The sequence below is a fragment of the Paramacrobiotus metropolitanus genome, unplaced genomic scaffold (assembly GCF_019649055.1).
Source record: "Paramacrobiotus metropolitanus isolate TYO unplaced genomic scaffold, Prichtersi_v1.0 Parri_scaffold0000032, whole genome shotgun sequence".
NCBI classification, from domain to species: domain Eukaryota; kingdom Metazoa; phylum Tardigrada; class Eutardigrada; order Parachela; family Macrobiotidae; genus Paramacrobiotus; species Paramacrobiotus metropolitanus.
Window position 1 is genome coordinate 574,983 of NW_026570252.1, and position 139,496 is coordinate 714,478.

Below are 139,496 nucleotides of genomic sequence, written 5' to 3' on the forward strand. Positions count from 1 at the left end.
AAATAGGTAATATCCTAAAGAAACCAGCTAATAATCGCAAAAAGAAATAATTCTCTTGAAAAGCATTTAAAAAATCCAAAAACATATATATAAACTAAAATATTAAAAATTACATATATTTATATTCAAAATGTGCGTAAATCAAAGTGATTATATATTATAAAAATTAAATAAAATATAGTACCCTCTAAAGTATATATAAATGCATACTTTGTTATTGAAGAATGCCAAATAAATAATTTGTAAGATTTTGCCGGTGGACTTTCTAAAGAATGCATCGGAGAAAATCGAAAGAAAATAACCGCTTCGAAGACAGGAATGAATTGGTTATTAATTCCTGCTAACGCGTGTTTGTACTTGATGCATAAGTTATTAAGGATCAAGTGGCGGCATTCTCCGGTATAAGTACACACTTGTCGCTGTGCAAACTCACACGCAACGGTCGACACACACTGCCGGCCGCGCGTTCAGCACACACTATCCAAACAGAATACTCTCCACGTCGGCTAAAGATTTATTTATAATCGCTTATGCTCCACAAACTCTATGCGGAATGCCGCCTACCTGTCGGCATATATCTGCATATATAAAAAACGCCGGATGATGTAATGAAAATGACTCAGCGGAAAACACACCGTCAGCAAAATAAATCCAACACACAAACGCGCGCTCAAGAATTTCATTCAGTCGCATGTTTTTCTTGAGCGCGTACATTTCTGGAATTTTTCCACCACCATGCCGTTGCGTGCGCACATGAATGCCGCGGCGTTTCCGCTGCAACACGAGAGCACCATCACTTTTTCCGATCACGACGAGGAGCCGACGGCCGCTCGCGAAGATGTTTTCTCCGGACCGGCATGGAACCACCAGAAATCTTTCTATACCGACCGCCCCCGGGTGCCGGTGACCCCGTCACACGCGCCCCGCCCCTTCACCTACACCCCGCCCAATTTCCGGCCCAGCCTCCCCAAACCGGCGTCCGCCCCGCTGGAAGTCCCACCGGAAGTCCCGAAACCACCGGAAGTGCGTCCGCTTCCGTCGGTAACGCGTGGGCGGTCGGCGCAGCGCCCGGAGATGTCGCTGGGCGAGACGATCGAGGTGTATGTGGACGATAAATTCTACACGACCCACAATATCCACTACGGCCCGGCGGTCATCCGTATCGGGGAGGAGGGGACGGCCGCGTCCCGGGAGGATGGCTTTTACCGGCCGGCGTCATCCGCCAGTGTCGGCAGTTCCGCGGTGGAGATTGACGGGGGATGGGAGCGCAGTTCCAGTGCGTGGGAGGGTTCCCGGGAGTCCGGGAGGGGGTCGACGGGACGCGGGAGCTATCCCGAGAGCCGGGCGTCGGGAGCGTCAATTATCACCATTTAAACGCGGCGCATCCGGTTCCATCTCGTTTCCGGTTCAATCTCCACGCCGGGAATTTTTTTCGGGATAGTGGTTACTACTTCCGGTAATTTGTTGATCCTTTTTGGATAATGTTCATGGGAAATATTTTCGCTTTAATTACATCTTGAATGTTTTTCGTACATTACGGTAAAAATATTGTATAATTATTAAAGCGCGCAACACTGCTACTAGTACCGTTATGTTTAGCAATCAGTAGTAAAGTTGTAGTGCAGCGGCTCCGTGCCGAATTGGCTTCAAATTGTTAATATTAACAGCAGCGTTTATGGATTAAATATTCGATCTGCGCCAAACTTGTACAAGGAGAGCAGATCAGAATTTTTAATAAAAAATTTGCTACATAATCATTTGTTTTGAAAATTAAACGGGAAAAAATTGAACGTACGCGTACCTGAATTGTTTTCAAATTTGATTTTAGGATCAATTTATTGTATTCTCCATGCGAGAATTTTTATTTAGCATACTCCCCACTAAACATATTTTCTCCGATTTTCCGGTAAATTCATCCACATAAGACCGCTAAAAATAGATTTTCTCCGCGCTCCGGGAAATTTATTTCACATACTCCAACTAAAAACTAACATTTTCCCCCAAAATTCCCGGTGAATTACACGCAACAAGTAAAATCCAGCATCTACAAAAAGGCATTCGAAAATCGGCACCAGCATCAAATCACCGCGAATTAAATCCGGCATTTTCTTCCGTCCACCGTCACACACCCACACCCCAAACTGGCCCAAACACACACCGTTAAATTTCGCACAAAAATACTTTTACCACCCGGACATTACAGAAAAAATCCCAAAAAATGCTGCCACAAGGGTCGAACGTGCCGCGGACGTCCGACAGGAAGGGGAGCAATAATTTGACAAATTTCTTTGTAAATTGGGATCATCGGTACGCGTGGATGGTCTCGGCTTCGTAGCGGAGGGATTTCATGACGCGCTGAATATCCTCGGTGATCTCGTGCCGTTGATCCCGCTATTTCAACGACAAAAAATAAACGGAATAAAAAAATTATTAATTAAATAAATAAACAAATAAATACTGAAATAAATACCGGACATTCAATTTCTTGGGTAAAAGTACACATGCTGAGAGTGATGATGCAGTTTTGCAAGCAGCCACTACACTACGATTATCGCAATAAAAGAATAATTTCATTTCACAACCAAGTATTAAGATACATCAGTCCGATTGATAAATTCTTCGATTTCACGATAAATATGCTTTTACGACATCTATTTTTCAATCTAATCGATGGATCTGTATTTCTCGCCGTACCTTTACGCAAGAAAAAAGTCACCAGGCTTGTACATAACGAAAATAAATAACGGTAAATAATTAACTTAACCAAATAAGTGACTAAATAAATGGCAGAACTAAATAAGCCACTGAACACGTAAATATAAATAAATAAAAGAAAACCATCATTTCAATTTTTAAACGTCAAGAAACATCCTGGAAAAAACGTTATCCCTAAATAACCGCTGAAATTAGCTTTAAATCAATATTAAACAAATAAAAGTATAAAACCGTAAATAATTAAAAACAATCGGCAATTATTTTGTTTAAAAACATATCGTGCGTATTGTTTGCAAATAACTAAGGAAAATTAACTGAAAAATACCAATAAATACACAAAATAATAAATAAACAAAAACGCAATCACAGAAGATCTTTGGTCAATTACGAGTAAAATAATTGGCACTTACCGGCGAGAGATCATCAGCGCGCATCTGGGCCACCTTCTCGGCGTAATCTATCACATTTCCAATGAGCACCGTCACTTTCTGCAAAATAAATTTAATACAGAAAATATTGTATTCGGTCCGAAGACACATCCACGGCTGTGCAGAACGCATATTACACTAATTACAGTACTGGATTTTTGCATAGGAGAAAAAATGCTCAGTAACTTCGTACCAAAATACCATAAATTAATTGCCACAAAAATTCAAAGTGGATTCACGCACAATAATTTCAACTAATAACAATTATTAAATTCTTTGCTAATTAATAAAACAATTTTCTAAATTTTAAAAAACGATTTTTTTTGAAATATTAATTAATTCTACTTAATAATAAATTTTTCCTTATAAATATCAATTAAATGTTCCTTGTTTTGCTGATTAATACATACTAATTAAATTGTCCTTATAATTATGGTTTTATATTTTCGTATTTATTTATTATCATTCAGGCCCTATCTTTATGATTTATTAGTTGTCATCTTATTATTTTACAGATATTATTTTTCTTTAATTAAATGTCAAAAAGGAATCAACGCAAACAAATCTATTGTAAACAAACAAAAGGGATTAATATCTCAACTAACAATAATAATTAATTTATTTTTTGATTAGTATCAATTTGTTTTTCAATAATTACGCTTTAATTTCTTGCTTATTTTATTCCATTTTTTTATTTACATTTATAATTGATTAATTGCCATGCAGTTATTTTGCAGACATTGATTTCTCTCATTAAATGCAATTTACCTTGCCGAAGCGCGGTGCATAGGGAGGCCGGTTGGGCTGGACGGTGTCGAGGCCCTGGTGGAAGAAGGGCAGCACGATGGGCGTCGGATCGCATTCGGCAATCAACCGTCCCACACCTGCACACAACACTCAGCAATGCCACCGATTTTCGCCCCAATTTTTCTCTTAACATTAATGGTTGATACAATTAAATCCTCCGATTTATTCATTTCATTTTTCTCTTCTTTTATTATTTATTTCTGTTTTTGTTGATCGTGACAATCGACCAGGAAAAATTGAAATACTGCGTATTATCATAAGTCATAACAGTCTTACGAAAATTTTTGCCACTTAAACTTTGCACAATTTTATTTCAACGTCAGATCCAATCCTCTAATGCCACTGTACTACGAACGCACTCAATGAGCCTAATTTCTGAGTAATGATAAATTAGTTTCTGTTTAAAAAACCCCGAAAAACAATTCTAATTCCTTTCAATCAACACGAGGACTAAGTAAATAAAAACATATGAAAATCATTACTGCTCCATAAAAAAAATATTAAAATAAAACTCGGAATTTCAGAGTCAGAGAAAAATCCTAATAATGAAATGGGATTAACATTTTAAAACAGCTTTATTTTTCAGCTGTATTAATACCACTTGCTGCGTTAATTATTTACAAATTTTGTTAAAGTATTTTCAAAATCTAATTTAGTCGCATATTTTCCAAACCAAAATAATGAAATTAACCGGGAAATGCTCTTCTTTTAAGGCTTTTTTCCAAACAAATACAACAATGTTTAATCAATTCAAATGTAATTAAAATATAAAAACAAAACTGATACAAAACAACCATCGGATATTTTTAAAATTACACAACAAATAATAAAAAGAAGAAGATACTCCTAAGAAAACAAATAATTCAAAAAATGATAAATCAGCCAATAAACAAATATCACTAAGAAAATAAGCAAATAAATGATATATCAGCGAAAAAATAAATACAAAAATACTGCAAAGAAAATAAATAAGCAAATAAACAATAAATCAACAATAAATAAATAAAAAAAATATTACCGAGAAAATCAACAGATGAATGATAAATCAGCTAATAAATAAAATTAAAAATACTAGGAAAATAAATAAATGAACGATGAATCCGCCAATAAATAAATAAAAAATATTACAAAGAAAATAATTAATTAATGAATTAACTGATCAGCCAATAAACACAAAATAAGAAATATTACTAAGAAAATAAATACATGAATGATAAATCAGCCAATAAATAAACAAAAAATTATCACTAAGAATATAACGAAATAAATGATAAATCCGCCAATGAATTTCCGTACCCCATTTCATCCTGAGCCACTGGTGCTCCTGGTTGACGCGGGCCTCCGGGAAGACGTGCACCCACTCGCCCAAATTGAGTCGCTCCAGCATGAAGTCCATGCCGCGCTGGTAGACGCCGGCGCCGCGCACCGTCGGAACGACTTTGCCCAGTCCGAAGAAGGTGGCCGTGGCGTCCGTGGCGAAGCAGATCTCCGCGGCGCCCATCGACCAGCGCGTCCTCCTCGGTCGCAAATGCCGCCACGGGAGAATGCCTACAAGAGCCAAACATGCAGGTCCTATTCTGGAATTTTTATTTTATTTTTACATCATTTATTTCAGAATTTTATTAGGCTTTTTTCAGAGATATCGAATTTATTTTGGAAAATTTAAAACAATTTTCATTAATTTTCTTCCTGAATTTTTCATTTATTGCACAAACTTCTTATTTCCAAAGCCAAGAAATTTTCGTATTTAAAATTTATTGTACGACACTACACAAATAAAGGCTATTTTAAATGACAAACCTACAGGAGAAAAAATATATTCCTTATTTCAAAACTTTTATTTCTTATTTATACTTAATTCGGAAATTTATCAGGTTTTCTTGGGACTTTCTTGAGAAAAAATTTTAATTTTTCCGTTACACTTTTTTTACTTTTGGAAAGCCTCTCTTTTATTTCAGAAATATTTTACTTTCAAAGAGGAAATGAAAAAACTTTCGGAATTAAAGATTTACTGGTTTTGAAGTCACAAATTATTTTTGACTCTATTTATTTGTTTATTATTTTTTTGTTTAAATGAAAAATACTGCCCAAATTGAGAACTCCGAAATTAATAATGCACAATTTAATTCAAATTCCAAGAAAACTGCGCATTATGCTAACATTCTGTTCCAGCACATCGCACACGGCGTCTTTGAACAGGGAAGTCGCCCTATCACGCCCGCCTCAAACACGCATTTTGCGAAATCAAGAAAAAATGGCAGAACTTTCCATCTTCTCTCACTAACGCACGAAAACTGCACCAATTTAGTACTAAAAAATAATCAGAAATTTAAAACTCGCCTTACCCCAGATTACGGGATCATCGGCGCAGCAGTAATGATTGGCGACGGTGATGAGGCCGCGTTTGGGATCGCGATTATCCAGCACCTGCTTCAGACGATCGCGGCCATGTATCTGCAGACCGTTCAACGCTAAACACACCAAAAACCGTAGGAATTAATTTCCGAGAAGCATGGCGCAGTTGGCCGATTAAAGACGAGTACCGAGGACGAGCTTGCTGATGGAGGCGACCGCCGCGATCGTCAGACCGCTTCCCGCATGCCACAATTTCCCCGGGTTATCGGGAAACGGCCACCGCACGCGATCCATCAAAAATATTCAGAAAATCGAGGATTTACGGACTGTCAAGTACCATGCTCGAGCAACATGAAAACAACAGGAAAAAGAAGCCTACATTACCAAAAAAAATAATCTTTTCAAGGAATCGTAGAAGGTAATCGACAGGCAACATTAACAAAAAACTTGGGTTTTTCTTCGTTTTCGTTTTCACGTTTTGCCGTGTTTGCGGTTGTAGCTGTTTCGTCATAGACATTTCGAGTTTAACGAGCGCCCAAGGGTGGCTACCGCTTTCGCCCAAATTAACACGCGCTCTGGCTGCACGGTTCTGCATGCAGCCGCTGGGCGGTCGCCCGCGCGACACGAGTAGATGCGGGATTTTTCCCGCCGCAGCCCGCACTCCCGCAGGAACTCCTCGGGATCATCAACAGTATTATCCATACTGCACCCTCAGCAATACAATCCGATAGTTCTGTTACGCACCCTGATTAACAACCTGAGCTTATTTCTTAACCATAGTCGATTTTTTGGAAGAATTGCAGAGCATTTGAACCGTGTTCTGTTCAAGATGGCCACATCGACGTCCATTTTTAAAGCATATAAAATTATAAATGTTTAAATCTTCTGTTGTCTTGATTTTGTGTTTTTGTTTATTGAGTGGGAAATTAACGGCCACCACGGGTTTGTCCTGTTCAGGCAGTAAAGGCAGATGGTTGCTACACGCTTAGTTGATCACTTAACGAGACCCAGCGCGGTTTAGAGATTGCGGGCTATTCCTGTCAAAGCCAACCGTCGGGATTGTCTGCACGGTGCACCCGATAACAAGCGGCCACACGGCATGACCTTTGATCCTGTACGCGATGGAAAAGCGGTTTTGTGGGTTGCGAAATGCTGAGATCTACTGTGGCCATGTCATATGTGCAGAAGCTCGAAGAAAGCGGGAAGCGCTCCACCGTTATAGCTGAAGAAAGCAAAAGCCGGAAGTACGCTTTCGTCGAAGGTTTGGGCTATCTTTTTATTCTCTGGCAGTCGAGACATTTGGGACCTTTGAAGCGCCTTTCGCTGAACTGATTCGTTTCCTTGGCAGAAGATCCGTGACGTCACCGGGGAACCTCGATCTATGGCTTTTTAAAAAGTTCGTTGGAAATGCTGATGCAGTGGCCAGTTTTCGGACGCATCAGCTGCCTATAAACACCAATTACACGTAATAAAGCAGCCGATGACCTTTACAATAAATCTCCACCTGCACTACAACTATCACACTTTTGCAGTCAAAAGGAGCTAGCCAGCGGGAAGAAATAAAAACATCTGTATAAATTTATTTTTTGAGTGATCTTTTATTAAACATTTTTAACATTTTTTAACACATTATTTAACATTTTTTTAAACCTTTTTTATTATATTCTGTCGACAATTAATCTATAAGGTAATTTGCATTGATCTTTTATGAAACTATTTATCCATTCGTGAAAACCTGCTCGCAATATAACTTATAATAAGATCTTTGCGAATTAATTTGTTTATTTTGTATTGATTTTATAAATTGACTTTGTTAATTGATTTTGATTTTGTTAATTGATTTTTTTAATTATTCGCTAACTACAAAGTACAGTACATAAATTCGTAAATTACACAGTGTATACATTTTTAAAAAAGGAAATGCGGTTGGTTTTATGAAGTTTTTCAACACAGCGTTGTATCTTTAAGTCGGCAGCAGTTTTGAACGAGGTTTTTCTAGCCACTGCACTACGACTGATACATGCACACAAAAATGCTGAGCAAACAGCCGGTGAGAATAAAACTCTGAAAATCAAACGGTAATTATATAAGAAGGAAACTTAAACAACGAACTTCAGATCCTGCGCCAGCCCATGTCGGACGGACTGCCTAATTTTTGTCGATAATTAATTTTTGAAAAAGGTATATTTGTCAGTGTTGTTTTCCAGAATTAATTGTTAAAAATATATTGGATTATTTTTAATAATTTTCCACGCCATTGCAACGATCCCCAAATCAGCAGCCAAACCACATTTTTTGATTTTAATTTAACAATCTCGTTTCATCTTTAGCCGCTGGCACCGCTGCACTACAATAGCCCACTAAAGAATAAATAAAAACATCAAACAATTATTTGTAAAAACATGTTTGCCTTTATTCTTGTGCTAAAATTAAATGTTCAAAAATTAATTCGATTATTTCAGTAAATTCCACTTTACTGCGATGTATCTGAAGTCAGCAGCCGAATAAAACCACCTGTTTTTGATATCGTTTCTAGCCACTACACTATAATGAACACACGTAAAAACACACAAAACCGAAACAACCGCCGGCACGAATAGAACTCTAAAAGTCAGACTTGAGCCCCTGCGCACACGGCAAGTCTTTACTATAATTAATCGTACACCTCGCGCGGCTCATGTACTGCTTGATTTTCGTCGATAATTAATTCCTATAAAAAATATTTGTCAAAGTGCTTTAACAGAATTAACTGTCGAAACTTAACTGGGGATTATTTTTTATTAATTTTCCACGTCCGAGCATCCTTTCGAAGTCAGCAGGCGAATAAAACCATCTGATTTTTCATGTTTTAGCCAGTATGCTACAAGTTTTAGCCAGTATGCTACAACTGTTACCTACTAGTAACACACCATAATGAGGAAACAGCCGGCACGGATAAAACTCTAAAAAACCAAACTTCAGCCCCTGCGCGAGCGGCAGCTCCTTGCTGTAAATAATCGTACACGTCCCACGTCACATATACTGATTAATTGTTGTCGATAACTAATTTGAAAAAAAAATTTTGTCAATGTGGTTTTACAGAACTGATTGTTAAAAAATAACCTGGATTTTTTTATTAATTTTCCACGTCACTGCATCGTTTTCGGAGTCAGCAGCCGAATAAAGCCAGTTTTAAATTCCCGGTTTTGCCACTACACTACGATTAACACACAAACAACACAATAAAACTGAGCAAACAGCCGGCAAGAAGAAAGTTGAAACCCTTTAAAAATCAAACTTCAACCCCTGCGCGAGCGGCAGTTCCTTGCTGTAATTAATCGTACACGTCCCGCGGCGCATATACTGCTTCCACGAATCACTTCCGCTCTCCCGTCCGCCGCCGGTGTGCTTATTCCCCCCGAAAGCGCCGCCGATTTCCGCACCCGACGTCGACGTATTCACATTAACGATCCCGCAGTCCGATCCGCCGGCGCCCAGCCACGCGTGCATCGTCCCGATGTTCTGCGTGAAAATGCTGGAGGAGAGTCCCTGGTCCACCTCGTTGTTCCAGGCGATGGCCTCCTCCAACGTCCGGTATTTCAGGACGTATAAAATCGGGGCAAAGGTCTCTTTCAGGATGACCGGGGAGTTGTGCGGGAGGTCGGTGATGATGGTGGGTTCGACGAAGTTGCCGCCCGAAGGGTGCTGGATGGGTTTCCCGCCCACGAGGACGCGGCCGCCGGCGGACTGGGCGTCGGCGATGGTCTGCTGGTAAGCGGCCATGCCGGCCGCTGTGTGCATCGGGCCGTACAGGGTTTTCGGGTCCAGCGGATCACCTGGATTAATAATTAAATTAATCAATAATAATCAGCGATGAATAAAAATATTCCAGCATTTACTGCATTTTTAATTCAGTATTCAATTTAATTTTTATTTCTGTTGTTAACTTCATTGCGTAATTGGTAAAGCTTAGCAGAAGACGATCTAGTATTTTATTAACTGAGGGATTCATTTTACTTTACCTTTTTCAGAATTTCGCTTTAAAGTCTTAACTGGAATTTTAACAATTAACATCATTAACAATAAGTAAGTACTAGTAATTTATTGGTAACTGAATTGTTAGAAAGCCAATAAAAAATAATCCAAACGACAGCGCGATTTCATGGCTCCGATGTACTCGACTACTCGTATGCAAGCAAATTAAACAAATTAGGCTTCCTGGATCGCATTGTGATTCATCTTTTGTCCATAAAAAGCTTCAATCAAATACAAAAAGAACACTGATAAAAAAATTACATGGAATCTGGGTGTTTCTAAATTTTTCGTGACAAGGTTCATCTATAAGGTTCACCTATTGATCTATCTAAATGCCATCGCACTACGTTAGATCAGCACATGCAGCAGTGCACAAGATCACTTAATATGCCATGATACACAGAAACAAATAAAAAAAACACATTTAAAAATCAACTGCAAGTAAAAAATGATTAAAATTAAAAAGACGAATTAAAAATGCATTTTTTCATATTTTTTTAATACAACTTACCCATGCGGCTGGGGATCTGCGCGTAGGCCGCTTGCAGCCGTTTCACCACCTCCTCATACACTTTTTCCTGCACAATCAGTCTCCGGATCGTCGTGCAGCGCTGCCCGGCGGTGCCCACGGAGCCGAAGACGACGGAGGGGATGACCATGTTCAGATCGGCGTCCTCGGCCACCACCACGGCGTTATTCCCGCCCAGCTCCAGCAGCGGCCGGCCGAAGCGGGCCTGCACGCTGTTGGCCACTTTCAGCCCGATCTGCGTGCTGCCGGTGAAGGATACCAGCGGGAGGCGGGTGTCCGTCGCCAGGGCCTCCCCGACGTCCGCGCCGCCACACACCAGACTGCACAGTCCCGGCGGGAGGTGGTTGCGTTGCAGGACGGTGTTGAGGACGTGCTGCACGGCGATGGCGCATAACGAGGTGCTCGGCGCCGGTTTCCATACCATTGTGTCGCCTGCAAATAAAAAATCCGGGTATTTTGTACAATAATAAACAAAATGAAATTTTAAATAATATTCATAACACATGCGATTATTTATTATAAATTAATTTATCCTTAGTTTATTTACAGGTCATTTGAAATTTAAAAAAAACTTACTGAATTTATTTAAAAATAATTAAGAGGAATATCTTAAAAATAATAGGAATATTTTCAAGACGATTGTTTTTCACCGGGTATTTTTTACAAGGAAAACCCAAATTATCAAAAACATGAAATTGTAAATATTGTTCATGAACCATAACACATGTGCTTATTCATTACTTAACAATTAATTCACCTTAGTTTACTTACGAGTTACGATTAATTTGAAATTTCCTATTACAGTATTATTTTTGACATATACCTCCTAATTATTTTTAAATAAATTCTGAAGTTAAGTTCCCACTGCATAACAAACTAACATACACAACTGATTTTTTATGAAAGTTTATTTACTGTAATTATTCAATTCAAAAACAAATATAAAAGATGAGATTGGAATATAACTCAGTAAAAGATTTCTGTTCATTGTTCGACATGGTCTCGTAGCCCGCACTCTCCATTTCGCAAAGGCCATTGCACTACAATTAGCCTATCCTCACACAAAGAAAACTGAGAAACACCGGCAAGATTAAAGATAAAAAAATTAATCTTCCACTCCTGTATAACTGTTATAATAATTCTCATAATTACTATAATTAACCCTCGGAATAATTATGCACACACGCGGCCAGAGTAATACCAAAGATTAAAAAAACCTAAAAAGCCAACTTCATACCCTGCGCCAACGGCAGCGCTTGCTGTAATTAATCGTACACGTGCCCCGTCGCACAAACTGCTGAATTCCGTCGACAATTAAACATTTTTAAACACACCAGAAATAACAATAGAATCAAACATAATTCTGGTAAGTCCTACGCTAACCGTTAAAACTTGAAAGTCACGAAATATAAGAAAAACAACACTGTACGAGGATACCCTGTAGGAGTACAGATAAATACGCGAAAAAAATTAGCAAAGCAGGGGTCATTTATTTCAGCTAGAGTAAAAAAAATCAGGCATCCAGGAAAAGTTTAAAACGGAATTTAGAAAATTATTCCATGTCCACGAATGTCGTTAATGCCCTTAGCATGTACAGTACAACACCGATCGAGTACCCAGAAGGCAGTGGTAAGCCACCGTACTACGAAACACCGCTAAAGGCGTAGTAACTGTCAGTTTATTAGGCTACTTAATTCTAAGAAAAATACAGCACAATAAGTAAAAGGGGGTAGAAAATGATAGATTGTCTTTAAAAAAATTTAAACTGTACCGCAGATCATGGCGATGGCGTTGTTCCAGCCGTAGACGGCCATGGGGAAGTTGAAGGCCGAGATGATGCCGATGCAGCCGAGGGGGTTCCAGGTCTCCAGCAGCACGTGACCGGCGCGTTCCGACGGCAGGATCTTGCCCTCGAACATGCGCGACAACCCGGTGGCGTAGTCGCAAATGTCGATGTACTCCTGCACTTCGCCGACGCCCTCCGCGATAATCTTGCCCATCTCCAGCGAAATCAGTCGGCCTAATAGATCCCGCTTCGTCCGCATTTCATCGCCGATCTGCCGGACGATCTCGCCGCGTTTCGGACCGGGCAGGAACTTCCACGTCTCGAACGCTTCCACGCTCGCCTAATTAATGCCGAAAAAATTATAATCTTCATAAAATTATCACTAAAAATTTTAACAATCTTTTTTTACCTCATAAAATTTTTTGTCAAGTAAACAATCAGTAGTCACAGAATAAATTAGAAAAATAACGAACTGTATCGATTACAATGAATGAAATTCTCATTTTACTTGTACAGATTAAAACGGAAATTAATGTTCTAATCAACCAAAATTAATTCAGTAATTTCTAAAAGCAGTATGACCTCGGAAATAAAACTGGAGAAATATAGCAGTAACACAGCATTATAATTTCTAATTGTTTATACCGCAATTTTTTTAATGTACTTACTTTAGTCTACTACGTAAAAACTAAACACAAATCTGTGAATATCATTTATCAATTAGAAAAAATCACAATTAAATTCGGCATTAAACAATAAAAATTTGCTCGTACAAAACCAATAAAATGTTATTCGCAATAAAACAATACCAGGATAAATACTGTTACAGTTTACAACGTTTTTCCAGTAAATTCGGAGAACACCTTCAACACATTATTTAGAAAAAAATGCAATTAATTTCGCTAACGATGAAAAATTTGAAAAAAAATCTAATGATAAAACTAATAAAAATCGCAGAATTTAACATTTTAATTCAGTATAAATAAAATCGCTCATTTTTTATATTATACTTTAAAGAATTTTAAATCCGTTTTAATTACTGGATTGAAAGCTGGGAGGATAGAAAACCCAAAGGAAATTCAAAATAATATCGTCTGACAATTTTCAGATTTTGTTGCGAATTTATCTGTACCTTCACAGCGGCGTTGTAATCCTCCACCGTCCCATTCCTGACATTGGCAATCGCTTTGTTATTATACGGATTAATCGACTGCGTGACCGGTCCACTGCCCTGCCACTTCCCCGTGAAAACTCCCGCGTTCTCCTCGGCCAGACCGAGCTCTTTCAGCCAGGCGTACTCCGGGCGGGAAATGAGCAGACCGCTGTTGGATGCTGTGGTCGCCATTCGGCACAGATGGAATGTTTTTTTCGATGGCAGACGCAACAAGCTCAACAAAACCATAACGGAGAAGCGCACCGGTGAATTTTCCGCAAACTCAGCAAAAAGGGACGGCGAACGTGGAATACGTACAAGGTCGTGGCGCGTACGGGCAAAGGCACACAGACGAGCACAGGCGAATGAATGAAAAGCATGTGCCTGTGAATTTTGTGCGTTGATTTGCCGTCGAGGGTCGGTTCTGATGTGAGAACGGTGCAAATCAGCTGTTAAAAAGACGCTTAAAGTGTGCTTAAACTGCTGTTACCCTGTTCGATAACACTGGGCACGAAACAAGAACAGTGACCACGACTGCTTGCGCTACCGATCAAAAGCATTTCCGGTTGGACGTTTGCTTACGTAGTGGACGGTAGGGCGGCTGGCCAGGCGACCGATTAAACATTTTCCCTCACGATTTTTTTATTGTTATCAACAATAAAACCTTGTTGATTTTACCTTGTTGGTTTACTAGTTGCCTAATGCCTACAGTCGTTTCGCCAAATAATTTTATTATTTTTGTGCATTAAGAACGTTTATTCACAAGTTCGCTCGTAATTTGAACGCCAACGCCAACGGTGAAGCATCCCCAACAACATCATCTGTTACAATGGAGTTTATTTGGCGCGAAAGCAGCGGCTACCCTGTTTATTTTAATCATATACTGCAAAGAGAACAGGTAGCGCGTTTATTCGCGCTACCGATTAAACGCACTTCCGGTTGGACTTTGTACATGTAGCGGACGATAAGGCGGTTGATCGAGCGACAGCTCAAACATGTTTCATCAATTTTTCGAGTTTTGATTTCCTTTCGGGCTTTGGGCTTTGAGGCTTTGAATTTCGAGTTTTCTGTTTTCACTTTTAGCTTCGCTTTAGAATTTGAATACCGTTTTTGTTCTCTGCTGGAAATAAGTGATTTTCTTGGTTATGGATGGATCTGGGGATGTGAAACCGGAGAGTCATCTGAAGAATGTAAAGAACATCCTGCTGATCCTGTCCGGCAAAGGTGGAGTGGGAAAGAGCAGCGTCACGGTGCAGTTAGCGCTGACGCTGCAGAGCCAAGGCAAAAAAGTCAGTTGCTTGTGCTTGTAGCTTGCTCGATTTTTCTGATTACCTGACACTTTCTTCTGGTCTCCGGTGCGATTTGCATTTGAAGAAATTTCTGTGCGTGTTTGATTAGGTTGGCGTACTGGACATTGATCTGTGCGGACCGAGTATTCCGCGTATGTTTGGCATCGGCCATGAGCGCATCTACCAGAGCTCACAAGGGTACGTCATCCTGTTAAAATTCGCATTGGCTCGCGAATGCATCACTTCGACTAGCGACCGTATTTTTTAAGTACAGGAAAGCAATATCTTTTTTTAAAAAAAATAGTCTGGATCGTTTCGAAGTCTGTAGAAATTTTAGCGAATTTAAAAGCAGTAAGGAACCTTGGGAAAACGCATATCGCTGTTTGTAACCCATGAACGAAATAATTCCTGTATTAAAATCGTTTTGCGTTTTTATTCATCTCCTTATTTTTTAATGGAAGAAAATGGTTTAAATTTCTCAGAAAAATTTATTCTGGATCATTTCGAGAACGGCAGAATGTTTTTTTTGATTTAAAACCGGGACGCACCTGGAAGTGACGTTGGATGTCTGTACTCTGCAGCAATCACGATAAATTTCTGCGTATTAATTTTTAGTTGGGTGCCAATCTACACCGACGCGTCAAAAAGCATCGGCCTGATGTCCATCGCCTTCCTGCTGACCAATCCGGATGATGCCGTCGTATGGCGCGGACCGAAGAAGAACGGTAGTGTACGGCAGCCCTAGCTAGCATTAAGGAGTCATCGTAGTACAAGGGCATAGTTAGCCGTCATCGATTCTAATAACTTAGCGCTGCTTACCGTCTTTATATTGGTGACAAAACACATTTAATTATGAATGAATTTTTCGGCTATGGTATGTTTTTTTTTCTACGATGAGAGGAGTGTTGGAAAATGCGTTCCGCTGCACGTTGTCGGCATTCACTCTCTTTTCTGCTTCCAGTAGTCGGTTTTCAGTTTGGTTTGAGATGATGTCGCGTGTTGTATGGGGTGTAGCCATGATCAAGCAGTTGCTGGATGATGTCTTCTGGGGCGACATTGATTATCTGCTGATTGACACGCCGCCCGGGACGTCCGACGAGCACATCACCGTGGCCGAAGCCCTGCGCGGTTATCATCCCGACGGCGCCGTCCTCGTCACGACGCCGCAGGTGCGTTGCGAACTAATTGACCAGTTCAATAGGATCTGATTAATTTTAGAATTTATCTAGTTTTATTTTGAAGACTTTCGATATAAGGGCAATAAAATTAAATTGCGGAGATAAAGCTGTCCGTACATGGCCAGTTTCCGTGCCCATATCTGCAGCGAATTGATCGTAGTGGAGAGGCAAAAGTTTGGATTGCGTTCGTCTTTAGTATGCAGTGTGCACTCATGGTCAGTTTCGCTCGATTTGCGCACGAGTGATTGCTTATACCGAAATTACTAGAAGTAATTATAAAAGCGGTGTTTAAATTTTTTTCGAAAATGATTCATTTCACTGTGGAGGCCATTCACAGTTTTTCTGCTGGTGCTCCTCTCGAGGATATGGATTTCCCGGATAAAAAATTTAATATAAATTAGAATTTTTGGTTTTTTATCTGATGTAATTTAAAAATCGTATGAATAAAAGTACAGTAATTTCTTTCTTTAACAAAGTGTATGTGGCACATGAGTGAATTGTTCGCCGGTTGGAATAATTGCAGGCGGTATCGATAGCGGATGTGCGGCGTGAAGTTACCTTTTGCCGGAAAGCCGGTCTGCCCATTGTCGGGATTATCGAGAACATGAGCGGCTATGTTTGTCCGCATTGCGAGGTGAGTCAACCCGCGTCAGTCACCTTTAGAAACGCATTTATGAAATTTAAGTACGTATTAAGACGTATTTTCCCTACGTATTCTTGGAGTAAAAATTCTGAATTATATTTATGTAGATGCAATTTAATTGCAGCTGTTCGTTTTATTTTATTAAAATATCATTTTTGTGAACGTTTTAAACAGTCGCAAGAATTATGTTGTATTTTTAATATTTCTGTGTTTTTTTCTGGTATAAACGTTGGGTCGTTTCTTGTTATTTCCGCGTGTTTTGCCTGGTCTGCTGAGACTGCATTTTCTTAGGAATGCACCAATGTTTTCTCCAGCGGTGGCGGACGAATACTGTCCGAACAGTATCACATTCCATTTCTCGGTATGGCTTTTTCATCGCGCATTTTTGCAGAATTTTTTTTATTTATTTTATTAAACAAATTAATTTTCCGCACTTATTCATTTGATAAATGAACGTTTCTCCTACATTATACACAACGGAGAATACTGCTGAATCCCATTAACGATCTTTACTGTACACGCTCATGACAGATACTGAGTCGCTCAAACACAACTTCAGCCGAACGCTAAGAAATCAGCATAGAAAACAGACGTCCTTAGACACGATTAACTACGTGAAGATAGTTCACAACAATTGCATAAACACTTGTTTACCAGCGAACGCAACTGTATACGCACGTGACTGCACGTCACATAACACATTAAGTTAATTTTCCGTTTTTATTACGCAGATAATTTTTTCATTTTCGCCCTCATGAGACTTCTGGTCGGTCAAGCAACCGCTTACCAAAGTTTTGAAAAATGATAAATTTCTCCTGTTAAAATTCTGCTGATTAATTACTTGCTTTAATTAAAATTTTTTAAAATTATTTTCCGTGAAATTGGATTTAATTCTGATTAGAATTCAATTTCCCTGCTTTTTTTATTTTTTCCAGGTTGTGTTCCCATTGATCCCGAACTGACCAGCACCCTGGAGAGCGGAATGAATTTCGTCAACAAATTCCCGCAGTCCAAAGTGGCCGGCGTGTTCCGCACGATTGTCGAAACGCTGGAAACGAATTCGCAAAATAAACTCAACGCGGACCAATAATTTTGTTAGCCAAAAATAATTGTTTTATTTTTAAATTTGGTCGGTTTTACTGCGTACTTATTCGTGATCGGCCTGGTTATTGTTTTTTCCTGTAACCACACTCTGTCGATTTTTTAAAAACAAAAATGTGCCATTATTTTGCTTTACTTCCGGTGCAAAAAGCTGCCGCTGTATTTTGAACTGGGAAAAATGAATTTCTGAATACTTCTATAAAAACAGTATTCCCGTTCCGACATCCGGTGAAAAAATGCAAATTGCGAATAATCTTTTCAACATTCACAGAAAGAATAATCGCAGCTTTAAAGAGAGCGCCAAAAATAAACAGATATCATTACGCTGCGTCACAAAAACCATTAATCACAATTATGTGAATTTTTCAGTGAACAGCACACAAAGCACGTGCTGTGCACAAGGAAAGCTGCAGCAGCCAATGCCGATTAAGAAATGCAACTAAACCAGCCAATGGCAAGGCTTCAAGGCGGAGTCCAAACCTTTCAGAACGCATTTACAGTATTTTGCGAATAAACTGTGTAGACAGACATGCAAACCAGCAGCATCCAATGCCGATTAACGCTTTAAATCAACTAGCCAATAGAACGAGCGGGCGCGGGATGTGGGCGGTGTGATTCACGCACGGCAGCCCACCGCTGCGCTGCGTGCGGAGATTGACATCCCGTTGCAATACATATCGATTTGACTGCATGGCTTCTATCTGATCACCCGATTAATTAATGTGCTTTGGATTTTTCCGGGTTGGAATTTCAATCAGTGTTTTACGATCCTGTTATTCTTATCCACGAAATTATTCCATAAATCTATGCCTTAACGTTCGGGCAGTCTTGTGTTTGAGTGAATCTGAGTCCTTGATGATTTTTCATCGGTTTTTGAATCGAGGAAGTCCGACGCGTTGATCGCAGGGTTTTTAGCGTTGGTCGCGTTGTTGTCGGTGTGGGTGGATTGGTTACGGATGGGCTTAGCTGGAAATAGATGGAGATTTATCTTCCCGTGACAGTGGTTGAGCGATAACGACGGCGCTGGAATGCTGGAGCGACGGTTGGAGGCCGCGAGCCGCGGCGGCTGCGCGACGCGCTAGACGGCTATTAATTGTGCTGCAGCAACGAAAATTGAGAAAATCCGAAAATGACGGAAAAACTCTTGCTGTTTAACTGGCTTACCTTCCGCTTGATCCTGCCCTTCACGCTGCTGGCAGGTATGAAAATCAGATAATAATAAATTTCTCGGTACACACCAAACTGTATTTAAATAATTGATTAGTAATCGTTGGATTTATTGTTGAATTTCGTATTTTAATAGGGTAATTTCCGTTTATTTATTTCTTATTTTCCTTTCTGTATTTTCAGTTTTTTATGGATACAGTAATTTTTATTTTCCTGTTATTATACTTTTTATATTAATTTTTTTACTACATAAAATTAATTTCATGAAAATGATAATTTCTGAATTTGCGATGGTGCCGTTAAATTAACCGCTTTCCTGTTTGCAGCGTCCATCTTCCGCTTCAATCTCTTCAGTCTGATTTATGGACTATTTTTCCTCCTGACGCCGCTGGCACGTTCGCCCAATGCATACACGATCAGACGTATGTTTTTTTTATCAAAATCTTGACCTGCCCTTTATTTTTCAGTTTAAATCTGAATATTGTGAATTATACCGGGAAATGAATTTGAAAATAATATTAAAAAATCATGTAGGTAAATGTGAATTTTAATATTTGCTGGAGTATTTCTTTTGCACAATATGCTTTTGAAAAATTGAAAAAAACTAACGTAGAATTAAAATGTAAAAATTATATTTTTGAAAAACTAACAGAGAAATTGGTAGCATAAAAATAAAATTAAAAATAAATTGTATGTAATAAATAAATTGTCGGCGTTTTTTGCGTATTGTTTCCCCTTCTTTCCGCTTGACGGGTTGTGTGTCGCAGCGTTGACGAGTGCCGAACTGATTAGATATTCCCTTGTTTATTTTGATTACCAAAATTCGATAACTGTCGCCGGAAAACTGCGGAATGCACAGCGTCTTCCATTTGCACAATAGCATTTATCAGTGAAAAATGACTGTTCCAAATGTTGAACACACACCCGTCCCGTGTTGTGCATTTCGCCAGTGTTTTTCGGGGAAACGAGGTTACCGGGCATTTTGTGCTGATTATGCGGCGCAGGACGACACGGCGTACATTGCGCTGCTGTTGACAAAATGCTCCACTGTGTCAACATGACCAGCACGGTTATTTACTCTGTCTTGTTACTGAATCTTGTAAATTCCTGTTGGACATGTTGCCGTGTTGTCGTGAATGTTAACAAGTCAGGCACGGTTGGGTTTCGACACAAAACGCTGACTTTTACGAGGCTTGTTTCCGAGTTTTATTGTATTGAGATGATCATTATTCGCGCACGCTTCACTGCGGAATTAATCAGGCAGAAACGTTTTGTGGGGAAAATTCTACGCAATTTAAAAAAAATTATACCATTGCGTTCAGCATTAAGATTTTTTGTGAAATCCATTATTTTATGTTTTCACATGTTGCAGAAATAACAATGCGGAGAATTAAATATGCGAGTGAAAGTGTGGGAATTTCGTTTATAATTATTTCAGATTAGATTTAATAATGCCGACAATAAAATGTGTGAGTAGAAAATGTGGGAATTTTTGTATATTTATTTGATAATTTATTCTAAATTTGTTTGAGCTTAATAAAATAAAAACAAACAAACCTGTTTTAAATAGTAATAAATTTTTTTCTTGGTTTGCATTTTTCTTAGAATAGTGTACGTTGCTGTAACTTCTCATCTTCGATAATTACTGAAAGCAGTATTGAAGAAAAAAGCTATTTTTAATATGTTTTTTCAGTGTTGCTTTTCCAGTGCATATCACTCTGAGACGTTTCTTCCCATTTTATTGAAGTTTGAGTTCCCAATTTAACTGTATTTTATTCCCGATACTATTTTTCAATTTTACGGGGTTGCACACCGTATTTTACAAGATTAGCAGGCTCTCGGTTTTGTTTTGTTTGTTCTGTTCAGTATTTTCTGTGTTTTACCCCTGTTTTTAGGCTACATAATTTATTTTTTATAATGTTAATTTTACCGGGATTTCAGCAAAATAATGCTTTAAATTACGGTCTAAATTGGTAGCTGTTTACTGGTAGCACAAACCATATGGCCGCTCGTTGCGAAACAGCGGTGGGTGGCATTTTCAGTCCGTCTGGTAAGTAATTTAGCCCATGGGAATTTTCTCATAAATTATTTCAGCATTTATCCTAGTCGCAGCAGCTGTTCTATACATAAACACCGTTAATTCCTCCGGTTTTTGCAGGACACACGGGAGCCCTGATCTGGGCGCTGACGGCCGTATCCGGGCTGTTTATGCTGGCGCAGATTGGCTTCCAGATCGCGTTGGCCGTGCGCAAGCCCTACGGCCACGAATTCCCCAACTGTACGTGCATGCGCTGCTTTAGAAAATAAATAATTCATTCTGCAACCCTACACTTCAAACGGATACATACTTTACATGCTGGGCGACATGTCAGCGCGGATTGTATTGCGCTGATGTCAGCAGAATGGAAAGGAGGAAATTATTTACAAGAATGAGAAAATGTGCTACTGAAATTTGATGCCAATTTGTGTGTTGCAGGTTCTTTGAATGAGAATATCACGCGGCAGGTTGGACTGTACCGGTAAGTCAAGTGTGCGGAATCGTAGTACGGTGGCTGTCAAATGTTATCACAGTGAGGCATTTCCCTACAAGAGCAGATGAAGCCGTCGTCGAGCCGACTAAAAGTTCGCAGAGCGCTTGCAAATCACAATCAAAAGTTACTGAAAAACAAAAAAAAATTAATTTTTTGAAAGTTAATTAATTCATAATTAATAGTTATTTTTTAGTTAATTTATAATTAGTATAAAAATAAAACATTTTTGATTTTAAATATTAACGTGAATGGTTGTGGGTTATTTGTTCTTATATCTGTACATGGTTTACATATGAGTACATTCTCGGATTTGTGCGTTGTTAATTGTCAATATTTTCGGCCTCTTCTAAATACCTAAGAGTGTATGGTTTATTATTTAAATATTTTACATTTTATCTATTAAAACGTAGGTTGAAAAACTGCTAAAAATAAGCTGGAAATTGCTAAAAAATAATTCTTCGTGCAGACTGGGCAGTGTTCGGTATAAATTGCCGAAGGTAATTTCGGTCAGCCGTTTCTACTGTTTGTAAACAGAATAAAAATCGGGTTGTTTTTCGAAGCGATTTCAATGTGGTAAGAGATTTTGAGTCTGCCGCTCAGGACAAACGTAAAAAAAATCGACAGAAAATTGAAAAACAAATCGTAGAAATTTCTGCAGATAATGGTATTTATTGTTTCCGCACAGACTGGACAGCGCGCGGTTCAACCACGTGGTGCGGCTGGTCCTCCCGGACGTGGTGGTCTTCCTCATCGCCGTGGTGCTGGCCGTGCTGGCCTACCGCGTGCAGAGCGCCAATGCCGACGCTCCGTCCAACGCCGACGAGAATCTGCGGCCGCACCGCGAAGCCCGCCCCGGACTGTTGCGGCTCTGCACGGAGCTGGTCATCCTCATCTTCGTCCTGGCCGCCGGGATTATCTCGCCCTCCCTCATCTCCTCCTTATACTTCCTCTGTTTCCTGTTTATGGGGACGTTCTGGGCGTGTCTGGGCAATGCGGAGAAATTATTCGTGAAATATGTCAGATACGGACTGCTGCTGTTCTGCGCCGCGCATCTCGCCGTGTTCTTCATCTACCAGATGGACTATATTCAGGATGTGCTGGATAAGGACTCTTTCCCATCACGGTAAGGGTTTGGGCGATTTTTGAGGATTTTTGGGAATGTTTCTGATTTTTTTTTTGAATATTTTTTCAGTTTTTTTCCCGGTTTTTTTGGTTTTTTAAATTATTTTTTACTTTTTTGCCGAATATTTCCGACGCAAGTAAGAATAAAGCGGATAAGGACTTTTTCGCGTCGCGGTATGGTGTCGGCTGTTTTTTGAGCATTTTTGAGAATGTTTCTAATATTTTTTCGAATTGTCGGAATATTTTTGGTGTGTTTTTTTCCGCTGGTTTTTGATATCTTTTCAGTTAAATGTTTTAGTTTTTTTGCCGAATATTTTTGATGTAATTCAGCATGTACTGGATAAGGCCTCGTTCCCGTCGCGGTAAGGCGTCGTAGAATTTGCTGCATTTTTGTGATAATTTTTTGGAAATTTTTTTAATATAATTTTTCGATTATTTAACTTTTTTATCTTTTTTGAAATATTTTTTCCAGATATTTTCGGTGTAATTCCGGCATAATCGAGTTGTTCCGAGTTGTTTAAAGAAAGTTGGGAAAAGTGGTTTAATTTTGCAAGTTTGAAAATTCGTAGTTATTGATCAACCGCTATGATTCTGGGCGCCTTATACATGGATGAGCAATCGTAGTGTAAGGGATATTTAGCCATGACTCGTTATACCTGATTGGATCGCCTTTTCTCTCTAATTTTCTTTAAGAATTGGTTGATCAAAAAATGGGATATTAGATCAATGTTTTTTCTATGGACATCTTTTTTTGTTTGCCCATCAGCATTTTCTGCCAGCTGTTGCAGTGATAAAAAAATTGTGGGAAAAATTTTTACACGTGAATTTTATCACAAATTACCAGAAATTATTTTGATTAGTTACGTGTTTCTCTGTTTTGTTAATGTGTTGCGTTACAATATGCTGGTCTGCGTGGTGATAATCGTAGTGCAATGGTTGCTAACGCAGAGATGGCATGCTAATCATGGCTGATCTAACTTTGTATATATCGCCGCACTGTAATTATAGAAATGATTTTTTATCCGGTTTCTGTCGAGCTGAGTTGTTCTTTTAAAAAAACATATATGGAAATGAATTAAAAAAGCAACTGTGCAAGTACCAACTCAATAAATAATAACCAGTAAACGGCAAAATATTTAAAAGAACAAATGCAGACTATTTTACAAATCGACCGTAAAAATAAGCAGTAGTCGGTAAACAAGAAAATATTTATGAAATAGTAAAAAAAATATTGGATAGTGGTGGTGAATAATGGTAGCTAATAAACAGGAAAATAATCTGGAATTTGGGCAGGTTGGTGGGGCTGCTGGCGTTGATCCGCGTGGACTGCGGGGAGCCGCGCGATCTGCGCTACCATTCCACGCAGTGGTATAAATTCGTCAATCCCGCGATCCTCATCGTCCTGTACTACCTCCTGGCCTCGCACATCCGCCAGTGGAAAGGCTACTCGGTAAGCAGCGCCACCTGTCCCTCTTTTCAGCCATCCTCTTGCCCCATCAGCCGTACAGTTATTATGTTTTTTTATAATTCTTATTGTTATTATAGGGTTTTTTCATAATTATTTATTATTGTACATTTTTTCATCATTAATAATAATTTTTTTAATCATTAATTTTTCCGCAATAAATTTTTTGAATTTGTTTTTTAATTTTTGAAACTGATTTTTTGAATTTTTTAATCAGTAATATAATAATAATATGATCTTGTTAATTTGTTATAAGCCGATTACAGTAGTCAAGCTCCATCGGCGATATTTAAATCAGACGAATAAAACGATGTTTTGATTTCCTTATTTGTAAAAATTGTAGTGCTAATTTTGGTATACTTTTGTTTGGTAAATTATAGAAAATAAATTAATTTTTCCCTTAACGTACATATCTCGATTTGGAATTTTTTTACTTATTGTTAGGTTATGTTTTTTTTAAATTTCTTATTCCCTTAACGCAGATATCTCAAGAGGGGATTTGAAATGTTTTTACTTAAGTTAGTTTTTTAAAATTTAATTGTGTATCGGTAAAAGGAAGGATGTTGTTGACGGTGCGTGATGGTGTGTTTTGTTTTGTGTGTTTTTGAAGGGGTTGTATGCATTGCAGCGCATCCGGAATCCCTTCACGCAGTACCGGGTAAGATCGCGGCTGGTGCGGAGTGCGTCCTCCTCGGGGGGCGGTGGCGGGGGTGTCAGTGGCGTGGAGAGTGTCATTGTCGCTAATCCGCGTCCAGACCCCACGGGGGCCCGGCTGCCCCCTCATGTGAGTGTTCTTTCCCCTCTTTCTTCCCTCTTCCTGTCTTTTCTCCCGGGCTATGGGGCTGTGTGGTGTGCCGTGTGGTGTGTCGCGTCGCTGGAGTGTTTGTGCGTGTTTGAGTGTTGTGGTAGAATCAAGAAATGAAAAAAATGTACGCATTAATCAATTAACCGCCGAATTTCTGCCGCATGGTGCCTCTTTTTTGCTTCTCTTCCCTACAGACCTTTTCCATCTGGGCGGCTGAGGATATTCCTGTATGTGCACACAGGGATGATTTAAGTTTCGACTGACTGCTAAATGCCCGCCCTTAACGCTTGTTAACTAATTTTTTCTTGCATAAGAATGCCGGTGAAGCGCTCCATTATTTCTAATTTATTCGCGAATTATTTTGTTTCGTATTCTTAGGTTTATTTTAGTACTAGTGATGTAGTCTTCGATTTAAGTTATTATGTTTCAGTTTAATATTTTATAAGTTCTTCTGGTATTTTTTTTTAGTAAGCTCGATAGCGTAAGATTTAAAATTGGTTTTCTTTAATTTTTTTTTCATATTATGTCTAGGTTGTGGTGCTGCGGTTTGCTAACGTAGTTGTCTTATTTAATTTAGCGAACATTAAAATTAATTGTTTTTTTATCCTTATTTAGTTGTTATTCATTTTACTAATAGTGTAATATTGTTTACTTGATTTATTTCGGTATTTATTAGTATTTTGATCTGGTATTTTCCTTATTGGGCCACGTACTGGCGCATTGGACATGGCGTGGAAATTGTACTAAGTTTTAATTTGATTTCGTTGAATAAGTGGCTGCTGGCATTCTCCTTTTGCCGTTTATTTTGCTGCTTCACAAGAGCGAATATTTTTGGATAAATATTTTTGCTTATTTCATAGTTGCTGTTGGCAGTTAGCGGACTGTAAACAAGCGAACTTATTTAATCTCGACACATTGCATTTTGTTAAATTTATGCTACGCCGCGCCGCTGAAAAATATATCTGCCGCATTTTATTAAAAAATCTTTACAAAATAGGTGTTCATTGGAAGAAAATTAATCTGGGCAGATTTTATTTTTTAAAAATGTTTGTACGCAGCGCCGTTGAAAAATAAATTGGCCGCAGTTTATTAAAAAAAATAGGATATTTATTGGAAAAAAATCCCGGTAAATTTATTGACGCTCTATATTAACAGCTCCTGCATCCGGCGGCGGGCCGGCCGGTGTCCTTCAACGCGGCCCGCGAGGCGGTGACCATCGAGGCGTTGCCGCCGTCGCCGCACTCGGAGACCTCGATGCACCACTACCGCATCCGCATGGTGCTGCAGTACCTGGGGCGGGTGTTCGTCAAGCAGTCCTACATCATGTCCCTGATCGCCATGATGTCCTGGTCCGTCATCTACCATTCCTGGATGACCTTCGTCTTCCTGCTGTGCGCCATCTTCCTGTGGCTGATGCCGTCGTCGCGGGATTTTTGTCTGAAATTATCCCCGGTGTATACGCTGTACGCGGAGATTCTGCTGATGGCGCAGTTCGTGTTCAGTCTGGATATTTCCAAGGAGATCAACAGTATTGAGGCGCGGAGTTACGTGGATTTCAAGGCTATTGGGTTTGATCGCAGTGATAATCCCGTGTTCGATCTGGCCATAAGGGTACGGAGATTTTCTGTGGTCGGTTTTCTTAATTAAATTTTGGGTATAATTTTCTAGTAGATTATTTTTTTTCAGTTATGGCAAGATATTTTGTGTTATTTCAATTATGGTTGTAATTTTGGCATTTTAATCTTCGGTTTTAATCTGAAATATTATGTAACGATTTTATTTTTTTAAAAAATGTTTTCGATCCAAACGATTGTTCTCTGTTTCGGTTCATTTTATTTTGATACATTATTATTTTTGATAATTGTTTTGCCGAATTAAGTTTGTCTGTGTGGGGTGTGTTCTTGTTTCAATTTTTGCAGATTTATTTCCGGTTAATTTCCTGTTTGTAAATTTTGCAGTTGATTTTTTATTTAGATTTAATTTGTCATTTTTTTAATCCGTGTTATATGTTTTTGGACTATTATTTGAGGAAAGGATTTTTCCTACAATTTGGATTTCCGTTTAGTGTTGTTAATGGGCCAACCTGAATGTTTTATTCTTGACTTTATTCTCGTTATTTTCGATTATAAAATTCTTCTGCATGTAAAATTAATTTTTAATTTATTCTTTATTTTACTTGCGTTTTTTTTTGAATTTACTGTTTTTATTTTTTGTTGATACTGACGATGTATCGATGTGTAGTCCATGTTCACCTTCTTTTTCTGGGCAACCTTTATTTCATTAAATATTTTCATTTATTCGTTTTCGATTGATTTTACTTGATTTTTTGTCGGTACTTATTCTAGATTTGGCTGGTGAATATTTTTACTGTTGTCTTGTATTTGTCGCTGATAAATACTTTTAATCGGGATTTTCCTGTATCTTTTAACGAATTTGTTTTTCTGCCGGTGTGTGGTCCATGTTCACCTTCTTTTTCTGGACAACCCTCATTTTATTTAATATTTTTATTTAATCGTCTTCCATTGATTCTAATTGATTTTTCGTTTTTTAATTATTTTGCATTTGGCTGGTGAATATTATAATGTTTTCTTGTATTTTTTACTAGTAAATATTTTTCTGGATTGTTCTGTATTTTTTTACCCAAATGTTTTTCTGTCGGTGGGTAGTCCATGTTCACGTTCTTCTTCTGGACGACGCTCCGCCTGTTTATGCGCGAACGGCAAGCGGCGCAGTCGGCGTCGGAGGAGAGCGGTTACGGCGTCAACCTGGACGACGTGACGGCGCAGAACGCCAGCATCGCCTCGCCGGTGTCGGACTACGCGCTGCTGGACCCGGGGACGCACAACTGGCTGCGCCTGATCGGCCGCAGCATCCGCATCCTCATGATCAAGTTCTGGATCGCGCTGTGCTGCGCCATGCTGCTGCTGATCAGCATGCAGGGCAAGGTGGTCATCTACCGCATCGTCTACATGGCCCTTCTCCTCTGCTTCGTCGTCATGCTGCAGGTAATTAAGAATTCAGCAAAAAACAATTTTACAAAGTATTTTATAATTATTTTTACAGTCCTCAATTTTTTATAAGTGTTTTCTTTTTATTACTGGAATATTTTCTGTAATTATTTTCAGTGTGCAGTTAATTCGTGACGCTTGTTTTTAGTTTGAATATACATGACAGTATTAAATTCATGTAAAATAAAAAAATATACTTAACGTAAAAGATCAACATTATAACTGTATTTATTACGAGCATTTTGCAATCAGTAGCGAGTTTAGCTACAGTAAATCGCACACAGCGAGACGCCATTGTGACACTACACTACGCTATTGCAATATTAGTAGTACAGCATAGAGAAATTGGCTATGTGCTGTCAAAATACATCACAATGTTTGTGTTCAGAAATTGCTGATTTATTTTGTGGTTAATGCGTTGTGCTATCTATCGTTATAAAACTTTGAGCGATACGAAAATACGGGAAAGCGGGCGCTATTTCCGCAATCCCCACTGCGGTCAGAACGTTCTAGAAATGCTTTTGACAGCAGTTTAAAATTAAAATTTTTGAGTTGTGATTATTGTGATTTAATCGATTTATCCCAGGTGTTAGTATTGTTTCACAGTTCATAAATTTTGTACTTAATCCAAATTCAGGTTTAATTAAGCCGTTGTCGTTTTCTGGCATGGACACGCTAATTGTATTGCCAGTTGCATTTTATTTCCCGTACCCCGTTTCGGTAAATTATAACTGAATAATTCAGCAGTATGAAAATAATTTTAGAAAATTATAAGATTCTTGAATAAAAAGTTGATGCGGTTGCGATTTTATTCGATTTTTATTTGGTCGCCAGTCCAGTTGTATTTTGACAGGTGTCGTACACGGTGTGGCGGAAGATGCTGTACGTGTTCTGGGTGACGGTGATCTTCTACTCGATGGTGGTGCTGCTGCTCATCTACACCTACCAGTTCAAACATTTCCCGGAATACTGGCAGAATTTCACGCGCCTTTCACCGGAAACGTAAGTGCTGACCTTATAAGAATTTATTTTACGTGCGCGATAATTTTCAACATTGTATTTGTCGATTTTATTCTCAACTTGAAATAAAATTTAAAATTTCGGTTGTGCAGTAGTTTCCTGAAATTTTAGCAAAAAGGTTGGATAAATTTTGATATTAGAGTTTCTTTAGTTAGTACCGGGTGAAGTGATAGTTACAGAAGAGTTTGGTTTGCCACTGCACTACGTTATTCCGATAAATGTTGAACGGACTAAAATCAACGATGATGGAACAGTACTGAATTTCGGATACAACTTGTGTAAAATGAAAACGGAATTTTGGCGAAATATCAAGCAGTTATATCCGCTGGAAGCAAAAGGGATTTTGTGAGGAGATATATTACAATAAAACTGCAGGAATATTACTGAATTTTTTGATTGAAATACAATAAATATTATGAAAAATAAAACGGGAATTTTTTTGGTAAAATGTTAAACAGTTTCGGCCGAGTTGAAATGAGGTTAAATTTTGTGATGAATAGCGTGGAGTAAAATTAAGCTGAAGTAGAACAAAATTTTTGGTGCAATAATTTTTACAGAGTTTGAAATTATGGAAAAATAAAATATTACGGTAAACAAAATATGCAGCAGGAATAAAAAATTCTGATTAGCATAAAATTTTACAGTTGGGGTAACCGGGAATTTCTGACTGCAAGAAATTTACAAAATCCAGAAAAACTTTATCAGTTGAACTAAAATGGGAAATTCTGGTGAAATAAATTACTGCATACATGTGGCGTTCATTTAAAAACTGAAATATGAAAAAATAAATAATAAATAAAATAGTTACTAAATTTATTGAAATATTGCGTAAATTTGAGAAATAAATAAATTGAAATCTTGCATAAATTTGAAAAATAAAAAAAATGAGAAAATAAATAAGTTGAAATATGGCATACATTTCGCGGGTCGGTTGCAGATTGGCGGATTTCGGTCTGGAGAAGTACAACGAGTTCGATAAGGGCGCGCTGGTGGTGGGCTTACTGACGCCGACAGCCTTCCTCATCCTGTGCATTTTACAACTGCACTACTTCCACAAACATTTTCTCCACATCACCAGCAAGCAGGACGGCCAGTACAAGCTGCCCTCCTTCCAGATCGAGAACCAGTCCACCGACATGGCCAAACCCTCGGGCTTCTTCCTGCGCTGCGTCCAGTTCGTCTACCGCTGGGGCCATTTACTGCTGGAATTCTCTTGGCGCCTCCTCGAGATCCACATCCTCAAGGTAAAACGCCCAGCAAGAAGAGAATTTATTAACAATAATAGTAATAATAATAAACAAATAATAAAAAAATTAGCAATCAGAAATAGAATAAAACGAGTAAATAATAATAGTAAATATAATATTAATAAATAATAATAATAAAAAATATGCGAATATTCGTCATTGCTTTCTTTGCGTTAGTATGCGTTGTATGCGCTACTTTGCTGATATGAAAACGGAGGTTGTTGCCAGTGTGTGCCACGCTTCGTCGCTATATCAGATGGGGTCTGATGGGCGCTGCAATAGTAGTATTTTTTATCATTGTGTATTGTTTGGATGTTTTCGGGAAAATGTGTTCTTTATGATATTATAATGTATGGTTTGTTTTAAATTCCAGGTAACTTAGAGTGGTTTTTTTTATTGCATTTTCATCCTTTCTTTTGCTAAGAAAAAACTAGATAATTAATTTTCTGTTTTCCAGTAAATATTCACAAAGTTGAGAGGTGGTCCAAGAACACAGTAAGCCGCCCTTACACTACGTTTAATCACAATGTTTCGTGTACGCTGCAATTACGTTAATCACACTAGTTGGCCAGTTGTCGTTAAATGCCGGTTTTTTTTACTGAATTATTATCGGAAATTCGTTCTACGAGTTTTGATATTTTTTTTCTGATTACATTTTCAGTATTTTCTTTATTCGGCTGTTATATTTTTGAACAAAATCTTAGTGGAAATTGTAGTTATCTTTTTTTTAATTTTGCGAAAATAAAAGTTCTACTGCTCATAATTATGCTGCACGAATTCCGTAAAAATTCAGCGAAAAAGAATGGAGTGAAAAAGAAATTGGTGAAATCAGTGGAAAAAAATGAATTCACTAAAAAAAAGCAGGGGAGTAATTTTCTTCTGTGACATTAGGTGTGTCTGTTTACCATCTTTCTGGCGGCGGTGCTGGACGTGTCGGCGATCAATCTGATCTTCATCCTGCTGGTGGCCATCTCGCTGATGGCGTATAACGGCGTGGCGGTGGTGGCGCAGAGCTCCAGCGGGATCGCCGCGGTCCTGGTCATCGTCAAGATGATCTACCAGCTGCGCATGGTCAAAGAGGAGAACTTCTCCGCCAACTGCACCTGGTTGAACGCCTCCAACTTCAACCGCACCGACAACGACTGGGTCGGCTTCCGTAAGGTGCCGGACATCGCGCACGAACTGCGGGTGTATATTTCCGTCATTTTGATCGTCACGCTGCGGGCGATCATCGTGCAGCGCCATCGGTAAGCGGAAAAAAAATTACCGACGTTACAGTAATTAATGAAAATAAGTTTTGTTATCGATGGAATAGTACTGACATTTAATTTCGGCTTTTTTGATTTAATTCAGCATTTTTTTTTGAATTTAGTGATTCTTTCGTGCAGTTTTGATTACTAATTAATTTTACGCTTTGTGCATCCAGAGTTTTTAAAAAAGAATGGCTGGCTGATATTGTTTTAAAGAATATTATTTGATTTAATTTATAAATTTTTCATTTGATGTTAATTTACTAAGTCGTGGTCGCTTATATGAATATTGCGAACAAAATACGAAAAATTCCGTCCTGTTTTTTGTTTATTCATGCATGATTTTACCAATAATCTGCTGTTTGGGCGTAATTAGTATGAATATATTTAAATGAATCAATTTAAAAAAATAAAGAAAACTGCGATCAAAAGTAAAATAAAAACCGAAGAAAATTACTTGTTATTTTTTCCTGATTTTTAATAAAAATTTCGGGTGGTGGTGTGATTATTGTGCAAAAATAGGTATTTCGCGGAGTCGATCCCGGTGAACCAGCTGCCGAAACCGGGGATCGTCTTCCCGGGGGTGGAGCGGAAGGACGCGGACGTGGGTCTCGTGTCGTGCATCCAGTACCTATGGAACTACGGCTTCTACCGGTTCGGCCTGGAGATCTGCTTCGTGACGATGGTGATCAATATGTGCACCCGGCTGGACGTGTTCGCCGTCATGTACGGCATCCTCCTCCTCATCATGTTCATGCTCAGCCGGCGCGCGTTGGCCAAAATCTGGGGGGTGTACGTCGTCGTCCTCGGGCTGCTGCTGCCGTTGCAGTATCTGCTGGTGCTGGGTATTCCGCGCGGATTGTGCATCAGTACGTAGAACCCGTCTGAAATGAAATAAAATTCTGACAAATAAATTTTTTTGATTTTATTTTCGCAATATTTTTGCTTTGCGAAACAAGGAAACAGTATTTTCGATTTTGTATTAAGTAATTATTTAAAAAATTCAGTTTTTTATCAGTTGTGCGAAGCTCGACTTGATTTTGCAGCGATCTGAAAGGAAATGAAATTTGAAATTATAAAAAGAGAAATTTTTTTGAAACTTGAAATCAGTTTAACCGGCGAAAACAATATGAAAACGTGTCTTGATTCTTGAGGCGTGTTATAATAGAAATGGCGGTTGTCGATTTACGCCTCTGCACTACAATCTGGTGTTAGAAAATTACAACCTCGACTTGAGAGTTTTAGACTACTATTCCGGTAATCTACTTGAAGAATTTACAAAAAAAGACTATTTAATTTAATTAGCGTTTCTAATTTGATTGTATTTACTTTTTCTAACGTATTCAGTTTATTTCTGGAATATTATTGCTGTTCCGAACAAGGAACAGTGTTTTCCAAGTTCTTATTTTTGGCTTTCAGTTAAGTACAGTAGTCTTTTAAAAATTGATTTTTTTTTATGAATTGTACGAAGCTCGGCTTGATTTTGCAGTGATCTGAAATGAAATTTGAATTTAAGAAAAATGAATTATTTTAAAATTCAATTTAACCAGTGAAAACGGTATGAAAACGTGTCTAAAGGCGCGCTATATGAGACAACTTTGAGAAGGCGGCTGATGATTGACGCCTCTGCACTACAATCTCGTGTGTGAAAATTACAACCACGACTTGAGAGTCTTAGACTACTATTCCGGTAATCTACTTGAACAATTCACAAAAAAACTGTTTAATTTAATTAGCGTTTCTGATTTAATTGTATTTCATTTTTCTAACGTATTTAATTTAATTGGGGAATATTAATTTAACGGATAATATTTTTTGATTAAATAATTTGACGTTTTCGTCCATGCGTAGCGGATACAAGGGATGGAAATCGATTCAATAATGAGTCACACTATTAATGAATTTTCAGTATTATTGCTTCGTACGAATTGTTAGCACATTATTTGATTTATTAGAAAAATCATGCTGGGATCGGCAAAATTTTTATGAATAGCAATGGGGAAATTTTGCACGCTGTGTGGAGCTCCACGGGATCGAACGAAACGCAGTAATAATTTACACTGACAGTAAAATTTAAATATTAATTTCCTCAGTAGACTTAGACTGGAATTTTTGATTTAAAATGCGGAACAACGATTTACACGATAATATATTTTTTATGAAATATGATTTGCCCTTTTTTTAATGCCTTCATGGGATCAAAAAATATACACAAAAATATTTTTATGAAATATATTTTGCCCTTTTTTTAACGCCTCCATGGGATAAAAAATATACACTATAATATTTTTATGAAATATAATTTCCCTTCTTTTATCGTATCCGTGGGATCGAAAAATATGTACAAAAATATTTTTATGGAAATATACAGTAATTTGCCCTTTTTTTAACGCCTCCATTGGATTAAAAAATATACCCAATAATATTTTTATGAAATATATTTTGCCCTTTTTTTCAGCGTATCCCTGGGATCGGCTGGATGCCACCAAGATCTTCACGGCGGAATTAATCCAGTGGCTGTACCTGCCCGACGCCTTCTTCGCCCCGAAAGCCAGCATCTTAATCGGGGATTTTTTCCAGTTATTATTCGCGTGCTGTCAGTGGCGGGTGTTTAATCTGGAAGCGGTGTACGCCAGTGAGCAGTACGAAGGCGGGAGTAACGAGAATATCATTCGCTCGGGGAAATACCGGAAGATCTTCGAAAATCCCGTGCCGGATTTTATGACGTACACGACATCGTATCTGGACGTGCTGAAGGTGTTCACGTTCAATTTCATGTACTGGGTGACGCTGGCCGTGGTGTTCATCGCGGGGACCAGCCGGATTTCCATGCTGTGTTTTATGTATCTGTGCGGGTGCTTCTTCTTCCTCTGGCACGGGAACGAGTTCTTCCGCAAGCCGATCAAACGGATTATGCGCCAGTAAGTTATATTGTTGTGGTTTCTTATTTTTTGAAATTTTTATTTTTTACATACCTGCATTTTTAAATGCCATAGCAAAATTTATGTTAAGAAACAATAATAAAATAGAATACTAATAACAATAATAATAATAACAAAATAGAACAGCATTAGATTAGAATAGTGAGTGTTATTGATAAAATAATTTTATTAAGGATCAAACGGATTATTCTGCAGTAAGTGCAGTATTATGTTGACTCTGTTGAGTAAGCGTAGTGCAGTGGCTGTTTGAGTCCCGGCTAACACTATCAGTCCACAGCGGTAAAGAAAAAGATTTGCAAAATATGAAAAATAATAATCTGACTGGATCAGAATTTCGAAAGTTTTTTTCTCAATAATTGTGTTAAAATTTTGGGCAACAAAATTATCTAAATTAGAGAAACCAGGACCATGGCTATTTCACATAGGAATCATCTTCTGCTGCTGTTGAGTACGGGACAAAATTGAAAATAGTTATTGCTGCTGCCCTCAAAAATGTGTTTATACATTTCCTTTGAAATAAATAATTTTCCGAAAATAGCTACCGCAAATCAATCGTTTTTACTACACAGCCGAAATTACTAAAAAAATTTGCATAATTTATAAAAGACTACTTATATCAACGATCCAAACGCATTGTTGTGCCAGTGAATGTGCTATAGATCGTCAGAAATCGTAGTGTATGGGCCGTTCATTGGGTTCTACTCGTCTTCAATCAAGTAGCTGTATTGTGATAAAGAATATCGTCCAAATAAGTTTTTCGGCAAATTGTTTGGGTATGGTTTTTATAATTTTTCTTTTATTTTTTTCACAACAAAAATTGTCGAATTATTTGGAGGAATTTTTTTGAAAACTTATTTATTTTAGTATGTGATTTCGTAAACTGATTTGCCATTGCTGTAACAGTTTCTGTTTGAGAGTAATAAATAACATGGCAAACAGTAAATCCTGAATAAATATTAATAATAAAATTTATCAAGCGATCAAACCGGCTATTACGTTGTTTGGCATTGAGCGTGCTTAATGCTTACTGCTGTCATCCATCGTAGTGCAGCGGCTAGTCGAAATCGTTGGAATTTTCTGAAGACTTTTCGGGCAGTTAGTCTTGAAATACAGCTGAATAATTTTCAATAAAATGTTAGAATTGTATTTTTCGTGAAAATTGTATTTTGGCTAGAAATTTTAGTTTTCGTTATTTTTCATTGATTGCTTGCATTTTAACAACAAATTGAACCTTTAATAAGTATCGTGGTACGAGTGCAAACTATGCACCAGAACAAAACGGCATTTACAAAAGAAACACTTCCTCTATGCTATCCTGGTCGGGGATCGTACCCATTACACAAATCGCGTTTCCCCGTTGTATTTGCATAGATATTCGCTGTTTAAAAAACTCTTTCGCCCGCTTTTGGCCAGTTGAAGCCGCAATACCGTTTCCAACCGTTTCCACTAGCTTTTTAGTACCATCTCCAAAAGGTCCGTAAATTTCGAAGGCTGCGGCAACGAAGCCAATCAAGCTGCACGAAGCCAACAACAAAGCCAATCAAGCTGCACGATGTAACGAATTTTTAAAACTTTTTCAGCCGAATGGTTTACTGCATGAATGGGGTTTTGCATTTTTTCCGGGTAGGAATTAATAATTGGATTTAACCTGTTTTTCTGAGTAGGTGTATAATTTCTGACCTGTTTTTGAACGATGAACAATGTGCTAATAATATTTTTATCGCTTTTCGTTGTCTTTTAAATCAGTAGTAAACACCTGACAAGGAATAGCAAGGAAAAAAAATCTGGTAGAATAAAAACGTAAATCAATTTTAAAATCAAATAACGATATCTGCAGTTGAAAGTGGTCATTATTTAAAACTGCCGAACGGGAATTTTGTTTAATTTTAATGTTAAAATGCAGACGGAAATTTGAATTCACAAACTATGTTCGATTTTTTTGTTTCCTTCACTGCCACAATATTTTAGGCTTAGTAATCGGTTTTTTCTAAGCGCCGACATTTTTTAATATTTTTTTGGTGTCACATTTATGGAAAAAATATATGTACAGTTATTTACAATGTCGCTGTTGCGACGTTCGGTCTTATAACTGCATAACATCACACATAGCATCTGTTTTTGATCGACGCATCAATTCGGCCACTGCACTACATACTTTTCTCTAAAACTGAAAATACTGCATCTGACTCTTGCAGGTGGAAAAATTTCGGTAAAAAATAATATAATTGAAAAATAAAACGTTATCAGAAAACAATTCTAAATATAATGGAAAATAAAATGTCGTTTTAAAAAAATCAGTTGGAAAACAAAATTTATTACAAAAATTAAAATAACTGGAAAATGGAAGATAATTAGAACATTTTTACTAGAATAATGCATTAAAATTTTTGGAAAATAAAATTTAATTTTGAAAGATCATTTGGAAGCAAAATATATTATGAAAAATTAAACTGGATTTTAAAATAAACTGGAAACTTGAAGACCCAGATTAATCAGAGCAAATTAAAATTATCTACAATTTTTCTGCCATAAACAGGTGGAACATTTTCCTCACCGGTAACGTCCTGATCATCCTGCTCAAAAACCACATTCGTCTGGAAATAAAATTTAATTAAATAAAAAGATTAAACTGGAATATACAATTTAATTCGAAAAATATGAAATTAATTACAATTTTTTATCGTAAACAGGTGGAACATTTTCCTCACGGGTAACGTCCTGATCATCCTGCTCAAATGCGTCCTACAGGGCGTGGGATGTGTCCACCTCGCCGGTTTACAGCAAAAGAACTGCTGGGTAATCCAGTTATTCGGGATCGCCTGTCTGCGCTTCGCCGACGGCGGCCCGACGGTCGTTAAGTCCGCCGCCGCCGCCGTCGCGCTGCCCCTGGAGAAAAGCGGCGCGGTGGTCAGCGGTATTGCCGGGGATAGCGCGGTGTGCGGCGCCACCACCGGCGACGCCGGCCTGGTCCTGGACGCCGTGGTCTTCGTGTTTTTGCTGCTGCAGAAACGCATCTTCTCCAGCTGGTACTTCCAGTGGGTGGTGCTGGAGCATAAAGTGCAGTCGGCGTTGGCCAGTCGCGGTGCGGAACTGATTAACGGCCAGGTAATAAATATTTAAATAAGTGATAATTTTAATAAATAAATGAATGATAATACGTGTGTTAGGAATATTTACAATTTAGTATGATGAATAATTGCTAAATTTCGTATTTTAATTAAATAAATGATTCATAATTTGGTACAAATGTTAGGAATATTTTACGAAAAATTCACTTACAACTTTGCAGAAATAAATAAAGAAAATAGTACCAGTAAGCTTTTTTATTGGAAATCAAACCGGCAATTTAATCCGTAAAAAATGGAATTTATTAATGTAATTCCGCGCTGATTAATTACAGCCGCCGAATTTATCACTTATTTCGAAATTAAATTGGATGACCTTAGTTATTGCAGATCACAGTAACAATCAAATTTAACAAATTAATTCCGCATGTTGTTAATCAAGAAAATCCTGTGGGTTTAGTTAGAAAAAATTGAAGCGAATACTGTAATTCGCGAATACTGTAATTGATAAAAGCTCTAGTCCATGAATAAATCGTACGTTTGTTACAGAATTTGAATTTTATTATGTGGTTTAGTTTTCATAACGCTGTAACATACAATCGTTATGGATGGAAAAGGGAGTTTTGTCGTTTTGATTATAAACTGGCTAATGGGATGGAACATGTAGGTGCAAGATTACACGAATAAGCAGAAGGAGGATGAGTGTAAGGTGATGGAGAAGATTCGCCGCAAAGTGGAACGCATCCGCGAGCGACAGAAACGCTTTAAAGGCACCGTGGAGCCGGCGCTGCCGGTGGTGGTCCCCATTGAGGTGCTGGGCACGCCCAAGGATCCCAATTTCGAGGAGCACTACCAGAGTGAGTCAGGCAAAATTTAATGCATTGGACATTATTTTGTATGAATTTTCTGTGCTTGACCGCTGTGGAGTGACTCCACAAATTCGTTTTTAGAAATAATCAATTTTTTTTGAATACAAATAATAAGGAGAAAGCGTAAAAAATTAAAAAAAAATTAAAAACGAAAAAAATAAAACATATTACATTTGGTTTGTATGTCGGTTGGCAGACTGCCAGATGCGGAGGAAATTAAGAATCTGGGTGTATTAATTTGTGTATACTATGAAATTCGCTGATTTAATAAATTAGTAGATTCGCTGGTTATGCTGATTAATTGCACAAATTAAATTAGTCGATTCCATAGTGTAATTAATGCGAAATTACATGAACATGGTGTTGTGGTTTACATTTGGTTGTAATTTATTTATTCTAAATGCACTGTGATTGTAGTACAGCGGCTATAATCTCGCGTTCCGTTACACTAGCGGACTTTGTATGTCGCAGTTTGTGCTACGACAGCTGTTCGTCGGATTAAATTTACAGCACTTATTTTCTGTTAAATCAATTTAAGAATCGTATTTATATTAAATAAATTTTAAATTTAATAAATTCAATAATTGTAGTTGTATTTCAGAAGTTCAAAATGTCTATTTAATAAATTCCGGATTTATATTTAATAAATTCGGATTGAAACTGTAGAATTTGGTTTTCGCAGGGAGAGAAAGTCTCTCTTATTTTGCGACAAGTTGAACAAGGTCATCCTTGATATTCATAATTTATTGTGGTTGGCGCATACTCTACTTGGTGTTTTCTCGTGTGTGATGGTGGACTGGTGGTTAACGAAATAAAATTATAATGGTCAACGAGAATTTCTCTGTATAGCGACACGGTCCGGAGATTACTACATGTTCGAGGATTCGGATTCCGATGAGGATGACATTAATCTGGCGCCGTCGCGGCCGCCCGAAGAGGATAACGATCCCGCCCAACCCACCGGACCCGATCCCCTGCAGGTGCAGTTTTTTCTCAGATTTTTTTATTTATTGCTGCGATAATTTTATTTTTAAAAATTAACTGTATTTTATTTAATATTAATTAAAGTTGTTTTTATTTTTTTAATTAATATTTATTTAAATTCTTTTATTGCCATACTGGTAAGACTAATTTCCCGAATTAATCTGTAATTAAAAAACTTTGATCGTTTAGAGGTTCCATGATTTTTTTGGAAATTCGTTAGTTTTTGCATTTTTATTCCCATAAATTTACTGAGTGTTGTTGGTGCGTGTGTGTAGATGCTGAATTACGCGGTGATGATGGACAACATCAAGAACGTGGTGCACGATATTAAAGTGGTCAGTGAACGCACGGAGTCGGAGCGCGGCAGCGAATTCGCCAGTCCGCAGCAGCGCAACTCCCTCCTGCATCTCAATCAACGCGTAAGCCAGTTAACTGAATGAAATGTTTTTCTTATTATATTTTTTTTGGTTGTAACTTTTTAATTTATTTTTTTTTGTAAAAAACTGAATGATATTTTATTTCTTTACTGCGGCTATTACTTGTTGATGTTTCTCTGCTGTAAGGAATTACGTGATGTTTATTTTGCGTTTTTGTTTATTTTTAGAATTACGTGATGTTTATTTTCCTTTTATTATTACCTGGCATTGTTTTTTTTATTTTTGTGCTGATTTTTCTTTCCTTTCTTATCACTTACATTTATGTTAACTTTTTGTTCTTTTTCCCTATACAAATTGTATAAATGGTTGTTTTCAGCGCAGCTGCCTGAAAATTAATACGGTTATTTATTTTTATGTCTTTTATATTTTTCCTAAAAGAAAATTTTTATAAACGGTCATTTTCAGCGCAGCCGCATGAAAATCAATACTGTTATTATTTTAATATTTTTTCTATAAGAAAATTGAATAGAAAATTATTTTCAACGCAGAGCAGCATAAAAATTAATCCTGTTATTGATTTCTATATTTTTCCATAAGATAATTGGATAAAAACATATTTGCAGCGCAACAGCCTGAGAATTAATTTGTTATTTAATTTGGTATTTTTCCCATAAAAAAATTGAATAAAAAACATATTTGCAGCGCAACAGCCTGAGAGTTAATTAGTTATTTAATTTGGTATTTTTCCCATAAAAAAATTGAATAAAAAATAATTTGCAGCGCAACACCCTGAGCAGCGAGCGCGCGCGGCTGCCCTCCGTCGGCACGGAGATGACCGCCGCCCCCACCTCCGCCCCGACCCTCCCCACGGTCCACCTCTCCCCGGTGCACTCGTTAACCAACCTCCACGAGCACGACGACGACTCCCCGCTGGAACCCGGCCGTCTCCCGCGCTCCATCAGCGACACGGACGCCGTCCTCCTGGCGCACGCGCTGGACGAGATCCCCGACGCCCCGAGCAACGCCAACATCTTCGTGGAGCCCGAGGCGCCGAGTAGTGTGTGGGAGAAGGCGTACCACGTGACCATCTTCGCCAAGATGTTCATTACCCGGAGTATCGATGAGCTGAATGTTAGACTGAATAAGATTAGCAAGGATTTCCGGTTTGTGGCGGATAAGCTGCGGACGGAGAAGCGGCGGATGAAGAAGTTTTATGTGCAGAAGGTCCGCGAGTATTTTGACCGGGTGGCCGGGGTGGCCGCCACGCCCGTGGATAATCCCGAGGAGGTGGACGCCGCCATCGAGACCGTGGAGAAGGTGGCGCTGGGCAAGCCGGGATTGCGTTCCCAACGGTAGGCGGGGCTTGTTGTAATTTTAAATGATTTTTATTGCGTTTCATTAATTTAATTTGGATTTTTTTTCCCGATTTTCCCGGACTGCGCGCCGAGCGGTAGACGGGGGGTAGTTTTAGTTTTTCTAATAATTCTTTTATTTCTTCTGATTATTCTTTTTCATTTTTATCATAATAGTTGGAAAATGTTTTTATTTTTTCTGGTTATTAATTTAATTTGTATCACATTTTGTAATTTTTCTGGTTATTTTTTTTAATTTTATCATATTATTTGGAAATTTTCTTCTAATTTTTCTGGTTAATAATTTTATTTTTATCACATTTTTAATTTTGTTCTAATTAATTTTTTTATTATATCATATTATATTTAGAAAGTTTTTTAGTTTTTCTGGTTGCTAAATGTTAATATATTTGTATCACATTTTTTTAATTTTTCTTTATTATTCTTTTCATTTCTGTCATATTAATTGGAAATTTTTTTAAATTTTCCTTGGGTGCGCACGTTGCGAGGCGGGCTAATTTGTGTTAGTTTTATGCTTTTCTGTTTCTTTAATTTCTTTGTGCTGCGCATCCGCAGAAGGGCGTGGCGTAAATTGAGCTTTGTTGCTTATTTTCGGTGTTATTACAAGATTTTCTATTTTTTCCCGACTGCGTATTGTAATCTAATATTATGATGGTTGTAATTTTAATGAAAGTTGATAAATTCAAAGATGTTGGGAAATTTCCACTTTGGAATTGCGACAGTAATCCGCGCTGTTTTCGCCTGCTGATCCGACAGTAGTACGCGTTGAGTGTGGTGCTAACGTAGTAGAGTGGCTCTTAAGCGTTGGGATCGTGTTGATGTCATAATGAGCGTTTTCTCTCATTTGCTATTAATGAAATTTCTCAGCTACTTTTTTTCATGAGATTCAACCGCCAATGTTATCCGACCACCGATTAATAATATTTTGCTGGGATTAATATAAAATTAATTTTATCTGGCGAACATTATTCTAATGCACATATTCTCGTAAAATACATAGTACTTAGTTAGTTTGGAGAAATGACAGAGTAATTTCGATTAATTAATTACAGAGAGGAATTGATTAATTTTGGCAATAATCATATTAAAATGCGTAATCTAGTACGATCAACGATGTGCTGGAAATAATTTCTAAGCTCTACATGTTTAAAATTTAAATAATTTTAAATTTAATTTAATTTTAATTTTTAACCTATTTATTTTTATTTTTTTTATTGTCGTTCCGATCGAAATGGACCCTGAAATTACCGTGTCGTACTGAAAATTTATTAGCCACAATACTGTCTTAGATGCAGTAATACTAATAGTAATCTGCGTTATTTTTTTATCAATTTTTTTTATCTGTATTATTTTTTATATTTTTTTTATTTGAATTTTCGTCGTAGATCGGAGTTGACCTTAGAATTGCCGGGGCGTAACGAAGAGGAATTCCACCAGCAGCACAACGTCTTGATGCGCTTCGTCATCGCGGCATACTTCGCGTTGATGGCGCGCAGCGAGTTATTATCCTATTTCATGATCATCCTCTTGCAAATGACCTCCGCCACCGTCCTCAGCCTCCCCCTGCCCCTGATGCTCCTCCTGTGGGGCTCCTTATCCATCCCCCGCCCCACGCGGGCCTTCTGGGTGGCCATCATCACCTACACCATGTTCTGCGTCATCGTCAAGTATTTCTTCCAGTTCCCGTTTATCCCGCAGAACTGGCCGCTGTACGGGAATCCGGACGACCCCCTGTACCCCCCGAAGATCCTGGGGGTGGAGCGGGCCAGTCACTATGCCAGCTTTGATCTGGCGCTGCTGTTGGTGGTGTTTTTTCATCGGTCGGTGTTGAAGAGTCTGGGATTGTGGCGGACGGCGCGCGAGGAGAAGGAGCAGGAGAAGAAGGAGGCCGTGGAGGGCGGCGAGGGGCTGGCCAGTACGTCGCATGCCGCCGAGGTCAGTGAGAATGATTATTTTATTTTTTAGGATTTTGTATTGAATTCTTTTTGGATGCTGGTAATTTATTGGGATTTTTTATTGATTAAATTTGGTATTTTTTTATAATTTTTTGGATCGATGAAGGTATATTTAATTCGGTTTCTTGTAGGTTAAATTTAGTTTAGTATTTTTAAGAAGGTTTTTGTACAGTTGAAAATGATTGGGATTTTTTCAGTCAGTAAGAGTTAATAATTTATTTTTTAGGATTTTTTTGGGATTTTTTGCAGAGTAAATTTAGTAATTTTTTATAATTTTTTTGGACGATGTATATTAAATTTATTGGGATTTGTTGTAGCTTAAATTTGTGTTTTGTGATAAATTGTTTGGACGATGTGAATTTATTACGATTTTATGTTGAGAAAATTGGTATTTTTTTAAGAATTTTGTTAGGGCGATGTAGATTCATTTATTAATGTTGTTGATTAAATGTAGTATTTTTTTATAATTTTTTGGACGATGTAAATTGAATGGGCTTTTTTATTGATTAAATTTGGTTATTTTTTTAAGAATGTTTTTGGGTGCTGCTAAGTGATTGGGATTTTTCGGGAGCTTATTTTTTAATGTATATTTATTTTGTAATTCTCTCATTTATGCCAAGTACGTCGCGTGCCGCCGATGTCACTGACAAAGCTGGGGAATCAATGGGGATTTTCGGTTCATTGTAAAGTCTTTTTTTGTAATTTTCTCGTTTAGTTTTCTGGCTTAATATTATGTTATTAGTATTTTTAACAGCGCAAGGTGCTATAAATTATTAGGATTTTGCCTCATTTTAAGTCGAATATTTGTTATTTTTGCATTTTATTTAACTTGGTTATTTTTATGTAAGTATGTGATGAATTTTCGCTTTCGGCGATGGGAGGGGCTGTAAATTAACTGTGGAATTTTTAAATGTCCATTTTTGATTTTAAAATGGGATTTTTTCAAAGTGGCCTCGAATGTGTGTCGAGCATTTCTATCTAGCCACGGGGTGAATGTAGTACAATGGCATATTCTCCACGGTTCCTATGTGGTCTAGTTAACCGATTTGCACTTGAATTACTTAGTTAAAATTCCTATTCTTTTTTCAGAAAAATACGAGTAAAATTCCTTTATATAAAAATTTGTTTTTACAACAATTAAAATACAGTAACATAATATATGTTCTCAAAAAATGATGATAATAATGAATTTTATTTCCACATGTGACATTTTATTTCTGCATCAGACTCCATGTGTAATTTGTTTCGAAAAATACAATGTAAAAATTTGTTAAAATTTAATTGGGCATTAAGACAGTTTCCTCGTTGTAAAAAAACTAGGTGGTCTTCACGCCGGACGTGGATGTGAAAGAAACCCGCATGAGCGGATCCTGCATATGCAATATATGCACCGAAATATTTGCAGTATTATATATATTTGATACTTTCACAATCATTAATTAATTTATTAATAAATAACGAAGGATAGTGATAGTAACAATAATTTTTTCGATAATATAGAAAGCTATTCGTGATTTAATTAAATATAATAATTTTAATATAATATTTTTAAAATAAATAGGTGGTCTTCACGCCGGACGTGGAGGTGAAGGAAATCCGCATGAGCGAACCGAGTAAATCCGAATTATCGCAGTTACCCTGGTATAAACGCTGGTACGCTAAAGGGCAACGCTACATCCAGTTAGTCAACAACTACACGTCCCGTTTAAACACCAACGTGTACTCGTACCTCTTCCTGTGCGATTTCACCTGTTTCATGATCGTCGTGGCTTGTTACTGGGCCTTCGGACCCGACGCCGGGGGAAAAGACAACATTAAGGATTATTTCGAGGAGAATCGCGTCCCGACCGCGTTTCTCGTCATCTTGATCATCCAGTTCTGCCTGATGATTCTGGACCGGGCGCTGTATCTGCGGAAGAATTTAAAGGGGAAATTGGTGTTCCAGTTGGTGCTGGTGTTGACGGTGCACGGGGCGTTCTTCTTCTATCTACCGAAGGAAACCGGGAGGATGTTTATCCGCAGTTGGCCGTTGCAGATTTGGTATTTTGTCAAGTGTGTGTATTTCTTATTATCCGCGTATCAGATTCGCTCCGGGTATCCCACGCGGATTTTGGGGAATTTTCTGACGTACCGGTATACGTATACCAACCTCTATCTCTTCAAGGGGTAAGTGTTTTTTTTTTTTATTTCATTTAATTATGGAATTATTAGTTGTATTTATCTGCGCTTTTTTATTGTTGATTTCATTTTAAAATTTCAAGATTATTCGTAATTATTGCTTTTATTTTGCTACTATTTATAAGAATTATTATGGTAATATAATATTTATAGGAATTATTATGTTATCGGTTGGTTGTGCGTGTGAAAACTGAGAAATTCATTGTATTTTTTAGTGATAATGGCATTTTTGTTATAGTTCTGCTATAATGAGTTTTATTTCAAATTTTTATTACTCCATTACTAATGAGATTTTATATCGTGTTTGTTGTTATGGATTTTATTTGAATTTCTTATCATTGAATTAATTCTATTTATTTGATTGTTGAATTTAGAATTCTAGTTTTCGGTAACGGAGTTTATTTTGATAACTGCATTTTACATAATTTGCGAATTAATCTTGCAGCTGAATTTACTAAGCTTGTTCTGGTAAAAGTTTTTTTTGTCTTTGTTATTGATAAGTAATTATTTTGGAATTAGAGAAGGATGTCTGCTTGAGATTTCCTCAGGTAGTAATGGAAAACGGAGAAATCGTAGTGTAAAGGTGCAAAATCCGTCACAGGAATTGCCGTTATTTATTACCGATTAAAACTATTTATTTATTTATTACCGATTAGATGTGAAATTTGCTTGGGATGTTTTGAAATTCCTTAGTTAAACAATTTTTTTTTCAGTAGTAATAATTGTTCTGAATAATCGTAGTGTAAGGGTGGAAATTCTGGCCCATGTGATGACCGATTGCCGTCACATTGCATCGCTTAAAAATTTCTTTAAATTGGAAAATTGCTTGAAAAATTCATGTTTGTAAATTCCCGTGCTGCTTTATATTTTTACCGATGAGAATACCTGTGCTGAATAATCGTGGTGTAAGGGTGTGCGAAATCTGGCTAAAGATGGTGGCTGATTGTCGTCATTTACCACTGAATAAAAATTTATTAAATGTGAAGATTGCTTGTCAAATGACTGTTTTTAAATTCCCTGGCTAATTTATGTTTTTATCAATGATAATAATTATGCTGAATAATCGTAGTGTAAGGGTGCAGAGTCAGGCCCGTATGGCTCCCATTTAGTACCGATTAACAATGGCATAAATTCGAAAATTGCTTGTAAAATACAAATTTTTAAATTCCCTTGCTAATGTATATTTTTTATCAATGATAATAATTATGCTGAATAATCGTAGTGTAAGGGTGCAAATTCTGGCCCAAATATTGACTGTGCGCCTTCATTTACCATCGATTAAAATGTAGTAAATTTGAAAATTACTTGTAAATGAATGTTTTTTTTAAAATCTCTGGCTAATTTTTTTTTATCAATGATAATAATTTTTGCTGCATAATTGTAGTGTAAGAATGCAGAACCTGAGCCAAAAGATGGATAATTACTGTCGTTTAATACCGATCAGAAGTTGAATAAATTCGAAAATTGCTTGTAAAATGAGTATTTTTAAATTCCCTGGCTAATTTATGTTTTTCTAAATGATTATAATTATGCTGAATTATCCCAACAGCTTCATCATCATTCCCTTTTTAATGGAGCTGCGCTCGCTGATGGACTGGATCTGGACGGACACGTCCATGTCCATGTCCGAATGGCTGAAGTTAGAAGATATCTACGCGAATATCTTCGTCCTGAAATGCTGGCGCATGGCGGAGGTGCGCTATCCCGACCCCCGCGGGACGCGCTACATGACCTTCTGGAAGTATCTGATCGGCGGGAGTATTCTGCTGCTGATTATCCTGGTTATCTGGTTCCCGCTGGTCTTGTTTTCCCTGACGAACGCGGTGGGAGAATCCAATGTCCCACAGGACTGCACCGTGGAGGTCAGCCTCGGGGACACCAGACGCTGTACCGGGTCACCGCGCGAAAGGTCAGTTACCGGTTGATTTAACCGGATTTTAATTAAACCGATATTCCACAACGCTGTGGATTTTTTTCATAATTTATTGGCAATTTCTGTTAATTTTACCCGCCTGTAAATATTAATCAGTTGAATATTCCGGATTACAATTTTTTTAAGCATCAGGGATTTTTTGGAAATTTTACCTAAGCGGTTTAATTTATTCTTGCGACACCAGCTATTTTATTACAATTAATTATTCTAATTTAATTCATTTTTGAAACGTCAGGATTTAATTTCTCGCACCACTGCCTGATTCATCTTGATTCTTATTTTTTTAAAAACCAAAAATTTCAGATGGACATTCGACCAATATTACGAATATTTGACCGAGCGATTTTATTGACAAATATTATGCTTTTTCGATAAACATGTACTTTGTGAATATTTTCTACAAATAACATTTATTTTCAAATTTTCCGTGAATATGTTTGATGAAATTGTTTTCCATTGGATTGTAATTAGGAGGCGTTGGTGCCGTACTCGCAGCAGATGTACGACGATTTATTGTGGAAGTTCAGCAAGCCGGACGCGCTGACGGGCGTGCAGGACCAGGCGGAAGTGAAGCAGGCGGCGGGGTTCATTAATCAGTACAGCCGGCAGGATGTGTGGCTGGTCAGTCTGGAGTCGGACTCCTCCACGGTGTGGACCGTCAGTCCGCCCGCCGAGCAGGACATCATCACCTACTTGAACAACTCCGCCTCCGAGAACATCAACATGACCTTCAAGTGGACCTTCTCCTTGTACGTTATATTTATTTGTATTTATTTATATTTATTTATATTTGTTTAAAAACGTCGTGTACGGTTTAGGGAATTTTTCTGGAGTATTAAAAGGGAACTGCCAAAATTTAATTTGAATTATTATGGAATTTTTTCTGTTAAATTGAGAAACAAATTCTTACGTGCAATTTATTGGCATAAATTTTTTTAATGTATGGGAAGAAACAAATTTTATTATTTATTTGTAGAATTTATTTATTTTTTATTATTTTATGATGGAGGAATTTATTGGAAGTTGATATTAGGGTGCCACTGCAGACACATGAATCAGTCAACATTTTCAGGTTAAAGTTGTAATTCAATTTCATTGGAGCGTAGCATCGGTTAGTCTGGAGATTGTTGTAGTCTAGTGGAAAATTCGGGGGCTGTGATAGCAGTGCTACACGATTCCATTAATAATTTTCCTTGCTAATGTTTCATTGGGGTTCTGGCTTTTTTTAACCATTTAGAAATGAATTTCAGGCGGTTCAAAATCGGAAATTTAATTTTTAAAATACTGATTAAAAAATGAAAATTAATACAAAAAAGGAAAATCAATTGTAGTAAAATAAAAATGATTTTCTTTGAGTTAAATTAACCGCCTGTGTTATTCCATAATTAGTAAGGAGCGGCGCTGGAGGAACTTCCAACGAAAAGTCACCGGCTTAAAAGCGAAAAAAATGTTTTAAAATAGGAAATTAAAATGGAAAAATTCATAGAAAAATTTAAGATATGAAAAACGGTAATCGTCAGTCAAACTAATTGCGTAGCAGTAGGAAGCAGCGCCTGAAAAATTTCCAGCAGGTGGTCTGTTAAAATTGGCAAAATATTAGAAATATCACCCTAAAATCGAGAAAATAAATTTAAAAAAATTAAAAACGATGTTTTATCAATTAAATTAAATGCCTATTTTATTGTATAATTAGTAAGGAGCGGCGCGGGAGGAATTTCCAGCAGATGGTCACCGGTAGTAGCGAGTGGATCATCGAGCCGGAAGCCCGCTACCTCCTCTCCCAAATGCTGCTCCGCACGGACCTCACCAATTCCACGCCGACGCCGCTGTCGGCGCGCGTCAACTTCCTGTATCCGTCCTTCGTGCGCGTCCCCTCCGTGGGCTGGTCGCGGTTCGTGGGGCCGCTGCAGCCGCGCACGGACCGGGGGCGGGACCAGGCGACGTTCCGCAACGTCAGCATGCAGTTGAAGCGCGAGATGTGGCCGCTCGGGGACCACGCCACCCAAGTGCAGTGGTGGAATATCCATGATCCGGCGGCTAATGCTAGTCGCGGCGTGGAACCCAGTAAACAGTTTATCACGTTCACGGCCTTCATCGACAAGGTCTTCCCGCAGGCCTGGAGCGTTATCACCGGATACGGGTCAGTGCGGGAATTTTTTTGGGTTTTTTGCAGTGTTTTTTAAAGGTTGTAAATTTTTTATTGACTTTTTCTAATTATGGGTCAGTGTCGGAATTTTTGTTGATATTTTTGCGGAGATTTTTTAAATGTTTTAATTTTTTTATTGACTTTTACTAATTATGGGTCAGCAGGGGAATTTTTGTTAATTTTTGGCGGAGAATTTTTAAATGTTTTTAATTTTTGCGGATTTTTTCTTATTACGGGTCAGTGCGGGAATTGTCGTTGATTTTGTGCACGGTTTCTTTGAAGTTTTTGAATGTTTTATTAATTTTTTTTTTATTACGGATCAGTGTGGGAATTTTTATGGAGTTTCTGCAGTTTCTTAAACTGTTTAATTGTTTTTACTGATTTTTGCCAATTACCGGTCAGTGTCTGAGTTCTTATTTATTTCCAAAAAAAACGTTAATCGATTTTTGTGGAACATTTTCTCATTTTTGAACAAAGTGCTCGAATTTTTTTCTAATTTGTTTTTTTATTTCTACTATTTCAACTTAAGGGAAATGGCCCGGTACAAGGTACCAAATTCGTGTACATGCACGAAATCTTTCACTTTCGCGCACTCCCAAACCCTTTTTTCTCTTGTTTTACGACATTCTGTAGCCAAATGATTTGTATACACAGGCCTGAAACCCGTTTGCGCGCGCAACATCCGGTTCGCGAGTTATGGTTGCTCGAAACTTCCAAAAAGTTTAAATGCATTCAGGTGTACCAAAAGTCGCATTATGGACCGATCTCTTTCAGATTTTGCACGTAAAGCACATAACCACGAAGAACGTTTTTACCCCGATCCACTGTTCTAGCATGTTTTTCAAATTTTAAAATGAATTTCAAAAATGTTAAAATTCATTTTAAAATTTGAAAAAAATCGTTGAAGTCTGGATCGGTGTAAAGCGGTCTTCATGGCCATCGGTCCATAATGAGACTTTTGGTACACCTGAAAACATTTAAACTTTCGGGAATTTCCTAACAGCCATAACTCTTGAACCGGATGTTGCGCGCGCAAACGGGTTTCAGGCCTGTGTATACAAATCATTTGGCTACAGAATGTCGTAAAACAAGAGAAAAAAGGGTTTGGGAGTGCGCGAAAGTGAAAGATTTCGTGCATGTACACGAATTTGGTATCACGTACCGGGCCACTTCCCTTAACACTTCAATGTCTAAAATTTGATCATTTTGACTAGGGTAGACCTGCGGAAGCATACTGATATGTGCATTGGCTGTTGTCTAATAAAACAATAGACTTAACACCTCTACTATTTCATTAAAATATCGTAGTAAAGTGGCTGTGCAATACTGCAAGCGCGTAGGCTGCCCCAGAATCAAAACATGATGTTAGCTGATTTTCGTAACGGTTTTGATTTTGTGTTTATTGGAGTTGTTATTGACACATCTATCAGGTTTGTTATCGCATTTAACATTATTTTTAAATGGAATTATTATCGCGGGTAGTACGGTGTATATTTCCATTTCCAGTATTTAATGGAAATTATGGTGACCTTTTTCCTGGTCAGTTGTTGTTATGTCTAGCTACTATGTTATGTCTAGTTATGTTGTTGTTGTTATGTTATGTTGTTTGTTGTTGATCTGGTGTATAGCTGAGCTACTTCGTTAGAATTCGTTATTTATTTGTCAAATAAATTTCCTTAGTTGAACTTGTGTCACTAAAATAAAACACCAATTAAATAATAATAATAATATGCTGAATATACTGTGTATATAGGATCGTGGGTCTGTACATTTCCATGGTGTTCGTCATCGGGCGACTGGTGCGGCTGTGGAGCAGCGGCATGTCGTACCGCATCATGTTCGAGGATCTGCCGGAAGTGGACCGCATTCTCCGGCTGTGTCTGGACATTTTCCTCGTCCGCGAGAACCGCGAGTACCGTCTCGAGGAGGATCTGTATGCCAAGTGAGTAATATATGCTCCAAAAACATCAAAATCAAAAATTCCCCAGAAATGTATACGAAATTATTTCCCTGACAGATTTTTCCGCATTTAATTTTAATAAAGTTTTACCTTTTTTTTATTAATTACTAATACAGTTTCCGATGCATTTGTAATTGGGAAATTCCCATAACGTTTTCTGTTTTCTTGATTTATGCAGTTATTGTTTCTTAATTGATATTTGTATTTTCTACAATTATTAGCCTGATTAATTGAAGAAATAAAATGAATAAAATACAAAAATAAAATAAAATTGGTAATAAATAATTTTCAGAAATAGGTCCCCTGTTTTGTCCCTAATACCACTCCTAATTAGCATGTCACATTATTAATTTTATATATTTTCATTATTGACCATATATAAAACATTTCATTATTGATATGATTTTTTTATAATATTTTCCTTATTGATATGATTTTTTTCTGTGTTATGTATTTTATATTTTGTGTGCAGCCATAATGTTCAGTTGTTATTCATTTTACCGAATTAATAAAATTACCCAAATTAAGATACATAAAATGGAATTAAATATTATTTGCACCATGTTTTCATTTTTGTTTTTGCAGATTGATATTCCTGTATCGCTCACCGGAGACCATGTTTAAATGGACGAAATTAAAGCGGCGCTGAAAACGGGAATACATCCGCGTGTGCATGTATTGGTTAATGTGATTTTCCGAATAATTTGGATTAATTGGACTGGCCGGGAAAAGCGGCCGCCAGTGATCTCCCGGGGATTAATTCACACTTCTGTCCGTCTTTCCGCACTGTTTCCGCAATGTTGCCATTAACTTTGTTGTTGGTGTGCGCGGTGTCGTGGTCCTTTTTTTATCGTTTTTTAATCCTTGTTGTCGCCTCGCCGGTGTTGGCAACGCGAGTCTGCCATGGGATTTTAGCAGCTTTTCAGACTGATTTTATTGTGTCTCTCTTTTTAATCATACGGACATTTGGAATAATTATTATTGTCAATTAATGTATAAGAAATATTTCTGCATTAATCCGTGTAAAATAAACAACGAAATTTGACCCGAAAAATCTCGCTGCACCTTGTTAGAAATAAAAATCAACATTCAACAAATACAGTTGACGGAAATGAGCGTATTTTTACCATTATGAAAGTCGTGCGCCAAACCAGCTTAAAAATGGGAAATAAAATCATTAATAAATTATTAATTAAAAATTGATAAACCGTTAAACAATTAATAATTTACAATGAACTGACGATTAAAATATTTTCAACGTCTCTACGAATAAAGATTAACACAGGAATTAAAATAAAATATTCCATTGCTACAAAAAATGGACCACATGGAAATAATTAGCGAACATGACGAAAAAAATTTAAAAAATAAAAAAGACCAGCAATTAAAATTTTTAAAAAAAATGGCAATTAAAAACAAATAAGAAACAAACAACACAACACAAAAAAAAAACAATTTCAAGCAGTTAAGCAATATACCATGTAAAAAAATTAAAATATAATTTCAGACTTCAGTTACACATTATTCGCGTCACTTTTATTTATTTTATTATTTCCGACCAATCAGCAGAAGCGCGTATGACGATGCTATTTGAAACGACATTTATTCCCACACCAGTAAAATCACTCAAAAGGAAAAACTGAACATTATATTAAAACTGTTAATTACCACATACAATGTGCCAATGAACACAGTATTATTGTCAATAAAATAGGAAATATCCCGTGATTTTTATGCCGCCGTATTCAGATACTTTTCCAGTTCCTTCTCCATTTCCTTCGGCTTAGTTTGCGGGCTATGACGCGCCACCGGCTACAAATAAAGCAAAAATAAATAAAAATTCATGTAGTCGAAAACTGACAGAAAACAACCACAAAAAAAATGTAAGAAAAATGGTAAAAAAATAGAAAATAAATTGTTTATAAAAATTGTACAGTACAGTAAAAATGTCGAAGCCGGCACCCACCTGTCCGTGGCGGTCCACGATGAATTTGGTGAAGTTCCACTTGATGGCACTAACAAGCAACACCAGAATTATTTACGCCGCAAAAATAAATAAAAAAAACACATTATTATTATTTATTTTAGTTTGTACTTATTTTTATGCATTGGGAAGTATATAGTTTTACAAAAAATTTACAAAAAAAAAAACCACACATCACATCTAATTGATGTTAACAAATTCGGGGAAAAATAAAATAATCAACAGGAAACATTTAGCAAATAAAATGCAATTAAAATAACAATCAAGATAATGAAATTGGTTTTAATTTGCAAAAAGTAGCCAACGTACTCGAGGAGGGTGCCGCCCTGTTTGTCCTTGAGGTACTTCCACAGCGGATGCGTCTTGGCGCCGTTGACGTCCACCTTGGCGAACATGTCGAAGCCGACGTTGTACTGCGCAATAAAATCCTTAATCTCCGCCTCCGAACCCGGCTCCTGCCATTTTCACACAGTTAATTTCCGATTTTTTGTTGCGAATAATTAACATTTCTTCAGGAATTATTTCTCGTAAAATACCGAATTAAATCCTTCTATTTCCGATTAAATTAGAATAATTATACATTATTTCCAATTGCTTTTTTCCTTGATTTTTATTTGGCAGATAATTCCAAACTTCTCCCAAGAATTAAGCAGAGAATTTTCCAGTGTGCAAAATAACTCCCAATTTTTCCCGAAAACGTTTTTATCTGCAGATATATTTCCAGCAATTATATTTTACGGCATAGCGTTCAATGTTTGAAAATATCTCCAAATTTTTCCCAACAATTATTCTACAGTTTTTCTGTTATCAAAATTCTAATTTGGCAACACGGAAAATTTAGTTGGTGATATAATAATAATTAATAAATACAAATTTCGGCCAAACTCGAACTCACCTGTCCCATGAACTGGTTGCACGGGAATCCGCTGTAAATTAAATAAATTATGTAAATTAAATAAATTATTGAGGAAAAGATGTGATAAATTAGGAAAAATCGGCCTTACAGAATGGACAAGCCCTGGTCGCGGTATTTGTCGTGCAGCGCCACCAGCTCCGTGTAGTGCTGCAAAAATTAAAAAAATATTTTTAAAAAACATAAGAAAAATAAAATAAACAAAAATCACTGCGCAACTCACATCGTTGGTGAATCCGCATTTGCAGGCCACGTTGACAATGATCAGCACTTTTCCGCTGCGAACCAAAAAGAGAATTATTCACTCTATTACGCTATGTATTAATTTCGAATTCTATTAAATTTTTTTTTCAATAAATTTCTGGGAAAACAAACAGGACAACAATTACTACGGGAAATCAACACCAAAATTAAATGGATAATATTGTGAAAAAATCCAAAACAGGAAACCATTCCCCGAGGTCACTATACCAGCAGAACGCGCTATGAATAATTCTGAAAATTAGGCAAAATCAATTCCAGACAACGCTCATCGAAACAATGAAGAAAAATCGAAAATAAATAATAATATTATCATAATGAGGAAAATGTAGACGAAAACCGGGACAAATATTACAAAATTCAACAAAATAAAATTTTGCAGCCATAGGAGCTAAATTATTCTTTGTAAATAAATTATGGACAGGAGGGTAAGATGAAAATCAGCCAGAAAAAAATTTAAACGAAAAATCAAAGGGGAAAAATAAACGGAAATTGGGTAAAAACCTGGACACTCCCAAAAAACGGGCATTTTCCGACACCAATTTATTCTCAATAATTTTTTTTATTTAATTTTTAAAGATAATTTTTTGAAGTCGTTCATGTACCGATATTTCTCCATGGAGACATCATTGCCGTCGATGTCGGTGGCGTGGAACTCGTAGATGGATTTGGCGTGTTTCCAGTTCTCTCCCTCGTTGGCCGACTAAACACACGTTGCATCAGCATATTCTCGCGGTGAAAACATTGCCCATACACTGCAGTACCATTCTGCCACAGGAATCCGGGGAATTACGAGAATCACAGGTGTCTGTTGAGGAGAATTCAACCTTGGCCTGGATGGGTCTGATGTGGGACGCGGCGAGCAACAAGGCGCGGAATGATAGCGAAGTACGCAGGAAAATCGATACGTTCATAATCAATAATCACTGTCAACCGATAGCAGACAACATGCTCCTCCTTTTTAAATTGAAACTGTATGAGGAAGTATAGAAATCAAGACGATGTGACGGCGCACAAATGATGTGGAGAAATTTTCGGTTTATCATCAAGTCCAAAATCCAAAGCGTGATAAGACATGAAAGCTGGTGATTCCACTGACAGCGGAATTGGAAGGCATGTATAACGGTGAACAGGTTTTGCCTGGGGAAAGCCCACATCCAATGGTGGAAATGGAATTGGTAGCCAATGGCCAGTGGAAAAACCGATGCCAGCTGATTATGCAAAGCTGCTTCCTGGTGTCCCGTTTTTCCGGGAGTTTTAGTTTCATGATTTCATCCATTTACTCCAGACAACTTTTGTAGTTATTTCATTACGTAATTTTTTATTAGTTCGTAAAGACTGGCAGTCCCTGCATTAAGCACAAAATTCGTTGATATGAAAAATCAAAAACTGCAGATCATTGCCAAATGCGCTGCTGGGCTCAGATACATACAGAGAAACCATGTACGTCCGCCGCGTTTTATAATTGTTGTTCTCTTATAATTTTATTACTTTAAATTTGAACTGCCTTTTGTCAGGCGCTTCGACAAATTATTTTTATTGGCTGATAAATAGTTCCAAGCTTTGTTAAACAGCATTCTGATATCAACACAAACAACAGGCACAACTGAGCGAAAACTCGTTGAATCGCAGAAAAAAGTGCGTCTGAGTACAGAGAAACTACCTGTTTCCGCCGGAATTCACTAAAACCTGCCGTAGCCATAACACTCTGTATTGTGTATCATTATTCTGTCATTTCTGTGACTATCCTACAGGGAAGCACACAGCAGCGCCAGGTTACAGTTAGAACGTCGTCGTCCGTTTCCTGGCTTCTCGGTTTTCCTCTCGGAGCATCCACTGCCGCGATAGCTGCGCGGCGCCCTTACGGAACAGCGGTATCTGCGAAGCCTTGCGCGGCTGCCCGTCCGCCGTCAGCTGCAGGGTGGTCGGGGGCGGGGACAGGTCCAGGACGCGCCCGATGAACAGCACCACGCCGCTGAGATTGTGCCGTACGAAGAACATGAAGGGGTGCGTCACGTGGAAGTCCTGGATGTCCCGGGGCGCCAACTTGGCCTTGCTCAGGGACGCCGCCACCGAGCCGCTCACTGAGACGGTATCCTCGTGCCGCCGTGCTGCGTCTGACTCTTCGAAGTGCTCGGCGTTGGATCCCTGTTCATCGATACCTGGAGAAAAAAATCATTTCTAAAACAGTTAAATTTTATCTAAACCTTATTGTTATTACAACATTTGAAAAAATTATTTACGAGTGTATTAAATGCACCATTTGTAGAAAATTATTTTCTGAATATACGCTTCGCACGCCGGCACGCGAGGTATCACACATATCTGAGCTCACTTACCTATTTTTTGTTTCTGGAGAATTTATTGTTTCTCAACTAAATTTTAAAAGCTTTTACAGGATATTACAAAGTCCGGCAGTGTTTATTTTAAATTTTTGCTGATCGATAATTTTATTTTTCTCCTTAACAAATTTTATGAAATAAAATAAATTTTTTATACCAGTCAGATGTTTTCCGCAGAAATTTTTTAACTGGATTTATCGATCCTTCGGAAATTAGAATCACATGGAAAAAACTAATTAAATGCAATAATTAATTTTTATTTCCATTTTTACCAAATTCAGTTTTTTATCTATTTTACCTTTTTCCGTTTTTTAAAGACATGCTTTACCCTGTTTTTAAAAAAATCAAATAAAGCTTTTCAATTGAAATTTTAAATATTTTTCCGATTAGGAAATTTAGTAATATAGTACCGGTTAATATGCAATAAACTGTGTCATTATAAAAAGACGTACTAAATGAGCATTTATGGAAAGCACCGGTCAGACGGAAATCCTCCACCGGTTCCTCTAGCATATTGGAATAATCCGCATCCCCCTCTTTCTCCACGCCGACTTTCGTGAAGAAATCCTTCAGATCGAACGTGTTCTCAATGGCGAACACCGGCAGCTTCAAATTGACCCGGCGCATATGTTTCTGCACGCTCATCTGCTTAAAACTCTGAAACTTCCACTCGCGCATCAGTTCCAGCAGCGTGGGGCGGTAGCCGCGATGCTCCAGCGGTAGGACAATACACAGCGACGCCTCGTTGTTGGCATACGGTATTTCTAAATATTTATACGAGCTGCGGTTGTCCACGCCGCACGGCAGGTGGATATCCGGGGCGCAGAGAAAACGCGTCGTCTGTTTTTTGCCTTGATAATTGTGGAAGACGCCGGTCTTGGTTTCGTGACGGGAGAAGACTTCCGCCCACCGCCCGCGGAGGGAGGTCACGCTCAGGAGGAACATGTGGGTCAGGGCGTCGCGCTGCCCGGCTAATTCCAGCCGCTGTATATACAGATAAATATGATCATTTTATTAATTAACAACAATATTTTTTACATATGTAAATACTAATTAAAATTTGCCTGCAAAAATATTTATATACAGTCCAACAAAATACATATAAGGCGCTATACTGTATAATAGTTGTTCTTCGATCGTACTTAAAAATTAAAAAAATAAATAAAAAAGGAAATTTATACAGTATATAAAAATGATATATATACAAAAATTATATATATATATATATATATATATATATATATATATATATATATATAGAGATACAAATTGGCAATTGCCCAACCTGGAGAGCCTCCCGGAAGTGGCCGCCGGTGTTGCGCTCCACCCAGTCGTTAATGTCGCGGCGCAGCGCTTCCAGATCGGTAGTGCCGGTGCCGGTACTAGAGAGCGCCTCGATCTCGGCAATCCCCAGGTTGAAGGCGCGCGAGGCCGTCTGGAACTGGCTGCGGATCTGCAGGCCCTGCCGGAAGAAGGCGCGATGGGCCAGGACGAGCTGGAAATCCGATTGCTTCCAGTCCTCCTGCAACGGGCAGAATTTTACACAATCAGGAACACTACTTCGGTATTTCTCGTATTTCGGTCACTTCAAGTATACGTTCTCATATTCTGGTCACCGGGTGTTAAAATTTTCTGGCAAACCAAAATTCCCGAAATGAAAAGTTTCCATAGTAAAAACTTCGCTCGTGCATTTCGGGAGTATTGCAAATGCACTTAAGTGCATTTGCAAAATGTATACAATTGTATACATTTTCATTAAGAATACATGAAATGGACCGGGTGCAGTGTAGAAAAACCGGTCACCCACGTTTACAAATTTCAGAAATTTCAAATTCCAACATTTTCAATTTTATTTTGATGATTTTGTAAAGACCGGTGAGAAGCAAATCAAAAAGCCCGTTGTGCGATAAGCAGCTATTCATGTACCGCGTCACATGTATGTGTATGTGACGGGTGACCAAACCAGGAAATCGTATACTTCACTTAAGGTGGTCGAAATATGAAAAAAATCGAAGTATATTTCTTAATCGAATTCCTCGTTTACATAAATAAATATATTTATCCTAGAAGTACCTTCTACGCTGATCTTTGTACTTTAATGATAATAAGAATTTATTACGCCGTATAGGTTTTTCGCACGGGATATTACATACTTTTGCCATCAGAGTATATTTTTTAACCGCTCCGCATTATTTTTATTTTTTCCATATAATTTATATTTTAAATTTCTGGTTAAATATCCAGACGGTCGATGCGATCATGGAGAGCTTACCAGACGTTGCTAATAGACGAGTATCAGAACGGTAACGATTTGTGTGTTTTGTATACTTGGTCACAAGACTGACGAATACGTGACCTATAAATCTGCCGATGTACTCTTGTAAATTAATATACTCTGTAGTGTAGTAAACAAGGCGCGATGGACAGGTCATGCCTGCCGGCAAGCGGAACTGCACGTTCTACACGAAAGAATTCGCTTGTTTACCTTCCTGCAACTGAAATGGTTTTTCGACAATGATTATGCGACTTTCTATTCAAGTAGTGCACTATGCGGCGAAAACGATTAAGCGGCGCCGGCTTAAATTAAACAAATGACTAACTGATGATAACCTCCAATTTCCTTATCTGTAGAAAACATTTAAAATTCGACAACAACGTACTTAAAGTATAATTAAATCATATTAAAGAAGTTTTAATAACAAATAAAGTTTATATATATACGGTAAACGAACAATAAATCGAAATGAATTGGACAATTAAACTTTAATAATTTACCTGAAGTGTAATTAACCAATACTAAAAATTTAAAAAATATATATTACTATAAAATATTACATATACTGAGTCGATCTAGATAATTCTGAATAGTGTAAAATCAAAGGTTAAATCGAGCAAAATAAACTGTAGGGTTAATATTACTTAATAATAATAATTAATTACACCTTAATTAATTATTACAGCACATCAAGCAAATATTATTTAACTCATTTGCTGACCCTTAGCGGGAAATGCTGATCGGGGCGTTTGGTGAGATAAGCCACCGCCTGGCGGAAGGCGATAGTGATGAGTTCCGGTGTGCAGCGCTGGTCGAACAGCCGGTCAAAATGCAGAATGCGGTGAAGTCTATCCAGCGTCTTCCCGCCGGATCCCACGTAAATCAGACCGGCCGCGGAAGCCGCCGCGAAGGACCCCACCACGAAGTTCTTATCGGGGCCCTCCGCGTCCTCCAAATAATCGGCGGCTATACGGTACAGCGCGAAACTCAGACGATCCACCGGTCCGCGTAATTGATCCATAATAATTTAAAAATATTAAATTAACAGCCGAAATAAATATATAACCAAGAAATTATTAGAATAAATTATTATTATAATAAGGCTGTCAAAATTGGCTACGTTGAGGATTAAATAATTGCAGAGAAGAAGCATGTACTGTGTCGAAATAAAAATGCCGAACTGGCACTTTGACAACGCCGGTAATTAAATATCATTAAGCGGCCGCGTAACACAGACACCGGCTGAAAAAATGCACCGCAGTTCAGCGTCGTAAACAAATACTTGAAAACGTGCGCTTCGACTTGAAAAGTTTTGCGAGAATGCTGCAATGGTTCCTGGCGAATTGCCGGTGAATCACCAAACGTTTTAATAGTTAGTGCATTAATTAATTACTTGCTCCGGGCGACGCGCTAAGCGCTAGCAGCCATCGTGGTTCGCGTGATTAAGGCGAAGACGGTATTGTCCGCCTTAACTGTGATTCCACAAACCGCACGCAATTTACAGATATACGGCATGTTGTCAACAACCGTTGATACTGGAAAAACCGACAGACAAACAACGTGGACGTCGGTTGTATAAGAGTTCGCAGAGTTGGTAACTAGCAAAGGAAAACTCCTTCGGAACGTTTCCGACGAACACCATGCAGGAAGCGCGTAGATTAATTGGGAATAGATGCGGAAAACAATGTTTTTTTTTTATTATTACTGCATCTGTACGTGTACTCTTTATTTTTGCCTTATAAATGCTGGTTATTATACCGTCCAGAGTTGCATACAGCATCTCTTGGACACTCGACAGGGATTCTGATAAGGAATCAATCTCTAAACTGGCCTGAAGAAGTTAACCTTTAGTTTCTAGGAAATTGTTCTTGAGAACTGACCAGAGTCGTTCACCTTGTTTTTTGTTTGATCGTTTAAGTTTGGAAATAATGCGTGGTAATGCCATTACTGTTCAGCGCACAGTCCCATCTCATGTTAACTGGCAATCAGAACATGCAAATGAAGAATTTGTCAGCGAAGCTCGTCAATCAATGCACTTAATGCGAATCAAGTAGTTTCTTCTACAAAAGCTCAGCGCAGACAAAATCATTTCTGACCATTCCCACTTTTTTCGCATCTCCGACTTAAATTGCAAGCTAATACAAGCCGGTCCTCAAAACGACCGACCCATGCATCATCTTTATCTGTCAACGACTGTCACTGGCCCTCACGCATAATAATAATAATATGTTGGTCTTGCAGATTCAAACCGTATAGCGCCTACGCAAAATCCGAAAAGCACCATTCTTCAAAACCCTTTCGTCGCACAACACAGTGAACACAGGGTTTAACAAATAAAGGCCGTTTGTGCAAATTTACGGTCTACAGGTTTAAGAGAGATTCGCGTTGCAGGCAGTCCTGCAGCAGCGTCCGCAACGGGGCGGGAAACGGTGGCAGCGTCTGTTCCACATTCGTATACCACTCCAGAGCGAGCTGGTAGGCCATCTGGAGCATCTTGCCCGCTTCGTCCAGTTTGTGGTACACAGCGGCGCATTCCACCGGGTCGCGGCGTCGATAGCCGATCATGTACATCAGCGTATCTTTATAAAACGAGTACAGGTGTCCCAGTAACGGTTTATCCGATGCCGTTGTCGTGCCTATCAAAACACCCGCCAACCGATAAAGCGACAAACCATGAAAAAACTACCAATATGCCAAAACTGGCTCACTGACAGCTCGCTGACGACTTTTTGCTGACCGACGAAATGATGGCTCGCTTAACGATACCTCGCTGAACGACGTTTTGTGAAAACCGGCAACTTGTTGACGACATTTTGCTGACGTGAGAAACCTAAGAAACCTAAGAAAACTAAGAAACAACAAGAAGCTAAGAAAACCCCAAAAAATTCAGCGCATCGAACCGAAAAGCAAGTTGTCGGTCAGCAAAAATGTTTCGACAAAACGTCGGCCAGCAATTTAGCAGTAAGGCAAATTGTCCGTCAGCCAGTCGTGTAAGTCAGTAACATGTCGGTCAGTAAATTGTCGCGCAGCGGTCTTGTGGAGACCAACAAGATTTTGGCAATTCTAAAGGCTTGTTACCGGAAAGTTTTTTCTGAGCCAAACGTTGGACTGCGGGATTTTTAACTCGCTTTTCTACCTAACAAGACTGCACGGATGCCCATGGCGGCTGGCCAACTAGGTGGACATTTTCAGCGCAGTCTGACCGCTACTGTTTTCTTAGGTTTTTAGGTTCTTCTTAGAATCCCTTTTACTAAAGATGCCTTCGAGCTACTTACAAGAAACTAAAAAGTACCCCTTTGGTTTTTGAAGCTCCCAGAGCAGCAGGTCAGCCATATACTGCTTAAAACAGACTGTGATGCAGTACATTAGACATACATAGGTACATACATGGATCGAAAAACGCCGCGGCCAGGAGTAAATAGGATTCCGCTAGCGTTAACCCGATACCGTTGTATACATGGCTGAATTCACAGCAGAACCGGACTAACTCGGGATCCACACCCATGGACGTCATCCAGTAGCTGCTGGCGTGGATCTGCTCAGGACCCGGCAATGGGCAATAGAACTCTCCCTTGTAAAAGTACTTCATATGGTGCAGCTACAAACAGCTGGGACGATTAAACAGATGCATGATAACTTGCTATAACGGAACAGCGCCGTACTACACGGCAGAGCCAAATTTGTGGACACTTACCAAAGTACTGACGAAAGTCTTTTCTGCCATTAAAATAGCGCGATCGGTCGGGCTGACGTCCTCGAAGCCGGGCAGCATGGCGGCAAACTGCGCCAGACGGGCCGAATCATCCCGGCGCTTCTGGTGCATGCGCATCAAAGCCCGCTGCAGGGAGGTCTGTGGTTGATACTGTACAAAGATGGACGAAACGTTAAAGCTGATGCCGGAATATCGTCGTATTGACAGTGTACAAGCTTGTCGACAAACTGAGCATGTAAAGGAACAGGTAAAGCGATATTAGCGCCAAGTTGCCGCTTGAATGATGGTCACTGCACTACGTTTATGGCAATGCGTAAGTGCGCTTCGCCGTTAGATTGCCCGATACCGCAGCGACCGTTTTCTAGCCACATTCCGCCAGGCAGTTACAGATTCTCATTAAAATATCTAGCGGGTACCAAGCCACCAGCCAGCCAGATGCATGTTACGTGTTTAAACAGTGTGGCGTGGCGCGCCGTAGTAGGGATTTACGCGCAACCCGTAAATTTGTAATGTTCGCTGTTCTGACGAATGCTCAATTTGTCAACAGGCTTGTACCCATTATTACTGCACGCGTTTACGTTAATACATGCTAAATGTAAATATAAAGCATTATTGCACCAAAGTTAACCAGACACCAGTGCACATAGGGAGGCTCCAAATTCAGAAAAACCTGAGTTTTTGCACAAAGGTAGTATACCTACGTACCGTAACATAATTAAAAGAGTAATTTCAGCTACTGTAATCAAGATCGGCCTGGCCTAACGCAAATTGAAAAAGTACACAATACCACATGCGCGTACCGGAATCTGGTGGGTTCCGAGGGTGGATGTCATAAACGCGGAGAATACAGCAATCTGGTCTCCGTAGGCGATTTCATAGGCCGCACATGCCGCGCTGCCGGCTTTCTGCAGCAGGATCACGCGAGTGTTGCTGACCTCGGCGTACAAACCGCTGTACGTATCCATTGGTAATTTTGGACGAAATGTCGCTGCGACACTCATGAAGCTCTGAAGATCTGCCGAAGATCTTGTTATAAAAAGGAACATCTAAGGGAAGTACATGACCCGATACATGGTGCCAAATTTGTGTACATGCAAGAAAACTGCTACCTTCGCGCAGTCCCAAACAATTCTTTGCTCTGTTTTATGACATTCTGCAGCCAGACTTACTCTGTTACTCACACTGGCGTGATAACCGTCTGTGCGCTCTACATCCGGTTTTGGCTTTAAAGAAATTCAAAAACGTTTAAACGCATTCAGGTGTATCAAAAATCTTTGATTGTAGAGCGATCTTCTTAGAATTCTGCACATACATAAATGCGTAAGTATGAAAATCGTTTTACGCCGAATCAGTTTTCCATCCTTTTTTTAAAATATTAAAACAAGCTGTAAAATTAGAGAATTTAATTCTACGATGTAAAAACAGTGTCAGAACCGTGGTTCGGTGTAAAAACAATCTTCATGTTCACATGTAAAATTTAAAGGACATCGATCCATCGTGAAATTTTTGGTAGACCTGAATCCATTTAAACTGTTTGGAATTTCCTCACAGTTATAACGCCCGAACCGGATGTAGAGCGCATAAACGGATTTCACGCCGATGTATACGAATCATTTGGCTGCAGAATGTCACAAAACAAAGCTGAAAAGTGTTTGGGAGTGCGCGAAAGTAAGGTTTTCGTGTATGTACACGAATTACCATGTACCATGTACTGGGTCATTTCTCTTAACGCACGGCTCAGACGCTTACCGGATGGAGATACAACTTTGCGGAAGCCGGACGGAATGCTCGCCGTCGGCGGCTGGAAATCCACGTTGAAACGTCCACGCAGCAGTTTCTGCACGTCTGTTGGGTTAACCTGCGCTTCGCCCATCGCTGAGGTCGCAGTATGTTGTGCTGATGGTCGACTCTCCTCGGAACCTACAAAAAATTGTTAACTTGCGTAGACCAGCAAGGAAACCGTTTCTGTTTGCAGCATTTGAATCCTGAGATGCATAACACGGTGAATAAAGACGAACGAAAAGTATCGTTGAATAAACCTGGTTATCATCCGATCTTCCTGAAACTTTGCTATCAAAAGCAGACCATGACGACGCTCCCAAACAAAAATCATTTGCACGGGATGGCATCAAACTTAGAATGCATTTCAAAAATGTTAAAACTTTTCTAAAATTTCGCTTTTTTAACATTATTGCTAAAATAAAAAAAAATTAATTTGCGCAGCAGTTTTGGCTCACAAGGGTCGTAACGGTTATCCGCCTTCGGCGGAAGGGTTCAGAAATATGGAATAATTACCTGAATTTTGGTGCACGACAACATGCTTAAGTTCTTCCATCGTAATAAGAAAATTCTTGGCCCTGAATTAGCGATGCTACCAGATGTTATAATTACAAGATGTTTTGAGCAACTGCTCCGCTTAACCATAGCCATACACTTAACAATCCGTATTGCTGTTAAGATCGTCTTTATTGGGTTATTCGAGTGAACATTGAATAGAAACAAAATTACGTTTTGTTTCTATTCTTATTGCTGTTAAATTATTGCTGTTAAGTAACTTTAAGTAAAATTATTGCTGTTAAGTAACCTGTCTACTACGATCAGAACTGAAGCATATGAAGTCATAGATTTAGTACAGTACTTGCCCACAGAATCACTCTGGATAAACTGGGACCCTTCGCCGTGTAGCGGCAAATCCTCCATCACGATACAACAATATCCCGACAAACCCTTATCGGTAATCCCAGCTGCAAACGCTGTCGACTCATGCTGCGAAAGTCCTTCTAATCTGGCACCAGAATTGTCCCATGACTTCGTATGATGTGTCAGATCATTCAATGAAAGCGTGCAGTCTTCGGGAAAAGTTCAGAAAGAACATCGAGTAAAATTAGCTGCAGAGATCCCGTCAAACAGTTTGTAAACTGTAATGTGCGCATCGGTACGAGCAGTGTAGCACTATGCATTGAACATCCAGCTGCGTAAAAAGCTGCAGGCGATAATATTCTCACACGATGATATACCGGTAGCCGCGCTTATACAGGGTCTGTAGCATGCCTGACTTGGCGGAAGGTAATCGATAAATAGACGGATAAACCTTTTTCTCGTACTGCACAGTGCACACAGCTCACTGCCGGTGTTCTTTTATTCGTGTACAGAGTACATACGGCACTACGTACCGACTGTATATGCTTGTTAATTCAACATCTAAGGCTAGTGCACGTTAAATTTTTACGGGCATGTGCTTTGACTTGTATCCACAGTACCCCACCGTATCCCGCTGTATCCTGTACGTATCCATCATGTATCATCCTAATTTTCTACTTTTTTTTAATCACTGCCGTATCCCACCGTATCCCTGCAGTACTCTTTATGTATCCTAAATGTATTCCACTGAGAAACCCAAGAAAGTTATCCGGATTTTTGAAAGATACTCGATGGATACAGCCAGGATACGTAGGGATACTGCTGCAACTAATAAAACCAAAACTAGATTTAGCAGGATATATGACACTGATGACAGATACGTAGAGGATACTGTGGCTTTCCAAGGTGATGCAGACATCATTTTTTTTAGTTTTTTGCGCTAATTGCGAACATATTCAATGTGGTCATTCTTTGTACTTGTACTTTACGCATCCCACAGTATCCTTCGTGCATCCTCCATGTGTCCCCTTAGTTTTCTTTGGCTTCTTAGCTTTTTATGTTTCTTAGGTTTCTTAGTGGGTACATGTGGGATACATAAAGGATACTGTAGTGATGCGATGGGATACAGCAGTAAACCACAAAGTTAAAACATTTTGAGAATATAATATGTAAAATAAGTAGAGGATATCGTGGGATACGGCGGGGCACAGGTAAAAATACTTGTCTTAAAAAACTTTAACATGTACCAAGCCTTCCATGTCTATAATTTAAAGCGCAAACCGGGAAGCTAGAGTGACAAGCCACGTTATTCATTTGACGATGTCATCGTCAAATGAAAATGAAGCTCAGTAAAACCACGTCAACGTGTGCACTGTAGAGTGTAGACATAAACAAGTTGTTTTAAATTATCTGTACTGTAGTTAAAGGGAGTGCAGCGAATGTAGTGAGCGCTTTGCTTTTGAACCCGAGTGAAGACAAAACTTTCAGCTGGCCCTACCGATTAAACCGTTTATCGGACATAACAAAAAAATCCATTATTTCGTACGGACTCACAAACACAAGGGTGCGGTTAAGGCTTAAGTCTTTATCAAAATCCTCACATGTCAGCTGCACAGGAAAGAATTCACCATCTAATTCATCGTCTATCGACAATTTTATAAATTTTAAGAGAAAGCTTATAATTACCTAAGCCATAGAAAGTATTTTGACCGCTTCTATAATTACACCGGCGATTACAAATTATATTTTTTAATTGCTGAGAGAGTTTATTCCAGAGTACGAACCGGCAAACAATCACCATGGATGTACAGTGTAGGTTATTTGTTGCGCACAATTATCCAGTTAAAAAAATAGAAAGCTGCATGGCGAGCGTATTTATTAAAGACAAATTGATATTTTTCCTGCTTGTATAAAAGAATAAGAAATAAATTTAAACCAAACGAAATAAAATAAATTAAAACACTGATGCAAGGCCACCGAACCTGAATTCACTACGCCAAAAAATTCCACGTGAACGAAGGTAGTGAACTAGTGCAAGTGCTGACAGATTTGAGATTTAGGGTTTCAACCATTCCTGCACTAGCGTCCGCAAAAGGGGCGGGAAACGGAGGCAGCGTCTGGTCGGCGTGCTGAAACCGCGCAAGAGAAAGCCGGTGCGCCGTGGACAGCCTTTGGCCGCGTCGTTCAGCTTGTCGAAGGCAGCGGTGCGTTCCGCCCAGTCCCGGTGACGAAAGCCAAATACGTATCTACGAGTACGTCAGCGCATCCATATAAAAGGTGTGCAACTGTGCCAGTAACGCTTTATCCGAGGCGGTTGTGATGCCTGTTAAAAAAACCGGTATTTTTAGAAGATTCATCGTGATCGCTGCTTTACTGTATTAATTGCAAATAAAAACAAATTTGGTAACCGAATGTTTTGGCCTGAACGGAAAATTCGTATCTGAAATTGCTGGCAGCCGTTAGACTAAAACCCCAACTGTCTCCAAATATTTATACGAGTACCTATCACATCGATATATTTACACTACATACACGGATCAGAATTACGATCCACGCCCAGAATCTCTATCCAGTAGTCACCGGCGCAGATACGCAAATGTGGCAGTAAATTATCTGACCGCTGGCAAGTGAGACGGTGATTTAACCGCCACCATTTCTACCGCACTTTTTTTTCAGTATAAAGCTGGATTTTCTAGTTGACGTTGCTGCTAATTCTGCCGCTAGCGACACATTTAAACGGTGCTCAACAGAGAAGTGAATACTGCCAGATAATTTATAAGGACTAAGGAGAAATCAAATCTGATGACTAGAAGAATTTACACAACAAACATTGATGCTGCCGGGTAGCCCGAGTTGCGGCACGAGTAAAAATTGCGCCGCAATAATGACAGCCACAGGGAGAAAAGCTTCTATCTCCATTTTAACGGCAAATAACAGGAATAATGGGTACGAGCAGTACGAGCTCGTATATAACAAGCATGCAGACCGAATACTCAGCCGGGTAGTGCGCTAACGTACAATACACGGCTACAAGCAGCGTTCTATTATGGATGCAGTAAATTTCACATGTGAATGCTCGGCGAATGCATCGCTGGCATCGGGTACCATCACGTTATCTGGTCATGAAGCATCCAAAACATTTTGGGAAACGGTTGCTGAGGAATCAGCGGTAGCGGGTATGGGAGCGGCAGTCGGGGGAGTTGTTGGACTGCCGATCGGACTAATACCTATCTGCGTTCAGCTCGTCCAACGGTGGCGACCAGAAGACAAACCGCCGAGCAGCAACCAGCTGCGAATGTAAGAGTGAAGGTAACGTGCGAAGTGCGAACCTTCGTGAGAAGAATTTAACCAGGTTGGTACGAGTTCGCAACTGGACGAGAATACACTCTCTTGACCGCCTAATAAAGCTCATCATCATGGCCACCCTATACAAATGCGGATTTGTTGTCTAGACAACGCACATCAGTTATTCTTAAAGACAACTTGCTTGTGAAAAAATTACCATACTGTCCCAATTGAGCTTACCATACTGCCCGTTATCTAGAAGCTAGCAGGCAGAAACTGCTCCTTTCTGGAAGAAACTAGGAGTAATAGATGATAGTCCATTTTTCTAATCGGATGTTATTGGCTGGTATTCTCTCCCGACCGCTTAATAAAACTCATCATAATGGCCACCCAGTTTATTATGGTTGCGATATGGGGAGTCATTCAGCTCTGTGGATGTTGCAGTCCATACCAAAAAGTGGAATGTAAGTACCGCTGATTTCAATGAAGTGCTGTAATTATGCCATAGGTAACTCTTTATTAATAATCACCGTACAGATCGGGCGGAAGAAAAATAAACACGTGGTATTACTTATTCACAACAGCAAAACTTCATTTAAACTATCCACTCCGTCCGTGACAAGGATAGATGCTGCATTTCCGCGCTGAATTTCCAGTGAAATTCAGCGCTTCTGGATCGCGCGTTGTTGAAAAGCGTGCCAGGAAAAGTAAGTTTTATTATGGAGCCTACGATGACTTCCCGGCAGATCTAAGGCATTACTGCGTCCAACCGTCTCAGGGGCGGGCTTCGTAGCGGGCTCCATAACGCTGCAAATCTTAACGGAAGTGGCACGGTACATGGTAGCAAATTCGTGTGCGTACACGAAAAATTTCGCTTTCGTGCACTCACAGCACTTTTTTGCTTTGTTTTATGACATTCTGTACCTAGCTGATTTGTGTACGTTAGCGTTGAAACCGTTTGCAAGCGCTACATCCGATTCGGTCTGGTCCAACAGTTATAGATGTATTTAAATTCCAAAAAATTTAAATGCATTCGAATGTATTATGGACCTATTAGAGTGTAGTATGGAGCGTTCGAGTTCGAGTCTTTTAATTTTGCGTGCAAACACACATATAGATATACAGTACTGATATACATGAAGGTAGTTTTTACACCGCACCACGGTTCCGGCATGTTTTTCACGTTTTAAAATGAATTTTATAATTTAAAAATTAATTTAAAAATTGGACAAAATGCTGCAGATTCTGGTTCGGTGTAAAAACGATCTTCGGACGTACATGCATTCATGTGGAAAATTTAAAAATTATCGGTTTATAATGAGAATTTTGGTACACCTGAATTCCTTTAATCTTTTCGGAATTTTCTTACAGCCATAACTCCCGAACCGGATGTTGCGCGCACAAACGGCTTTCACGCCAGTATAACCAACTCATCTGGCTTCCGAATGTCGTAAAACAAAGCAAAAAAGTGTTTAGCAGTGCGCGAAATGAAAAGGTTTCGTGAATGTACACGAATTTGGTACCATGTACCGAGTCATTTCCCTTAAACTGCCTTTGCAAGCGTTGTGCCATGATGAAAACAAGTTCGCACTTGATAGCAGTTACGCAGTTTGTTCGCATAATCAAAACGCAGATACTTTTCTTGCAGTGGATGAAATAATGGCGGAAGGCCTACGCCGCCAGGTGGACGACCTGGTGGTCTTGCAATTTGACCATAATCGGGAAACTGCCGGAGCGCAGCAGCAGCGACCGGTCCACAGTCAAGAAATACTGCAGCGGCCAACCTTGGGGAGCAATGTAACGTTCGGCTGTGACCTGCCGCTCGGCACACCCCGGACGCGGTAGCCTGGCTGCACCAGGACCGTGTCGTCTTCGAACACGGCCAGCCGCGTCCGGTGAGGGACGGCCACGAGTACAGCTTCAGCTCCATGGACACGATGCTGCTGTTCCGCATCAGCAACATCTCCTTCCTGTCCAGCGGATCGGTGGCCTGCGTCCACACCATCGACTCCACCCCCCTCAAACGCTACATGCTGCGACCGTGGGTCACCCGCGCCAGCCAGGTCTGCCCACTTTCCCTCCCTTCCCTGTCAGCTTTGCAGTAGCCTTCGTCAACGAGGAATTCCGTTGCAGGTCTTCCAGACTCCGATGCCGGATCAGTGGGTCACCGAAGGCGACACACTGACGATCCAGTGTGCACTGCGCCTGCCGTTGTCACCGGAAGTGATCGCAAATGATTTCAGGCTGAACCATATGATGTTTCGCCACAATGGCCGATTGCTGCGCCAGCCGATCGAGGCACCCTACGGGGTTGTGCGACCCCACCGTCCGCTCGGCGACTCGCAGAGCAGTGGACCGCTGGAAGTGAATCGTGTCTTCCGCAGTCCGCTTCTCGTCCAAATGGTCGTATCCGATATCAAAGCCGGCAGCGGTACCGGTGCGGCGGAATGCTGGTTCCGGCCGCATGTCGGTTTGCACGAATGGATCGTGCAGAAGGCCATGATCATGGTGAAATCGCGCCAAACATGAATTTAACCATGCCCAGCATATTTATTTTTCTTTCTTTATTTATTTTATTTTTACTCTCCTTTCTAACAACAGAGTGCCGAACTCTGTCGGGAGCTGTGGAACACTGCACTTGCAAATGATACCACGTTGTCATAAATAAACGGCAGCTTTTCTGCTGCTGATTGTACAAGACACAGATGATTTGTTAGATGTACAAGCTTGTCCCGTAATTTCTATCACCTTAGCACAGCGACGAAAGTGATTTCACGGGTTACGCCAAACGCCATATTTTGCCGCGCCATGTCACACTATTTACGCTTTGCAATCACTTTGGCATGGCTCATGTACGCTAAATATCGATCTAAATTATGAACCATCGATATAAAAATAATATAAAATTTTAACCTTTCTGCTTTATGATTATCAAGCGAGCGAGCGAAGCGAGCTTGCGTTTTATCATAAATTTTGTGAGGAGTGAATTTGTCATTGTGGTTGACGTAGGACAGTGGCAATCGTTCATAGCGCAAGCCTCGTCCTACATGTACCTGGTAAGTACGTACGTGTGTACGTTGTATGACGATGCGCCACAGTTAGGCGGATGCAAGTACAGTAGCTGATACACGAGCTACACTTATTGGTTAAGAAAGTAACGACAAAAGCCAGTTATGTAATTGATCGAGTTAACGTCCTCCTACCACAGCAGCACGGGGACAAACTTCCCAAACGAGAACATAAAAAATCGGTGGAAACCGGAAAGTATACTTGAAGTACAAGGCAAACGGCATCTCTTTCCCCCTCGCTTAGTACCGTTTATCTCTTTTCCCCTGCTGCATCGCTGCCGTGAGTGAACGCACACGTGACGCTTTGATTCAGCCTTTTCACAGGCGGCACAGCGCTCTTATCTGTGCACAGGATCAGTTGCGTAATTTGCCGCAGCCGCAAAACCGGTTTATGTGTGAAACGACTGAATGCAATGTGTCACGTGTGCGCTCACTCACGGCAGCGATGCAGCAGGGGGAAAGAAATAAACGGTACTAAGCGAGGGGGAAAGAGATGCCGTTTGCCTTGTACACATGAAAAGTCTCACCAAAGAACACATATTGTTTGGCAAACCGTGAATGGAAAAAGGCCATACGGCACTGCGTCAGAATAATGTATAAGAGAAATTATGGTTTTAAGCAGTCCTGCAGCAGTGTCCGCAACGGGGCGGGGACCGGAGGCAACGTCTGACCGGCGTACGGAAACCATACAAGAGAAAGCTGGTGTGCCATGGACAGCATTCCGGACGCTTCGTTCAGCTTGTTGAAGATGGCCGCGCGTTCCGCCCAGTCGCGGTGACGATGGCCAATCGTGTACGTCAGCGCATCCATGTAAAAGGTATGCAGTTGTGCGAGTAGCGGTTTATTCGAGGCAGTTGTGGTACCTAGTAAAATCAATATTCTGGCAAGACCACCTTGATCGCTGCTTTACCGTACTTTTTTACAATAAACACAAATTCGTATCGGTACGTTCCGGCCTGAATGGGAAATTCGTATCCGAAAGTCGTTTGCAGTTGCTAGACAGGAAGCCTATGATCTGTATCAGTTTCCGAACAGTTATACCGATCACGTTGAAATATTAACAATACCTACGCGGATCAAAAAATGCTGCGGCCAGCATCATATAAGATTCCGTCAGCGTCAGCCCGACTCTGTTGAATACATCGCTGAATTTGAAGCAGAACCGGCGGACTTCCGGATCCACACCCAGAATCTCCATCCAGTAGTCGCCGGCGTGAATCTGCTCGGGACCTGGCATGGTGCCGTAAAAATCTCCCTTGTAAATGTACTTCATATGATGCAACTACAAACAGCAGCAACGTTTTGATAGATACAGGTTTCCGCTAACACAGCATAAGTAGCTTTTTACCATAGTAGTGACAAAGGACTTTTCCGCCACTAACATAGCGCGATCAACCGGGCTCACGTCCTCGAATCCAGGGAGCATGGCAACAAACTGCGCCAGACGGGCGGCATCATCTAGCCGTTTCTCGAACATTGCACGCTGGGCACGTTCGCGTGAGGTCTGTGGCTGATACTAAAAAATAGACCGAAAAAACGGTTACGCAAAAGCAAAAGAACACTGAGCGCCTGCCATGGGCGGAGACCGTACCGGTAACTGTTGCGCTTCGAGGGCGGCTGTCATAAAGGCGGAGAACACGGCAATCTGGTCTCCGTAGGCGATCTCGTACGCCGCACACACCGCGCCACCGGCTTTCTGCAGCATCACATCGCGGGAATTGCTGACATCGGAGAACTCGGCGAAAGGAAAACTGGATGCCAAAGATGGGCGAAAGGTCGCTGCGACACTCGTGAAGCCGTGAAGATCTGCAAAAAAATTATTTTAATTATACTATGTATGGACTGCAAAAAATATGTTAATTATTGTTAATCCACACACGACATCATGGGAAACATATTACAGACACTGGTTGCTTGGACGCACAACTTTGCGGAAGCCGGGTGGAAACGTCGTCTGGGTGGGCTGGAAATCCTTGTTAAAACGTCCACGGAGCAGCATCTGCATTTCTGTTGAGCGTGGCTCCGTTTCCGATGCGGATGAGGGCGCTGCTTGTTGTGCTAGTGCTGGGTCCGCAACGGTCCTGTCCGCAGAAAGACATCGCTTGGCGCGCTTCCCTTCGCAGCACCCCTCCGAATTCTCCATTCCGGTAATGTCATTACATCCACCCTTCTAAAATCAAAACTCCTAAACTCTTCACTAGCTTCCAGTGGTAGCAAATTCGTGTCCAACGGTACTTTGACGCATTGCACTTTAAAAAAATTTTTCGTGTGGCATTCTACACAGATTTATACAAAGGCGTGGAAACGTTTTATGCACGCAACATCTTAAGATGTGCGGAGATAACATGAATGCACGCTTGTACGCATATGGTTGCAGAACTGATGGAAACTTAGTAGACTCGACCTGGTTTCTATAAGATCGCTTAACAATCTGACTAGGTCAATAAATCGATAAAAAATGCGCTTCCGAAGATTGCAGGTAGATGTATGTACGATGCCGAAACACACAACGGGTCATATCGCGGTGTAATAAAAAAACAATAAAAGCTACCATACACGGCAATAAATGTCAACAATAATTATAGGTGATGTGTATCAGGCAGTACAATGATAGTCTACTAGATACTAGTAGACAGTCCAAGATGCAGGAAGCATGTTGAAGCTCACCTCAGTCTCGCAAACGCGGTATGACACCGGGTGGAAAATAATCGATACATATTACCTTCACGATCTTTCCTGTGCTGTGTACATAAATACGCTTGGTGTAAATCTGAGCTGTCAGCCAGAGCTGGGTTCAGGCCTATAATTACAGTATTCCAAAAATCATTAAATAATAATTAGTAAGTACTTGCTAATCTGTCGCCGGTATTGCTGTGGCGAAGATCGCCGATCTTTGTTACTGGCAATGTCGTAAATGACAGGATCCGAAACTAACGGCTTAGAAGGGGTAGAAATATGGAAAACATAATTTGTGAACAAGTAGGGAAAATACATATTTAAAGTAGCTATGCCACAATAGAAGTCGATTACTCGCTTCGACGGTATTGTCGAAAATTACAGCCAGTCGAAGCCAAATGATTCATAGTGTGTGTGCGCAACATCTGGTTTGGGAAAGTTGAGGAAATAAAATGCTAAGGATTACACGCAAATCAGAATACCAAAACTTTTTATTTAGAGCACTTTTCATCATTCTAATTATTCTCCATTGCTCTAAATGTTCTCCATCTGACTGTTCTCCTTCTATTACTCTAGAGTCTGGACTCTAGTAGTCCGTACTCGTAACCGAGTGCTGAAATGTAGCGCGAAGCGCTCTTCACTCCAAGGGCGGTTGGTCCAATAGGCTCTAGTACCTCATTTGCACTATTTTGCACTACGAGAATATTTATTAATATCGCGTACTAGTGTTCCAGTTTTCTTAGAAGCAGAACTTACGCAGCCTGTCATAACGCATCACATTTACATTTACGTTGGAGTGAAGGGACGATTATTGATCGCTTTATTCAGCCAAAAGCATTTTATTCGTGTTTACTTGTGCAACAACTTAACACTTAACTTTGCGCTAATATGTGCTACCTGTACCTTTGCGATGGAAATTACGGGCCAAGCTAGTGCTCTGCTCGTAAACGTAGTATCAATTCCTGCATTGCAGTTTTAGGCAATTGTTTGTTTGCATTGGTGATTTAAATATTAGCACCCAAAATTACCCAAGCTTTATTTTTTGTAGCTATTTTTGATCCAAACTGGAAAAAGAGTTACGGCATTGGTGCTCTCGGGATAAAAGTATTTAACCTAGTTAAACTAAATGTGTACTACGACTGAATAAACTTATAAAGTTTATTATTATTAACTTCTTTTTATCTACCGAGATATTAATTTAATTAACAGTTTCTAAAGTTATGATTAAAAGGAAATGGAAAAATCCTAGAATTCTTTCTAGGCGGATCGATATTTAAGCAGGATATTTTCGTCCGTCGATAAGGATTATTAATCTGCAAAATTGTGAGTATCTTGCAACGAGAAAATGCGCGGAGAACACCGCAGAGGCATTAATCAAACAACGAAGACGCGAGCGTAAACATCGTGGGCGGACACCAACCCACAGTTTTCCAAGCATAACCGTCATTATATCACCGGAAAACAAACCGCTGGTATCAAGGTAAGGCCAAATTGCGGGAGCGTTCGCTCGATGGCGGCGGGTCGGCTCAAGATGTTACGCAACTTTAAAAATTGTATCCTCGTGACTATGTGTTCATCTCCGGGCACGCCGACAACGCTGGTCGGCTGGTGTCACGTAAGGAACCGTTTAAATGCATGCGCCCCAACGAATCTGCATCTTAATGATTTAACGACGAAGGTAATCGCAGTCAAAAATAAAAAGAATACATAAATATCTGAGATGAAAATGTGGTGGAAATTGGTGCCAGTAATACACGGGGATGGGAAGCGGCTCCTTATAACGGCCCATAACGGTTTTCTAAAAGAATCGTTGTGAAAGTAACAAACCAATCACTCACCTCGACGACGCCCGTGGAGTCCGCCATCCACAGGAAGGATAATATGAAGCCATGAGTAGTATGAAGCAATGATCCCGCATGATGCTACGGTAGGAAGTGAACTCCGACTCCAAGTATATTTTCTACCATTGCCTCATGCGGTACTATGGAAACGTCCAGTGGGATCGGCGCACAAAACGGCCTTGTGGCCCTGCAGGATGGCATTTGCACGCCTGTAAGAAAGCGCACATTATTCTCTTTTACAGAACAGAATTATGGTGCCTGTGACAGTCAGGATGAGGCAGGGCGTGGGACATGTGTACCACACTCAGGGTGAGAGGCTCCCATGTACTACCTGGTACCGTACAAAACCCACAAAACCAGGCGAATGAAGGGGATTAATCCAATGCGGCAGATTTCTGATTTACCAGTACAGTTACAAGCGCCAGGCTGTAGCCTAGTCGATACGACTATGAAACACACGGTGTTTCATAGAGTGGTATCATAGGCGCCAATCACGTTACAGATTGAATCAGTCATTAATTAAGTAAATGTACTAAGGCAGCCCATGCCCGTCACGCTGCTACAGCGACGGGTATCCTCCAGCTGAGCCGCACCGGATCGCAGGCACGCGCCTCTGTCAATCTAACGCGGCGCTCCTGCTTACTGAACTGCGTCAGCTGCATCATTCACCTGCCGAGCAACAGCACCGCATCACTGCAGTGCCCAACGAAGCATTCATTTACACCGTCAGTGTTTTCTTATACACCGTCGGTATCGGTGTAACACCAATACCGTAGATCAAGCGGGTGGGATGTTATTGTGAGCTGGAAAACTGCAGTGAACTGATTTCATCTGCAAAGCTCAACAGGGCGTGGCCGAGCAGCTCCTCTAATTGCTTAAGGTGAATGTCTACTCATATTAGACTTTACAGGAATCGATGGAGAAATTATTTTTCTATCTACTGATGTGAATTACGTCTTTGTGAAAAAAAATGTACAGAAGCAGTTATTTTTAAAAACTGTCATAGGGTAGAAAACTTTAACAAAATTTTAATACTGAGCAGTAGAGGAGACTATTTAAGTTCCGGGTGGCGGCAAGTTTGCGACCACAAGCCACAAGAAGCTAACAAGCGCCAGCCGCTTTTGTATAATAATCAGAACACGAACACTCTATCATAAATGATCAGGTATAACAATGAGATTTATTGCCCTGTTTGCATGTGCATCAACATGCCCCATTCGCGTTTTACTTTCCCATCTGAGCAGGAATGGCTTACGCAACATCCGGTTGCCGAGATTAAGCGAACTAAAATCGTCGAAAAGTTTAAATGCATTGCTGTGTACCAAAAGTCTGGTTATTACTCAATCTCCTTGAAACCTTGCTGTAAAACACACACGGCCATCAAGTCGAAAGTGAACTAGTTTCAGGTCATCGCACTTTTCCATAATTTTAAAATGAATTTCAAAATTTTTGAAATTTATTTTAACTTCGGAAAAAAATCTTGTGAATCTGTTACTGGTTCACTTTCGACTTTAATGTATGGCCAAGTGTCTTTTACAGCGAAATTTGAAGAAGATCGGGTAATAACCAGACTATGGTACACAACAATGAATTTAAACGTTTAACCCATTTTAGTTCGCCATATCGCGGTAATCGGATATTGTGCGCGCAAACAGTTTTCAAAACAATGTACACAAATCATTTAGCTTTAGAATGTCATAAAGTATTACGAGAAAGTAATTCGGAGTGCGCGAAAGCGAAAGTTTTAGGGTATGTGTATCATTTTTGACACATGAGACGTGGTCACCTGACCACGACCCTGTTGAATGCAGCGCTGAATCAAAAGCAGAACCGGCGTACTTCAAAATTAACGCCCAGAATCTCCAACCAGTAGTCGCCGGTGTGGATCTGCTCGGGATCCGTCATGTTGCCATAAAACCAGACCTTGTAATTTACAAGGGCGAATTTAATGACAACATGCCGGGTATACTTTAAATGATGCGATGCAGCTACGAACAACAGCAACAGTTTTGTAGACGCCGATTGCCGCCCACAGCATGCGTACCATACCTAATAATGACAAAAGATTTTTCCGCCAGTAAAGTAGCGCGATCGACCGGGCTCACGTCCTCAAATCCGAGCAGCATGGTGACAAACTGCGCCAGACGAGCGGCATCATCTAGACGCATCTCGTACATTCTTAGTTGCGCACGTTTGTAGCCGGCAGAAAGACGGACGGGTGGATGGTGGATGTTCAATGAAATTTCATCCACCAATCTGCCGACCTTCGGCAGATTGGTGGATGCGATTTCATTGAACATCCACCATCCACCCGTCCACCTTTCTGCCGGCTACACATGTTCACGTGATGTCTGTAAAAAGAAACGTGAAAACTGGTAAACAACCGTTACTTCTGCAGAATAACAAACCGAAGCACGGATTGTTGCCTGCCGTAGGCGGTAACCGTACCGGTAGCTGTTGGGAACTTGGGCTTCGAGGGCGGACGCCATAAACGCAGAAACACCGCAATCTAGTCTCCGCAGGCGATTTCGTACGCCGCACATACTGGGCCACCGGCTTTCTGCAGCATCACATCGCGATTCGCAGGTATTGCTCACATCCGAGAACTCAGCGCAATAAAATTGGACGATAAAGCGGGGCGGAATGTCGCTGCGACACTCATAGTATCCCGATGATCTCCAAAGAATACGAGTATTTCGAATTTTTTATTGACTATCCCGGCCATCTAACACACTTGTATCTATGGCCGGCCACCACAAAGCCGGCAAATACATCAACATGTATGCTTTATTGCAGTGCGTGAGCCACCACCAAACCGATTTTAAAACGCAAAAAAACCGCGTGCGCGGCTGTGTAATGGATATACGGCACTTCCTCACTCACTGCTATGCAGTACCTGTACTCGGCGGCTTTGCGGTGACCGGCAAGAGATACGGGTGTGCCGTATTAGATGGCCGGGATTATATTTACTCTGTTTTACTGTATTGGCAATCTAGGCAAGATATCACGGCAAACACGAGGAATGCCGTTTACGGACACTGACCGCTTGGACGGACTGCTTTGCGGAAACCGGACGGAAGTCGTCTAGCTGGGTCAAAAATCTTCGTTAAAATGTCCACGCAAAGGAATTTGCGTTTCTGCTCGGCCCGGCTTCGCCTCCGATGAATTTGACGCGTATTGAGCTCATCCTGTGTCCTCCTAGAAACACATCGCTTGGAACGCTTCCTGTCGCCATGTCCTTTCAAATGCTCCATTTCGGTAATATCATTGCATGCCGCTATCTAAATTGGCTGCATCCTAGGTAAAGTCTGCTCTCCCGCGTTCCAAAACAAATTTTTGCTTTCTGTTTTGCCATTCATCACCAAAACGATTTGTACACGTTGATGTGAAATCTGTTTGCGCACGCGGGATCCGGTTGTTAAGATGTAAAGAGTTAAAATTGATGAGCGTTAAAACGCATCCTTTTGTAACAAAGGCCTACGAAGTTGCAACAAGATTGTGTTAATAACCTGACTTAAAAAGGAAGTGATACAAAAATATACATCATAGTCGAAGGATTTCGGTGGAATCAGAAGAGACTGCTACCATGCGCCGAGGCATATCGCAGCATTAACAACTTACCTTACACAAATGAACAGCGGAGCGGAAATATTTCGAATTTGCGATAAGCAAGCGGCCAGTACCCATGGTATAGATAACATGACTTGGAGGCACCGCGTCCCGCGTCTGAAAGGAATGCTTGCCTCTTTCGCCTTGCGAAAAACTGCACGCGCAATGAACCCACCACGGGCAGACACAGGGCAGACCAATTTCTCCCTCCTCCTGTGTCTCCTCCATTGTTTTACATCGCGTATGCGCATGACCACTACCGGACTCCGCATAGTCACTTTTGTGAGTCGGGCCCGTGCCTGTGGGAGCAGGCCATGTCTTAGAGAGCAGCGTCTTAATTACTTTTTAATTACTTTTTGTGGCCCCTGCGCCCGGCTTGTGCGCCTGCTCTCTTGATCGGCGGCTTATCGCAAATCAGGTATTGTGTGTGATGCTGTCTCAACTCGTACAGTGATGATCTGCCGTTGAAAATGCTGGAGGCATTTTCAAGCTCACCTCAGTTTCTGTAAACACTATCTATCGCACTGGGCATGCTGAAGAATCTTTGACTAGATTCAAAAAAATCTATACCACCTGGCGATGTCAGCAGTCTTGTGCAGTATAAACCAACACCCATTAGAGGATATCAGGCGTACGATCCTGTGCGTGGTGCTACGCCCACAAGTGGCGTACTTGCACTCACTTACATGCCGTATTCGCCTCTCTCTTGTACGTACGTGTGACGCTGCACTGCACTCATCCACTGAAGTGGATATACCGCGTGCGCACACACTGAGCATACTTGCTCTCTCGTCCCTCTCTCGCCGTATGACTCAGCGCTTATACGCTCGCGCTGAATAGAGTCCAGTCTGCGCTCAGCATCACACAGCGCACGGCTGATATGGCCGCATCACGCACGTGGACACGCTCACGGACGCATCTAGCAACCGTTTCTAGATTCAGCCATACTGGCTTTGTTCTTTCTTCCTGCTATTACGCAGTATTGTCAGCACTTTATCTGTCAATAAAGACATCTTGTGAGCTCCTCGCGCTTGCCTGTTACAAGGCAATTAGCTATAGGTCGGTGCCGGCCGGGTTTAGGCACAGGTTTATCCTCTTATTGCAGCAAAAATGATTAAATTTTAAATTCTTAAACGTTATGGCATTGGGTATTCTGAATCTACATGGTGGAAAATACTCGATATAACCTTACCTGTACTCTACTCCATTGTGTAAGTAAACAGAATGGAGTAGAAATAAGCTGTCATCCACTGCCGGGTTTGGGCTACTCTGTATATCTTGCATGCTGTAATTAGTATTTGAAAATCAATACTTACCTTGCCTATCCGTTTCCCGTATCGACTGTTTCAAAGATCAATAGGAAATGCCGAATGTCATCCGGCTAGAGAAATCTTGTTCAGAAGGAACGAAATTTACGTACGAGTACAGACTGTATGGGGAATAAATATACAGAGTACATATTTGTAACCTACTGGTCAGCCGCTCTACGATTATCCGGCTACGATTCTACGCGATTCTTTCGCTCAACGGCGCCAGGGTTTCCAAGCGCTTTCCATAAATGCCGGTCTGTCCGGCGGCTGCATAGCCCAACAAGCGGTCATCCGTTGTGCACTGTATAAGAATAAACGTGTTTCTGTAAACGTATTTGCGTTAAATGTTAACGACCCTTTACCCGTACACTGCACTTCATAATGGTGATGATGCTAACCCAGACAGCCGATAATGCCATGCATACGCTTGGGTATGTGTGGTCACCTTTATGAATTTTACTGTTTATTCGGCATTGTTTTGGTTGTAAAACTGCTGCGCAGTTGATCGTCTACTATTCCCATTTAATACTGTTCGCCGCAAAAAGACAGCAGTCCAACCTTATCATAAACAGCAAAAACATTTCGCGATTATGAACGAATAACGATCAAGCAAGCTTTGAATGGGAAACTGATAACGTTTCTAAAATACTCATTTAAGGAAATCCCTTTTCCAAAAGCGACCTAACATACAGCATATGCAGCCATGCCGCAGTAAAAGTGAATTACTACCGTGAGCGGCAAATTTACAGTCAGATTATGCATAAAGTGGCTTCGGGAAGTTGCACGAGATCAGATGCCAAAAGATTTACACGCAAAAAGATCTCGTTATAGGAGTTCTTCGAAGCAGGGTAGCTGTTACGTTACCAAACTGCGGTATGGCTCGGATAGGCAGGATAGCTTCTGCGCACCCATTCCAACCGCCCGTGGACCGGGTGGAAGTAATATCCAGACACCATACTCACTATGGATTTTTCGGTTTTGCCTTGAATGACTACGCCTACCTGGACACCTATGGCACGGTTAGTACACGGCAAATTTTTCAGGACACTCTCTAGCGGATGTACCCATAGTATCCCACAGTATGCGTACGTATGCCACCTGTATCCCGTAAGCGACTTTTCTGTATCCCGACCGTTAACGTTAGAGACCCCGCTGTACACTCTCCGTATCCCACAGTATGCGTACGTATGCCACCTGTATTCCGTAAGCGACCTTTATGTATCCCGACCGTTCACTTTAGAGACCCCGCTGTACCCGCTCCGTATCCCACAGTATGCGTACGTATGCCACCTGTATTCCGTAAGCGACCTTTATGTATCCCGACCGTTCACTTTAGAGACCCCGCTGTACCCGCTCCGTATCCCACAGTATGCGTACGTATGCCACCTGTATCCCGTAAGCGACCTTTATGTATCCCGACCGTTCACTTTAGAGACCCCGCTGTACCCGCTCCGTATCCCACAGAATGCGTACGTATGCCACCTGTATCTCGTAAGCGACCTTTATGTATCCCGACCGTTCACTTTAGAGACCCCGCTGTACCCGCTGCGTATCCCACAGTATGCGTACGTATGCCACCTGTATTCCTTAAGCGACCTTTATGTATCCCGACCGTTCACTTTAGAGACCCCGCTGTACCCGATCCGTATCCCACAGTATGCGTACGTATTCCACCTGCATCCCGTAAGCGACCTTTATGTATCCCGACCGTTCACTTTAGAGACCCCGCTGTACCCGCTCCGCTTTCCAAATTTTTAGCGCTGTAGAGACATCGACGGCCGGTCGATTTGGGAGCAGTAAAGACACCAGGTCGGCAACGGAGTGAATCGAAGCCAGAAAGGCTGGGAGTGCTAATTCCTCCGAGCGACGTAAGCTAATACCACCTCTGCTAACCGGGAGGCTCGCCTGTCGCCAGCTGGGATAGTCATCGTGATTGGTTCGGACGTTGCACAACTGTTGGAAGCAGGAACGCAAGACTTCGTCGATTTTATACAATTGCTCTGAGTATTTCCAGGCATTACTACATCTCAGCATGTATACGATCTTTGGTGCCCCGAGGCAGTGGCGCAGAAAGAAAAGCGCGTGGTGACGTGGGAGCAGCTGCATCCGCTCACACACCGTGGCCAACGATTGCGCTTTCTCGGCAAACAGGGGGGCGATCGCGGCGTCCAAGATAGGAGCTCCAAGCAAAGTCAGACTGGAGCTGGACATTACACGGACACCGGGGTGTTGGGCAAGAAAATCATCTACTGCTTTCTGCTGAGCTGTCTCCGACCCGCCAGAAACGTATCGTTCCCACTTTGTGACGTTTATTTCCAATCCAATTCTCCGAGCACCTTCAATAACTCGAGCAAAATTCTCCTGTACACTTTCTGGGAGACCGCCAAGCGTCCCGTCGTCAAGGTACCAAGCGTTTAACTCGGTATTAAGGGTGAGAATTACGGCTTGCAATGCTAGACAGAACAATAGCGGGCCCAACGGATCACCCTGTTGCAGTCCTGATTCGGATGACATAACATGTTCACCAATGAACAGTGAAGAATGATGTCCGTAAGCTGACTGGAAAAAGGCAAAATATTCCGGGAAGTGCGATTTCACAGCGTCGAGCACTACTTCTCGCGAAACTGTATTGAACGCATTACGGAAATCCACTTTGACGATGGCTTTTGTGATTTCGGGATTCTCGTTGATAAATTGTCTGGTTCCGTGTACTATTGCTTCAGCCCCACCACGTACGTTAAAGCCAACTTGTCCAGGAGAAAGAACAGCAACCGCCCGTTCCGCTACTTTACTGCAAACAATTTTGGCAATGACACGGCGCAATGTCATTCCGAACGCAATGGGGCGCAGCCCGCCGTCCTTCTTCCGCGAGGCCAGCAGCTTTCCACCGAAGAAAGCAGGACGGATATCAGCTGGCACTTTTCCTTCCAAGACAACGTTGAGAACAGCAGCTAGGCTCTCGCAAAATTGTCCACTGTGATCGTCCATTTTCCCACCGACTATGTCGATTAGATGTTGAGGGCGCAACCCGTCTGGTCCTGCAGCAGAGCCCCGTGGAAAGCTGCGGATGGCTGCAAAAACATCTGCGGCGGTTACGGGAGGCGCTACATGTGTATCAGCATTGAGGACTGACACGGGCGGAGGCGCACATTCTGGGTGCTTCGCTCTAAGCTCCTTCAGAGTGTCAGAGGTGATGTCCGCGACGGAATCCGTAGACATCACAATGCGCATCGCACCAGAAACGGACCCGTCATCAATCTTTTCGCCGACACGACGAGCTATGTCTTCGTCCGTGCTGCGTTTCCTCTTGGTTTTGGCAGACTGCGCGGGTGGGATCTCAGTGTCACGGTCGAACAGATCTAGATTCTTTTTCACTGCAGTGGCCAAAGTGCTGGTGCGCTCGGATTTCGTTTTGGCAGGCAGTCGAAGCGCTGTTGGGGCAAAGGCAAACAGCTTCAGGCAGGAGGGACTGTCATTTTTTTCTGTTTTCCAGTAAATAAACAGAACTGAGCGAGTAAAGGCGCTCCCATAGTCAACCGTTTTTTGATACGGAGAAAAGGTTTCTCGAAGGGACGGTACTGACGGAGTTTCCGTGGTCACGGATTTTTCGCGACACGGTTACTCCGACTTAACCCGTTGACGGGCATTGGTGTTAGGAAACGACAAGGCGTTTGAGAATTTTTCCCCAGCGAGCGGCAATAGTTAATCGATATCCCATAACGTAATAAGCAATAAGGGACTTCAAAGCAACTATAAAAACATTATTCAACCTTATGTCTCAAGTTAATTAAAAGCTACAGGTGCGCGAAAATCGCTAATTTAGACTTGTCTGAGCTCTCTGATGCCTTGGTCAATAACTTTCTAGTCGATGATTCAATAAATTCGAGATAAATCAGCAAGGTACAAGTGATAATGCTTTATTCAGAAATGTCCACGATGCTATCCAAAAGTCAAACATTGCAAGGCCATTGTCCGTCAAACAAACGTGTTACTTGCTAACGCCATTGCCCATGAAGGGTCTAAAAGAACATGGAATTGGCCACGTGCGCTGTAATCCATTCATCGTAAACCTGCAATGTCTTTTAACGTCACGTTCGACGGGCCGTGCTGCGAATGTTAGAAAACGAGCAGTCAAATAGCTTTTATTCTAACTGCTAATTTAAAATTTTAAATAATTAGTGTACACCGCGCTTACATCTTGGTGTTTGTTCTCATCTGGGAACATTTCACTTAATCCATCCACCAGACAAGCGGGAAAAAAAGAAGTTTTGATGGCTTCCAGCATTTTGCCATTCTGTTATCACGAAAAAAAATTCTAAAGGTTGCTGCAAAACCGTTCTTAAAAGCACTAGATACAATCACAGAACCTCAAAAGTACTCATAAATAAGTCACTCTCAAATTTGTATCCAGCTTGAGCTAGCTGGAAACAGACACCTTCAGTTTCCAGTACACAGCACTATAAATCTTGCTCCGCGCTTTCTTGCCAGTATTCCCACAATCAATCTGCTTCTGTACAACGGCTTTCAACCATTGCGGCATAACTAAATCATGTTCCATAATTAATAATAATTCCATAATCTCCATAATAGTTAAAATTTAAAGTGCGAACAAAGTAAATCTACTAAAAACACTCGAAAATTAAAAAATCACCGCCGTGAAGCAGAAGAGCTCTTTGCAGTGTCTTTGTTGAACAATTGCAGTGGTGGTATGACAACTAATAATTTGGCGCTTGAAAAAAACCAACTTGCAGCAACAAAGCCGGTAACGCATGCACAGCTGTGACTGCTTAGTGTACCATCCATCACTACGATTTCCCACTTTTTTATTTGCGTTTCTTCCCGCGTGAAAATTCTGCAAAATATTAATTTCTTTATTCGTTGCGTACTTTTTAAAAATGCCTCAAACACGGGCAAAAACGCTTAAAGAGGCGAAGGATATTTTGAACAATTGACAAACAGACCACACCGGGAGATTGACATCGTTTGTCTTCCACCGGAACCTGGTGTGTGCTCGGATACAGAGGATATTGATGAAAATGATCTGAGACCGCAAATGCCCAAAGATGTGGCTGGAGATCTCGACGTTTGCTACGAGACCGATTCAGAGGCCGAAGACCGTCCAGCTCCAAAGCGAAAGGAAGGCGTCCTCCTCCTGCCGGAAGTAGACTGGAAGCCTGACGAGAGCGCTTTCGTGTCATTTCCAGAGCACACTGGAAAATGCCGAGGAAGCTCGCAAACGAACATCCAGAGCTGATCAGCAAGACACCTTTGGAACTTTATAAGATGTATTTTGATGATATTGTAGCGACTCATATTATTACGGAATCCGAACGATATGCCAGAAAGCACAACGCTGATTTCCAGCTTCCCATGCCTGATCTTTTTTTGTTCATCGAGATACTCTTGTGCAGCGGAATTGTGTAGCTGCCTACTACGAGACACTTCTGGATGCGCTCCGTATTGTTCAGCTTTCCTGCCCTTTCATCGAAGATGTCATGTAAACGATTCGAGGTGAGCAAGTGCAAATAAATTATGTTTTGGTGCAGTTTTGCCGTCACCTAAGGCGGGTGCAATATAAGTAGTATTTTTTTATTGCGGAATCAGGATAAGGTCTTGTCGCTTTGGACATAAAACATACGGCACGTACTTCCGGTTGCAGGAACCCATCAAAAAACGCATTTGTTCATCGACACCCTGAGCGGTTGGCATTAATAATTTTATTTCATTTTTAGAAAATTAAAAAATATTTCCATCTGGCCGACAACGACCACTTGGATCCGGAGGATAAAATGGCCAAAGTTAACCCATTTTTCACTCTTCTGAAGGAAAGACTTCTTCAGTTCGGGATTTTTGATCCATTTCTTAGCGCTGATGAACAAATGATTTCTTATTTCGGGCACAATTCTTGCAAAATGTTCATGAGAGGCAAACCATGCCGGTTCGAGTACATGCTTTGGGTGCTGTGTGGATCACGGGGATATCCGTACACATTTTTCGCGTACACCGGAAAAGACGCTACGGGCAAGAATGTTGCCGAACTAACGAAGCCGCTTGGATTTCGAGTCGTTTTGAAATTGTTGTCTGTGGTCAAGTGTCCAGTTGCACACTGCGTGTTTTTCGCTAATTTCTTTACGTCCTATGCGCTTTTGGAGGAATTTCGAGCGCTCGGTTTTAGAATTTTGAGCGCTCGGTTTCCGGACAACAAGAAATTTAAAAAAACTGAACGTGGTAGCCACGCTGCCTATTGTACGGCCAATGTGATTGCTGTGAAGTGGCATGACAACACCGCAGTATGCCTCGCGTCCAACTACGATACCGTTACACCTCTTGGAAAGGCAAAGCGATGGAGTCGCGCCGCGAAGAAGATTTTAATTGACCAGCCGCGGATGATTGCCAACTATAATAAACATATGGGAGGTGTTGACCTTTGTGACCGGTAACTTCCGGCTGATGCTGAGTTTCAAAAAGTGGTGGTGGCCTTTTTTTTCAAACTCCATTGCCATGATCGCGGTTGCGGCATGGCGAGTTCATGGTAAGGTAGGAGGCAAACTCACACAAATTGAGTTTCTTTCGCAGCTGGTTGAAGAATTGCTGATGTGTGATGCGCCGCCGATCACTACTGCAACTGGACCGTCCACTCCAATTTCTGATGCGGCCCGCTACGACAGTTGTGGCCACATCCAGAAAAAATGCAAGCCCGGACGATGCAAGCAGTGTAAACGCAACTCAGTGTGTCAGAAATGCAGCAAGTGCAATGTTAAATTACACCAGGACTGCTTCGTGAAGTACCATACGCGAGAATAACGAAAGTTTTAAAACTACTATTGCTACTATCGTTTATTTTGTGTTTTTTTACCTGTATTATTGTTCAAAATGCTTGAGAACGGGTTTTGGGCGTTTTTAGTTTTTTGCTGACCAGTGGTCAATTTGTTGACCACTTCTGTACCCTTGTTTTAAAGTACTTTTTTGTATTGTTTAATGAAGTTATTGCGTTGACATAATTCTTGTTTGCTTAATTTTGCAGAAGTAAACGTTTTTATGCCGTAGACTGTCCATGGGCATTGCCGTTGGCAAACGACATACTCACCACCACTGACCTATGGTCCGCACAAGCTCACAAAAAATTTCCTTTCTTAATGACTTTTTTCATCGGAAAATCCCGATTTTCAAAAGGAAATTCGCACTCCTTTGGGTACCGCCCGCTGGAGGCTTAACCGAGCGACCACGACTGACCAGTGAATAAAATTGCTAGATGGGTTAGTGACCGAGGTACAACCACGGTCCAGTGAATAAAATCGCTAGAATAGTCTAACCGAACATTAAATAGTTTTTAATGTCTTAAGTATAGTAAATGAAGAACGCAGAATTAAAGTCCTGGGTTATAATGACTGTAAGCACTGAGAAAGCGGTATTTAACATATATTACTAAAATGGTAATAATACTGTAATAGGAGCTACCTATAGAAAGGTGTGAGTGAGGCTTTGAAATCAAACTGCAGAATCAACGTACATTTCGATATATAGCTTTCCAAAACAATAAAGAATCTTTACCTACCTGTTCTCTATAAACACATGTTCTGAACATATCGAAGGGTCTCTTTAATCCTTTATATATTTTTAATGACTCTGTCTGATTTTTCCAGAATCCGTTTCCCCGCTTATCGAATCGATAACGAGCATGAAGAGCATTTAAAACTAGAATCGGGTAAGCGGTAGATCTTCAAAACGCCGCGACCTCTCGAAAATACAGTCAGTAGTACTCTCCATTACTTAAATGCCGTGCGCGGATGCGCGAGGATACCTCACCCCACCCGTTTTAAATCGAACATGATTTTTTGTACAGCCCTGCTACGCCAAGTTGGGACAGTTGCACAAATTAAATTATAAAATATTTGTATTCATCGTTTTACTTGTATCCTTTAACATTACTAGTGTAACTTTTTATTACAAATCCAGAACTGTTAAAACCATCAAGTTCGGGTCTGCCAGTGGCGAGCCAAGCGGATATTTAGAGGGCGGGGTGGTGATCTGTTTTAGAGCTCTTATAACTTCCCCTTTAAAAAATTCACCGATCGATATTTTCTCGTGGACTTTTTTGAAATCTATTGAGAGACCCAAAAGGTGTCCATCGCAAGTTGGCAAAAGGATTGTGCTCAACCAGTGCTCGCGGTCGGTACGAAATTAAGGGACGTTCCCATAGACAGCTATGTTATAACCAATCATCGGGAGAACTGGGTTGCCTAGCACACATAGTGTTGTATCCTCGAACATATTTTCCAAGGATGAACACATATTTTCCAAGGATGACACAGAGAAAACCTCATTCAAATTTAATATTTTGACTGACATTTATTGCACAGATGGGAAGATGGTTGGTCCGAAAAAGGGGAACAAAATATCAACAAAGCTGCAGATAGAAAACGATATAGTTGCTGTTTGAATTCTCTGGGACGGAATACCCCGGGCTTATTGTGCGGATAGCGAGACTTAAATTGACACTATAAACTTCCTGAACGAGATTTTACCAAAACAATTTACATTCGGCACCTTGCGACTGTATGGGGAGCATGCAGAGGAAGTTATCCTCCAGTTTTCGGGCACCTGCAGTCAGACTGCAAAGGTCACTCACATCTGGGTGAAATCGACTAGCATACAGAACAGTTTACAAGAGTACTGCATCGCGAACAATCTAGAGTCACCAATTTAAGACTATCACACCAAAAGAATTTTTAAAGAAATTCTAAATGGGAAGTGTCCAATCAGATCGAAGGATCGAATCATATTTTCCAACTAGTCTGCTCTAGTTTTAATCTCATTATAATTCGAAACAAGCTTCCAGCATGAAAACCTCAAATGCAAAAGATGTTGGACAAACATAGGGATCATGTGAACATTTGATAAGTTTTAATCTGCTGTCGGCTGATTCCTCGGAATTTTTGAGAAAAACTGTCCCAACTTGGCGTAGCAAGGCTGTAGTTTGTACAGAAAGCTGGATTTGCATTAATCTGTATCAGACGTTCTTTAATTCAAACACCACGTAACATGCGAAGTAAACAGCTTGCTGTTCTTCGAAGCAAATATTAAATATTTTTTATTCCCCAAGTTGCCCTATTTGCCTTTCTCGAACACCACCTTGCCTTATCTACTGAAAACGAAAATATAGCAAATTTGCCTTAAATCGCAGACAGTTCTGCAAGAAGGGCAATCGCGCCAAGCCGGGAAAGCAGTTCACAGCGTAGAAACTAAAGCTTTAGTTGACCTGACCACGCGCTAAGTAAGCTTGCATGAGTACAGAATTGGATGTGGCGCGAATCGTACTATGTTAGGTGGAATGCTGCATGGTTAAGTAAAGAGCAACTGACTTTTCAGTTTAATAGCTACAAGCACAGCGCGCGGCGCTTACGCGCCGCGCTGCAGTGCAAAGGCGGTTCTTGTCGGCTGGGCTGTTTTTGCTAAACGAATCGAAGTGAAACAGTTCTATATGCTAAGTACGTCTTATTGAAAAGGGAATACAGTTACTGTATCTAGAGCCTGGTTAAACCGAAATTCTTCTGTTACAAATCGCAAAAGCGTGGACGAAAAATGCGTAACCTTCGGTGACCAAAGACTCAAAAAGGCGGGTACCGCACGCGTGGCCTTCGGTGACCAAAGGCTCAAAAAGGTGGGTACCGCACGCGTGGCCTTCGGTGACCAAAGGCTCAAAAAGCCGGGTACGGCACGCGTGGCTTTCGGTGACCAAAGGCTCAAAAAGGCGGGTATCGCACGCGTGGCCTTCGGTGACCAAAGGTTCAAAAAGGCGGGTACCGCACGCGTGGCCTTCGGTGATCAAAGGTTCAAAAAGGCGGTTACCACACGCCTGGCTTTCAGTGACCAAAAGCTAAAAAAGGCGGGTACCACACGCCTGGTTTTCGGTGACCAAAAGCTAAAAAAAACGGGTACCGCACGCGGGACCTTTGGCGTCTAAAGGCTCAAAAAGGCGGGTGCCACGCGCGTGGCCTTCGGTGACCAAAGGCTGAAAATGGCGGGTACCACGCGCGTGGCCTTCGGCGACCAAAGGCTCGAAAAGGCGAGTACCGCACGCGTGGCTTTCAGTGACCAACGGCTCAAAAAGGCGGGTACCACGCGCGTGGTCTTTGGTGATCAAAGGCTCAAAAAGGCGGGTACTACACGCCTAGCCTTTCATGACCAAAAGCTTCAAAAGTGGGTACTACAGGCGTAGCCTTTCGTGACCAAAAGCTCAAATGGGCGGTACCACACGCGTGGCCTTCGGTGAATAAAGGCTTAAAAGTGCAGGTACCGCACGCGGGACTTTCGGTTACTAAAGGCTTAAAAGGTGGTACCGCAAGGTAATTAAAGGCTTAAAAGACTTTACCGGTAAGTTAATTAAAGTTATCAGGTTTCTTAAAGAACTAATGTTTGGAAGCTAAGTAAGGAGCAATGCTAAAGCTGGGATCCGGTTTATCAGGGGAAGGTTTTCACAGGTGAAGGTACTAAGTTTCGGAAACTTGGTAAGGACAAACGCGCAAAAGCACAGGTTTAAGGGGCTGCAAAAGCATAAAACCCGCTAGGCGGGTTCTGGCCAATCAAAAATGGTTAGGCTGGTTCTGGCCAATCACAACGTTTTGGAGGCAGGAGCGTTCCGGAATAACGGTTCTGCTTTAATATATAGGATATAGCATACTGAAAGGCGGAGCCGCAGGAGACGCCGAGCTGCGGCACGAGCGGAGCTCATGGAGCACTAAGCATGGAAAAATTTCGCGTAACAGTTCCCGCTTTTGAAAAAAAGTTAAAAGGAAAGAAGGAAACACAACAAAATACTTCTGTTCTCATTTAATGAAAAATGTTTGATGTGTTCTGTGGTCAAAGCAGTAGTAAAAAGGAACAGCGATAGCAAGTATTTGTTAGTAATCTGATTGTTAAACTGGTATACAAGAGGCACCTGCCCCAGCACCAGTGTTGTTAGTATTAAAACTGAGATTTCAAGTACAAGTAAATTGTTATCGTATAGTCTCTACAGACCAAAAAGAAGAAAGGAGAGCAACTTCTAATAAATTACGGAGCCGCTATGCAGCAGGTGCACGAAATTTAAATGACTGGATAACTGACCTGGAAATTAAGAAATGGGAAACCAATGAAAAGATTTCTCCGCTTCTAGGGGAAACAAATTTCGGGTTTCAGGTTTAAGGTAATCTCGGCTTTTAGTTAATGCGACAGGCAAATTTTTCAGTAGATATTATCGTCATCTGTGGGCTGTGGTATATTGTAGAATTTTGGGCTTCGTCCATAAACCTACGATTTACCTGCAGACGGCAGCCATGAATTTCAAATTTTGCACTAGGCAATACGTCATTTGCCCATCGCATTAATTATTCCGCGCAATTTCGTGAGGTCTGCTAATAAAATTATCCTAATTCAGATCTATATAGCCACGAATGGGATACACCAGAGCCGGCAAACCAGAAATGACTGACCCAAACCAATATTATATTCTGAAAGCCCGTAGTCGAAAACCCGGCCAGATAGTATTCATTTCTTTCAAAACCTCTCCCGCTTCGAACGCCAAAGCGGAAGATTTTTGACTACCTTCACCAAATGCAACTAAATTATTGTAATAATAAGTATTATCGCGGTATTTTTAACCGGGCAACGTTGCCACGTAAACCAACTAAAATATAAATAAAAAATGAAAGTCATTTCTACTAAGCATTTAACTATCAGAATGAATTTATTTAGCAGACCGTTATTACGACAAGAACGACAACATAATATCTAACGTTGTCATCGAGGACATTTTCTGCACGAGTGACAGCCGACCAAACTACCAGTAGGGTCCAGTGTACGGGGCTCGTTAGGCGAGCGGGTGACCGAGCTACCGGTACTGTTCAGTGCACAGAACCCGTTCGGGGAACGAATAGCCGAGCAACCGGTACTGTCCTGGGTAGGGGACCCGCTAGGTGAGCGGGTGACCGAGCTACCGATACTGTCCATTGTGCGGAGCCCGTTAGGCGAACGAATGACCAACCTACCAATACTGTTCGGTGCACAGAGCCCGTTAGGCGAACGATTGACCAAGCAGCCGGTTTTGTCCAGCCGACTCCAGCGCAAATAGCCCGCTAGGCAAGCGAAACAGCCTAGGCTTCGCCTCCGCGTTTCTTGTGGTCAACGGCCACTTTATTTAACTCTCAATGAATATTTATTAAAACAACACATTTCATCGAAGCATAATGGGTGCATGGAATTTGCGCAAAAAACGGTCGAAGCATAATCGGTGCATCGCATTTGCGCAAAAAACGGATTTTATATAAAAACACGGATTTCATTTTTTTACGAGTATGATTTTTTTAATCAGTTCATGATTCTTTCAAATCACCATGAATTGTCACAACTGAATTCATGATTCTGTGACCTTTAACTTGATTAATCTGGGTAGTGGAAGCTCGGTCACTGGTTTAAGTGACGAGCTCGAGTTCAAGTCACTGTTCAAGTGGAAGCTCGGTCACTGGTTCGAGAAAGACGAACATTGGATCATTGGATTCCTAGCCGGTGACCGAGCTAGCGGGTGCACAGAGCCCGTTAGGAGAGCGATTGATTGAGCTACCGGAACTGTCCAGTGTACCGGACCCGTTAGGTGAGCGGGTGACTGTCCAGTGTACCGTACCCGTTAGCTGGCGAGTGACCGAGCTACCGGTACTGTCCAGTGTACCGGACCCCATTATGCTTCGACGAAATATGTTATTTTAATAAATATTCACTGAGAACTAAATAAAGTGGCCGTTGACCACAAGAAACGCGGAGGCGAAGCCGAGGCTGTTTCTTGTAAATAATACTGTCGTATTCGCTAATACGATTTATTTATTTAGACTTTCAGCGCGCTACTCAACTGAGCAATTAATATTACAGAAGACAACATCTATAGTGTTGCTGTGGCATACTCTACACATACCATAGGATGGAGTTACGCCACAAAGGGGGCATTTAAATATGCAACAGAGAAACTAGAAATCTGAATACCGAACAAACCAGGATCACTCCAGCTTGCTATCGAATACATAGTCATTACCGAGTCAAAGTCTAGCCGGGAATTAGGAAGCAGTAAAGGTACTAAAAAACACCTGAACCCCGTATGTACACTGTGTGACAATGAGTGGGTACAGCGGGCCCTTTAAACGAACGGACGGGATACTTAAAGGTCGCTTACGGAACACAAGTGGCATGCGTACGCTTACAGTGGGATACGGAGCGGGTACAGCGGGTCTCTAAAGTGAACGGTAGGGATACATAAAGGTCGCTTACGGGATACAGGTGGCATACGTACGCATACTGTGGGATACGGAGCGGGTACAGCGGGTCTCTAAAGTGAACGGTAGGAATACAGAAATGTCGCTTACGGGATACAGGTGGCATACATACGCATACTGTGAACAGCGGGTAGTGAATACAAAAATGTCGCTTACGGGATACAGGTGGCATACGTACGCATACTGTGGGATACGAAGCGGGTACAGCGGGTCTCTAAAGTGAACGGTAGGGATACAAAAATGTCGCTTACGGGATACAGGTGGCATACGTACGCATACTGTGGGATACGAAGCGGGTACAGCGGGTCTACTAACGGTAAACTGTGATACGGTACAGTAATACATGTCGCTTACGGGATACAAGTGGCATACATACGCATACTGTGGGATACGGAGCGGGTACAGCGGGGTCTCTAAAGTGAACGGTAGGGATACAAAATGTCGCTTACGGGATACAGGTGGCATACATACGCATACTGTGGGATACGGAGCGGGTACAGCGGGTCTCTAAAGTGAACGGTAGGGATACAAAAATGTCGCTTACGGGATACAAGTGGCATACATACGCATACTGTGGGATACGAAGCGGGTACAGCGGGTCTCTAAAGTGAACGGTAGGGATATAAAAATGTCGCTTACGGGATACAAGTGGCATACATACGCATACTGTGGGATACGGAGCGGGTACAGCGGGGTCTCTAAAGTGAACGGTAGGGATACATAAAGTTCGCTTACGGGATACAGGTGGCATACGTACGCATACTGTGGGATACTTTGGATACATCCGTTAGAAAGTGTGCTGAAAAATTTATCGTGTACTATCCTGTCCATATCTATACCTGGAGGTGCAGCTGGATAACTACTCAACCAGTGAATTATTTCAACTGGAGCAGATTATCTGCGTGCCCACACGGGAACAGATGACACCAGCTGTCGTCAAGCGGGAAGATTTAATCCTGCAAGCATAGCATCTTCCAGAGCAGTTAAATTCGCTATATACAAGTATATGTACGCATATGTACACTATACAATGCACTATGCAGTGTAAATCTACTGTGTCTGTAAAAGAAGCCTGGCGACAAATCATCGATAAACCTTTTCTCCTACTCTCTAGTTCCCATAGCGGGTTTTGAAGCGTTCTCAACGGGGGCGGGAAACGGGTGCAGCGTCCGATAGGCATTTTGAAAAACATTCAAGGGTAAGCTGGTGCACAGTGGGGAATAGGTTGACATGAGACATATGAGACATATGAGACGCTTCGTTCAGCTTGCTGTAAACAGCGGGCGTTTCGCCGGATCGCGACGCTGATAGGCAATCATGTACGTCAGCGCATCCACGTAAAACGTGTTCAGATGTCCGTGAAACGGTTTATTAGATGTTTGGTTGTGCACACTCAACTCACCGGGAGATATCAGCATACCTGGGTCGCTGATTTATTTGTACTAATTGTGATGATTACGAACTGAGAATGAGATCCCAAGAATTTTATTCTCATTCAGTATAACAATGTGCAACGTAAGAAAAAAGCTGGAAACCAACCAAATCTTTGCTAATTTGATTAATCAACAAGCAGTGTCAAATAGCAAGACATTCTGTGTGTTATTGATTGCCAACACCGTAATCGAAGAGAGCCGCCTTGTACGCACAATATTCTATATATGGATGCATATTTAATCTGCCGCAGGTAGATTAATCTTCTAAGAGGATTCCCCATCATTCGCCTAACTACAGTGTAACCGACGCATTCTCCGAACAATTTAGCGTAAAATTCATTCTGCAGTATTCACGCCTGTCGACGTCGCAATGTTATTTACCAAGCTGTTGCGGTTTGCATTTGCGGTGCACATCTACCACGCCATGAATAACTGTGTATGCTGAAGGATTCGGCTAGGCTTTTTTAAAAAAAGTTTGCGGTAACTGCCACCAACCAAGGGCGGAAGGCCGCCTTTTGTGCGACGGTCCCGCAAGAAGAAGTGTCACATCTCCTTTCGGGACCATCGCACAAAAGGTGGGTATAATGGAGCGAACTGACGATGATGGCAATCCTGGTGATCCCAATAATTGCCATCATCGTCACTGTTCGCTGGTGATGGATCTGCGGCCGGCAGCAAGGTAAATGATTTACTGTTTTCTCAGCACCCCGATCACCGTGAAAGACATTTTAAACGCGTCCTTTCCGAAGCTATTTTTGGCCTACAGTCCTTTCAACGCAGCGCACGGTTCAATTAAAAGATTATCTTCCTGGCTTGCTCCAGCCATCGACTATAAGTTCACATATTAAGCGTAAGATTTGCTGTAGTCCACAGTACCGGCATCCTGCAGTGTCACAATTACGACGAACGTCACCATTAGGCGTAATACTAGTATTTCCTGGGAGAGATTACGCTCGCGTGGGAGCTAACGGATCTTCAGGTGAGAGTCGCACACTACGAGTTCCGGTGTGTCAACACACAAAATTGCTTTCTTACGTAACAAAAGACACATGTAATGAAAGATTGGGAACATACTACAGTATAGATCATGGGGACAAGGAAAAGATTTTACTCACATGATGTTCTTGTTGGCACATCAAAACAACTGCTGTCTTTACTATCATGGTGACAATCCCGTTTGTACTGATTTTTGGGGTGTTGGAATTATTTATGCATGTGAATTTTTGACCTTGATAATTATTATAGTTATAATTTTATAACCAAAGAATTGCAGGGTAGCGGCACATTTTTCATTGCGCTGGAGCGATAAAAAATGTAAAGATATTTTTATACTGCTACAGTGCTAAAGACGTATGTAACCGTCCAAAACGTCCGGACGTCTGAGACGCCCGGCGGACGTTTTGGCGGTTACACCGTCTAAACCGTCCGTGGGCCGCCAAAACGTCCGCCGTAAATTTTGCCCACCCAGTTTTGTTTTCTTTTTCGATCTTGAACAAGACCGTGAGTGTAAAGGCCCCCGGACGGTTTGGTCAGTTTAACGACCAAAGCGTCCGCCGGACGTCTTGGTCGTCCGGACGTTTTGGTCGGTTACACTTGTGTGCTTAAACAATATTTTGCGCACTTTATGGCATTTTACACAAAAAAATTATGTACACGCTGGCGTGACACCTGTTCCCGCACGTAAGGTGTGACGTAACACTACATTGCGCTAAGAACCGTTCAAAGATCTGAAAAAATTTTGCAGTCTGCCAACGTACGGCTTATCTGACGCCGTTCGTTTCTGTGTACGGAGCCTCCTACTTTGTGCAATCTGGAATAACCTTTCATCGTTAATATATGTTAACGGCACACCGACAACTCGCTGACGGTCATCTTGCTGACCGACAACTTGTTGACGACTATTTGCTGACCGAAAAAATGGTGACCCGACAGTTTGTTGAAACAACAAATCGCTGAACGACATTTTGCTGAACGACAGTTTGCTGACACCGACGATTTGTTGACTGACAGAATGTTTACTCGACAACTTGCTTACTTACTAAATTGTTGACCGCCATTTTACTGACCGACGTTTTATGGAAATACCGACAACTCGCTGACCACAAATCTAGTCTGTTACCCATTAGATACTTGTAAAACTCAATTTGGGTGATCGGGTACCACAACCACTTCTGCTGCTATCAACAGCTGCCGGCTTATGCAGCAATCTGACAATTCCAGTCGTCCATTTCTCTTTTTTTCTGCTGGAGCGCGTACGAGTGAATTTCATAAAAAATCTAAGAAACAGAAGAAAACTATATAACCTAAGAAACCTGAGAAACCTAGGAAACCTGAGAAACTTAAGAAACCTAAGAAACCTAAGAAACCTAAGAAACTTAAGAAACCTAAGAAACTTAAGAAACCTAAGAAACCTAAGAAACCTAAGAAACCTAAGAAACCTAAGAAACCTAAGAAACCTAAGAAACCTAAGAAACCTAAGGAATTGGTGTAATTATTAAAACATTTTTAACAGTTATTAATAAATAGTTAATATTGACTGAGACAATAACATACTCGTGAACTTAATAACATACACGTGAACATACACGTGAACGTGTTGGTTCTTACGCCAGTGAGTGTGAAAAAATGTTCACGGCAGACAACTGGCCCCCTAACATCAGGGTGCGTGAATGGCAGTTCACCCCTAAGGAGCAGTAGCTGCCGCTGTCTCGTATGCATCATCAAAACTTATGTTTTCTGGTACAGTACTTAGCTTGTACTTTCACGTGATACTTATTAAAGGTCCACCTGTGAACTTAATACGGCATAATAGATGGCAAAAACTTACTTATAACACAAAAAAACACTGCTGCGGCCTGGGAGCCGGGAGTAAAAGCTGCGCCGCAGTAAAAACAGCCACAAGGAGAAAAGCTGTACATATTTATGGCAAATAACAGCAGTATATAATAAGCACGCAGACCGGGTAGTGTGCTAACGTACACGGCTACAAGCAGCGTCTATTACAGATGCACTCAATTTACGTGTGAATACCCGGCAAATTCATCGCTGGCTCCGGGTACGGTCACGATTGCTTGTCATAACGCACCGGAAACATTTTGGGAAAAGGTTCTTGTGCAATCAACGGCTGGCTGACTGGTCGCAGATAGGTATTAATCCTTATTACGGTTCTAAGGCTTATTACCCTCTTGCATCCAGTCTATCCAACGGTGGAGAACCAGAAAACAAGTCGCCGAATTACGGAGAATCAGCTTCGAATGGGAACCAGCCTGGTAAAACTCTTCACACAAAGGTTTCGGCGCCGTGTGAACCTTTGTGTGAAGATTTAACTATGCCGTCGATAGTAACTCGTCGAACAGACACTATGTCGAACCGTCACGACGTCCAGCTAGTGTTTAGGTAAACCGTCTTAGTTTCTTAAGTTTCTTATGTTTTCTTTATTTTCTTATAATTTTTTATGTTTTCTTGTGTTTTCGGTTCCGCATTTTTATTATTTTCACAAAACGCGGCAACACCACAGTTTAAAGTAGCGAATCAAACAACATAACATAAACCTAACAAAAATACAGAATAATTATGTTTTTTATTTTTTGTTTTATGAATCGTCGCCATTGTGTCGATCGACAGCGTGATATTAGTAGACGAACTGTCGGTGAGCGCAATTGTGCACCGATCGCGTGTTTCCAGTACCACAGGGAGGTGGTTTTGGATTTGTGGAACATATTTTACAGTGATTTACACGAGCGCTTTGTGGCGAGAGACAGTTTGTGCAAAATTCGCTGCGCTCGGTTCCATTGAGGCGACACGGCTCAGCCAAGTACCATCTGTCCACTACATTTTATTACTAGCCTTGCCACACAAATCCAAAAAACGGCGAAACCACAATCCAACGAGTGTACGGTCAGTCCTGCCAGAGTGAATTTTCAGACAGTGTAGTAAAATCTTATAATGAAAATAATTTTATTGGAAATTTGATTATAACGACAGAATTGTAGAATCGACTCATTTTAAAGTTCCTATTCAATCCTTGATGATGTATCGTCTTGTGGTGGCTATTGGCGTAGTTGTGCTGCAGTTGGCATCATGTTGCCCAGTTCAAGAAGGACTTAGTATCGACAGAAGTAAGTTCCCCGCAGTTATCATCCAGGGTTTGTGGAATAAATTGTGTAATCTTCTGTGCCGTGCAAAAGATGCACCTGGGACTGGGCACCTGTTAACAGGGACGGGGGTGAACCCCGGGCCTGGCCCGTGTCAAGCACCCCACTCCGCAGTCGAGTGCAGGCGACAACCTTCAAGCCACAACATCGTTTTCTTGACAGCGCTGCTGTGATTTTGTTATCCTTTGACAATAAATCCTCGTTTAACTTTCAAGTAAAGGCTTTTTGCACAGAATGGGCAGTCATGGACTTTTGCCTAACATCGGTTGATTTTTCTACGTTCATAGGCAGAAGGAGGCATTCCGACAGTTTGCTGACCAGCCTCCTGCGACAAAACGCTGACCCGAGGGTTTGCTGAAAGCCTGAAACGACAAATTGCTGAACGACCGTTTGCCGAACACGGGAAATTTGCTGACGACATTTTGTTGACTTGAAAAACCCGAAACACCTAAGAAATCAAAGAAACCTAAGAATCTTAAGAAACCTAAGAATAACCTAAGAAATCAAAGAAACTTAAGAATCTTAAGAAACCTAAGAATCTTAAGAAATCTGATAATCTTAAGAAACCTAAGAACCCTAAGATACCTACGAAAAAGCACTAATAACTTGAGTAATTTCAAAAACCAACGAATCGAAGCGAGCAGCAAGTTGTCGGTCAACAAAAATGTTTCGGCAAAACGTCGTTCAGCAATTTAGCAGGAAAGCGAATTGTGGGGCAAAAGCTTGTCGGTCAGTGAAACCGTGAAACGATGTGTTACTCAGAAGGACTTTTATTTCGGCGTTCTCACAGATGATGCAAATCATAACAACCCTATCCATCCGGTATCAGTCTCGCAGTGCCATATAAAGGCAATTGTAAACCGGAAACTAAGATCTGTTATACGACAAGGAAAATTCAACAAAAATCTTATGAACGTGGCACGCGAACTAGACTATTAAATCAAACCAGCCTATCAGCATTTGTAATTCCATGCTAAGGATGGAAAGTGCTCGTACCTGGGGAAATCGTCAAAACATGAGGATCGTTAACATGTGCAAATTTTTCCATACGAATGACAATATTTATTTGCTGTTCTGGTAGTGAATCAGATACTGAATCATGCCAAGCAGCGCAGTGGCAACGGCACTGTCCATCTGCTTGGGCACGGTCGCGGCCCGGGAACCTCAGATTCCCCGTAGCGGAATGGCCGCCCAACACGGAAGTCATCCGAGCGCCGGAGGGCGGCACACTGCTCATTCCCTGCAACAACAGCCACAACGCCAACAAAGCACAGGTCTGAGTGAAGCATGTGTAACTGGTATCGAGTATCGACCGCTGTGTTTGGTTCGTGATCTTGATTTCTCATTAAGCAGTAATTTCGCTGTAATTAATAATTGCGCAATAATTTGGTCTGTCCGTATTGCATTGACTTCACGCAGCGAAAACATTTCCAAATCAATGCTAGTAATTAACTGGCGCAGTGTGAGCCAGCGGGTGAGCACAGTTTCGGTTTGTATTTCTTAAGTTGAATTCGCCGTTTGTGTTTTTGATCAGGCTGACTTTTGAACAATTGTCGGCGTTGCACAGGTGTCGCACGTCGCGATTCCGCCGGCATTCACGTACAACGGATGGCAGTTGCCGGTCCCCACGGTGGAAACATCCAGAAAATATCCGTTTCAAGAAGTGAATTATTGCTGCAATTGCACACTGAAATTTAATCACGGGAATTATATTCTGAACAGTAGCTGGTACGTGCCCGAGTATGATCCAAGCAGCGGTGCGTTCTCCATCCTGTTAGCCGACTTCACGTACGCCCACACCGGCCTGTACGAGTGCCTGCACTCCAACGGCAGCCAGCGGGTGGTGACGCAGCGATACTGGGTCAGCGCCACCCTCTTCCGACACAACGTCTTCAATCCGCCGATGCAGAACCTCACCGTCCGCCACGGCGACAAAGCGGAGATGGTCTGCCCGGTGCGATTCACCTTCTTGCCGGGATACCTCGCCACGCGCTTCCTGTGGCGCAAGGGAGAGGACCTTTTGATGGCGGATTCTATCCCGGGGGTCAAGGATAAAGCCCGCTCGCCTTTTGGTTTCGAGGCTCTCTTCTTGTTCGGCAAGGGAGAAGAACCCTGCATGTGCAACGCGACGATGTTGATCCACAGCGTGAAATGGACCGACGCCGGTTGGTACGAATGCTGGTTCCGTATCGACGATCGTCTCGATGAGTGGATCGTGCAGGAAGCCTACCTGAACGTTATTTAACCACAGCCGTTAAAATTCACCGAATTGTTCGTGAGCACTTGTGAAGCATGGTTGGATTACATTGCAAATAACCGTTTGAATGGAATGTTATGTTGCCGTTTTGCACTAAACTGGATCAGAAAACAGAGGATCGCTTGAAGCGGCTCTCTTGTATAAATACACTTAGCATCAAAATTATTTCATTAATTTTAAAGATTTGTTTGTGCAATACTGACGCCTACTAGAATATGAGAGAGGAATAAGAAAACGAAATGTCTATGTTCACTCCCTTTTGCGCCCAGTTTTGCTATGGGCATCATCATTCGGTAATTTAATGCTCGCACCCCCTGTTGAGATAAAACTATAGGCACCTTACCTTCCTAAATTATATCATCCGTATACATATAGTATATTGGATTTATTTCTTTGCTGTTGGTGTGTGCACTGTGCAGGTTCGTGCTTCCATCCGCGATATAGTCGTACGTATATTATGCCAGTACGTTATGTAATTCTAAATCTTTGCTGGCAGATCTACGCGTGGCTGGGAAAATATCGACTTATCACAACCTGATGCAATCACTGTCGTAGCTCGTGAAAGTTGCAGCTGCTCCGGTTGGTTATCTTGGTAACAGATCTTCGAAACAAACGCTTGCAGTTGCTAGATAATTCCCATACAGGCAGGCACTCGGAAGTTACAGAAACAGTGGACCAGGTTAAACCGCATATTAACAAGGTACGGCTTCATAATAAATCAAAATGCACTCGGATAATCGCTGTGTCCATAAGAAGCATCCGTGTCTTACTCTGTTCTCGCTGATCATACTTCTGATTCTGCAAGATCCCTCGTTCGTAGAATGTAAGGATTTGAAAGTTAATTTCAAATTTACGCTCGAAACGAAACAAGCTCCGGTTCCCTTTTGCATTTGCAGGTTTGGTGGATGACTTAGAAAGCGAATGTAGCGAGCCGGCGGTCATCCAGACCAAACGAGTACCACCAACTGCAGCCTTTCCGTTCCGCACGGATGGACTCACCAGAGCAGAATTCTGTCTGCGCTTCGTCCCGGAAACAAGCTGCATCCCAACAATGTTCGGCACAGTCTACGAATTCGATAATTGCCACAATGCAACCGATAGCGAAATTCGAGCGCATCCTTGGGGATCCAGCATTGAGAAGACCTACATTGATTTCGACTGTATTTGGAAAACTCGGAAGCATATGACAGTAATAACGAAAGCCCTCGGTGGAATGAGCCCCACGCGAGCACTAACGATCGCCCTTTACGACCACGCAGACGACCAACGGCTGGCCATTCACAAGGATGTCATCGAACCAGTACGAAACCAGGTGATTCAGTTGTCCACGTTTTACTGCACATCGCCAAATATCACGGCGAAAGTGTATGCCATGGGACCGCTGCCGAACTTGTTACATTTCCAGTTAGGTTTAGATTGTCAGGGTTTGATTATCAGAAAGGCCGACTTTTCGGGGATGCCGCAAGTGCGTGTCATCCAGTTTATTTCCGCTACTACCATAGCCGAAATGGAGCCGTACACCTTCACCGATCTGAATAATCTACAGATTCTAACGCTGGAAGCCCAAATTGTTGATGTCCTGTATACAAGCGCCGTGAAGGATCACGGCCACGCCCTTGCTCGCGGCAGCTTGCCCGATTACTTCTTCGAGCGCGCTCGCCGCCTGCACTGTGACTGTTCATTCGCCTGGTTCCGGAATTTCCTGAAGAAGAAACCGTACTTGACGGCGGCGAGGAATGCAGGCAACCTTCTGACGGTTGGTAGTTTCAAGCTGCCGGAGAGCAATATCCGGGCTCCTGGAAGTTCCGCTAATGTGACGGCACTCACACGTCGGGATCTAGAAAATGTCGACTTGTTCCAGCATCAATGGCCGCCGGTCCTCAGTGTCAACTGTGCTTTGGATTTCAACTGGAGAAACACCCAGGCCGGGAACAAGTTTTCCTACAACACTGCCTGCTACAATCTGGATTGCTAGTTAAGCCCCATAAAAGAATGTTTCCCGAAAATCAACTGCGAATTGTTGTAAAATTCCTTACAAATGCTGCTTCTTAAAATTGTTTATTAATGCTTACTAACTGCGTGCAAAGGGGGCTACTAACTGTAAATGAGCGATTGTTTTAAGCTCAAGGTAAGCGCATCAACACATGGACTGTGCGTCTGGGTCAAAGTTAAACGCCGCTCATCATTTGTACATGGTACACCGTACACACACCTGGTAAGCTGCACCGGATAATAGGGAATTTTAGATCTCACATGGTTTAGGCTCCGTACTGCGATAAACCTCTTATTCCGGCATCCCTTAGACTTCTGTACCATATTCCGACAGCCGGCTGCTCGGCGGCTAGTTGAAAATGCAGCCTGAACAACCGCCCTTGTTGGCGACTGCAAGCATATCAGTTGCACTCGATTCAATGCTTTTCGAATTGTTCTATTGGTCGATGTAACATCTGCACGCATAGATGCGGGCGGTTCACTAGCACAAGCCAGTCACATTGAGCAAATTTTGTAACTAACAGAGCTAATAATTAAAACAACAACAAATCTATTTAAAATTATCCTTTCTGTCCATGCTCCCGAGGGCGGATACCGCGGTGACCCATTGTATGTCAATCAACAGGGACAATTCAGTGCGGACCGTCTGCATGCTGTTCAGTTAGTGCTCAACGCTTTTCCCGAAATGGTCATTACGAAAGAAGATGAATTCGTGCTCCTCGGTGCGCCTTTAAAATCAACAGCATGTGAAGTTTTCCTGCGAAGTAAATCTCTGCAACTGGAGTATTTCGTATCGCGGCTGAAAGTCATCCCAGTACATTATAGCCTGTACCTCCTTAAAACTGTCTGCTCATACCAGAGTTACTTTATGGGTTTCGTACAGGCAGATGCTACGAACACGTGGCACTAACCGAAACCATTGATAACATTGCCCGTGCCGGTTTGCAGTCAATTTTGAATATCCGCGTGAACGATACACAGTGGAGTCAGATGACGCTTCCTATCAGGGACGGAGGAATGGGACTGCGGAGTGCCAAGTCGCTAGTGTTTCCTGCCTTTGGCATCGGCGTACTCGGTAACATCTCTGGTCTCACAAATCTATCACCCTGTGACGGAAGGACTTCTCGACCCTGTTGTGCAGCGCTGGATGGAAGAGTCAAAGTGTGAACCTTCTGTTACGGAACAACGCAAGTTCCAGTTTGCATGGGATCGACCGACAATTGATGAAGCTGTGTCGTCAATGAGGCTGGCCACTACCGACGAAACAAATCGAGCGGTGCTGTTAGCGGCGTCACATCGCGACTCGGGCGCATGGCTAAATGCGTTGCCTGCTCCAAATCTGCGTACATTCTTGCGGGACGGAGAAGTACGAATCGGCGTGGCGCTTCGTTTTGAACTTCCAGCAGTAGAAGAACACGATTGTGTGAACTGCGGAAGCCATGTAGAAACGAACGGCCACCACGGCCTTTCTTGTTCCAGCAGCAGAGGCAGATGGTCTAGGCATACCGAACTAAATGCCGAAACAAAGCGGGGCTTTGGAACATGCCGGGTATCCATGTCAAAGCGAGCCACTCGGACTGTCAGGCAAAGATAACACGCGGCCAGATGGCATGACCCTCGTGCCGGTACGGGATGGTAAGGCGCTGGTATGGGACGCTACATGCTGGGAGACGGTAGCCGCATCGCATGTCCGGGCAAGTGCGAGTGCATCCGGTAGCGTTGCACATATGGCCGAAGACTGTAAACGCCGTAAATACGCTTACGTGAAAAGGATGGGTTACCTGTTTGTCGCCTTGGCAGTCGAAACTTTCGGCACATTCGGTTCGGATTTTATGGAGCTTATTCGTTTCGCTGGCAGAAAGATTCGCGACGTGACAGGGGAACCTCGTTCTACTGCATTTTTGAAGCAGAGATTAAGTCTAGCTGTAGTGAAAGGAAATGCTGCTGCTGTTTTGGGCACATTGAATGTTCGTCCTAGGATTTTCGACGGCGATAACGATTTTGGCTGTTTTTTTAACGTTTGAATTTGTATCATTTTGAGTAGTGTTACGCGAATGCACTTTTTGTTATATTGATGGCCTTTGCCCAATAAATAGATATCAACAGGTGTTGGAAAATGGCGAAGGAATTCGCGAGAGCGAGGTTCACCAGTGTGCTGCTTAGGCCGTTATTTGCCGATATTCCTTATTTGTGGAACTGGAGCACAGCAGAACTGCAAGAGCACTTCGTGCCGAGAGACAAATTTGTGCTCAACTCTGGTGTGCTTGTAGTTCAAATGTGCTGCGCGATGGCGCAAGCCCTTAGATGCTTTGTTCTTCCTCTATCCATTTCGGCACTCTACTACTAGTTTCCACAAAAATGTTAAAAAAGCGGCGATCGCATTCCAACGAGCCTCCCTTTATTCCTGCCAGTCGCTAGAGTGACTTTTCCGAAAGTGTGGTGCTATCTTATATAATTATAATGAAAATAATCATAATGAAAATGTAGTTATAATAACGGCAGAATTATAGAACTAACGATTCTCGCCCGAATGGCGCCCTGCGGCGGTTGGGAGCCGTGCGACTCAAGTGCGACGGGAAATCATCGTAGGCCCATAGACAGTAGTGCTTATCTCGGCACTTTTGAAACAGCGCGCGTTCGCAAACTGTACTGCTTGTTAACTGGGCAGGTACATGAAAATTCACTGAAAACCATCCTCGGCAAACGAGGAAAAAGTGTGTGATAAAAATTCTTATAGTATTTTTGAATTGTGCTATAGCTCTATGGCCAAGGTATTGGTGTACACTGTACCGCCTTAAATTTTAGCGTACGACCAAAAACAGAGCGCATGCGTAGTCCTCCTGTTGGCGTGCTGTAAATCCCTGTTTGTCAGTGACGTCAAAATGACACACTGGCAGTCTGCAGTCCAGAGGCGAGAATCACGGACTGATTTACCTTGTAATTATATTTAATAAAATTCCTATCCAATCCTCGATGATGTACGGTTTTGTGGTGGCTATTGGCGTGGTTGTGCTGCAACTGGCATCTTGTTGCCCAGTTCAAGAAGGACTCAGCGTCGACAGAAGTAAGTTCCCCGTTTTTATGCGATAAATTTCATGGTCTTCTGTGCTGTGCAAAAGACCCACTTATAACTGCACACGTGTTGACAGGGACGGGGGCGAACCCCGGGCCTCGCCCGTGTCCCACCCTCCACTCTCCATCGAGTGAAGGCGACGACTTTAAAGCCGCAACCTGCTTTTCTTGACAGCGTTGCTATGATTTTGTTATCTTATGACCATAAATCCTCGTTTAATTTTCAAGTAAGGACTTGGCTCACACAAAGCCAGAATGGGCAGTCATGATTCATTGGTTTGCAGCTTTTGCGTATACCATCAGTTAATTTTTCTACGTTCATAAACCATAGGACTTGCTTAGCCTTCATTAGATCCTATTTTTTATTTCGGCGTTTCGGACAGATGATGCAAATCATAGCAACCCTATCCATCCTGTATCAGTCTAAGGCATTGAACTGTAAACCGGAAACGAAGATCTGTAATACGACAAGGAAAATTCAATAAAAATCTTATCCAGCAGCACGCGAAATAATTAATGCCTTATAAGATCAGCTTTTCGGTGTTTGTAGTTCCATGCCAAGGATGGAGACAGCTTGTCCCTGGTGGAAATTATGGGAATATTAGGATCGTTAGCATGTGCAAATTTTTCCATACGACTGACAACATTTATTTGCTGTTCTCGCAGTGAATCAGCTTTTGAACGATGCGAAGCAGCGCAACGGCAACGGCACCATGCATCTGCTGGGGCACGGTCGCGGCCCGGGGACCCTCGGATTTCCCATAGCGGAATGGCCGCCCAACACGGAAGTCATCCGAGCGCCGGAGGGCGGCACCCTGCTCATTCCCTGCAACAACAGCCACAACGCCAACAAAACACAGGTCTGAATGAGGCATTTGTAACTGGTACCGAGCATCGACCGCTGTGTTTGTTTCGTGATCCTAACTTCTCATTAAGCAGTCATTTCGCAATAATTAAGAATTTCGCATTAATTTTGTTTCTCCGTATTGCGTTGACGAGGACGCAGCGAAAACATTTCGAAAACGATGCTAAGAATTAACTGGCGCAGTGTGAGCCAGTGAGAGTAATTTTTGCCTGAGCACGGTTTCGGTTTGTATTTCTTAAGTTGAATTCGCCGTTGGCGTTTTTGATCAGGCTGATTTTTGAATAATTGTGGGCGTTGCACAGGTTTCGCACATCGCGATTCCGCCGGCATTCACGTACAACGGACGGCAGATACCTGTCCCCACGGTGAAGAACTACAGGAAATCATTTAGTGAACTGAACTACTGCTGCAACTGCACGCTGAAGTTTAATCCCGGCGAATATTCTCTGAACCGCTCCTGGTACGTGCCCGAGTACGATCCGCTCAGCGGTGCGTTCTCCATCGTGTTATTCAACTTCACGTACGCCCACACCGGCCTGTACGAGTGCCTGCACTCCAACGGCAGCCAGTTGGTGGTGACGCAGCGCTACTGGATCAGCGCCACCCTCTTCCGCCACGAGGTCTTCAGTCCGCCGATGCAGAATCTCACCGTCCGTCACGGCTATAAAGCGGAGATGATCTGCCCGGTGCGCTTCACCTTCCTGCCGGGATACCTCGCCACACGCTTCCTGTGGCGCAAGGGAGAGGACCTGCTGATGGCGGAGTCCTCCAGGAGATGAAGGATATAGCCAGCTCGCCGGCTGGTTTCAAGGCGACCTTCCTGTTCGGGAAGGGGGAACCCTGTCTGTGCAACGCGACGATGTTGGTCCACAGCGTGAAATGGACCGACGCCGGTTGGTACGAATGCTGGTTCCGCATCGACGATCGTCTGGATGAGTGGATTATGCAGGAAGCCTACCTGAACGTCATTTAAGCAGAGCCACTAATTAGTTAACGGTTCGGCCGCTGTGTGTACATAAACCTCGGAATTTATGAGTGGCAGTTATGTTTTACTCGGGAATGGCCAAGAATTTTTGTTGAAGCTGTTATTGTTTTATTCGGGAAAGGTCAGCGATTTTTGTTGAAGCTGTTATTTTGTTACTCGGGAATCGCCAAAAATGCGGAAAGTGATAGCAATCAAATGTTGATAATGAGATTCTATGACACATTCAAGTGGCCTTTTCTTGGCTGAAGTAGGTTATGGAGACTGGACCATGGCGTATTAAACTGATGTTTCCTATAGTAATTCATAGATGTACACCGATTGAACTGAAAAAAGTGACAGTTACATATACGTAACTAATTATAAAAGCACGCTTTTGTGTCCAGCCAAGCTTTCATGCCCCTTGTATGTATCTGTACTGGTAGTGGTGCGCTACGTGCTGGTTCCGGGAACAGGGTTTCTTCGCATCCTCACATAATTACTTTGCCATAGTAAGAAAACGATTTCCCCGACAGCCGCCCGCCTGCGTGCCGTAACCGACAGAAGTCGCGAATGCGGAGGCGGTGTCTAACGAGGGATTGACGTGTACAGAAGTTACAGAACTGCACCATTTGCTCAGTTGCAGTATCAGCGCGTTTTTATTATAACTGTGCTTTTATAATTAGTGGCATAGGTCAATTGCTCTGTGTAATCATTACGCGACGCGCAAGTGACAGTCGGGTAAAAAAACATGACGTCACGGCGCGTAAGCAGGTAAACGATTTGATTGGTAAACCAGAATTCTGGGATGGGTTTCCAGCTTACCCGTCCGCGTAACCGTTGCGCTTCGACGTCGAAGCGCAACCGTTACCCAACCTACGAGTAACTCGTAACTCTCCTGCCCAGATCAACAAAATTTTTGTTTTTTTGAACCAAAAGTGCATCCAGCGACCCAGATTCACACTTCTAAACTCAGAATCAACTTTTTTGACGTTTTACCGCATTAAAGCATCAAAAACAGATTTTTCAGTTCCACTTCAGTTTTTCCATTGTTCAATTTCTTTCTTGGCACGGAAGCGTACTCGCCTTACGATTGGACGATATTTTTTTCGCTGAGTCATGTATAGATTTTTACCCGTTTCTGCGTTACCCGACGCGCATCGGTTACCCAAATGCAATTGACCTATACCAGTTATAACTGTCACTTTTTTCAGTTCAATCGGTTACGGAAAACGTGACAAACACAACACTGGTTGCAAGTCGCTCGCGCGACTAGCAGCAGGCGTATTACCAGAAGTACGTACTTTCACTATTATTACGTATGATAATTTTTTGATGATTGTTTTCTAATTTCGTCTTTGTGATTTACGAACGCTAGGTGTAAGCCACACACTAGCTTCCAGAAAAAAAGTCACCCGGAAATTTCAATGGGCAGTTTTTTTTTATTTTTCGGCATCAGTTGCCACTGGCAGTGGCATCCGCCGTTACCGGGTTCGTCAGGCAATAAAGCGGGACAAAAATCGATAATGCCAGAAAATTTGAATCACATCTAAGGCGATCCTTATGTCTGCACACAGTCGACATAAAAATATCTACGAGTAGCAGCTGAGCCGTATTGTTCTCGAAACAGTTCGGTATGATCCTTTCTGGCGCTTTGCTGCACCAGGTCATGTCAGTTACCGGAAGTGTTATCAGTAGTGTCGCTAGGGCGGGGTATCGATCACTTTGGCCGTTCACGTTTCGGCTTTGCACAATGCGGTCAAACCGCCGAAGTGATCGGACGCGACCAGGATCACCTAAGACGGATTCTAGTATGGTGGCACCTGCCACGTTTATCGCTTGTCACTATGCTGCCAGTGGCAATTGCCAGTGACAGGTGCCACTGACACCTTTAATCCCCTGCCAAAGCATCCGCAATAAATACCAATTATTTGTAAAACATAAGATAATTATTATAATATTTTCATAGTAGTTTCTTACTTTACAAGCAATAAGTACTAAAGTAAGTATCACGATACAAGTACAAACTTAGTACCAATATTATGGCAATATAGGGGGACAAACAAGTCTACTCGGCCCGGTTCCCTGTACTGCTGCCGTCACCCGCCTGGAGTGTGACGTTACGGCACTACATACGGTTAAATCAGGATCGGTACATAGGCACTATGTAAAGCCACAACGTAAAACACTAGCCGGCTGACATCAGAAGTACAAGGGACTGGTTCGGCTAGACTCATTTTTCCTCCTATATAGAACACATTTTATATCAGAAACACTTCCTCTGTGCTATCCTGTTCGGGAATTGTGCCCATCACACAAATCGCATTCCATCTTTGTCTTTGCACAGGGATCCGCTGCCTGAAGAATTGTTTTGCTTTTGGCATTAAGCCGAATGGGGCCAGTGGGCAGTGGCTGTACCGTTTCTAACCTTATCCACCTCTCCCCAAAGACCTGCAGAAAAGAAATTATATCTTGGTTACAGCGAGGCGTGCTGTGCCAGCTTCCCTCTCTCTCTGCATGTTAGGCTGCGGCGCCGACTTTTGCCGAGGAGCGGTCGATGTATGTGGCGGCGAGTGTGTCCACTTACTTTTAGTTACTATTACTAAAGACTTACAAATGTTCAAAAATATGCACATACAAGACATACAATGACAAGACTAACACGATTCATAGACTAACAAAGTTCAAGCACAATCCCGCCAATACATAATCCAATGACTGTGATTCACAGTAATTGGGATATGCATTGAAGGGATTGCACTGGGACTGAGTGTCTATGAACGCTTTCCAAAACTCCTTGGGAGATACGACAGATGATTCCTCAGTGCGGGCTTTCCGTGCTCGTTAAATATCCAGGACTATCGATAGCACAGAAAACGGCTCGCAGTATACAATATAGAGTGGCATGTTAAGTAAAAGTACACCCGAAATGCAATAACTCACATATTTTCTAACATCTCGTCCACCACACTAACCGGCGATAAGCACACGACCATTCGTACGGGCGAGCCGCCAATCGTATACGAGCACAACAACAAGAATTAGCGTCTGAAGCAGTTCTAAAGCAGCATCATAAGGGGTGCGGGAAGAGGTGGCACCCTCCTGATCCGGTCGACATTTTTATGCCACGCAAGAGCAACCTGATGCACCGTACGGAGCCTTACGGGCGCCTTGTTCAGCTTGCAACGGACGGCGCTTCGGGTTTCCACGACGCCGATAACCGAACACTTTCTGTTGCGCACCAAGACCAATAAAAACACTCAAAAAATCCGCAACTAACACAAATCACAGTGCTTGAATGTTGCACTTAACAGCTGCTCTGAATCTGACGGTGCATGCGTGCAGTAACATGTTTGAGCTGTAGCTGTGCTGTGTGCTGGAAACACGCCGGAGGAATGTTTTAAGTTCGCCTCTAATTTTCAGACGGTACTGGGGACGCTAAATTTTTCACTTGGCGGAAACCGATCGATAAAATTAATAACACCGTGCGGAACGTGTACGCTGCAGTGTTACAGCGGCATCTACCGGATTTCGGTCTTGATCAATCTACGCTATATCACAGCGATATTTTCAGTTTTCCAGTCTTCTGTCGGTATCGATTTTCTTTCGAGTGAGATTTGCCCACCTCTTCAAAAAACGTGCTCACACAACGCTGCCAGATATAAATACCGGATCAAAATGACATCAAAGTAGGGGCAGGCAATAAACTGATCGATCGCTGTTCCGGTGCCGCTCGAAAGTGGATTATCACTAATATGGAAAAGTGCACCGGAAATTGCGCTGTATTGTTTACATGTAAATTGCGATCGTGCAGGTCATCCGGAAATGAGGGCCAGCGTTAGCTTTGATTTGTGTTACTGTTTTTAAAACAATTTTTTGAAATAAACATAAAAGATTAAAGGTCGATGCTGCGTGCACGGGGAAACACGGGTGTAGGCTGCGTGCACGGGTGAACTTTTTGGGTCCGCACGGGTGTTGGCTGTGTGCACGGCTTTTTCAATTCAGTTAATTTTCTTTTTTGATTTTCAATTTCTGGTCGTAACATTTATAGGTTTCCAGGTCTTATTCACCTCAACAGGTTTCTCGACCGGTTTCTGACATATTGTTTCATGTGCCATAGTCTCGAAATACAGTCTGTAGTAACAGAAACTTTGTTTTACGGCTCAGAATTTTTCTACGCGGCTTGATGCAAGTGGTGTCAGTTGCATGCTTTATAAGCAGCCACCAAGTGTGTTCGCATCAGACCCTGCTCAAAAGTGGCCCTTTCAGGATCCATCCCGAAACGAACGCGGTAGCCATGGCAGTGTTACAGAAATTCTCACCTGGCTAATACAATATTACACAGAAATGGCTGTACCGTATTACAAAATTTCTCATTTAAGAAAACATTACACAGATTCTCACGTCTTCGACTCTTCGCGCCGTGACCTTCAAGTACTTCATGGCATTGCACTAACAAGCATTAGCTGTTAACATACATAGTACTTACTATGTACAGCAAATTTTGCAGTACTTACTAGGTACTTACACAGTACCTGAGTTACACTCAACTGTATTTTCGTTGAAAAATTATGGGTTAAGTGAGTAAGTTCCATAAGAAGTAAATACGTAAAAAAATAACTAAAATATACATTTAAATTTAAATTAAAAAAATTTAAATAATTTACCCGTGCACGCAGTCAACGCCCGTGCAGGAATCCCGTGCCCGCAGCCAACACCCGTGCGGACCCAAAAATATCACCCGTGCACGCAGCCAACACCCGTGTTTACCCGTGCACGCAGCCATAATGACATAATTATTAAATGATGAGAAAAGAATTTCAAAACAGGTTTTGTTGCTTGGATCAAAGAACGTTCATATCTATGGTGGACGAGGCAGAACATGATTATACAAAGTCGTTAGAATTTTTAAAGTCTTTAGCTTTTGTCCTAACTGACCCCGTTATAGTGCAAGGGCGGTTAAAGCGCCACCGGAAATTGTGCAATAATAATTATATGCAATACTTTAGTACAGCACGAGTATATCACGCAGTCATACACAAGTTGCACTTTCCTGTCAGCACTAAAGCGCGCGTTAACAAAACCAGCAAAAATATTGCCGCAGCCACCGGACAAAAAGTGATCGAAAGAATACAGTATTTTGATTTCCGTCCGCGGTTGTGACGGGTTGTCTACACAAAAAGAGAGGGAAGTGCGATCTGGATAATGGAAACCGATAAAGAAAATGAAAATATAAAAGAAGATATCTGTCTGTTGTAGCAGCTGCCTGCAAATGTTTTCTGTTATGGACTTATGGGTAAATAAAAAAAAAATAAAACTAAAAAAGTAAGTGCGCACAGCTTAACTCTGGAATGTGCTACCGGCTCAGTGATTAATCGTAAGTTACTGAATACTTCCAGTCGTAATGGGATTCTGGATTGCTACACATTATGACACACATTAAAGTACCCATTAGCGCATGGCAACGGGAACAACGGCGTTCGATGGTACAATGGACGACAAAGTTTACTTAACTGCGGACCGTCGGCCGAGGGTTTCCAGCCGCAATGGGAAATTAACGTGACGCAGCGACCAGCTGCGTTCGATTAATAAGGTTGCCTTTCCCATTGTGACTTTCCCATTACGTCATGGCCTTCCTAAGCATGTCCTGCTTCCACTAGAACAAGTGCCAGGCTACGATTTTATGCAACGGTAACCAATGGCTTAAAATATTGAAGGGCTGGCAAAAGCTGAGCAAAGCAGTCCCCCGTACTTGCTGCCACCGCCCAGCTGGAGTGTTACGTTGGTGCCATATAGGTGCTTATTATACCCCAGTCCTCAGCGCAGCCGTTGTCATGGATGATGGAACACACCGCCACGGTTGCTATTGAATGCAACAGTTGTCATCGAACTCAGTGCAACAGTTGTCATGGAATGCCCGATGTCTGCTTTGCTGTATGTATTTAGCTGTTGATTCGATTTATTCGGTATACCACCATTCGGGCTTGCCAGGTTTCGCCTTTATTGCGCATCCTGCCACTTCATCATTTTGCGGTCGGCAAATTCCGTTTCTATGCCGTGTTATAAAATATTGGTTAACAGTTTTATAATTCCCGTAATTTTCTGTTACAAGGGAGCCACTCTGCGGCCCAGCTGCCCGTTTTCCTATCCTGCCGCCTTCACTTCAGGTCCCCGATAATTACCGTAAGTAAACCTGAATTTTGTCTCTGTGATTTTCGATCATTAAAACTAAGATGGCTACTTCGTTTGCGAGATTGCGATATTTTACTACGTCGTAATCGGGTTCACAACCATTGACACTGCAAGATAACCGCTAAGCCTATTGTCGAGACTCGAGAGTAATTTTCCAGTTTAGTTTTGGGGAAGGCTCCGCACACCACGTTTAACCACCAAAGTCTCCACACACCACTTTTTATTATTTTTTTTAATTTTTTACGAAAACCATCTAAATCTCCTGACACCACCAAGAGCATAGTGCCCACCACCCGAGTCTCTGCACACCACTATTTTGAAAGAAAATTAAGTGATTGCTATTACGGGCGGAAAAAGACAGCTCTTTCGTCTCGCGGTCTGGCTCCCCTTTTTTGATACCACTCGTTAGCCTCCGCTTCCGTTATAGTTAGCGATCTTTTCGGTTTTACTCGCCCGGCCGCCCTGCCATGACGGTGTTTGAGTTTTTGCCCACGCTTAGCTTCGAATGATGTTATTACCCACTCCCTCAAGGTCTTTCCAGAAAAGGTTCTCTCCTGTGGGTCAATTCCATTTAGTTTTTCGATATAATTTCCTAAATACGGAAAAAAATCCAAATAACTAACAAAAATTCTGGGTAGTTCTCAGATTAATTTCCAAAAGATTTCAAGAGTTTCTAATATCGAAATTTCACTTTCAGAATCTCGGAAAAAACTTTCGAATTATTTTTTGCAGTTCAAAAGAAAATAGCAATAAATTAATTAAACACAGTTTAATTCGATTAGCATTTTAAGTCAACCATTTTAAATTTGAATCCTAATTCGGAACTGAATTTGCGAATTTCCAAATTCATTTCCAAGGAAATATTAACTAATTTAAATAAATTATTTTCGCAAGTGCTATGCTCAAAAAAGTGCAGTTAAATTGTTTTTATTTCGATATAGGCATGTATACCGTTTTTGTTGTTTCTCTATTAGTAGAAAAATCAATTACTGTAGCCGCGCGATGAAGTGAGACCATAGAGTCTGGTGCACGGAAAAATGCAGGCCCAAGTGTAGCATAGTGTAGCGGATGATGCCGCCGTTTTGCCTTTGCCGTTGCAGTTTCTGCTGATGTACAAATTTTTGCAAACTTCTGTCTGTTCTTGGTGCCAGTAATTTTTATTTCGTGCTGCTAGGAACCGAAATAATAAAAGTGCGTAAAATTCCACATATATACGCACAGCAAAATTAAATGTCATAGTTGTATCTCGCACGTTGAAATGTAATGCGAGAACCGGCACAAAGGAGCCGTGCACTCTGTAAACGGCAAAGTTTCGACAGTAATTTATGTGTTAACGGTTAAACAGCGGCAAAAGCTTTTTGAACGGCACTTTTCGACAGTAAACTATAGCGGTAAAGTGTTTGACGACGGCAAAGGTAAAGTGGAAAACGCAAACAGAAACGCCAAATATAAAGGGGCGGCAAAGGTAAAGTTGGCCGACCCATTTTCGTACACAATATCAATAATGTTACAAGCATAACAATAATCTCCATCTTATCAGTGTAGTCAACTAATCACGGAAAAGCTAATTAATAATTAGTGTACGCTTCGTAAGTGCTGATGAACCTGTATCCAAAAAATTAGCTGGGTAAAACGTAGAGCACCACGTGCTTCCGGAGAATATACTAGTAAGAGGGGATGTCAGCAGCTCACCTAGATAATCCCTGTACTTGCTGCCGTCAGCCGGCTGAAGCATGACGTTGTGGCTGTACATGGTGCTTATGTACCGCGCCAGATTTAGCCATATGTATTGCCGTAACGTCGCACTCCACGCGGGTGACGGCAGCAATACAGGGGATTATCTAGGTGCGCTACTGACATCCCCTCGCATACACGAACGCGATTTATAACAGATCAAGTAGCTTGCCCGCAGTCCTGAAAGGTACAGTATATATGGCTATATCAGGCGTGATACATAAGCACATATTTGGCCACAACGAAATGTTCCAGCAGGGTGAGCGCAGCAAGTACAGAGATGGCTTGCTTCGGCCTTTATATGTTTTGTGCCAATACATGTTGTTATCACAACCATATGGCGCTTCCCTTTGACTGTTGATACAGGAATTATAATCTGATACCGAGTACTCATACTGCTGTTTATCAGGTTGGCACGAAATTTATCGATGACCTTAAGAATGACTTGGAATTATCACCTAGAATTTCTAATAATTATGAAACGCTAATAACTTTCATAAGTCGGTATATCTGCAGTCGATGTTAATTCCCAGCTCATGTTACAGTAGATCACATGATGGACTCGGATGCATTCCCCGATCATGGCGAAAGTTCAAAGGAAGCCAGCAGCAGAGACTCAGATATATTTGAGCCAGATGGCGCTGAACTGCCAGATTATTTCGATACTTGGCAAGAATTTGAAGAAGAATTCGCTGAGTACCAGAAGAAGACGCGGCAAAGGTTCGTTATTCGTCGATCCAAGAAGCTGAATGCCGCCGATCCGCAGTTTCCGGTCCTGCGATATTCTGCGGTGGATTATGCGTGTATCCGCCGCGACGTTCATGGCACCAAGAAAACTGGGAGGAGGTCTTCTCGATGTACCCGCCGAACGGAATGCGGTGCCTCCTTTACTATTGCGGCAACGCTGACAGAACGTCGTCTCATTGTCAGAAACCAGAATTTCCGGCATAATCATCGTCTCGCCAACGATAACTGGCATAATGTGCCCGAAACCCGGCAAATCATCTGCGCATTACGCAACGCGGGCCAGACTGTGAATGGAATCGCGGAACACATGGGCATCAGTATTTCTACCGTGAAACGTGTTATTTCTAAGGAGAAATCAACTGCTCTCATGAATCGGACCGGGATGGAGAAAAACGAGCGCACGCAGGGACCCCGCCCAGCAGATACTCCTGTAGCAGAAACTGCACAACAGTCCAACATGAGTGTGCAGCGAGTGGGGCGAATGCAGGATTGCACTGAAGAAATCGTCGTCGACGCAGACGGCGGTTACAGCACGGCACATGGATGCATGGATTCCTGGGAAAGAAATGCGGGTGTGTACGTACCAGTACGGTATTTAAAGGAGCTGTCGTTATAATGCGAATTCTTCAGGCAGAGATGCAAAAGATTAACGCGCTAACGATGTCAGGTCGCTCTGGGTTTTTTTCCTGGATGCACCGCCAAAAGAAAGTTTCAAGATTTTGAAGTATCATTATGACATGATAGTGTAATAACAAATACAGTCGTTACCCTTCTCCCATGGGAACGTGGTACTTGTACGTCGCTCGCAATACTGTAGATGTGACTTATGTGGGCACTCGGCCAGCTTCATATATTGACCGTACGTTCGGCCACATTCCTACTTCCGTACCACTTTCCTACTTTTACAAACATCCAACAATGTTAATAAATGTTTTCTAACTTTACGTATTTTTCCTCATGTATGTTCCGCATAAGTATACAGTATATTATACAGTATATAAAAGTGTACAGAAAAAACAGCACGAAAAAAAAGTTTAGAAATGTCAATGTGTTACGTAAATCATTTTCCTAACGGCAAGGGCATTTAGAGAACGGCGTTCTGGAACGGCGGCAAATTTGTATGCTAACGGCATTTCCGGCGGCAAAGGCGAAGGTAAAGTTGAAAAGGCAAACTGAAACGGCAAAGGCGAAGTTGGCCGATTCGTAGCCAGGCTGGTTATGTGAATTTGTGAATTGCTCTCATACTATATATTTAGAGCTGCATAGTAGTCGCAGTTTTTTTACAGTTGTGCACAAACGGTTGTACACCGTTGATATTGCCGTTAAATATTCTTGTGTTAAGTAATGTTTTCGACTGGCAAACTGATTTCTTACTGTGCAGTTATGAGTTACAGTATTAGTTAGCCTTTTTGCCGGTTATATTCGCGTAGCCGCTAAATCTACGAAAAGCATAGAATAACTCGTTTAGGGTGACAAGGCGGTTCCACTGGGGTTCCAATGGTTCCAAAAGTTCCAATGGTTCCAAAAGTTCCAAAAGTTCCAAAGTTCCATTGGATCCAAAGGTTCCACTGGTTTCAAAAGTTCTGCTGGTTCCAAAAGTTCCACTGGTTCTAATAGTTACTGGAAACTGTTGGAAACGCTGTAATTACTTTGCTTGTCTTCCTAAGTGATACCAATGGAACCTATGGAACTCTATTGGAACTCACTGGATAGCTTGGAACCGCTGTAATTATTTTGGCTAAGTGATACGAGTGGAACCGATGGAACTCTATTGTAACTCATTGGAACTGTTGGAACCGCTGTAATTACTTTATTGCCTTTCGAAGTGATGCCAATGGAACCTATGGAACTCTACTGGAACCCATTGGAACTGTGGGAACCTCTGTAATTATGGTGCTGGTCTTGGTAAGTGATACCAGTGGAACCTATGGAACTCGATTGGAACTCAATGGAACTTATAGAAAACTTATGGAACTCTTTTGTTGGAGCCGCTTTAACTATTTTGCTTGTATTTTTTGTACTAGCGAAACGCTCACAACGATACTTCTAGCCCAGTGGTGCGGTTCCTATCTTCGCTAATGCTTGGTTTATCGGACTTCTAATCGTTAACGGTACAACTCGGTACATGTAATAAGGATTTTTTCCAAAGTTCGTACATACTCAAATTGTTGTACTTATGAATGTTCGAAAATGTTAGCGCTTAGAGCAGAAAGGACATTTCCAGGCATTCTTAGTCGGTGGCGGTTTTCCGGATCGGGTCACACGAGGTGACACATAGGATGCGCAGATGTGATGAAATGCGTGTTTGCATACCGTACAGTGCAACCATGGTTTGTTCGGATCACCCGGAATAAGGACCGCATGACACTTAGCGCATTTGATGATGTTGCTCTGTTCACAAACGCTCATGTCATCTTTGCTAGAATTTTCATAACGGTGCTGGATGGCACGCTTCGTAGCTTCTGGATCATCTACAGAAAGTTGACGAAGATGAATGAAGAGAAAAACGGTTATGTTATTGTCTGTCGCGTCAACTTGGAATCTTCGTACAGTGAGTTATATGTTTACCGGGTACGACTCAGTGCACAAAAAACTACCATGCTGACTCAGCAGCAGAGTAATAAAAAACAGTAACAAATTACATATATCTTTTGTGATCTGCCACACGAAGAGTGCCATACCTTCAGAAACCAGATAAGCCGAAAAGGATCGAGCCTTTTTGTTAGCACGGTCTCCACCTGGTCAGCAATGATACGTTGGTAAAAACAATACATAGACAAATTCTCGTAATTTTATCTGAATTTCGGAATTTACCTCTCACTTCTTCAGTAGATTTTTTCGGAGTGCTGCTGGATAATGGGATAAAATCGCTAGCGCTAATAGGAAGCGGAAGTTCGGTGACTGCATTTTGCGTATCACTCTCACATGGTTCAACTGGCTTGCTCTTACGCTTTCTTGATTGCGCATCAAAGTATTTGTCGCCGACTGTTTGTGTGGCTGAAAATACCAAGCGAAAGGTCATCAGTATTAGTGTAGTTAAAGTACGCGCTAAAATTGGACCCACGATCCGTGTCAGATGTCGCTTCAGCTAAGAGTGCAGCAGAACTGCTCGACGGGGTGGGTTCTGGTGCGCTATCAGCGGTGGAGTGCGCCCCACCGGTGCCATCGATTTTTGCAAGTTGCTCTGGAGTGAAATGTTCACGTGGCAAAATCAAGCAACGCTTCCGCAATCCCTTTAGATTAACCTGGTGCTGCGTATCAGTCCAAGCAATCTTGTCAATACACCAGCGATGCTGTAGCAGCGGCTCTTCTTTAGTAGCATCAAGAAACATGTCTTTCCGAATGGCAAGGCACAGCACATCGCTTGTACTGTCCTCAAACTTCACCGAGAGAATTCGTTTGAAGACGTTTCAATCTTAAAAGAAAAGGTATTCACACATTTTGTTTTATGCTGAGTGACAAGCATTTTTTTATTAAAAGCAAATTTCCACTATGTGGTTTTTAGCATAAAATAACCAGTACACGTGGTATCAAAGAACACTATTAAAAAAAGTTGATTGTACGCGAACCTTAGCGGCGTCTGTTGTTTTGCGCAATGCTTCTATCATCTGCGCAAAACTTTCTTTGGCTAATTCGTTGCTTCGGTCAAGAATTTGTACTCCAGGCGCACGCGTCGACTGGCATTCTTCTGATGCAGTTTGATATGGAGCGGCTTTTGCAATATGCCGAAGCAGACAGCGAAGCGCCTCCTCCTTATCGTACTCGCAAGTGACCTTTTGAGCAATCTTCAAAAAATTCCTTAATAGTCATACGTAGAATGATAATGTAATATGACACCTTAGTATCTAATCAAAAATTACAAAATGTGCGAACAGAGCAGCAAACTGACTGTACCAAGTCTCCAACAGACGAAAGAATCGAGTATAAAGTTGCAGTTCTGTGGGTGCAGGTGACCATTCCCAATGATAAGATCTCTTTCTTAATGATTTTGTACTTGTCGTTGACCGCACCAGTCAGTTCGCTACAACCGTCTTCGCCAAAGGTTAGCAATTTTCGTACTCCTTTAGAAGCTCTTTGCTGGGCTTTTTCCAAAAGCGCGAATACATTGTTGTCAATATTCATTAACTCATCTTCCATGGTCAGGATTGCTACCCGGCTAAACGTTCGCATCCTGCAAAAGAAACGTCAAAAACTATAATGTTTTTGAAAAAATAATGAAGTTTGAAACGGGACACAAGGTATAACGTAATTAAGAATAACCTACTTGTCGTTTGTTGCGGCAGCGATGTCATGCAAGCCGTCAGAATTCATGGTCAACGCACAAGACGAGCTCGGGTGCACTCCGCCATTATTTTTGTTACGAAGTTGAGATAGAGTTTTCTTTCGTACACACAGCCAAATATCCGTGGCATTAGCTTAGGAAATGGGTTATCGTGGATCAGCAGTGGGAGGTGCAGCTTTGTCCAGCGATCAAGACCTGCGGAATCCGTAATTTCGCCTAAATTGCAAATGTCCTCCATATTACTACCAAAGAATGAGACGCTCAAATTCAAAAGTAGCGTTTTCCAAGTGTCCGGAAGTCCAACGACGATTAAACTTGGAAGTCCTTTGAAGTGTTTAATAAGCACTTCGTAAAACATACTGATCCAGGAATGGGCTGAAAAACTGCATGTTTATGTTGATTTTTTCCAAGTATTTCATTATAGCTGCATTCGTCACATATGTTATATAATTTCGCATGCGTAAAAATTATAACTGCTACCGTTTCTGTGAAAAAAATTTTGTGCTTTTGGTTTAATTACTATTTGTTGTCTTCTAAATGTACGGGTAATATCGCGTTAATGAATCCATCCTAATGCAAAGACTGTTTTTTAGTGAAACTGTTTTTTCTTGTACACATTACACAAAATTATAACTTTATGAGGATAATTTGGCACAAGAAGTAGCGTTCGAGAAAACGCTTAAACTCACCGCACATCAGTATGAATGTGTAATAGACATCCATGGGCAGGTGTTGTTTTATAATGGTAAACAATTTGGACTTTTTTTTTCCATGATAAATCTCCACAGTGCGCGGGATCAACACAGAAGACAATGGAGTCCAGACATACACACATTTATCGACATCGGCTAACACCATGTCGTTTTCACAAGGGATGAAAATGGTATCTGGGCCGAACACTACAGTTACACCATCGGCTTGCAAGCCTAGGTGCGAAACTGCCTTCCGCTTCAACGGAATGTGTGCTTCTTCGCACATCCTGTTTAAGAGGCAAAACGTGAGCACTTCTTACCAGGGCACATAGGGGTCCTCCAAATTCAGAAAAATCTCATCTTTTGTAAAATAGTAGTATACTACCTAAGTATGCTTAAAAAATTTTTCAGCTACTGTGACCAGGCCCGTCGCGAGACCCCTGTGCAATTTTCAAAAACAAACTCCTCCTAGAGTTTTCATCGGAAAATTTTTCTGAATACACCATTGGATTCGTTTTGAAATTCTGAACAAAACGGTTGAGGCCGATTTTCGAAATTCACATTTCCCCCCAGACCGTTACTACGGGCGGTCGCCAATGCGACAGCCCTGTTCTTGGGGCATTCCCCCCAGACCCACAAGGCCAGTCAAAGACACCTTCACGAGCCATTTTCAGTGATACAAATAGTATTTCAAGCGCAAATGGTTTCTCTATTTCTGAGGGGTCAGGGGGGAAAGCCCTAAAACTTAGGTTGTGACATGAGCGACCGCCCGGGTGGACGTGCATGGGGGGGAACGAATTTTGAAATTTGGCTTCAACCATTTTGTTCAGAATTTTACGGCGAGTTCAGTAGAGTTTTCAGAAAAAATATGCAATAAACACTGTAGGAGAGGTATATTTCTGAAAGTGCACGGGGGAATTCCCCAGAAGTCAGGCTGTCAAATTGGGGACCGCCCGTAGTAAGGGTCTAGGGGGAAATGCGAATTTCAAAAATCGGCCTCAACCGTTTTGTTCAGAATTTCACGACGAATCCAGTGGTGTATTCAGATAAATTTTCCGATGAAAACTCTAGGAGGAGTTTTTTTTTGAAAATTGCACAGGGGTCTCGCGACGGGATTGGCTGTGACTAAGATGGGCGTGGCCAGATGCAAACTGAAAGAGTACGCAATACCACATACGTACTACTTTATGTATTGCAATGCAAAGCGCAGGCTTTATGAGTTTGTGCATAGCAGTCATTGCAGGAGACCATTAGCATGGACTCGGCAGCTGCCTAACACCGAGGCAAGTGAAACCTGCGTGCGGTAGTACCTGCCACTGCTTTCAAATTGCCGACTTTCAAAAATGCTATTATCTAACATGTGTTAATATTACATTAAGTGTAAAAATGCAAAAAGTTTTCTACTACTAATTAGTAAACCATATTCTGAAAATTTGCAGTTTTAAAGCTGGCAGGGACGACCGCACGCGGTTTTCACTTGCCTCGTGTGATAGGCAGTAGCTCGAATCCATGCTAATGGCCTGCTGCAATGACTGCTATATATAAAGCCTGCGCTGTGCATTGCAATACATACTGCAGTACTATGTAGTATTGCGTACTCTTTTAATTTGCATCTGGCCACGCCCATCTAATTACAGCAGCTGAAAAAAATTTTTAAGCATACTTGGGTAGTATACTACCATTTTACAAAACATGAGATTTTTTTGAATTTGGAGGACCCCAGTGTGCCCTGGTTAGGTTTGTTTGAACAGCTTCCACTTGGACAAATATATGCAAGTAGTTTTCTACACATTACTACACTTTATAAGTAAAGGTCACGTACTCAGTGTAGCGTTGATGGTACCATTCGCCTAACTTGGCTAGAACCTTGTTGCTCATGTTGGAAAATGCGGACGAGCCGCCTTTGAGTTGCAAATCAGAGGAAAAATCTTTGAAATTATTCCAAGACTTGCTGCGAATGTACACCCTCCTGCAGATTAGCAGATTAGAACAAAATAAATTAGAACAATCAGAATAAATACAGGTGTATCAGTTTTCGTATGATTTTTATGGCCATTCTTTTGTTAAAAACCAATCTTCTTAATTTTTTAACACCTGCAAAACTGTCTGTGATGGCACGCCGGCCAATTGCCAACAGCTGTTCTGCTGACCGGCAAAAGTATACGCGACAACATCCGGAAACTATAACTCAGTGAGCGACAGCCTGCTGATCCACAATTTACTGCACACCAACACTTCGCTGACGACATTCTGATAACATTTTGCTGACGACATTCTGATAGGAGGTCACTATTTAAACGATGCAGGAGTCCCATACAGCAACTAGATTTATGCCGTTTTTGTAGTAATTGCACGGCAGTAATGAATCATCTAAGACTTATAATACGGTTGAATTGTGACTACGCATTTCAAAGAATAAGGTATGAATGTCAAAGTAAATTTACGAACTGCGTTATTTACCTTGGGCAACTGCCATCTTTCAGTTCAAAAAGCGTTCCTGATTCCGTTGTTTTTCCTTCGACTTCTGCTACCGGCATCAGTACAAAGGCCATAATCCAGTCGTCCACAGCTCGCTTTTCCTTCTTTTTAAAATAATATGTACGACCGTTTTTTTCTTTAAAGCGGTACTCAGCTGCTGTAAACTGCAGTGCAATAAAACATTTTTTGAACAGAATCTCATCAGTACGCGCAAAATATTGTAGTGGCTCACACAAAATGAGTCGGCAACCGATGGTTCGGACATTGTAATGCGGGAGCTTAATTCGCACTTCACAGAAATCTTTACTGTACGCTTGCAAGAAACCAAAGGTAATCCGATACAATACGCAATCGCAACTCGCCAGCAAACTTCGCTACAGAGTAAATGCTAGTCAGAAATGCTAGCCAGAAACGCGCTAACCAACAAATATAAAATAGCCAAATAATCCGGAATAATCTCGACGGATCTGAAACGATCTCGCAAGGGTACGTTTTACTTAATTTTGCCGCTATGGTTCATTCTTCGAGCACATGACAGTCCTTTTTAACGAATGCAGATCAGTTCATGCTGCATAAGTTTCAGCCAGTCATCCTACCGAACCTTTATTGTGAGCTGTGCTTGCTATTAAAAGATGCACTTTGCCCCCCATATACGGTGATTAAGCGAAGGGCAGAAGCAGTCATGCAGTATAAGTCTTACGTATGCGTAATCATAGACTAACCTATTTGCAGATCTGTTCGTATACCACCACGGCGCTTAGCTCTCTCTTTCTAAGTTGATTAGTTCATACAGCGCTGACCCAATTGTTCGATCCCTTAAAATGACTAGGTTTTTGGGAGAAGTGCTGAGTGGTGCGAGAACATCGCGCTGTTCAAGCGAGTATCGTATAAAGAAATCGACGAAAGCTCTTTGGGATGGACCGAAGAAGCAAATTGTCATCCGTGTTCGTCATCAGTACAGTAAGTACGGAAAACCGTGACTCACAATCCACTTGCAAATGCAGATCCACTCGAACTGTCCAGGATCTAGATTAACCTTTAAATAAAACTAAAGACAATGCAGCCTTTTTATAAACTGCATCTCAGCACAATGCTAGTTAATGCTTGACGCGGTCTGCTTGACAATTTACTTTGTCTAAATGCTGAGGATCATCCAAAGGCAGTGTCGATATTCGAAACCAGTAGTATCGAAACCATGGAGGATACAGACGTAGTAGAGCTGAATGTTTGTTTGAGAATGTTCTTAAGAAAGTATTCACTGGACGAAATCTTAAAGTTGTGCACTGTGTGCTCATCTAATCGGTCACTTGACATCATGGACCCGGTATTATTACAGGTATAACGGTGAATGGCGATCTGTGCATTTTGAAGCAAAAATGTTACGGCAGTATTCGGCAGTATTTTAATACACATACGTAAGGCCTGTTAAGATTACAAAGCGTTACTTGCAGGAACTGGCAACACATGTGGGTCTTGATACAAATCGGCTGAGGGATATGTACATCGACACCATGAACGATGCGCCGGCCTTGCTCGATTTGAATTCACCAACGGATTCACGCAGTATTGTCGTGATTACATCTCCTGTGACAAGTTGCACTGAGGGCTGTGTGTATCAGAGAGGTCACAAAACAGGACTTCCATTGGAACTCGAGCATCATAACAAGCCAGCATGGGTAAGCTTGCAAACCGAAAAATTAAACAACTACTGACTTTTCCAGGGTTGTTAAACTTTTCCAGGGTAAGCTGCATGATATTAATGGGATAAGCCGCTCCTTTGTTCGCCTGTCGCGTAGATGCCCAGTATGCCGTAGTATATATAAGTACGACATGTTTCAATCCAAAAAAGATGGCCAATACAGATTTTACGAACAAGAGAGACCGTACGTGCGCGTTACCCACACAACTTACTGGACACGAACGCTATGCAAATTTTTAGTAGAAAACGTGTGAGTATTATAAATAAACTAATTTATATTTTTGATTTACCCATCTTTTATCAACTTCTATTTCAAGGCTGCATTGCAAAGCGTCTTTCAACGGGTTCTGCGAAACTTCTCTTGAAACCTACGGAAAAGCTGCAGGTAATTTGATATTGGGAAAAATATCATTTTTTTAGGCTATATGTTCTCGAATTCTGCTCTCTAAGGGTTTTGGCAGGTTGACTTTTCTTCGGTTAGTGCGCCAAGGAAACAACCTGCTTTGGTGGTGTTCTTAACTACACATTTCTTGACATGGTTATGCCATATGAAAATTGAGAGCGTTAAGCTTTGCCTGTATTAATGATGCTCCCTGTATTCAGGCTCCATCGTCGACCGGAGTTTGTGCGCAAGAGACATGCGTTACACCGGAAGTCGCATTCTGCCGGGTCGGAGAGGAAGATACTGCTGACAGGGGGCAGCAGCGGTCGGGTGCATTCGCAGAAGATCCCAATATCACGTCCCCGATAGTAGCACCGGCTCCATCTGAGTGTACGGCAAGTTACGGGACTTACGGCCGCCAGACACCGGATCATTTATCCGAGCTGCTGCGGAAAGCGGGGTTGATATTGTAGCGTTAATGTTGTTGTGACTAATAATGTACGACTGTGTATCAGTGTTGTATGAATAAATGTGTGAGTGTAATCTTAAACCAAAAACCTATCCCATCTCATTTAGCCTTACCTAAACTCTCATGTTTCTTCGCAGTCTGTTATTGTTTACGGAATTGAATCTTATTCTAACGACTTCTAACGAACGATCGACCGACCGAACATCAATAAAATACTCCTCAAACCTGTTGTTGTTACGATCCTGTATTATCGTTATTCCTACACCATCATGGTTGATTACAGTTTACGGACAGTTAGGCGACTGGATCGCCGGACAGGCAATCCAGTTTTCAGCGTACAAGTCAACGTTGTAATATGGATACATTAATGCAGCCAGGCAATGCGTCGACGAGCACACTCAGCGCAAGATATCAGTGATCAAGTCTACTCTAGCGGCTGATTATTAGCCGCTAGACTGGAATTGCCATCTGTTAGAAGAATAATAGCAGGTACGGGGTCAGGCTGAAACCGGTCCGGCTTACAGCCGGTTCGGTTAATAACCGGTTGACCATGAACCGATTGAAGCCCATTGATCACTAATCTATCCTTCTTCCATTGTCAAGTTTTTCCAGCAACACCAAATTTACCCGAGCACCCGAGTGACCCGAGCGGGGGAAGTGGGTGAAATAGATGGGTGGAACAGCTGGGTGCATTTTCTATGCGCTAGCCTACCTCTACTCGATACAGTCGGTTCGGTTAATAACCGGTTGACCATGAACCGATTGAAGCCCATTGATCACTAATCTATCCTTCTTCCATTGTCAAGTTTTTCCAGCAACACCAAATTTACCCGAGCACCCGAGTGACCCGAGCGGGGGAAGTGGGTGAAATAGATGGGTGGAACAGCTGGGCGGAACAGCTGGGTAGAACAGCTGGGTGCATTTTCTATGCGCTAGCCTACCTCTACTCGATACAGCCGGTTCGGTTAATACCCGGTTGAGCATGAACCGATTGGAGCCTATTGATCACAAATCTATCCTTCTTCCTTTGTTAAGTTTTTCCAGCAACACCGAATTTACCCGAGCACCCGAGTGACCCGAGCGGGGCAAGTGGGTGGAACAGCAAGGTGAAACAGCAGGGTGGAACAGCAGGGTGGAACAGCAGTATGAAACAGCCGGGTGAAACAGAAGGGTGGAACAGCTGGGTAGCACAGCTGGGTACATTTTCTGTGTGCTAAACTACCTCTTTACGATACAACCGGTTCATAATTCGATTGATAACCAGTTGATCGTGAACCGATTGGAACCTGAACACCACTAGAATTTATTTTCTTATTCTTTCGATGTATTTTTGCGGAAAACCTAACTGACTCCACCGCCCAAAGAATGTAATCAACTAACACTAATGTGTATTATTAATCGCATTCGCAGACTTGCACAATTTTATTCAACATCTGTTTCGTTACTATGGCTTGTTCGGGGGTTAAATACAATAGATCGACTGTGCAAACAGAACCTTGCTTCCCTTTTACCCAATCAAAGCTCGTACCCACAGCAGATTTTAAAAAGATCAACCGCTATTGGCTGTAGGAGTAAGAAATGGGAGGTGCTTACCCAAAAAGGGCGGAGTGGAGTTTACATTTTTGACCAATTACATCACAGTAAGTTTCGAACGGTTGTTTTGGGAAAGTATAAAAAGGTGGCAGCTGATCAACATCACATCAGTCGACGTTTTGATTTTCTGAAGTTGATCACAAGAGTTACTTCTCTGTAAAACATGGATTATGCACGCTCTTTGGAGGTACTAGGTGAACACAGCGGATACACCATCTACAAAGTCAACAGTGTGGTTAGTATGTTTTGGAATGCGAAAAGTGTGCGTCTTGTTTTAGCTTTTGACGAAGAAAAAAACGGCTTCAAGGATCACGTGGGAGCATTCCACAAAGGAGTTCGGCTAGGACTCTGCGAAATTTCGGATTTTCTCGGCAAGCTTAAAACCGGAATAATCCAAGAGGCGGTTGACAAGGCAATCACCAGTAAATCGACGGAAAAAGTCACCATCGCAGGGGCTGCATGCCTGGATTTGTATCTCAGCATGCACCCAAAGTACGGTCGGATGATTCGATTTTCCCAACCCGGTCATTCACTGCAAATACCGTATAGAGGCTTTCTGGATGTGGCTCGTATTTTACATGATGATTTTTGGGGACGTGAAGAAGGAATTTCGTCTGATGTTTGAGAGCAAAATATCATTAAGTGTAGTGTTTTATTGTTTTTGAAGCCTTGTTTTGTTTTGGTAAACTAATGTTTGGCATTGTTTGATTGTAACACCCTTTTTGTAAGAAAGCAAAAGAGCTGGTTGAAGCCGTTATTTGTGACAAACTGAGCAAGAAACGTATATAAAGAGTTCATGCTCACTTTGTCACAATTAATGAGCTCAATCATGGAGATACACAACGTGATCTTGTCGGTCAAGTTCGATAAGACAGTCGACTTGGATGCCATCACTCGTTCTTTTGGTAACTGTGCTAGCAAAATGAAAAATTTCAATGCAATTAACCTTCGGTTATTTGATAAAACGTTTTGCCAGCTATTTGCTAACGGAAAAGCTATTGTTAACGGAGGCAAGTCTGTGGAAGAAGCGGAACGCCTCTTACACTTCTATCATCATATGTTGTTTTTGCACAATTTTGATTTGGTGATTAAGGTGTTTACAGTCGTTAATATTGTAAGTATCTATAAGCACACTTCGACAATTAACCTTGAGGCTCTTTACGTTAAAAGCAGATCGTTTGCGAATTTATATGAGGTTTTCTACGAACCGGAATTATTTCCTGCCGTTCAGTTGAGACTGAAGAAGATTCAAAATACAGTCAACGTGTTTCATACGGGTAAGTGTGTTGTGTTAGGTTGCAGATCCATCATACAATTAAATTCAGTTATCACAATCATTAAAAACGTACTATATTTACTCACTTAAATCTACTGAATATAGATCAGCTTTCGAGAAACTGAGCTAAAAGTTTTGGAATTTTTTAAAGTAGAATACTCGTGCTTTCCAGCCAGAAACCACCCTAAACACAGGAGTTTCTTAAATGGAGAAACTGACTTTTGATTTTCGATTCAAAACTCCCTGTACAATTTACATATCTGGCCCTACAATGTCGGGAAAATCGACGTTTACCTTGGATCTTTTGAAAAATGTCCCACTGCATTTTAGTCCACCACCTATGCGTCTTGTTTACGCATATGGTACATGGCAGTCAGTGTTTAACACGTTTGATGAATCGATAGAGCTTGTACAAGGGATTGAAAACATTATAAATGATGAAAACTTTTTTCGGAGAGATGTTCCTACACTTCTGATATTAGATGACCTTATGGAAGAAATCTCTACAACTACAAGAGCTTCAGCACTATTCACACGTGATGTGCATCATCAAAATGTATCAGTCATTTTTATTTCACAAAACCTGTACAAGGGAAGAATATGCGGGATATTTCTCTTAACTCTCAGTATATGGTATTATTCAAATCCGTTCGTGACACTCAGCAAATAAAAACACTAGCGCAACAATTGACAATGCCTCACTTGCTTGAGGCTTATAAAAAGGCTATAAAGGAGCCATTCGGGTATTTGTTAATCAACTTACGTCCAGAAACACCTGATGTGGCACGCCTGCAGTCGCATATTTTTGGCTATAGAAAAATTTACGTGGAAAAATGAAACCTGATGAAATCTTAATGTTGGTTCATGCCCTCCGCATAATGACCCCCAGACAGCAAAGCGTTTTTTCAGTTTGCGACCGCTAAGCAAATAAGTGCCATAGAAGAAGCATGTTTAAACCTTATTAAGCAACCGAAGGGGCTTAGCAAAACAGATATAGCTAGAGCTCGAGTTCACGTACGTTCTATTAAGCGATTAGCTGACCGTACTGTAACCCGTGATAAGAAAAGAAAGCTTCTGCAGCAGAAAGGCGGCTTTCTAGGAGTACTTTTACCAGTTCTAGGAACTCTGCTAACTGCATTTCTGACAAAATGAAAACGTACGTGTTAGTTCCGGAGTCAGAGTTTGAAGTTTCCAAGAACAATACAGCTCCGTCATCTTCCTGGAGAAAGGCGCAAGAAATCAGCAATAGCCTGTCCCAACAGTTAATGATACGTGCCGCTCTAGAAAGTCAAAGGCAGAATGTTAGACAACCCCAACCGGACGTAGCAAATGAACCTGAAGGAATTACCTCTATTCCACCCGTATTCAACAAATCTACTGGATACTCCAAAATGAAACCGATGACCCAAGATACATTCGTGCAAGCGGCGCCGTCGTTCGACAGCCGAGGTGTAATGGCTACCACCGTGACAAGATACCAACAAATCCAGGTCAATGAACCACCACAAGTAGAATACGTTCAGTCCGAGCCGGTGGTACAGTATATCTCAGTGCCCTCAGAACCAGTTGTGCATTACGTTCCTACGCCAGTGGCAGCTGAACCAGTTATTCATTACGTTCCGAGCCCATCAAAGACTTTAGTTAAACATGTGTATAAACTGTCTCGAACTCTTCCAGTCGTGAAAAAGCGACGAGGTTTAAAAAAATCCCAAAGACCGTCAAAACCGGGAGAACCTGTACCAGCAATACAGTATGCACCAACTCCACCCTCCCTTCCACTAGAAGGTCCGCTTACGCAACCAATTGTTGAATTTCCACCTGACGGTGTTCTGGATTACGACGCACCGGATGTTGAATCCCTTCCAGAAAGTGCAAAAGCAAAAAGCCTTACTTTTGACACACAAAACTTTTCGTTGCGTCGCAGTGTACGTCAAAAATCGACTCTGCCGTATGTTGCATCCAAACCTGCTATTGGTGAGCCACCCACAAGTTTCAACGTGGTTCCTCAAGCTAATAAGATTGTCAAACGACGAAGTACTCGGGGAAAATCGGCTTTACCCTTCATGTCTACCCTACCACCTGTTACTGGACCACCTGTAAGGATGAGACTAAAAGATCGAGCGGCACCGCCTGTTGTTGAAGTGCAAACGAGAAAAGCGTTAACGTATACCCCGTTAAGAAAAGAAACCGTCGACACCGAAGATGAAGAACAAACGATTACACCATATAGGAGACGAGTTGCTAGGGCACCCACAAAGTTTTACGGACCACCACGCAAAAAACAACGCACTACTCAAACTGGGGGTTGGCTATCTTTCGCTTAAAATGGTTACCTTAGACGATATCTATTTGAATGCAAATAATCCTGGTAGCCTTGGAGGTGTTGAGCGTTTGTTGAAGGAAGCTAAAAAATATCAACTCACACGACAGCAAGTCGTGCAGTACTTACAAACTAAGGATGCTTACACACAGCATAAACCTTACCGTTCCAAATTTAAGAGAAGGAAAGTTATATCCGTAAACACGGGAGACCAGCACCAAATTGATTTGATGGACATGCAAAAATTTCACTCGGAAAACGATGGTTATAAATACGTACTTACATGTATTGATTGTTTCTCCAGGCACGGGTGGGGGCTGCCAGTCAAATCAAAAAAACCAGTTGAAATTGCCATCGCACTCAGCAAAATCTACAAAGAATCTGGCCCACCATTGCGTTGTCAGAGTGACAACGGAAAGGAGTTCGTAGGCCGTGAAATGCGGACTTTTTTCAAAGATTGTAATGTAGATTTTTTTACCACCAGGAATGATGACGTCAAATGTGCAATAGTGGAGCGACTTAACCGTACAATTAAAAACCGTGTGTACGTACATATGACGGAAAATAACACATACCGCTATCTAGAGGTTTTACCACAAATAATGCAGGGTTATAACGACACTGAACATTCGGCGATAGGCTACGCTCCAAGCAGTGTGGGGGTAAAGGAAAGTAATCAAATTCTGGAGCGTATGCTTAAGGATCAAGATAGCCGTAAAGAACCTGCCTTTCAAGTTGGAGATCATGTGCGAATAGCGAAAAAGAAAAATACTTTCGAGAAAGGTTACGAAACCAATTTTACAGAAGAAATATTCCAGATAGTGAAAGTTGTGCCGCATCGTAGTCACTATCTGTACGCAATTGAAGATTTGGCTGGTGAAGCGGTAGACGGTTATTTTTACGCTTCAGAACTGTCCAAATTCATATTCACAAAAAGACCGTTCTACCGAATCTCAAGAATATTAAGGGAGCGTGTACATAAAGGTAAGAGACAGTACCTTGTGCGGTGGTACGGCTACGGCCCTGCTTATGATTCTTGGGAAAACACAGAGAATTTGAAATGAGCTTCTATTTAACGCTGCCGTCTTCGGCGTCTCATGATTTATATCCAAAAAATTGTCCGGGAAAATTCACCACGTTATTAGCCAGAGCAGTGGACCTTGATGGAGCCTGGGAAGTTGGTTTGTCAGAGCTTATGTTACCACCTATGCAGCTACAATTTAGTAGTGGTTTGGTCATTGGTATTGCACGAACAAATTTTCCTACACAAGAAACTCTCTTCTTAGGAGAAAAATCGTATCCAGACGAGAACAGTTTAATAGACGTTATTAATAAACTCCTTCGAGGACAAGGGGCCGACGGTGAAAAGGTTTTGTATGGCCACATTATGGTAAGCGGTCATACAACCCAACTGAGCATTCGCCCTGATACGAGGTTAACCTTTCACGGGTCAGAGTATGTCCGTGCTTTAGGCTTACTACAAGACTACAGTTACACTGGCGGAGACAGTCCTACGTATATTCTTCACCCTGGGAAACATAACCGTATTGTACACATATATTGTGACGTTATCGAGTACGGATTGATGGGTGATGCTATGGTACCCCTTCTGCGAACAATCTCGACGCAAGCTAGTTCGTTTAAAGAAACATGTATCCGGTTTGAAAATCCGCACTACGTTCCATTAGCTCGACATACTTTTCAAACAGTGCAAATAAAAGTCTGCGATGATTTAGGCAATGAAGTAGACTTCCACCCAGGTAGTGCTCTAGTGAAACTACACTTCCGACCGAAAAAGCGCTGAAAATGGTTCTACAAGAACTAAAGTTTGATGAGTCGCGCTACATCCAGATATTTAACCGTCAACATGGGTACGGTATGCCTGTTTATCGCGGAGCCCCCATGACGGGTGGAAGCTTTTGGGGACGCATTATTGGGTACGCACGGGGATTATTCAGTAAGGCCGCACCTCATATTAATAACATGATTGCAACGGCACAGCCACATATGAAAACACTGGCTTCTAAAGCTGTGGAAACAGCAATTGATAAAGCCGTGGAACACGTCAGCGAGAAGTTACGTCAACAAAACGGTTCAGGCATTAAGGGACGAAAGAGAAAAATACTAAGCATCACTAAAAAGCAACGAGCAATTGACGCGATAAAAGACAAGCTATAAAAATGGCGCTCATCGAAAATGGCTCCGAACCGTCCATGCTGCTTGAAAGTCACTTATTCTATTTACCATCAACACTTACCGAAAGATGGAACACAAGGGACTATTACTTGGGTCCTTCCCAGGCTACCACTGATGAATCGAACGATTTTATTTTCACCGTAGCACCTTGCCAGTCAGAGTTAGTGAGCCTGGCGGATATTCGATTTACGTGCGACCTGCACGTCACTAATTCGGCCGGCACTATGCCAACTGACAACGATTGTCTTGCACCTATAAACAACATTTTGCACAGCCTTTTCGAGCAAGTGAGTGTTACCCTCGGAGGTCGACGTATATCCGACAGCAGCTCCATGTATCACGTCCGTGCTTACATGGAAAGTCTTTTGGGATACACAAAGCAGGCGCAACTTACGCAACTCAGTCTCAGTGGTTTTGCCATTGATACGGAAATGGCCAAAGATCCCATTTTTACAGAGAAAGTTGACGGAAAGTCAACGTTTCTCAGTGATGGTGCTGAAAAACGGCGCAAATGGCTGCAAATATTTAAACCACTACAGTTATCAGGTAAGTTACATTGTGATTTGTTTCAGCAAGACCGCCCACTAATACCAGGGGTAGAGCTCAGCATAAAAATGGTTCGCAACAGAAAAAATTTAGCTTTTCTTGCTGATAGCGATTTGGCTGCCCCAAAGGTGGTAGCCATCCGGAACCCACGGTTACGTATACGTAAATATGAAACGGCTCCCGACTATCTGGCTGCAATGACAAAACAGCTCGTTGGGCATAACGCTAAGTATCATATTGAGCGGGTTGCAATGCGGCAGTGTACATTGCTAAGTGGACAGCAGCAACATGTTTGGGCAAATATTGTGATTGGTCAGCTTCCAAAAGTAATGTTCATGGCCTTATCACCCAGCCGTTCGTTCGTTGGGGAGTACAGGTCTACGCCTTTCAACTTTCATCATTTTAACCTATCGTATATACATGCGGAAATCGACGGCCAACTGTTTCCATCGCGTGGATATAACCTTGATTATGAAAACGGGGCTACTGCCGAGGCTTATGAAGGATTACTGGATACACTGGAACGATTAGGTGAAGGTCCCGGAGAGCTACCCTTTGATCGTTCAGAGTTCAACGCTGGTGGCTTTTGTATCTACGGCTTCGATTTCACCCGGGGGCATACTGGTCGAGGTGCTTTATCTTTAATTAGGCAAGGTAATCTTAATGTTAGTTTTAAATTTGGGAAACCTTTAGGCGAAGGAGTGGTATGTATAGCGATGCTAGTTTTTGACAACGTTATTGAAATAAACAACAACAGGCAAATCTTGTTCGACTTTGCTCCATGAACACCGTAGAAATTGACAATGCCCTCAGAAGGGATCCTAAAGTTCGTGATATTTTTGTCGGCGTTTTTCCGAGTGACAAAATTCCTGACAAAGAATTTCCAGGTGCATATATTGTTAACACACAACCTAGGGGGACTTCTGGAGAGCATTGGGTGGCATTCTTCTGCACTAAGCCAGGTACTTTGGAGGCCTTTGACTCCTTTGGTCGTAACCCAATCGAGTATTCACATCATATTAAAAGCTGGGTGGGAGGTGATTACGTCATTATGTCAAGCACTATGCGACAAAGCACAGATTCTACAGTCTGTGGTCAGTACTGTATGTTTTACGTACTGCTACGATGCAGGGGCTACACTTACGAAGATGTTATGTCAGCGTTGACCAGGCATAAAGGAGTAAATGACAAATTTGTATGTAAATTTATAAACAATTACTTTCAACTACGAACAGTGTTACGCGACGAAAGTTTCATACGGCAACTACTGAAAAATGGATAGACAACAAAAAATTGCAACCATAATCTTCTGGGCGTTACTTGTTTCCGTCCTAATCATTTTCAATGTTTTGGAGATATGTAATCAAGTATCCAGACAAACTAATTTAACGCGAACCAAACAAATCACCTAACATGTTTTGGATATAATGATGGGAGATTCCGCGTTCAGTAACCAAACGTTGTTGGACCACTCACTGGCGCTGCCAGTGAGTGTCCCAAAAACCGCGCCCCCTTTAAAAAAGCTGTCCACATGATTCCCAACAAATTCAACTCGAACACAAGTCTTTCAAGTTAAAGCTGTTGAAAATTATGGCGTTTTAGCCTTTTTTCAATCTGTAACAAACAACAAAAACATCAACAACACTTTTCTTAATTCCGTTTAGTACCAAAAGGCAAGGTAGTAAAGTCAGAAAACAACATGCGCTTGTCGTACACCAACTGTAACTTTTTGAACAACTTTACACTACAAATCTCTTGGGTCTTGGCGTTGCGACGGATAAAGTCCGAATAGAGGACCTGCACGTATGGATCGGTCCCGTTCAAGATGCGTTTCAGTTGATCGAAATCCAACGCTCGGCCCGATCTCTTGTAGCTTTGCGAAACTTCGTCCCAATCCAGGATGTTCTCCGAGAAACCGTTTTGCATCATTCCCTTGACCTTCAGCTCGATGCGACCGGTATCCGTTTTGTAACTGTAGACCTTGGGGCCACACGATACGAATTCTACAATGTGACTTTCACCAGCCTCCAGCTGGCTGTCCCAGTCACCCAAGACACTTCCTGTTTCGGGAAGCCAGTCATCGGGACGCTGGATGAATATCACAGAGTCAGTGTCAAAGTAAAGCAGACGCACACCCAACTTTTCCATCAAAGAAAGCAGAATAAGGCGAGCGTGCGCGGTTGTAAATGCCGCAATGGCAACGTTAGTGGTGTTGTTGCCCTCGTTATATGCATCAGCTTTTGCGTGCGTAACCATCAAGCACTCTTCGTTAACAGCAAAAACGTCGTGAATTTCAATCGCTTTCGATCGACACAAGTCAAGGTATCGTTTGGGATTATGTACAAATTCCGTGCTGCAGTCGTCATCTTTTTGAGCTGTTTTTCCCCATAAACCGTTCAGAGCCACCTTTGCCGCGGTTTTTTTACCGGCATCAAAGCTCATTGCTTTAGGGTCCAGGTCAATACCTTCCCGATCCTTAACAAGTTGAATAAATGCAGTGCGTTTCTCAGGGGTATCACACCAGTTCGGCCAGCCGCTGGCTTCCATTTTGACTTTAAGAAAAACATTCATATACCTGGCAAACAGGCCTGCCTCTTTGTTTTTCCAGTGCCATACTTCGTAGATTTTTACGATTTTGTACCCCATATCCATTGCGTGGTGAAGTTCCACGGTAACCCACACCCCTTCGAGGCACCGCTCTTCATCGCTATGCTGACAGAAAGTCTTTGCCTTGGCTGTAGTACATGCTGGGCACAGGGCAAATACTAGGTTAGCTTTGACTGTGCACGGCAGCACGTGTAGTACATGCTGGGCACAGGGCAAATACTAGGTTAGCTTTGACTGTGCACGGCAGCACGGGATACAGGCATTCGTCAGGAGGCAAAACTCTGCAGTACACAAGTCCATAGTAGTTGCGAACGTCAGTAAAATTGGACAAGATAATATCGGGGTGACCAATAGGGTATTCCTTATTTTTATTGACGTAGGGGTACAAACTAACAACGTCAAGGTGTAAGATCTTTTCACCAGCTTGTACTGAGTAATACAGGCGACTTGCATTTGTACGACCGCCTTTGAATGCTTCTCTGGGATTAAGCGGTTCGCGGTAGTTTTGACTTGACAGAAACTGATTAATAACGGGATCACACCGCTCTTTTAACCACTGACATGACCACATGACAGTAACGCTAAAACCGAGCTTCTGAAGGTAATCCACTCGTTCTTCGAATTCCTCAAAAGCTTGCCGCATCGTTTTCCTTGAGTATGGCACCACATCGTCCACATCTGTACAACTTGGGTGGCCATGAAACACACAACCGTTGTACTCGTACACGGTTTTAGTAACAGAGTCGAGACCGTCCACAAAGTACCGACCTAGGCGGACTTCTTTACCGTTGCGACCATGTTGAATACGTCCGGAACCCGAAAAGTTTTCCCACTCCAACCACTGTGTTGCCTGGATACTTGTTCGACGGTTTTGATGTGGTCCGTGCGTTGACATGATACCGATTTTGTCGGGTTGCAAGTGAAAAGTCCGAAAAAAGCG

At 41.6% G+C, this 139,496-nt stretch overlaps 16 protein-coding genes across 16 annotated transcripts; 7 read left to right on the forward strand and 9 right to left on the reverse strand.

Moving 5' to 3' along the window:
* Window positions 1-681: 681 nt before the first annotated feature.
* Window positions 682-1,577, forward strand: LOC129588935 (uncharacterized). Its single transcript, XM_055483357.1, has one exon. The coding sequence runs from the start codon at window positions 736-738 to the stop codon at window positions 1,372-1,374; it is 639 nt and encodes a 212-aa protein (XP_055339332.1). The 5' UTR covers window positions 682-735; the 3' UTR covers window positions 1,375-1,577.
* Window positions 1,578-1,936: 359 nt separating this feature from the next.
* LOC129588912 (tafazzin-like) lies at window positions 1,937-6,772 on the reverse strand. Its single transcript, XM_055483331.1, has 6 exons — window positions 6,494-6,772; window positions 6,296-6,421; window positions 5,247-5,498; window positions 3,912-4,027; window positions 3,126-3,203; window positions 1,937-2,391 (listed from the first exon to the last, which is right to left on the reverse strand). Exons 1-6 carry the CDS (start codon window positions 6,597-6,599, stop codon window positions 2,302-2,304), a joined length of 768 nt encoding a protein of 255 aa, XP_055339306.1. The 5' UTR covers window positions 6,600-6,772; the 3' UTR covers window positions 1,937-2,301.
* A 2,617-nt stretch (window positions 6,773-9,389) lies between these two features.
* Window positions 9,390-14,177, reverse strand: LOC129588910 (putative aldehyde dehydrogenase family 7 member A1 homolog). Its single transcript, XM_055483328.1, has 4 exons — window positions 13,767-14,177; window positions 12,620-12,974; window positions 10,831-11,280; window positions 9,390-10,120 (listed from the first exon to the last, which is right to left on the reverse strand). Exons 1-4 carry the CDS (start codon window positions 14,034-14,036, stop codon window positions 9,570-9,572), a joined length of 1,626 nt encoding a protein of 541 aa, XP_055339303.1. The 5' UTR covers window positions 14,037-14,177; the 3' UTR covers window positions 9,390-9,569.
* A 640-nt stretch (window positions 14,178-14,817) lies between these two features.
* Window positions 14,818-18,208, forward strand: LOC129588877 (cytosolic Fe-S cluster assembly factor NUBP2 homolog). Its single transcript, XM_055483291.1, has 7 exons — window positions 14,818-15,076; window positions 15,186-15,274; window positions 15,692-15,801; window positions 16,091-16,245; window positions 16,778-16,888; window positions 17,189-17,258; window positions 17,833-18,208. The coding sequence occupies exons 1-7, from the start codon at window positions 14,933-14,935 to the stop codon at window positions 17,985-17,987; spliced, it is 834 nt and encodes a 277-aa protein (XP_055339266.1). The 5' UTR covers window positions 14,818-14,932; the 3' UTR covers window positions 17,988-18,208.
* A 472-nt stretch (window positions 18,209-18,680) lies between these two features.
* LOC129588985 (piezo-type mechanosensitive ion channel component 2-like) lies at window positions 18,681-52,449 on the forward strand. Its single transcript, XM_055483424.1, is given in 28 exon segments — window positions 18,681-19,197; window positions 19,492-19,587; window positions 21,324-21,443; window positions 21,642-21,684; window positions 22,382-22,819; window positions 24,112-24,268; window positions 24,894-25,067; window positions 25,283-25,315; window positions 26,244-26,699; window positions 27,755-28,093; window positions 28,950-29,098; window positions 30,054-30,360; window positions 31,255-31,610; window positions 32,136-32,482; window positions 34,072-34,534; window positions 37,246-37,660; window positions 38,288-38,477; window positions 39,339-39,469; window positions 39,749-39,892; window positions 40,631-41,202; window positions 42,609-43,158; window positions 44,740-45,344; window positions 46,906-47,225; window positions 47,228-47,265; window positions 47,761-48,038; window positions 48,983-49,429; window positions 51,189-51,377; window positions 51,981-52,449. Coding segments are annotated over 28 exon segments (7,491 nt in total). The 5' UTR covers window positions 18,681-19,127; the 3' UTR covers window positions 52,045-52,449.
* A 532-nt stretch (window positions 52,450-52,981) lies between these two features.
* LOC129588880 (uncharacterized) lies at window positions 52,982-55,598 on the reverse strand. The gene is made up of 8 exons (XM_055483294.1): window positions 55,318-55,598; window positions 55,159-55,256; window positions 54,516-54,570; window positions 54,384-54,442; window positions 54,275-54,305; window positions 53,689-53,834; window positions 53,362-53,410; window positions 52,982-53,207 (listed from the first exon to the last, which is right to left on the reverse strand). The coding sequence occupies exons 1-8, from the start codon at window positions 55,465-55,467 to the stop codon at window positions 53,127-53,129; spliced, it is 669 nt and encodes a 222-aa protein (XP_055339269.1). The 5' UTR covers window positions 55,468-55,598; the 3' UTR covers window positions 52,982-53,126.
* Window positions 55,599-56,107: 509 nt separating this feature from the next.
* LOC129588931 (leukocyte elastase inhibitor-like) lies at window positions 56,108-60,418 on the reverse strand. Its single transcript, XM_055483352.1, has 4 exons — window positions 59,892-60,418; window positions 58,181-58,417; window positions 57,348-57,879; window positions 56,108-56,715 (listed from the first exon to the last, which is right to left on the reverse strand). Exons 1-4 carry the CDS (start codon window positions 60,189-60,191, stop codon window positions 56,336-56,338), a joined length of 1,449 nt encoding a protein of 482 aa, XP_055339327.1. The 5' UTR covers window positions 60,192-60,418; the 3' UTR covers window positions 56,108-56,335.
* Window positions 60,419-61,243: 825 nt separating this feature from the next.
* LOC129588928 (uncharacterized) lies at window positions 61,244-65,829 on the reverse strand. Its single transcript, XM_055483349.1, has 6 exons — window positions 65,525-65,829; window positions 64,632-64,802; window positions 63,683-63,897; window positions 62,865-63,032; window positions 62,558-62,768; window positions 61,244-61,806 (listed from the first exon to the last, which is right to left on the reverse strand). The coding sequence occupies exons 1-6, from the start codon at window positions 65,580-65,582 to the stop codon at window positions 61,532-61,534; spliced, it is 1,098 nt and encodes a 365-aa protein (XP_055339324.1). The 5' UTR covers window positions 65,583-65,829; the 3' UTR covers window positions 61,244-61,531.
* Window positions 65,830-68,556: 2,727 nt separating this feature from the next.
* On the forward strand, window positions 68,557-71,649 carry LOC129588950 (uncharacterized). The gene is made up of 3 exons (XM_055483384.1): window positions 68,557-69,271; window positions 70,456-70,870; window positions 70,941-71,649. Exons 2-3 carry the CDS (start codon window positions 70,736-70,738, stop codon window positions 71,334-71,336), a joined length of 531 nt encoding a protein of 176 aa, XP_055339359.1. The 5' UTR covers window positions 68,557-69,271; window positions 70,456-70,735; the 3' UTR covers window positions 71,337-71,649.
* A 786-nt stretch (window positions 71,650-72,435) lies between these two features.
* On the reverse strand, window positions 72,436-76,700 carry LOC129588969 (uncharacterized). The gene is made up of 6 exons (XM_055483404.1): window positions 76,390-76,700; window positions 73,781-74,045; window positions 73,467-73,681; window positions 73,224-73,391; window positions 72,947-73,157; window positions 72,436-72,738 (listed from the first exon to the last, which is right to left on the reverse strand). The coding sequence occupies exons 1-6, from the start codon at window positions 76,414-76,416 to the stop codon at window positions 72,482-72,484; spliced, it is 1,143 nt and encodes a 380-aa protein (XP_055339379.1). The 5' UTR covers window positions 76,417-76,700; the 3' UTR covers window positions 72,436-72,481.
* Window positions 76,701-81,507: 4,807 nt separating this feature from the next.
* On the reverse strand, window positions 81,508-84,299 carry LOC129588896 (uncharacterized). Its single transcript, XM_055483312.1, has 2 exons — window positions 83,046-84,299; window positions 81,508-81,612 (listed from the first exon to the last, which is right to left on the reverse strand). The coding sequence occupies exons 1-2, from the start codon at window positions 84,297-84,299 to the stop codon at window positions 81,508-81,510; spliced, it is 1,359 nt and encodes a 452-aa protein (XP_055339287.1).
* Window positions 84,300-103,119: 18,820 nt separating this feature from the next.
* Window positions 103,120-104,626, forward strand: LOC129588930 (uncharacterized). Its single transcript, XM_055483351.1, has 2 exons — window positions 103,120-103,276; window positions 103,350-104,626. Exons 1-2 carry the CDS (start codon window positions 103,177-103,179, stop codon window positions 104,426-104,428), a joined length of 1,179 nt encoding a protein of 392 aa, XP_055339326.1. The 5' UTR covers window positions 103,120-103,176; the 3' UTR covers window positions 104,429-104,626.
* Window positions 104,627-107,371: 2,745 nt separating this feature from the next.
* LOC129588971 (uncharacterized) lies at window positions 107,372-109,576 on the forward strand. The gene is made up of 3 exons (XM_055483407.1): window positions 107,372-107,509; window positions 108,184-108,377; window positions 108,685-109,576. The coding sequence occupies exons 1-3, from the start codon at window positions 107,419-107,421 to the stop codon at window positions 109,159-109,161; spliced, it is 762 nt and encodes a 253-aa protein (XP_055339382.1). The 5' UTR covers window positions 107,372-107,418; the 3' UTR covers window positions 109,162-109,576.
* A 10,628-nt stretch (window positions 109,577-120,204) lies between these two features.
* On the reverse strand, window positions 120,205-122,327 carry LOC129588897 (uncharacterized). Its single transcript, XM_055483313.1, has 7 exons — window positions 122,281-122,327; window positions 121,911-122,187; window positions 121,586-121,801; window positions 121,081-121,396; window positions 120,831-121,013; window positions 120,698-120,754; window positions 120,205-120,487 (listed from the first exon to the last, which is right to left on the reverse strand). The coding sequence occupies exons 1-7, from the start codon at window positions 122,325-122,327 to the stop codon at window positions 120,210-120,212; spliced, it is 1,374 nt and encodes a 457-aa protein (XP_055339288.1). The 3' UTR covers window positions 120,205-120,209.
* LOC129588963 (uncharacterized) lies at window positions 121,836-125,969 on the reverse strand. The gene is made up of 6 exons (XM_055483397.1): window positions 125,701-125,969; window positions 125,451-125,632; window positions 124,813-124,959; window positions 122,988-123,277; window positions 122,281-122,673; window positions 121,836-122,187 (listed from the first exon to the last, which is right to left on the reverse strand). The coding sequence occupies exons 1-5, from the start codon at window positions 125,731-125,733 to the stop codon at window positions 122,330-122,332; spliced, it is 996 nt and encodes a 331-aa protein (XP_055339372.1). The 5' UTR covers window positions 125,734-125,969; the 3' UTR covers window positions 121,836-122,187; window positions 122,281-122,329.
* A 649-nt stretch (window positions 125,970-126,618) lies between these two features.
* LOC129588978 (uncharacterized) lies at window positions 126,619-128,034 on the forward strand. Its single transcript, XM_055483416.1, has 5 exons — window positions 126,619-126,804; window positions 126,920-127,144; window positions 127,209-127,417; window positions 127,485-127,552; window positions 127,771-128,034. The coding sequence occupies exons 1-5, from the start codon at window positions 126,664-126,666 to the stop codon at window positions 127,857-127,859; spliced, it is 732 nt and encodes a 243-aa protein (XP_055339391.1). The 5' UTR covers window positions 126,619-126,663; the 3' UTR covers window positions 127,860-128,034.
* Window positions 128,035-139,496: the final 11,462 nt, after the last annotated feature.

What these genes read in the sequence shown, in the direction of transcription:
- LOC129588935 (XM_055483357.1), top strand. Translation starts at nt 736, where the DNA reads ATGCCGTTGCGTGCGCACATGAATGCCGCGGCGTTTCCGCTGCAACAC.
- LOC129588912 (XM_055483331.1), bottom strand. Translation starts at nt 6,599, where the DNA reads ATGGATCGCGTGCGGTGGCCGTTTCCCGATAACCCGGGGAAATTGTGG. An exon ending in CATCAGCAAGCTCGTCCTCG is followed by an intron (nt 6,422 to 6,493) that starts GTACTCGTCTTT and finishes TGGTGTGTTTAG; the next exon opens with CGTTGAACGGTCTGCAGATA. An exon ending in ATGCACCGCGCTTCGGCAAG is followed by an intron (nt 3,204 to 3,911) that starts GTAAATTGCATT and finishes TTTATTTTGCAG; the next exon opens with AAAGTGACGGTGCTCATTGG.
- LOC129588910 (XM_055483328.1), bottom strand. Translation starts at nt 14,036, where the DNA reads ATGGTTTTGTTGAGCTTGTTGCGTCTGCCATCGAAAAAAACATTCCAT. An exon ending in CGCCATCGCCATGATCTGCG is followed by an intron (nt 11,281 to 12,619) that starts GTACAGTTTAAA and finishes TTTTATTTGCAG; the next exon opens with GCGACACAATGGTATGGAAA. An exon ending in GCAGATCCCCAGCCGCATGG is followed by an intron (nt 10,121 to 10,830) that starts GTAAGTTGTATT and finishes TTATTAATCCAG; the next exon opens with GTGATCCGCTGGACCCGAAA.
- LOC129588877 (XM_055483291.1), top strand. Translation starts at nt 14,933, where the DNA reads ATGGATGGATCTGGGGATGTGAAACCGGAGAGTCATCTGAAGAATGTA. An exon ending in ATCTACCAGAGCTCACAAGG is followed by an intron (nt 15,275 to 15,691) that starts GTACGTCATCCT and finishes ATTAATTTTTAG; the next exon opens with TTGGGTGCCAATCTACACCG. An exon ending in ATGTTTGTCCGCATTGCGAG is followed by an intron (nt 16,889 to 17,188) that starts GTGAGTCAACCC and finishes GCATTTTCTTAG; the next exon opens with GAATGCACCAATGTTTTCTC.
- LOC129588880 (XM_055483294.1), bottom strand. Translation starts at nt 55,467, where the DNA reads ATGAACGTATCGATTTTCCTGCGTACTTCGCTATCATTCCGCGCCTTG. An exon ending in GTCTCCATGGAGAAATATCG is followed by an intron (nt 54,571 to 55,158) that starts GTACATGAACGA and finishes TTTGGTTCGCAG; the next exon opens with CGGAAAAGTGCTGATCATTG. An exon ending in TCGTGGACCGCCACGGACAG is followed by an intron (nt 53,208 to 53,361) that starts GTGGGTGCCGGC and finishes CTTTATTTGTAG; the next exon opens with CCGGTGGCGCGTCATAGCCC.
- LOC129588931 (XM_055483352.1), bottom strand. Translation starts at nt 60,191, where the DNA reads ATGGATCAATTACGCGGACCGGTGGATCGTCTGAGTTTCGCGCTGTAC. An exon ending in ATCAGCATTTCCCGCTAAGG is followed by an intron (nt 58,418 to 59,891) that starts GTCAGCAAATGA and finishes TGCCCGTTGCAG; the next exon opens with GAGGACTGGAAGCAATCGGA. An exon ending in ACTTCCGGGAGGCTCTCCAG is followed by an intron (nt 57,880 to 58,180) that starts GTTGGGCAATTG and finishes CTGTATATACAG; the next exon opens with CGGCTGGAATTAGCCGGGCA.
- LOC129588928 (XM_055483349.1), bottom strand. Translation starts at nt 65,582, where the DNA reads ATGGAGGATTTGCCGCTACACGGCGAAGGGTCCCAGTTTATCCAGAGT. An exon ending in TCGGAACCCACCAGATTCCG is followed by an intron (nt 63,033 to 63,682) that starts GTACGCGCATGT and finishes ATCTTTGTACAG; the next exon opens with TATCAACCACAGACCTCCCT. An exon ending in CGCGGCGTTTTTCGATCCAT is followed by an intron (nt 61,807 to 62,557) that starts GTATGTACCTAT and finishes GTGTTTTGATAG; the next exon opens with GCACGACAACGGCATCGGAT.
- LOC129588950 (XM_055483384.1), top strand. Translation starts at nt 70,736, where the DNA reads ATGGACACGATGCTGCTGTTCCGCATCAGCAACATCTCCTTCCTGTCC. An exon ending in GGGTCACCCGCGCCAGCCAG is followed by an intron (nt 70,871 to 70,940) that starts GTCTGCCCACTT and finishes ATTCCGTTGCAG; the next exon opens with GTCTTCCAGACTCCGATGCC.
- LOC129588969 (XM_055483404.1), bottom strand. Translation starts at nt 76,416, where the DNA reads ATGGCGGACTCCACGGGCGTCGTCGAG. An exon ending in TGTGCGTCCAAGCAACCAGT is followed by an intron (nt 73,682 to 73,780) that starts GTCTGTAATATG and finishes ATTTTTTTGCAG; the next exon opens with ATCTTCACGGCTTCACGAGT. An exon ending in TCGAAGCGCAACAGTTACCG is followed by an intron (nt 73,392 to 73,466) that starts GTACGGTCTCCG and finishes TCTATTTTTTAG; the next exon opens with TATCAGCCACAGACCTCACG.
- LOC129588896 (XM_055483312.1), bottom strand. Translation starts at nt 84,299, where the DNA reads ATGGACGATCACAGTGGACAATTTTGCGAGAGCCTAGCTGCTGTTCTC. An exon ending in AAATTTGGAAAGCGGAGCGG is followed by an intron (nt 81,613 to 83,045) that starts GTACAGCGGGGT and finishes ATTCTTATACAG; the next exon opens with TGCACAACGGATGACCGCTT.
- LOC129588930 (XM_055483351.1), top strand. Translation starts at nt 103,177, where the DNA reads ATGCACTCGGATAATCGCTGTGTCCATAAGAAGCATCCGTGTCTTACT. An exon ending in AGATCCCTCGTTCGTAGAAT is followed by an intron (nt 103,277 to 103,349) that starts GTAAGGATTTGA and finishes TTGCATTTGCAG; the next exon opens with GTTTGGTGGATGACTTAGAA.
- LOC129588971 (XM_055483407.1), top strand. Translation starts at nt 107,419, where the DNA reads ATGATGTACGGTTTTGTGGTGGCTATTGGCGTGGTTGTGCTGCAACTG. An exon ending in AGGACTCAGCGTCGACAGAA is followed by an intron (nt 107,510 to 108,183) that starts GTAAGTTCCCCG and finishes CTGTTCTCGCAG; the next exon opens with TGAATCAGCTTTTGAACGAT. An exon ending in ACAACGCCAACAAAACACAG is followed by an intron (nt 108,378 to 108,684) that starts GTCTGAATGAGG and finishes GGCGTTGCACAG; the next exon opens with GTTTCGCACATCGCGATTCC.
- LOC129588897 (XM_055483313.1), bottom strand. Translation starts at nt 122,327, where the DNA reads ATGAATTCTGACGGCTTGCATGACATCGCTGCCGCAACAAACGACAA. An exon ending in TTTCGTCTGTTGGAGACTTG is followed by an intron (nt 121,802 to 121,910) that starts GTACAGTCAGTT and finishes AATTTTTTGAAG; the next exon opens with ATTGCTCAAAAGGTCACTTG. An exon ending in AAACAACAGACGCCGCTAAG is followed by an intron (nt 121,397 to 121,585) that starts GTTCGCGTACAA and finishes CTCTCGGTGAAG; the next exon opens with TTTGAGGACAGTACAAGCGA.
- LOC129588963 (XM_055483397.1), bottom strand. Translation starts at nt 125,733, where the DNA reads ATGTCCGAACCATCGGTTGCCGACTCATTTTGT. An exon ending in TACCATCAACGCTACACTGA is followed by an intron (nt 123,278 to 124,812) that starts GTACGTGACCTT and finishes CCTCTTAAACAG; the next exon opens with GATGTGCGAAGAAGCACACA. An exon ending in CACATTCATACTGATGTGCG is followed by an intron (nt 122,674 to 122,987) that starts GTGAGTTTAAGC and finishes GCAGTTTTTCAG; the next exon opens with CCCATTCCTGGATCAGTATG.
- LOC129588978 (XM_055483416.1), top strand. Translation starts at nt 126,664, where the DNA reads ATGGAGGATACAGACGTAGTAGAGCTGAATGTTTGTTTGAGAATGTTC. An exon ending in TGGACCCGGTATTATTACAG is followed by an intron (nt 126,805 to 126,919) that starts GTATAACGGTGA and finishes CGTTACTTGCAG; the next exon opens with GAACTGGCAACACATGTGGG. An exon ending in AAATTTTTAGTAGAAAACGT is followed by an intron (nt 127,418 to 127,484) that starts GTGAGTATTATA and finishes TTCTATTTCAAG; the next exon opens with GCTGCATTGCAAAGCGTCTT.